Consider the following 144,179-nt stretch of genomic DNA (forward strand, 5'->3'; position numbering starts at 1 on the left):
TAAAAATAGCTGTACAATTAAAAACAGTGAAATAAAATACCAAGTAAACTATAGAATAAACATAATTACTTCCCAAGTTTTGTAAGTCACACTTCTATGTTATAAGTAGATATTCACTTATTCAGATAATGTTCTATATTTTGTTATTATATGCAAATGTATGTACAGGTGTGTATGTTTGTCTATAAATTATATGTATGTATATGTGTATGAATATGTATTTACACATATGTGTTATTGTATTATGTGTTTATGTAAATCATATTACATTTGTTCATAATAATATAAAGCCAGAAACCTAATTATTTAATAATACGTATCAGTGAGTCATATTATGGTATATTGTATAGATATGCTCAGACTGGGAAGATTATTACTGTTATTAATTATTTAAGGAGAAGGAGTGGGAGTTTATAAGTTATGCTTCAGCTCACTCCTTTTCAAATATGTTTTACATGTCTTACGTTTGAGTGTTTTTCTTAATTTATTTTCTTCTATTTTGATATTTATATTTGAAATAAATACATCAGTCAATCAATCTGGATTCAAATCAAAGATCCTCTGTAGCACAGATGGATCCTCTGAAGAAAAATCCACATTTCAGAGGGGGAAATACACCCTCTGTTAAACAATATGGAAGAGGATTTTATGAGCAAATATCAAAAAGATTACCTGTTTTCCAGAAGGTGTTTGATGAAAAGAAAATATAGAGGTTCACACAGTGGAACATCTGCCACCAGTGAAAAACTTAAATGGATATGAACGGCTGGATGTTACAGGAATATTTATTTATTTGAAGGGGCCATGCAAACAGTTTATCCAGAAAGTGTTTATTTAGGGAAACTATTGTGCATGTAAACACCGCCATTACTGTTTTCAGAATAACTGCTGTCAGTTGTGATTGTTTTGAAACATGAATAAATGAGTGATGAGAAAATTCGAAGTCTGCATCTCAGTTTTCCAGAGCTCATGCTGACATCTTAAAACATTCAATTTTCTTAGAGATAGAGTTTTTTTTTTTTTTTTTTTTTTTGTTTTGGAAGGTGCATTTTATTTCTTCATGCACATATGGACAGACATTCAATTCACCTGTTTGACCACATGTTGTTCATTGAATAAACACAACAAGAAGATTGAATTATGATTGGATTATTGTTTAGATTGTTTCCAGACTGGTCAGAGCAGAATGTTACGTCATTGCTGTTTAGAATAATTGCTGTCAGTTGCGATTGTTTTGAAAAATGAATAAATGAGTGATGAGAAAATTCGAAGTCTGCATCTTAGTTTTCCAGAGCTCATGGTGACATCTTAAAACATTCAATTTTCTCACAGAAACAGTCTTTTTTTTCTTTTTTTGAAGGTGCATTTTATTTATTCATGCACATATCCTCCTGTTAAACATACTTTTTTTTTTTTTTTTTTTTTTTCGTTAAATAATTGCCCTGAATGAAAACAGCATGATGCAACAGTTTTTTCACATGCATTTTTTTTTTTTTAATGGAATATCCTGCATTGGACAGCGTTTTTTTGTTTGTTTGTCTGTTTGTTTTGTTTTGTTTTGTTTTGTTTGTTTTGTTTTTAAGTAAAACTGTGAAACTCTTGTCCCCTACAGGAGACAAAAATGGGTCTCAGGAGGATATGGACACACATTCAATTCACCTGTTTGATCACATGTTGTTTACTGAGTAAACACAACAAGAAGACTGAATTATGATTGAATTATTGTTTAGATTATTTCCAGACTGGTCAGAGCAGAATGTTACATCATTGCTGTTTTCAGAATAATTGCTGTCAGTTGCGATTGTTTTGAAAAATAAATAAATGAGTGAGGAGAAAATTTGAAGTCTGCATCTTAGTTTTCCAGAGTTCATGCTGACATCTTAAAACATTCAATTTTCTTGCAGAAACAGTCTTTTTTTATTTTTTTCTTAAAGGCACATTTTATTTGTTTAGTAGTACTTTATTTGGTCGTTAATTACTTTAAACAACAAACAAAAACAACATATCCATTGTTCCATATACAAAGCGACTGAAAGGCTTTAGGCCAGTTTTCGAACCTTTTTGGCTCCTGACTCCATTTTAACATCACAAATTTCTGGCGACCCCAGACATTCAAAATGTAGACTTTTTTTTTTTTTTTTTTTTGCTAAAATTAATTTGTTTTTGATCATGTAATAGTTTGTTATACTATGTTGCAAATAAACATTAATTTTTGACGACATTTAGTCTATATAATGTATATTATTATGGATGGAGGCAGAAAAGCCAGGTGTAGATTACTGCACAAAGTGAGAATTTCATTTTCCTTGGTCAGGATATGTACAGTCAGTCCAGCTTGGATTTACAAGGCTGACAATTAATACTGAACAAACAAGAACTCAAACTATGAATTATGAAAGAGCTGCAGCATCTGAAACTGACCACAATGAACATTTGACAGATAAACAGTACCACAGTGCTTCAATTTCAGACTCAGTTTGTCATGTCTGTTATGGATGTATAATTGTCTCTCAACTCACCATATATTTTTTATTTGTACGTTTTTGTTTTTATTTTTATATATTACTAGAAAATGCAGGTGACCCCTTTTGAATTCCAGCTGACCTCACTTGGGGTCTCGACCCCAAGGTTGAAACACACTGGTTTAGGCTGAAGTAAAGACTTGTTTTGCCTCACTCTATTTACAACTAACCCAATGTTTCCATAAGAACACAAATACAGGGTGGGGAAGCAAAATTTACAATGAACATTTAGTTGTTTTTTCTCAGCAGGCACTACGTCAATTGTTTTGAAACCAAACATATATTGATGTCATAATCATACCTAACACTATTATCCATACCTTTTCAGAAACTTTTGCCCATATGAGTAATCAGGAAAGCAAACGTCAAAGAGTGTGTGATTTGCTGAATGCACTCATCACACCAAAGGAGATTTCAAAAATAGTTGGAGTGTCCATAAAGACTGTTTATAATGGAAAGAAGAGAATGACTATGAGCAAAACTATTACGAGAAAGTCTGGAAGATACTATTAAAGAAGAATGGGAGAAGTTGTCACCCGAATATTAGAGGAACACTTGCGCAAGTTTCAGGAAGCGTGTGAAGGCAGTTATTGAGAAAGAAGGAGGACACATAGAATAAAAACATTTTCTATTATGTACATTTTCTTGTGGCAAATGAATTCTCATGACTTTCAATAAACTAATTGGTCATACACTGTCTTTCAATCCCTGCCTCCAAATATTGTACATTTTGCTTCCCCACCCTGTATGCCCATGCACATGTGGACTTACACATTCAATTCACCTGTTTGACCACATGTTGTTTATTGAGTAAACACAACAAGATGATTGAATTATGATTGGATTATTATTTAGTTTATTTCCAGACTGTCCAGAGCAGAATTTATCTGTCTTTTTTATCTTTTATTTTTTTTGTGTGTGTGTCTTCAGATTGTATCAGGAAAAAGCAGCTTTCATGCCTCCGGCGCTTTCACCTCCCTGAACCCATTCTCTCTTTTTACACTCTGAATGTGAGAATTCAATCGTTAGGCCTACAGTTATTCTGTCAAAAGCTGAAGTGCAGCACAAGTGGAAATTTCGACCTGGTGGTGCGACAACCGAAATCTGTGGAAACGTGAAAATCAATCTGCCGAGCAATGATGGTCCACACACAATGAAAGCGGGTAAACAGATGCACATACAAGTGTGATCTTGTGTGGTTAGCCATCGCAATCAATACATATTCTGTGTGTTATCTCTGGAGGATCATGCACCTGTATAACAACATGGTGATTACAGGAAAAAAAAACAGCCTCTCTTTTGTTCTCCACATCAACCCCCATCCATTACAACTAACTGACCATTTCTCTCTCTCTCTCTCTCTCTCTCTCTCTCTCTCTCTCTCTCTCTCTCTCTCTCCACCCCTTTTCTCTTTCTTTCTGCTGGAAAAGTAAACAAGCCCTGCTCATTATGCCTGGACAGCCATCTCATAAAGCTGAACCGGTGTTATGGCAACTCACACTTCACTGACTGCTCCACGGTGCCGGTGTTGGATGGGTTTGAATTGGACATTGGTGGAGACAGTCCGGAAAGTTGATGTCTTTTTTTTTTTTTTTTTTTTTTTTTTTAACATTTGCAATCATAATTTCACATCATGTACAGTTAAGCAAATGAGCAAAAAATTATAAAAAGAGAAAAAACAATTCAGTAATTTACATGTTTATAATGCATTTCTGAATATCTAAAGACAATACAAGAATTGAATACATTTACAGGTAAAATCCATGATATATTTAAGTTTGTATGTACTTGTACTTGTATCGTTATTATTGAAAGCTTGTATGTACTTATGAGATGTTTTATTTAAGGAGGATGCAAAAATGTGAAAAAAAGACCAAAAAGTAAACATTTATAGGTAAAATTCATTATACAGGGTGTATAAAAAAAAACCTATACATTTTGAAAAATTACCCCCAGTTCCGCATTTGATAAATTTTGGAATTTTCTTTTATGGACGTCAGTAGGGAGGGGATTGGTGGATATTTGTTCAAATTTACAGACCCGGGTTTTCATGCATGAGTGAGCAGGGGCATCCATCTTGTTTCCTACAAAAACTTTGGCCACCATGTCAGTTTCATTTCTTTATCCATGACAGCTGTTCCTGCCTTTCAACTTGTTTAGGTGTGGAAATGTCACTGAGGACTAGGGATGGGAATTGATAAGAATTTAACGATTCCGATTCCATTATCGATTTGCTTATTGATCCGATTCCTTGTCAGTTCTTTTATCGATTCTCATTGGATGAGGGTATAAAAGAGTACAAATGGGTATGTCTGCATTAACGGTCTTTTATATTTCCATCTCTACACAGAAAATATGCATGCACAAAGAAGGCGGAATCAAATAAGCAGAATCATTAAGCAGGCAGGCAAATGATTTCAAGGAATTGAGCTACTGGGATCCAGTTCTCAAAAAGAACCAGTTCTCGATTCCCATCCCTCCTGAGGACAGGCCAAGTTAGGATTAGGATTAGGGTTAGGGTTAACCTGTAACCTGGCAAGTTTATAGAAAACAAGATGGATGCCCATTGTCCTCTCCAATGACCTTTGATTGGATTTAAATCCCACCGATACTTCGCACAAACCAGTTTTAACTTGGATTGTGCACGTTGCCCCTGCTCACTCATGCATGAAAACCTGGGTCTGTAAATCTGGACAAGTATCCACCAATCCCCTACCTACTGACATCCATAAAAGAAAATTCCAAAAATTATCAAATGCAGAACTGGGGGTAATTTTTCAAAATGTAAAGGTTTTTTTTGAAACATCCTGTATATTTAAGTTTCCAGCAAAGACCTGAACACACACAACTGAGCAGTGTGCAAGAACTGATGACTTAGTCGCCTTTTTTTTATTTATTGAATGTAAATAGTTGGATTTTATTCAATTTGCTGTGTAAATTCAATGCAGTGTTGTTCTCATGACTAACATATCCATCATTATTTAACCTCACCTGTGAATTTCCAGCCTCTCTTCCTCTATCTCCTCCCTCCTCTCTACTGTTTGTCACCTGACATAAATATATTGATGCGAGACATATGAACAGGTTAGGGATTCAATGATCATAGAGTTTGATGGTACAGTTATTGCCTGAGCAAAAAAGGCTTTTACTTTCAATTATCACATGTAATTTATTCCCCAAAAATATGGATAAAATCACATCTAGAATCTGAGGTTTTATTGTATTTTCCCCACAAATTTTCTTTATTTGTGTTTTTAAGCAGTTGCTCTTTTCCATAGAAATACATGAAAATAATAAGTAAAAATAAGTTATACTTAGGTTAAGTATAGCTATAGTTAAGTTAAATGTCCTCCCACTCCTTTTTGAATGTGCAAATGAAGTCATGTATATGTATAAGTTTTGTTTTTGTTTTTTGTTTTCTTCCATGACTTTTTGCTACCTGATTTATCTCTAAGGACTAAGTAAGATTACTTTGTCTTGTTGCATGTTTGAAATAAACTAAACTAAAAAATAATAATAAAAACTTCAAAAAAAAGTGTATCTGTTTGGCATTAAATACTCTTTGGTAACACTTTATAATAAGTACACACTATGAAGCATTAGTTAAGCATTAACAAATACTGTATTCATCATTTATAAAGCAGATTTCTGACATGAATACTCATTAATATATGGTTTATAAGCACAGATATAAAGGTTTTACTCATCATTAATAAGCTCATCTACAATGTGCTTAATGATTGTATTTTCATACTTTATAAATTATGGATTCAGCATTTAAAAATTTTGTATTGCATCACTTACAAACCAGTTTTGATGTGCATTTTATGCTCGCACTTACACTATTCAGACATGTACTAATGGTTAGTGAATATTTTAGTGGGTACTTTATACTAACTCACACATTTATTTTCCAATAGATGTCTTATAAATAGTTATTAATACAGGAATTCATTATTTCAGGTAGTTATAAAGCACTTACTACTCATTAATTAAGTCTATGGTGTGAGCTCATCTAAAGTGTGCATCATCTATGCCTTCTAAAGCATTCACAAATGAGATTTAAAGGTTGGCAATGCCTAAAGACTCACAAAAGTCTGAGTTATTCTAACAAAGGAATGACAAAGCACATGGGATTATTAAAACAAACTGCATGATTGAATGATGAATGATAACACTGGGTTACAAAAAACTGTTTTTTGCCAGTTGTCAAGGTTTTTTCAACTGAATTAGGACCATTTTGCACCGCTAAATCCAAAAATGACATCTGTTTTTCTCAATCCGGTCAGGTTTTTTTGCTAATTTGATTTTGAAAAATTGGATCTTCTCACAAAATTGATTACATTTTTGTGACTTTATCAGTTGATTTTTTATATACGTCTCATCCAAAAAAGGTTTTAAGAGAAAAAAAATCATTTTCTAACAGGTTTCCTGTTAGGTGCAATGGTGTATTCACCGCAGATGTAGCAGAATACGTCAGGCTTATTTTTGCAAGATCTTCTAGTCGAAGCCATTTCATTCACCTGTAATATTAAAAAAAAAAAAACATTAATCATAAATTGGCAAAAGTAAAATCTTCAGAATTCATTTATTGCAAGAAATATGAAAGAATTTTCTATCATATGATGTGAAAATGCCCATAAATGTAAGCAAAAATGTTAAAAAGCCAATATGTAGCATAGTTCAGAAAGTTGACCTGATTGAGCAAAATGAATGTGATTTTTGGATTCAGCACACCAAAATTATCCTAAATCAGCTCAAAAAACTTAAACAATAAATTTGTTGTTGACCAGTGTAATGAATGATTAGTAGAACATTTATAACTGTGCTTATAAACCATATATTAATGAGTATTCATGTCAGAAATATGCTTTATAAATGATGAATTCAGTATTTGTTAATGCTTAACTAATGCTTCATAGTGTGTACTTATTATAAAGTGTTACCGTGTCTTTTATTGTAATGATAGTGAGTACACAGTGGTGGCTGGATATTGGGTTCAACAGTTGTGTCAAAGGTTAAAGGGTTTATTTTAACACAAGGGTAAAAGACGAGTCCAAAAAAAGATGGAATATATTTGAAGGGGAAAACTGACGTTGATAAAAAGGCTGTTGGGCAAACGATAGATTCATTTATTAAAGGATCCTAAAAAGATCTTTCACATTGCTGATATTCTTCATTACCCCAGCTGCCTGTGGAGAACCAGTTCATTTATTGCATTTCTTTGTGGAAAAAAAGAACATATTGTGCTGTTTCACGCACAGTCATCCATCCACCCAACCATGTACGCACACAAGCAGGCACAAAAAAAAAAAAAAAAATCCTCTTTTCTCCCCTGTGTTGCTGCATTCGCTGCTGCTGCTCAGACAGGAAATGAAGGGAGTCGTATCACCCAGTAATAACACCATGTTGATGATGAAGCTCTGACCGTGGACACAGGGAAAGAGATGGAAACACAATGATTCAGAGAACAGAACACTCACAACCTAATCAATACACACCAGTGAACTGCATCAACAGCCAGAAGAGAAAACAATCCTCCTCTGTTTGTAGCCCACACATGCATTCATTGCTCATGTCAATTTGGACTTTCTTCTGCAATAAGTCATCATTAAAGGAGCTCGCTGACAGTGATAATACAACAAAAAAACTAAACAACATCAAGACGGAAATTTTGTCCAAAGGCATAATCCTGTTAGAGCTCATTTCAGGCATATTAATGGACTGTACCGTAAAGGGTGTTGACTGTTTGGGTCATCGGTATCGTTATTATTGAAAGCTTGTATGTATATATAAGATGTCTTAGTTGAAGAGGATGGTAAAATGTGGAAAAAAAAGAACAAAAAGTTAACATTTATAAGTAAAATTCAATATATGTTAAAGTTTCCAGCAAAGACCTGAACGCACACAGCTGAGCAGTGTGTAAGAATTCATGATTTAGTCGCCGTTTTTATTTACTGAGTGTAAGTAGTTGGATTTAATTCAATTTGCTGTGTAAATTCTCAGTCATCTATAACTTAGGATTGATTTGAAAAGCATGCAACGCTGCCCTCCTATGGACAGAGACTAATATTACAACAACATGATAACGTTAGAGCCAACCTGCATATGAAAGCCTCTCACAGTGTTGGCGTCAGTGGGGAAGTGGATGAATATGAGGGTGATGTAAAAAAAAAAAAAAACGGAAATATTGTGAAAATGACGCCAAAACTTATTACCCTGAGGAGGCAAGGGGTATTGTTTATGGTTTGTGTGTTTGTTTGTTAACACTCTAGCAGCAAAACTACTGGTTAAATTTACACCAAATTGGGTTTATAGATTGCCAGGGACCCAGAGTAGATCTGATAATATTTTGGGAAAAGTAGGTCAAACAAAAATTTATTATTATTATTATTATTATTATTATTATTATTATTATTTTATCTTTTTTTTTTCCTCATTTACTTATAATGGGTGAAATTTCAAATGTCTGTAACAGCAAAACCATTGGCTGAATTCATACCAAATTGGGTTTATAGATTGCCAGAGACCCAAAATAGATTTAATTATTTTTTGGGAAATATATGTAAAAGTTAAAAATTTTTATAAATTTTTTTGTAATCTTTTTTTCCCATTTACATATAATGGGCAAAATTTCACGTGTCTGTAGCTGCAAAACTATTGGTTGAATTCATGCCATATTGACTTTACAGATTACCAGTGACCCAGAATAGATCTGATTACATTTTGGGAACAGTAGGTCAAAGTTGAAATTTTTTCTGAATTTTTTAAAATCTTCCCATTTACTTATAATGAGCGAAATATCTGTGAGGGGCGGGGTTTGTTATGCCTAGCACCACTTGTTTAGGTTTTAGTTTCTTTACAACCACAGTGCATATGGAAAAATAATTAGAAAAGAATTAATTTAGTAATTTTTACCCCACCACGCAAAGGGAGGCAAGGGGTATTGTTTTTAGTTCGGTTTATTTATTTGTTTACTGTTTTTTGTTTGTTTGTTAACACTCTAGCAGCAAAACTATTGGTTGAATTCATACCAAATTTGGTTTATAGATTACCAGTGACCCAGAATGGATCTCGTTACATTTTGGGAACAGTACGTCAAAGTTCAAATTTTTTATGAATTTTTAAAATCTTCCCATTTACTCATGGTATAATATGTTTATGTTTATGTTTACGCATTTGGCAGACGCTTTTTTCCAAAGCGACTTACAGGGGAAAACCAATTAAATCACTCAATCAATCAAATTTTATTTATATAGCGCCAGATCACAAGAAAGTTATCTCTTGACATTTTATATATAGAGTTGGTCAAAACCAGACTCTAAGCCAATTTACAGAAACCCAACAGAATCCTCCATAATAGGCAAAATATGTGTGAGGGGTGGGGTTTGTTGTGCCTGGCACTACTTTTTTAGGTTTTAGTTTCTTTACAACCACGGAACATAGGGAAAAATAATTAGAAAAGAATGAATTTAGTAATTTTTACCCCACCACCCAAAGGAGAGGTCAGGGGTATTGTTTTTGGTTTGGTTTGTTTATTTGTTTGTTGGATTGTTAACACTTTAGTAGCAAAACTATTGGTTGAATTCATATCAAATTTGGTTTATAGATTACCAGTGACCTGGTCTTTTTTCTTTCTTTTTTCTTCTTCTTTTTTCCCCCCCCTTTTACTTATAATGGGCAACATTTCACATCTGTAGCAGCAAAACTATTGGTTGAACTCATACCAAATTTGGTTTATAGATTACCAGTGACCCAGAATGGATCTCATTACATTTTGGGAACAGTAGGTCAAAGTTCAAATTTTTTATGAATTTTTAAAATCTTCCAATTTCTTTATAATGGGTGAAATATGTGTGAGGGATGGCATTTGTTATGCCTAGCACCACTTGTTTAGGTTTTAGTTTCTTTACAACCACAGTACATACGGAAAAATAATTACAAAAGAATGAATTTACTAATTTTTACCCCACCACCCAAAGGGGAGGTCAGGGATATTGTTTTTGGTTTGGTTTGTTTATTTGTTTGTTTGTTTGTTTGTTTGTTAACACTTTAGTAGCAAAACTACAGGTTGAATTCATACCAAATTGGGTTTATAGATTTCCAGTGACCCAGAATAGATGTGATTACATTTTAGGAAAAGTAGGTCAAAGTTACAATTTTTTATGAATTTTTTAAAATCTTTTTTTCCCCCCATTTACTTATAATGGGCAAAATTTGTCTATGTTGTCTATATCTATGCTGACATCAGCACACGCATAGACATGATGACATCAGCTGGATCGATGGCAAAATAAGCTACAATACATGCGAGGGGCGGGGTTTGTTGTGCCTGGCACCACTTGTTGGTACTGAATTTAAAATCCAAAAATAACATACTGTGCCGGAGGTTTTGTTGGATTCCTTCTTTTTTAATTTTTAAGATCTTGACATTAATTTGTGAAGTTTCTTAAGACATTCATGTGTTATGATCCACACAATTATATAAATAATGTATACATAAAACTGAATAGAACTGGAAATGTTGATGAACAAACTAGGTGTGAGATGTCATATATTTCCATTCCTCTAATCTCATATGTTTTAGTACAATTATAAATCTTTGTTCACATAGTTTTTCTCTGTAGAACTATAACGGTTCATTTTTCCTTGACATGAGCCTGTTTGTTCCAAAAGGTCAGAGTTCTGTGAAATGAACTCAGTTTCATAGTCTGATCAAATTCAGGCTTACACAAAGTGTCCATAAAGGCTCAAAATGTCTGTGACAGACACCTCAGGCGCTCCACAGTTTTGTCGGTGGAACATCAGTAAACCCTCATGGATTTACCAACAGCGGTCTTCAAAGTCTGGGGGTCAATGAATGTGGACTGTGCAGGCTTTCCTCCAGTATCCAGGAGCCTACCAGTGCAGTCCAAGCCCCCCCAGCCCTGTTATTCAATTAAACGCCCTATGGAGCAAATCCACATACAGCCCTGTTTGTCAAGCCCTGTTTCGTGTTTTGCTCTTCCACCAAGTTTCATGGAAATCTGTGCTGCAGGTTTTACCAAACATACACTAACAGGGAGCAAAATGAATGAATGAATGTACTCGGATGAGGTAAAGAGTGTTCTATGATGTCTGATAAATGTCCTGAGATTGTTTTCATCAAATCTGTGCATTAAAATAAGGCTTTTGGTTGAGTGTTAAGGCTAATGCACACACAGAGTAAAAAAACAGTGTCAATTTAACTCTCAGAGGGTTGAATTTCACTCTGTTTCAGATAACATTTGGTCCCGCCGATTTATTCTATGGCCAGTGTCAAATTTTCAGAGTTAATTCTACTCAATTCAGTGTCAAAATGAACAATGAAATGTGTAAAAATATTTAACACTCTGATGTTTTCACACTGTTAAGAGTAAAATGATTACACTTTATAAGGCTATTTTTACTCCATATTTAGTTTAAAAATGGCTTTATAATGTGTTAATATTTATTTCTCTGCAGTGTTGTTTTCCTCGTCAGTTTGGACCCTACGCTAATATTGAAACAATGTTGAACTGCCGGGGTTTCCAAGGAGGGGGTTAGAGGGGATTTTCAGAAATTTCTTGAAGTATTTCTTGGGGTAGTGTTGATAGAGTAAGTGTATTATTGTTACACTTACAATTTGAGGGGAGTTAATTTGCTCTATGGTTTGTAATCACCCTCATAAGTGTATTTACTTTTCAAGAATAAAGGTTTTATCCCTTGTAGTATAATAATAACTGCATAGTGACAATCAGGTAAAGTATTATTCTGCCTACAGGTTTGACTAATGGTGTCACATTAATAATAAAAAACAAAAACACATAAAAAGGCCAGTAAACGTTGTAAAACAGACACAATAATAATAATAATAATAATAATAATAATAATAATAAAAAGGCCAATAAACATTGTAAAACAGACACATTAACCTAAATAAACACCAACACAAACCCCCCCTTGAACCCCTGCACATAAAATAGAACACAATGAGTAAAATTTCCAGTACCCACAATGCAATGCAGCAGCAGACTGGCACTAATCATCACTCTGTAGAGTTGAATTTTACACTGCATCAGTGCAGAACTTTACACTGACTTTTAACTCTACTGTTAGAGCTGTTTTACTCTCCATAAAGCTATAAATACTTTAGTTAGGTTAAAATAGTTTGACTCTGAAATATTGACTCTATGTTTTTTATTGTGCAGTCCATTTGTGAAAATGAAAACATGTCATCTGTGCATCTGTAAACACCACTCACTTACACACTTATAAAAGTCACCTACTGCACACTTGTAACTTTATTTTTTTTATCATTATTGCTATTTTTTCTCTTTAAGTCACTTCAACAATTTCTTTCCATTTTTTATTTTTCTGTTGTATTTGATGCATATTGTCTTGTGCTGCTGAATTTTCCTCCTTAGGGGATCAATAAAGTATATCTTAGCTTATAAAGGAATCCCACAGCCTAGCTATTGGCTGGGCTAGCTATGATTTATTGAAAACACCAAACACAAATCACTGAAACTTTTTGTTTTTTTTTTGCAAAAACATACAGAAAGGTAAAGGTTAAGTACCAAGTAATCTAGTAAAGTGGAAAAACTACACTAGCACAGAGTAAAACATGTGAATTAATGTTAAATTTAGCTTTTTTCTGCAAAGAGTGACTGAAACTCAGGGTCTTTCTTTCTTTCTTTCTTTCTTCTCAAATTGCTAATCTCTTGTTTAATCCATAAAGACCCAAACATCCACTGGTGACCAAAATCATCTACTGATCTTAAATGTTTAATACCTGTTGATCCACTAATCCCATCAATCAATGTAAATAATTGGTGTAAAATACAGTTTGTCATCTTTTCATAGTCATCAGATATGACCCATTTGGACGTTCAGAGGCTCCGTAGTTACCGTGGAAACACAGTCATCTTCTACAGCATTGATTCACCAGTAAAACCCATGGAGTTGGATCAATGACAGTGGATGGAGACACTTGGTTTATGTACAGCTAATGATAGATTTTACTGAAAAAGTCACTTTTTTTTCATTTTTCTCTGTTTCTGATATAATAACAATCAACCTGTATCTAAGTTTTTATTAACATCTACATCGTCAGTAAATGAAATAATGGAAAATGTCTGATTTTCACTGACAAAATGCAAAACACAGAGGATAATATTATAATAAATGGTGATAAATTGCTTAAGGAAGGTTAAAGAGAGAGAAAAATTCATTTTGGAACTGCCACAAAAGTAGCACTGGGTCTTTATGGGTTAATCCATCAGACTTTCTCCTCAAAATAGTATAAATTAAATCATGGAAATGCATGCCATAACTCAGTGTGAACACATGTAAAATACTATTTCATTTATAATTTACTCCGTCATTGTAATGCAGACATGAACACTGGACTGTTGGAATATAGCTCATAGTTTGTGTCCACTAGTGGAGGCAGTGTGCACAAGTCCTGTCACTGGACAAGGAAAAAGTAGAAAAGTAGGCTATACACCATCTTGAAATGTTATACAGGTTGAGTAGTGTTGAATGGAAAGTATTCACATCCTGTGGGAATATCATCCGTTCGCTGCTCCATATTCCCTTGACATATGCAAATGTTTTCTCCACTGGTGGGTCTGAGATAAAACCATGTTAACATCCACCCAAATGCAGAATGTGAATGTGTTCTGTTGAGCATCTTTATTAAACTGTGATTATTTTTATTTGTTTAAGGCAGGATTTCAGGAATATACAGTTGTGGTCAAAACTATTCAAACACCTTGTGACAGTTTGAGTTTGATGCTTTAATTTATTTATTTTATATTATTTTATTATATTGATTTTTCAGGGGTGCCAGCCAGGTCTCTCTCCTGACATATAAGATGTTAGGTTAGTCAGTGTAAGTCAGTCTTTAGCTTGAGTCTCAAACTACACAAAGGATGTGAGTTTTAATTAAAACTCACACCCCACACATTAAATGACAAAGAAAAGAACACACATTCAAACCATGTAAAATTCAAAATCATGTATTAAACAATGATTATAAAAAAAAATTCACACAAATTCAAACCCACAGTTGAAAACCCAACCCACAGAAAACCCAAAGTCCAAACTCAACAAAATCCACCAACCAAGCAAAAATTCAAACTTAAATCTTCCACAATTTAAACAGTCTTTGGAAAGAAGAAAGTAACACAAAAAAACAGTTCAGTCCATTTAAACAAAAAATTCCATTCCGGGTTTTCCAGTTTTTCGAAAGAGAGAAAAAAAATAATTCAGTTAATTTCAGTTCGTTTGTAAAAAAAAAAAAAACAAGCGCACAGTTCAGGTCAAGGCTTTTTTTAAAAAAACGAGAAAGCAGGAAAAAACTTACTCACACACTCCAATGGTCGCAGTCAGTCAGTCCGTCAGTCAGTCCAGTCCAGTCAGTCTGTAATCCATTCCGGGTTATTGCTGCTGGTTTGCTGGTACGTGAGGGAGACTGTCTTGCTGCAGTGAGATGGATTGGATGTGATGCACCAGAGGGAGAAAACGGACGGAGATGAACAGAGTTGTAAACGGGATTAACTGCCGTACTTTTTTGTCTCTACTAACGAGCTGTTGCTCCGACGCTTCCGTGTCGTGCCGACTCGAACGCACCGCCGCACTCTCCGAATGCGGATATGGGGGGGGTATTTAAAAACTGCCGCCAACTTCGGGCGAATCAGGTGTCGATGCTGTGGTGACAATTTCCGGCGTGGATCTGGATGCCAACATGCATGTTACAGGGTGTGTGTGTGTGTGTTTGGGGCAACTTCGAGGTTGTCACAACCTGACAGATCTGAGTCTCCAAAATTGGATTTAATTTCAGCTTTAATATTTCCTTAATGAGCAGGATAGACTTTGTACATTCAACAGAATCACACAACTGTATCATGAGACTCACCATCAGTTTAACTATGATCACTCCTGACAATGAACACACAGGTTGACTTCTTCTGTGAAGGAACATGACTGTGACACTGACAGTGAAACAGGCCCAGATTTTTTTTTGTTTTTTTGAAGAAAATAATTTATATCTCCATATGATGGCTCTATTCCAACAGTTCTCAACAGGGGGGCATGGCCCAATGGGGGGCCTCAGAGAGCTGTTGGGGGCCCTTGAGATGGCTGCAAATATTTACAGAAAATACCCCCCCAAAAAACCCAAAAACGTCTAATGACAAAACAACAAGAGAAATAACATCTAATTAAAGCTGCAAGCGGCACTGAAAGGCCCTCGCCACGGGCACATCCAGTAAAAGTATGTCCATCGTTCAGCAGGTGGCGCTGTAGCACCAAATTTTATGTCTTCTGATGAATGGGTGTAGACCTGGGAGACTGACAATTGACTCAAATTTCAGGCAAATCAGTGTTCGTATGTCCGAACTGAACAAATTTTTGTATAAGTAAATATGTAGGGGGCGCTATGGAGCCAAAATTCAATCTCTATCCATTGAATGGGTATAGGCCTGCGAGATGTACCACTGAGTCAAATTTGAGCCAAATCAGTGTTCGTATGTCCGAACTGATGCAATTTTCGTGAAGGTAAATTTGTAGGGGGTGCTACTGAGCGAAACGGCATTTTCTTGAAATAACATCTAACTAAACCAGTAGTTCTAAAGCTTTTTACCTCCGACGAGGAACAGATGTTTTCATCAGGGTTGGTTTATTTGTTTGTCTGTTGGCAAGATAACTCAAAAAGTCATGGATGGATTTGGATGAAATTTTCAGGAAATGTTGATACTGGCACAAGGAACAAATGATTAAATTTTGGTGGTGATGGGGGTGAGGGGGGTGGGGGGACTGATCTGCCTTGGCGGAGGTCTGCGCTGTCTGAGTGCTTTTGTAGTTTGTTTGTTTTGTTTTTCTCTAAATGTTTTAATTGAATAATAGGGCACATCCAAGACAGAAAATTAACATTTCAGGAAATAAAAATTTGACAAACAGATAAATGTAATAGTTATTGTTTGTGCATCAGACAAATTTTTTTTTTTTTTTTTTTTTTACCTTTTTTGAAGAAACGCCCCCTTACGTCATCATGAACCTCCTGCTGCCCCCGTTATAGTGTTATAGTGATCCGTAGGTAACACCCCCCTCATATCATCATTATCCTCCTTGTTGCACCCAGACATCTATACCCCCATCAAACAAGTTGTTGAGCAGGGGTGGGGGGGGTTGAGGAGCGGTACAGTACATAAGTAAGGAACACAATGGACCTCACTGTGGAAGACTGGGGTGGGTGGAGGGTACAGGAGACATACATTCACCACTGAGATAACATGCTGGTAGTAGGAAAGCAGCAGCACAAGCAGCACTGGAAAGAAAGTTTCTTCTGATATGGATACACTACCAGTCAAAAGTCTGGACTCCCCTGGTTTTTCTTTATTTTCATGACTATTTTCATTGTAGATTCTCACTGAAGGCATCAAAACATATGGAATTATGTAACTGAAAAAAGTGTGACATAACTCAAAGCATGTTTTATATTTTAGATTCTTCAAAATAGACACATTTTGCTTTTATAACTGCTTTGCATTCTCTGGATGAGCTTCATGAGGTAGTCACCTGAAATGGTTTCCAAAAGTCTTGAAGGAGTTCCCAGTGATGCTGAGCACTTGCTGGCCATCTTTGGTCCATCTCATGTCATTTAAATGAGAAGGTGAGTCCAAACTTTGGATTGGTAGTGTATTTATACATTGTAATGAAAAACACTGACTAACACCCCCCATTTTAGCCTCAGCGCCCCCCTCTCAGCTTTCTCCTTCCAAACGCCCCTCCAAAGTTGTCCCAACACCCCCTGGAAGGCTGTACCATCCCTGTTGAGAAACACTAAACTAAACAAACTGTCAATCTGTAGTGCTTTATTTGTACAAAATAACTGACAAACCCAATAAAAGAATAAATACATTGATCAAATGCAGTGTTGGTAAATGCATGAACGTACATATTATTGAGGTACATCAGCGTCCAGTCCTCAGTATTCTTTCCTGATGTGTATAAAAGTTATGAACTGCTTAGAAAAACTCAACTGTGGTGCAGCACGGACTTTCAAATCTATGCCATGCATAGTCATAGCTGGGCATCAGGAAAAACAGGTGTTTTCTCATGTTTTTTTTTTTTTCTTTCATCCACATGAAAACTCCAGATTAGGTCAATGAATATGATTATCTCTGAAAACTCCAGCCAAAGTGGAAATACCTAGAAAACTGAGTTATGTTGTGTGTGCGTTCTGTGCAACCTTTGTTTATCCTAACTCTAACCCCATGATAGTGCTCTACTGTGTATTTATGCAGGATCTTTTCTGAAAACCATTTGGTGTGTACAATGTTGACATTAAAAATAGAGGTGGGGAAATGTATTTTTCTATAAATACTTGTCTACATATATACAAGCCCATGATCATGCACATTTCCCTGCAGTGCTTGTATCTGTGTCTTTGTCATATGTAGGGGGTCCCTGGAACTGTTTATTACAACCAGAGGAGGCTGTGGCAACAGAACTCTGCTCTATTCTACACTGTAAAAAAACAAACAAACAAACAAACAAAAAAAAAAAAACTCATAAAAAAAACGTATTATTCAGGCAGCAGGGGTGCCAAAAAATACTGTTAAATAACAGAAAATAACCATCTCATAAAAATATGGTAATTTTCCATAATTAAAATGCAGTTTTTGCCCTAAGATTACATGAGATTTTGCATCTTTTTTTGACTTTTTAATGTTTAATAAAGAATATTTTCAAGAATTAAAACAATCAAATTACCTATAAATATATATATATATATATATATATATATATATATATATATATATATATATATATATAAATAATTTTCAGTTAGACTAAGTTGTACAATCCACAGATAAAAACTGTATTTTTTACAGTGTATCAGTGCTTATACATGTTATACATTCACAACAATACATTTATTCAACATTTTTGTTGTGAAACCTCCCATAATTACACAAGATATTTGTCAATTAACAAACAAGTCTTTTTAAACTTACAGAACAAATACTAATTTTTTTACGGTTAATTGTCAGTAATTTTATCTCATTTTATTGATTTATTTTTTTTTACAGTATTAAACGTTAAATTAACAGTTTAATCTCATAAATAGAAAATGAATATTTGTGAAATTATGATACATTTGCAAATGTATTCTAACTGTATTTTTCTGTGAAAAAAGAAAAAATTTCTTTTAAAAAATTTTTTAATTTTTTTTGGTTATTCACAGTTACAGTTTTTTCATGTTATTTTACATTTGACATGTAAAATCACAGTCTATTTTAGTCATTTCATTGATATTTTCCTGTATCTTAAAAATACAGGAAAAATCTGTAAAACAAACAATAAAAATTCTGTTAAATTACAGATTTTTTTTTTTTTTTTTTTTTTTTTTTTTAGAGTGTATGGTTTTTAGAATATAATGATGACTTTGTAGGTATTTCATTTGTTTTATTCCGGAGTTTTTCAGCCCTGACCTCTGGACCCCACATGTGGTCGCCCGGAAATCAAATGGGGTCGCCTGAAATATCTAGTAATAGATAAAAATAAAATAAAAACTTACTAATAAAAAATATATGGTGAGTTGACAGAGACAAACCTAATCCATAACAGACATGACAAACTGTGAAGATGAAACTGAAGCACTGTGGTACTGTTTATCTGTCAAATGTTCATTGTGGTCAGTTTCAGATGCTGCAGCTCTTTCATAATTCATAGTTTGAGTTATTGTTTGTTCAGTATTAATTGTCAGCCTTGTAAATCCAAGCTGGACTGACTGTACAGATCCTGACCAAGGAAAATCAAATTCTCACTTTGTGCAGTAATCTACACCTGGCTTTTCTGCCTCCGTCCATAATAATATACATTATATAGACTAAATGTCATCTAAAATTAATGTTAATTTGCAACATAGTATAGCAAACTATTACGTCATCAAAAATACATTAATTTTAGCAACAAAAAAAAAAAAAAAATTCTCCATTTTGAATGTCTGGGGTCGCCAGAAATATGTGATGTTAAAATGGGGTCACGAGTTAGAAAAGGTCAGAAACCACTGAGTTAGTCATTTATTCATTTATTTCCCAAACCCCTTAACCAGTGGCGGCTGCTCGTCTTTCAGACAGGGGAAGCTCATTGTCGGCTTACATTAAAAAAAAAAAAATGGATGGGAATGGATGAGAAGTGAACAACATCGCGTCCGCTGGTTTGTGATAAAACTGATTCTGAACGAACTCATTTTTGAGATGAACGTGTTCTAACACATTTGTAGTTAATAAAATGTCAACACAACCGTACATGTTTAACCATTTAATTTTCGTAATTTTGGGGGAAGCCGGGCTTCCCTTGCAGTCTATGAGAAATCGCCACTGCCCTTAACCCTTAACAGGGTGGTGGGGGTGCTGGAGCCTATCCCAGCTACCATAGGCCAAAGGTAGGTGTCACCAGTTCATCACAGGGCTGACACAACCAGTCACTCTCGCATTCACACACTCCTGTTTCTAATCAAGGCCGTTATTTAATGCAAACCCCCCCCCAGGTTTTTCCTTTCTAGGCCTCAGGAGTTCATGCTAAATGTTCTAATAAATGTGCTCATCACTGTAATCATCAAATTCAGTTACAAAACCAGCCTTAAAAAACACATTTCAACAGCAGATGTGAGAAATATCACACATCTGCTGTTGACTGTTTTCTGCACTTTCTTTACACATTACATTATTGTAATATCTGCTGCTGTTTGGTTCCATTATGCTTCTGCTCACCTCAGAAGCATTATTTTATTGTACTATTGCTGCTCTTCTAAGTATGTTTTATATCTACATTTTATGTTCTATTATTGTTTATTATTGTATTGTTGAATGTATTATTTTTATTCTATTGTTTTATTTGGTATTGGTTTATTATTACCTCCACCAAGTGTAAAGGCGGAGGTTATGTTTTCATTGGGATTTGTTTGTCTGTCTATCTGTTTGCTTGTTTGTTTGTCTGTTAGCGAGATAACTCAAAAAGTTATGGATGAATTTTCATAAAATTTTCAGGAAATGTTGATACTGGCACAAGGAACCAATGATTAAATTTTGGTGGTGATCGGGGTGGGATGGGGGGGGTGGGGGTGTCTGCCTTGGCGGAGGTCTGCGCTCTCCAAGTGCTTTTCTAGATGTTCTTATTACCAGGAGGTACTGTAATCACTTTGCTTTGTATGTTTGTTTGTGTGTTTGTTAGCAACTTTAGGGGAAAACTATTCAACCATCTTTACCAAATTGTCCCCACAGATAGGCCTAGGCCCTGGGACAGACCCATTAAATTTTGGGCCAAATAGGCCAAAGTTCAAGGTCACAGCAAGGTCACAGAATCTCAAATTTTCCTATCTCTCATCATTGAACAATTTTTGAAAATTCATAAAAAATTGAAAACAACTTTGATAGCCTCCAGTTTGATCCACCCGTAGTTTATAACAATATCTTGTATCTGGCACAAAATTGTCCACATCCACTGTGAATGTGGACTCTGTGGACATTTCAGTTTAACACTGAAAATCCCATTTATGACACATTTTTCATTATAACTCAACAAATATTGATTGGAATTTGTTATAATTTGACATACACATGACTGGTACCAAGCTTCAACTTTTTCTGCCTTGAAACTGTTTAATTTAAAAAAGAAATAGTCGATCCACACATCCACCATTCGGGGTGCTTGATGGAGGTTTGTGTTCTCTGAACACTTGTTTTTTGTTGTTTTTAATTGTACAGCTTTTTATGTTTTTAATCTATTCTTGTATTTTATTTTTTAATTTATTCTCCTGTACAGCACTGTTTTTTGTACAGTTGTTCTATGTCTTTTAATCTATTTTTGTATTTTACTCTTTTATTTTGTTTGTTATTTATTCTTCTGTACAGCACTTTGGTCCACTGTGGTTGTTTTAAAGTGCTTTACAAATTAAGTTGGATTGCTTAAGCTATAGAGTATATTTTATACTCTTATTGTATTTTTACCCTTAAAAAAATTGCATCACATTTAACAGCAAGGAGAGAAAGATATAGCATCTCATTTCTCTGTATGTCTTGTGCATGTGCTGAACTGACAATGAAAAATCTTTTAATCTTGAAAATCTTTGTAGATTTGCGCATGTAACTTTTCTTTTCCAGGTGCAACACCGCCCTCTAGTGGCCGCTCACTGTCATTACACCCTGCACAATGAGACTCCTCAGTCGGTAACGGGCAGCACAGCGGGTACCAGAAAGTGGAGCCACGGCAGGTTAACGGTATCCTAATCCGTGGCTGAACAGTTGCGTGTTTTTGAGCACAGTGTGGGTTTTGCAGTGCAGCCCAGGCGGAAATGGGCTGACATGTAGTGCTTGCAGTCCGGCCTCAGTCACATGGTGTGGGGATGGTCAGTGGTGGAAAACACAGCAGTGTGTACAGACGTGTTCAGCAGACGTCCACTCACAGTGTGTGACCACACATCCACCGCGACCTGCTGACACGGGGGGATTCCCACGTCAGGATGCCTCATAAGAGCAAAAAAGAAAAGGTAAAGTGATGTCTTTTACTGTCATGCAGTTAAATGTTAGAGTTAACCTTGTCTGCATCTTATTCTCATTTTATTTGTATTTTTTTTTTTTTTTTTTTTTTTTTTTTTTTTTTTTTTTTTTTTGCAGGAATCCTCCAAATCTGGAAGATCTAAAAAATCTGGAAGTAAAAATGGCCCTGCAGGTGATCAAGATGTAAGTATTGTCAAACTTTGGAGTGTGCAAATTGGGTTTGCATTGGGAACTATAAAATATTTAGATTAACCCACTAAAGCCTGGGCAAGAAAGATAACACTAACACAGTTAAGGAATAACACTGCAACACACAAAAAAGTCACAGTAGGCCTAGTCAGTGGGTTTTAGATTGCAAGGGTATTAAAATAGATACTCTTTTATGCATAAAATTACATTTAAAGTTATTTTTAGGGTGTAAATTGAGTTTTATTTTCAACTAAACGGACAAAAATATGACTTTTTGTGATGCTTTTGTAAATATAGAACTGTGGTAGTGTATTTTATAGTGTAAATTATACACAATTTACACCGTAATATCATAAAACATGAAATTAAATAATAAATAGGCATGAGTTTTTCCTGGTGTGGTCTGTATGTGTCTGTATTCTTTTTCTTGCCCAGGCTGTGTTGGGTTATAGTAAACATTTTATAGTTGTAGATTTGTTTTGTTTGTGCTGCTGTTACGAGTACAGAGGTGCACAGTGTCACTAACTCTGTCATGGCCTTTGAGGAACATGCAGAAGTGTCAGTGTGATGCTAAAACCCTTCCTGACCTTCCTTTCTGTTCACTCCAAACACACACAAACATTTAAGTCATCCAGTATCAGGGCCGTTCATTGATTCTGCCATTATAGTTACTACCATATGCTCTCCGTGACCAGTTGGTGAAGTTGGTTACTATTGATCCATTTATTAAAGTTTAATGACCTTTTGTCCTCGTTAAATTCAGGCAAAGTTTCTCATGTGATGTCCCAGCATTGATCTTATGACTTTATTTTCTCTGAAAATACTCACATTTGATGGCTCCTTTGCTCTGATTGGCTTCTGAGTATAATACTAGGCATTGTGAGGGCTATTTTGGTCTGTAATATTTCTGACGTACATCATCGGTGGTACTGAGTTCACTGTCCTGCGACTGGAAGAGACCTGATTGATTGACTCTTGGACCTGCTGTTTGTTGGCATTGACAGCTTTATCAGCTCCATCTGAACTCAATTATTCTGCCCCGCAGAGCTCCGTCACAAACTCTATCAACACATGCAGTACAGTACACCACCGACTCTGATCAGGTTCCCTCGCTGAGAATCACCTGATCTGATTCGGAAAGGGAATTTGACCCTTAACCACAACACCTCCTCCTCCTCCTCCTCCTCCTCCTCCTCTCCTCTCCTCTCCTTTTTCTTTTTATATTTCTAATTTATAGTGTACAGTGTGTAGTGTCTGCTCTTCTGTTATATTTGTCTTTCCTCATGTTTGCTGTGGTTTTATATTGTTATTGAATGTGTGTCATGCTGCTGCTGCTGCTACACTGGAACTTCCCAGTTTAGGATAAATAAAGTACATCTATCTATCTATCTATCTATCTATCTATCTATCTATCTATCTATCTATCTATCTATCTATCTATCTATCTATCTATCTATCTATCTATCTATCTATCTATCTATCTATCTATCTATCTATCATCCCCTCCCTCTCCTCCTCCTCTCCTCTCCTCCTCCCCTCTCCTCTGATCCTCCTCCTCTTCTCCTCTCCTCTCCTTTCCTCCTCCCCTCTCCTCTCTTCTCCTCCTCTCCTCTCCTCTCCTCCTCCTCCTCTCCTCTCCTTCTCCTCTCCTCCTCCTCCCCTCCTCTCCTCTCCCCTCCTCTCCTCTCCTCTGCTCTCCTCCTCCTCCCTTCCTCTCCTCTCCTCTCCTCCTCCCTCCTCCTCTCCACTCCTCTCCAAAGTGCTTACTATTGAGTAGTGAAAAATGCTTTGTCATTTGGTTGCACATTTCAACTCTTAATCCCATCAGCATCAGTTACTTAATGAGTATGTGTTATAGTTGCACTAATTATAGATAATTCAACTATAAAAGTTACACAAACTCCTTCTGTCCCATTCATTACATAGTAGATGCTGTTGTCTAATTTGAAAATATTTCAACTCCTCTCATAATGAAAGATTTTTGTTACATTTTATTGCTATTTGTTAAGTATCCGTGTAAATCCAGCCATGTTGGTTTTCAGTCACTGTGATTTTATTTCATCAGCAGCAATAAAACACGTTAAACAAACTCCTGCAAGTTCAATCCAAATAATCGAACACTTTTAGTACTGTCTGACTATGCCAACAATAATGCTACAATCAACCCACAATACAATAATCAGTGTAAAGTCCTTTTCAAAGTTCAACATATAAGATTAATCTGTACTGTCTATGTAAAGTTTGTGTTGAAGTCATGCCTGTCATTTCTTGATGTTTGTTATCTCTATTTCTAAGCTGTTTCTGTTATCTACAGTCATTCAACAGCTTACATACAAAATCATAGGCAACCAAGAGATTGGTTATCTTAGAAACATCAACAATGCATGTTTTTGGTTGCCTAAATTATAATATCCAATGTACTGATGTGTCTGTTGAGGATTTTGGTTGCATTTCTGTGAAAATCCTTATTCTTGGTCCTGTGTTCTTTAACATCTGCCTTCTGCTCCTCTACAGTGGTAACATTAGCTACCATTAGCTTAGAAGTGGAACTGGCTAATATCAACAAATGACCGGTTCCCAACATAACAGAAACAAACACAAACTTCACATAAGTTCATGATCACTTCCAAATTTTATATATTGAGTGAAATGTGCATGTTGTTGCAGTTTTTGCACACATTTAAATTTATGTTAATTTATGTTAAAACATAACTTTGTGGTGAATTAGTTAATTTTTTTGTTCTAAAACATCGAAAAATAGCAGTATTATAAAATGTAAATCTAAAAAGCTCTAACAAAATACTTTACTTTAACTGTTGTGCTAAATAGGTGTATAGTTTAATATTTAACTGCTTGACTGATATAAAATGCCAGTGAGCTGAGTAAGTAAACAATTTTTTTTTTTTTTTTTTACCATAGTGTGTAATGTAAATTTGCTTTTGATAAAACACATTTTGCAAAATATGCACAATGAGAAGTGTTGTTCATGACCAAAAGCATTTTTGAAGGGTTCAAAATCGACTGTATTTTGTCTCAACAAAGAGGATTTATTTTTATACTTTTAGAGGTGAAGAGGAACTGTGGACAGATCACTAAATATCACTGCCTGTGCACTGTAGCTGATTTATCAACGTCATCGCATTGATCTGACACAAAACTTCCTCCTTTTAGTGAAACTAATGACTTTACTCTTCTCTAAATTTATTTTTAAAGAGGAAGCTATGACTGTCAGGACAAGATACCAGCTGTATCTTCTGTGATAATATGACACGTTTAACTTTATTGGAACATAGGAATCACAAAGAAAGGTCATTTGGTGACCAACGCTAACTAGCTAATATTAGCAATGTGTCTGTATTAAAATACTAAATGCTAGTATTAGTGTCAAGGGATGATTTGAGTCTCTGGACGATGTGATGCGCAGAAGCATTTATCTCTGTCGGACATCTTTTACAACTTTCTACGGCAACCTCGCTAGGACAAATCAGTGTTATATGAGTCAAATTATGTAAAAGTACAGAGACTTTACTTTAGCTTCAAGGAGTATCTTTCTAGCGATCAGAAGTGATTTTGAGAATCAATTTATATGCCTACTTTCGGTTTCTTTCACAGCTGAGAGCCTATCCAGCTGACACACGTTTTGATCTAAATCTGGGGGAAACTGAGCGGTGGAGGGTAATAGTGGCTCTATGCCAACGGTTGTCCTAGCACGGTTGCCGTAGCGAGTCATAAGAGATGGCCAACAGAGATAAATGCTTCTATGCATGTGCGACTCACATTGTCCAGAGACTCAAATCATCCCTTGACAATTAGTATCACCAATTAGCCACCTTTGTATTGCATATTGCATATCTTTCAGGGGAAAAGCTGCTTTATTTAGTATTAACACTGGTCTACAAGTAAAATGCTTCCACAATAAAAGTAGTTAAACTTTGCCAAATTTGAGTCACTAATAAAGAAAATTTCAGTCAAAAGTGCTCGTTGGCTGTAGTTTCTAAGATACAGTCTTGGGCCAAAATGTGAAATTCTAGAGAATTAATGAAAGAATGGGTTTTATTCAAAGGGAATATTTGTCTCTGAGTTACCAGATCTACCTCAAAACAGTGTCTGCACATGACAATACATTCACTTAACAGGTTCTATCTACTGGAACATTAAAAATCCATTGTATAAATGTACATAAACTAACATGTTTGTGTAACAACACACCATCATATATATTGAAAACATGAGCTAACCAGCACTTTTGTAATTGGTTTTCTGATTCGTCTTATGAAAGTATGTAAGATTTAGCACATTTAATGTCTGAAGTATTTTCTAAGAAATTGTAGAGCAGTGTAATTTAGTGTTATATAACATAAAAACTGGGTTTAAAGGTTAACTCACTTTTTAATTCCTGTAGGGAAATTTGGTGTCGCATTTCACAGTACCTAGCATTAGCAATTAGCATTAGCACACATTAGGAACAGTGGGCAGCCGTTGAGTTCTGGTCAAAGGGCACTGACAGGAGAATTAACCTGTATGTACCTGTGTTTAACGATAGGGGAAACTAGAGGAAACAGAGGTAAATGTACATAAGCCAACATATATGTGTAATAATAAAGCATCATATATATTGAAATCATGAGCTAACCAGCACTTTTGTCATTTGTTTTCTGATTCATCTTATTTAAGTATGTAAGATTTAGAACATTTAATGTCTGAAGTATTTTCTAAGAAATTGTAGAGCAGGGAAATTTAGTATTATATAGCATAAAAACTTGGTAAAAAGGTTAACTCACTTTATGAAAAACCCACAACAATAATCTCTGAGTAGCCCCCCCCCCCCCCCCCTTTTTTTTTTTTTGGTAATTTTTTATAAATAAATTTTAATGTATTAATTTTTTTTTTTTTTTTTTAATATTATTTATTTTCTTTTCCCTTGCTCTTTTTCTTTCGTGTTTTTTTTTTTTTTTTTTTAAATATTGTTCTTTATGCTGCACTTATTAATGCTGTTTAAACATGGTTGTTAATTTTTTTTTATAATTTTCATTCTGTCTTTTCATAATGTTTTTTCCAGTGGTTGTTTGTATCTGTTCATGTCTGGGTAGGGTTATGTGTTGTGTCATGGGTGGATATTGTATAGAAAATCAAAAATCTCCTTCCTGTACAGTGAATGTCTTATTTATGTTCTGTTATTAATAAAAATACCTCTGAAAGAAAGAAAAGGTTAACTCAATTTATAATCCCTGTATGGAAATTTTGTGTCGCATTTCACAGTACCTAGCATTGGCATTAGCAATTAGCAATTAGCACACATTAGTAGCCGTGAGCTGCCATTGAGGTCTGGTCAAAGGGCACTGACAGGAGAATTAACCTGTATGTACCTGTTTTTAACGGTAGGGGAAACTGGAAGAAACAGAGATAAATGTACATAAACCAACAAATATGTGTAATAACAAACCATCATATATATTGTAAACATGAGCTAACCAGCACTTTTGTCATTTTTTTTCTGATTCGTCTTATTAAAGTATGTAAGATTTACCACATTTAATGTCTGAACTCTTTGCATGTTTTGCAGAAGACGTATGAAGCACTTAAAAAACAAACAAGAGCTGTTGTTTTGAAACGCTGTGTCTATCCATAGATGTCCTGCTAAGCAAGTAGTTTTACAGCATTTTCTGTAAAAAAAAAAAAAAAAAAAAAGCAAAGAAAAAGAAAGAAATTCACATTTTAAAGGATATCATGAGATTATCGTTATCGTGAAATTAAAACAATAATTGAGTTTTGTTTTTTGTTTTTCCATATCGCTCACCCCTAGCGTAGCATTTCACAGTACCTAGCATTAGCATTAGCAATTAGCATAAGCACACATTAGTAGCCATGAGCTGCCGTTGAGGACTGGTCAAAGGGCACTGACAGGAGAATTAACCTGTATGTACCTGTTTTTAACAGTAGGGGAAACTGGAAGAAACAGAGATAACAGGTAAACTCAACACACAAAGCTGGAAATGCTAAACATTATGCCACTATATATTTAGCGTAGTATTATTAGTGTATTTTGAGAGATGTAGCTGTAGCAGTTTGTAATAAACAATGATGAGGTTGTTCTGCGTTCGGCCTGGCCGGTTCCTCTCCTCTGTCCGACTCTGCTGTGTCATTTGAGTAAAGTGATTCTGAGCCGTGTATCCTTTGGGGCAGGAACTACCTTGCCCTGATCTGCTCCAGTAACGGGAGCCCTTCCTCTGCAACTCTTGTTTCCGCAGGGCTCCAATAAGAAAGTGCCTCCTGCGACACAGCTGATGAGGGTAAAGCAGCCGGGGTCACACTCGGCCATGAAGAGGGAGAAGAGGTTCAGCACTTCCTCTTTTCCTCTCAGCGCTAACAGAGAGCTACAGAAACTACCTGCACTAGCTGGTATGCATCCATCCACATACTCTACAACAGGGGTCTTAAACATGTGGCCTGGGGGCCAAATGTGGCCCGACAAAGCTTCCAATCCGGCCTGTGGAATGAATTTGCAAAGTGTAAAAATTCCACAGTCAAGGCTGTCGAATTTATGTCTGTTCAGCTTCCACAAACAGGCTAATATGATCTAAAGTAAAATAATAGCATAAAAACCTACAAAAAAATAATGGCTCCATATTTTCTTCTCGGTTTGATGTGAAAAAAATAATCTTACATTATGCCTATAAATAATGACAACTTCAAATTTTTGTCTTTGTTCTAGTGCAAAAAATTTAAAAAAAAATAAATTTTGAAAATATTTACATTTACAAACTATCCCGTAACAATAAAACATGAATAACCTGAACAAATATGAACAACCTGAAATGTCTAAAGAAAATTAAGCAAAATTTTAACAATTTTCTGCCTGTTAGTAAGTGTTTAGTGTCTTTGAAGATTCATCCGATCCATATCCTCCTGAGACCCGGCAATGCATTTTTGCCCTCTGGAGGGAACAAAAGTTTGACAGTTTTACTAAAAAAAATGCTGCCCATTGCAAAGGACATTCCGTTAAAAAATAAATAAATAAATAAATTTTTTTTAAAAATTTAAAAAATGTATCTGAAAAAACTGTTGTATAATGCAGTTTCCAACCAAAATGACTGTTTGATGTAAAAAAAAAAAAAAAAAAAAGCTAAAATTTTCACTTTCCTGTGTCTCTGGAGGATAATGCACATGTATAAATGGTAAGTTGAGGCATAATATTGTTAAAATTGCACTTATTTTTCTTAAGAAATTTCAGTTCTATTCAGGTCATTCACATTGTTTTTGTATGACTAGTTTATAAAGGTAAGTATTTTCATAATTTCATGGGGGGTTTTTTGCACTAAAACAAAGACAACAATTTGGAGTTGTCATTATTTACAGGTTATTATGTTATTATTTTACCGGTTTGGGCCACTTTAGATCAAATCAGAATCGGAATGAATGTGGCCCCTGAAAGAAAATGAGTTTGAGACCCCTGCTCTACAAGCTCTATTACTGTCTTCAGACTCTGCTTCTGTCTCACTTTAAAAACAACTCCCTACTATAATAACTCAGTATTGATAGACAGGCTTTTACTCTTCAACTGGAAAATGCAAGATGACCTTTATCTGAGATTGTATGTTCGGCCTATATGGATGAAGGGAATCATATTAACAATTCATAGCCTTGGTGGATCCTTATAACCACCTTTTTAACCTTGAGGTCTCTGCTCCTTACATAATTTATAGCTAAGCAGACTGCCCATCAGCTTTATCTGTAATGCAAATGATGTGCAATCAGCTGCATCTCCAGCCGTACCTGAGAGAAACGGATATTAGCTACCCCCGGAAGGTTTGCTCTCATCATGCAAGATAACTCTCAGTCAGACAGACTGGACAGTAGACCAGGAAGCACTGGTGGAATCTGGGCCATCAGATCAATCATAACTCGAAAAGTACATCATATCTCGGTGATGCTTTAACCTATACAGCCCTTTGCATAAGTCGGTTTATAGAGCAGTCTGACTAAGCAATAAAATACCCCCCGATAGCATGTGAATATACAGCTTTTCAAATAAAAAAATAACATACATTTAACTATCTGTGTATCAATTTACTGTATTCATTCACACTAGTTGTACATATTATACTAATGCCAATTTTGAGACAAGTCACTGAGGTTGAGGTTTGAACATTTACATCAATCTTTCATGGCTTCTTTGTTTACACACAGCTTTACAGGCAGGATCTGGCCTAAGTGGTTTCCTGTAAACTATACCCGGCTAAGCTTTGTTCTCATACCTGGATGACACCATGGAGGAATAACAGAAACATGCAGCCTGCAGCCTTTACAAGCTTAAGGATCAGCTAGATATGATCGGATTTGTTTGACAGGGTTTGGGATTTTCTAGAACCATTCGCAATTTTCTCAAAACTACACATATTGCCAAGTTGCAGAATAAAATACACAAAAGGGATATGATATGTGATCTAAATTCTGAGATAAGACTGGAAAACGTCAAAAAGAACAAAGAGAAACAAACAGTGTATAATTTAAAAAAGTCTGTAATATATTAACTACTTCATCATCTCCTTTCATCAACATCAGAAAGAGTGAAATGACATGGAATATGCCCATAGTATGTCTATTTCAACCTCCTCCTCCATGGAAATCAAGAGGCTTTCTATGTGTAGGTTTTGCTGTTCAAAACCTTCCTACCTTCCACTAAGCTGAGAGAAAATCCTATACAGCATAGAGGAACGGTGACTACGCAGGTTTAAAAAGGTTTGTGGATGTAGGATGGTCATTGAACCAGTTGTGAACCTGGGCAGCCTGTCATATATTGATGTTTGACTAGAGTATCTTCTAGAAAATTGCCCCTAGAGTGTATTTTTTGATGCATTAGGTTAGGGCTGAACTGTATATCAAAATAATTCAATGAATTAAGGTTTTGCAGAAATGTCCCATCCACAGTAGTCACTTTTCCACTGGGCATCTGCACAAAACTTTACCGATATTAACTAAATGTCGAAAAAACAGAAGTGTGTAATGTTGGTTTTTCCATTAAATCACATATGCGATGATTTGTTTATTTATTATCCCGAGATGACATGAGAAGTCATTCCATAAACATGGCGACAAATGTAAATATGGTGTTGATTTACAGATATATTAATTATTATTTTATATAACCCCTCTATCTCGTACTAAATTAAAAATGATTGGGTTTCCTGTTGTGTCCACAGATACCGCGACATATTTCTTCTTCTTCTTCGCTTGTTGTAACGTCCATCACTATCCATTTTTTTAATTTACCTGAGTAGCTGTGAAAAAAGGTCTTTCCATTGCAGTTTTGTGTGAAATATCATTTGCGCTAAGCCCGAAAAACCACCTCTTGCCAGTAGGGCTGCACGATTAATCGATTTTAAATCGAAATCGGATTTTTTAATTAGGACGATTTTTAAAAAAGGGAAATCGTAAAATCGATTTCACCTCTCTCGTGCCTGCGGGCCGTGCGCTTGTGGGCTCCCGTAGGCTCCTCCTCCTATCAGTGACAGCGGTCTGTCACAGAACTCCGTGCAATGGCCGGACTTTAAATGTGTTCATGAGCCCGCAGTACTTATAGCACTGTAAGCCGTGGCTTCACGCACGGATCCCGCAACTGAAATAGAACTGCATGCGGATCACTCATCTTACGTTGTCCCGGATCCGTACCGTACTGTCTTCTTCCGATCCGGGTCCGGGTCTCGGGGTCATCAGCCTCAGCAGAGGAGCCCACACAGCCCTGTGCCCACACACATCCACCAGCTCCAGGATAGAATCCCTCCAGTGTGTCCTGGGTCAGTCTATTCCACGCACGGATCCCTCAGTTTAAACAGAACCGCATGTGGATCACTTATATTAACCTGGTCCACGCACGCACGCACGACTGATGCCTGTCACTGACTTACATTGGTATCACTTCTGTGGGCCCAGATACCCAGGAAAAAAAATAAATAAATAAAATTTAAAAAACAACAACAACACACACACACACACACACATATATATATATATATATATATATATATATATATATATATATATATATATATATATATATATACATACATACATATATATATATATATATATATATATATATATATATATATATATATAAATTAAATAATTAATTTAGTCCTCTTACTTGCTAAATTTTTCATTCACAAATGTAAGTTCTGTAACACAAAAACAAATATTATTTATTTTTTGAAAGATGTTGAACTTTATTTAAAGCTGTTAGATAAATGTGGAAACAAAAAGGCTATAAAAAACATAAGTATTTGCTCTGATTTGGACATTGTATTATAGTGTATTCCCCCTGGCAAACTTATGTTATTTTCTTGTTGCATACATTGTTTGTGTACTCTATTTCATTCAATAAAGATTTAATTAAGAAAAAATAAACTTCTGGGGGTTCATCACGTGATACCATCACAGATTTGAGGTCAGAGCAGTGCCTTGCATTGTGGGCTGCTCATGAAAACGACATGCTGACTTCTGTTGTCTTTTGTAGTTTTACCTAAAAATCTAAATCAAAATCGAAAATCGAGTTTTTAGAGGAAAAAATCGGGATTTTGTTTTTTTTACCAAAATCGTGCAGCCCTACTTGCCAGCGCAAAAACTTTTAATCGAAAAATGAGACTTTTGGTGAAATTGTCGTTTTTCCAGTAGGTAAATTTTTATGTGCAAGTTATATTTGTGCAGTTTGAGGGTCAATGGAAAAGTGACTAGTGATACAGATATTTTGCAAAAGAGATCATTTTTCTCTACATTTGAGCCGCTTGTCCACTTGTAAACAACCTTTTCATTTGCTAAAACAGAAATTGTAAAACATTTTCCAAAGCGAAGTTTTTAAAAAATGTCAGTTTGTGTGTATCCATGTGGACACAGAAAACAGAGAGATTGGAAAACAGTGGCATCACACCCCATTTCACTATGTAATGAAGCTGCACCTGAAGCATCTAATCCAGGTGTATACTGTAAATCAGTGTATGACCTGCAGTAGATTGAGGTCAACACCTTTGGGAGATGGATTGGATCACCATAACGGCCATCTCCACATCATGTAAAGCAGGGGTCTCTAATCCTGGTCCTAGAGGCCCGGTATCCTGCATGTTTTAGACGTATCCCTCTTCCAACACACCTGATTCAAATGATACCATCAAGCTCTGCAGAAGCCTGATAACAACTGTCAGGTGTGCTGGAAGAGGGATACATCTAAAACATGCAGGATACCGGCCCTCGAGGACCAGGATTGGAGACCCCTGATGTAAAGTATACACTTAAAACAACATTTAAGGTAAATTAAGGTTATAGCTTAAAGGAGTGATATTTTGCTTTTTTAAATGGATTTATGCATTTTAAAACCTTTCCCTGTGGTCTACATGAACTGTAAATGCTATGCTTGGGTCTGAATTCTTCATTAATTCAACTCCACAGGTCCATCTTCAACCCTATTTCTGAGTAATAACACCAGAAAGGTCGTTTTGTGTGTTGGCCCTTTAAATGCACATAACCCCACCCCCGCCAGGTTGTTGGCTGTGCTGCTCTGTCCCGTTCAATCGCTTGAGTTCGTTAATACAACCAACAACTGAACATTTTAGGTCAGTGGTTCCCAACCTTTTTTGGCTTGTGACCCCATTTTAACATCACAAATTTCTGGTGACCCCAGACATTCAAAACTGAGACTTTTTTTTTTGCTAAAATTAATATGATTTTGATCAAGTAATAGTTGGCTATACCATGCTGCAAATAACTGTTAATTTTAGACGACATTTAGGCTATATAATGTATATTATTATGGACGGAGGCAGAAAAGCCAGGTGTAGATTACTGCACAAAGTGAGACTTTATTTTCCTTGGTCAGGATATGTACAGTCAGTCCAGCTTGGATTTCCAAGGCTGACAATTAATACTGAACAAACAATAACTCAAACTATGAATTATGAAAGAGCTGCAGCATCTGAAACTGACCACAATGAACATTTGACAGATAAACACCATATATTTTTTATTAGTACTTTTTTTTTTTTTTATCAATTACTAGAAATTCAACCCCAAGGTTGAAAAACACTGTTTTAGGTAATCAGCTCAAAGTTTGGACATATTTTTAGTATGGACTACAACCGGTGCTGTTGACAAACAATTATGTCGTACTCGGAGAAATGTTTGTAGGAAGTCTTGACCTTATATGTGCAAATGTTGTGACGTAAGTAATAGACGTAACAAATTTGGCAGGAATTAAAACAGGTTGTAGAAATCCACTCGATTTTTGCCAAAATGAATATAAAGATAGCTTTGCAGCACCTGGAGGGTTCAAATTCAAACTGTATGAACTATTAGGGTCCAAATACACAAATAAATGTACCAAAGACTAATAAAAGTGGGTTTAACAAAATATGACCCCTTTAACCCGTAAAGACCTAAACAGCTGCTGGAAACTAAAAGCATCTACTGATCTAAAATGACAATTTTCACTTGTTCCACTGGCAAATTTGGGTTGGGTTGTTGGGTTTCTGTAGAATTGACTTAGAGTCTGGTTTTGACCAACTCTATATATAAAATGTCAAGAGATAACTTTCTTGTGATCTGGCGCTATATAAATAAAATTTGATTGATTGAGTGATTTAATTGGTTTTCCCCTGTAAGTCGCTTTGGAAAAAAGCGTCTGCCAAATGCGTAAACACAAATTTTTTTGCTTATTTCAAGAAAAAAAAATATGCCAATGGAACAAGCGAAAATGATCTTGTTAAGATTCCTTGAAATAAGATTTTCAAGATCTGTTGTCTAAAAATAAGTTCTTATATCTCAGTTACAAGTTACTCTTTAGGTGATTATATCTTATTTTAAGTGTGATGAGATATTTTGACTAGAAATGGGAAAAATGCACTTGGTAAGATTTTGATGTTTGCAGTGTATTAACTGTGAATGTGTTTATCCAGTCATATATGGCATATACAGTCACGGAAAAAATTATTACACCATGAAAAGTCATCAAAAACAATGGTTATGCAATGAAGTACTAACTCCTGTGTGTATCATGTGACTAAAACAGACAGAAAAGATAACACAGAATGCCTAAAAGCACTGTTTTTGTCAGTACAATGCCATAGATATTGATGTAAGAACTGAAGTGATTTTGGTTATTGTCAAGAAAACATGGAAAATGGATAGATATCAGCTCTGAAATTAAACTCTTATGAGCTATTTTTGTTGTTATCATTATATTTGTCCAAAGAAGTGTACCTTTAGTTGTAACAGGCATTAAAATGAACAAGAAATTGAAGAAAACAAGGGGTGGTCTATTATTTTTTCCCGTAACTGTAGTTTTAGTAAAGAATACTTTTCAATCATGTTTTATCTTCAGTTTTCATTGCCAGAAGACAATGACCTAAAATCGTAAATTGTTTCTAACATTGAAAATAAACTGAGATTTTATGTTTTGGCCATATCGCCCAGTTCTGTCTAAGGTTGGTGTCACTTTTTGATGCACTGGCTTGTCTGAAAGATGTCTAGAGAGACTCAGTTACAATTTGGTTCGGTTTATGTGTAGAACACCTTGGTTAGGGTTAAGGAAAGGAGTCAGGTTAATGGCTAAAATAAGACTGACCGAGAAACAGAACAGTCTGAAACAGGATACGAACCCTGTTCTTATGTGTGTAAAGACAACAGACTTTGACCCCACGATAAAAAAAAAAAAAAAAACAACAAGCGCCTATGAAGTCGTGGATTTCTGTCTTCCACTGACTTCTAGCTGGTAGTCTGCACACTGTAAACTGACACTATAGGGGTAACCTGGGCACTGAAAACAGATGCCAAGGGCTCATGACCGAGTGGCAGAATGTGATGACTGTAGAGCGAGAACAGACTGGATGGAAACATTCCAGATGGGAGCTGCTCTGGTTACCCTGGGTCCACTTCCTGGTGAACTCATGGGTAAAATTGGCCTGTTAATTCCAGCTGATGTGTGGTGTTAGTAATGTGAACCAAAAAGTATAATGGTGGTGGAAGAACCCTGAACCCTATAAAGCCTGAACCATTAAATCATTGACACAAAATTCCAGTTCTTTGAAACTGGAGCCTTTGTTGGTCCTTGTGAACAACCAATTTTTTTTTTTTTTCAAATACAATTTCCATGTATGAGTTTCAATTTTGTATCATATTTGATACCTTGGTTCTCAGTGCTCAAATATTATTATTTTTGAGCAAAAAAAACCATAATCTAACACAAACATGTCTAACAAATTGGTAATTCCTTTTCAAAATTGGCAAAGTTCTGCCTCCTTCCTCATTAATGACAGTCTTGTAGTGTCATTGGAAAGGCCTCTGGTGAATGAATCCCTCCCCCTGGTGGATTATCTGTGTATTGCATGTATCTAATTGTATACATCAGGTTTTTCAATAAAAAAAAATGTCACACTGATCATGTAGAGGGCTTCAAAACTCATGTATCAAATATGATACCTTTGGTGTTATAGGGTTAATTCACTGATCCTGGAATCCTGTGATTCCGATTGGTGTGTGGTTTTGTGTTTACACCTGAGGAAATGGTTGTTTGAGTTAAGATGATGATGCTTTACTTGGGTTTAGCTTAAATGGGTCATATTTTGCTAAACCCACTTTTATTGGTCTTTGGTTCATTTATTTGTGTATTTGGACCCAAATAGTTCATAAAGTTTGAATTTGAACCCTCCAGGTGCTGCAAAGCTATCTTTATATTCATTCTGGCAAAAATTGAGTGGATTTCTACAACCTGTTTCAATTCCTTCTTGATTTGTTATGTTTTATAACTAGTTATGCCATGACATTTGCACAAATAAGGTCAAGACTTCCGACGAACATTTCTCAGAGTACGACATAATTGTGTATCAGCAGCAGCGGTTGTAGTCCATACTGAAAATACGTCCAAACTTCAAGCCGATTACCTAAAATGTTCAGTTGTTGGTTGAACAGGACAGAGCTGCACAGCCAACAACCTGAAGGGGGTGGGGTGTGAAGTGGCTCATTTGCACTTAAAGGGCCAGCGCTCAAAACGACCTTTCTGGTGTCATTACTCAGAAATAGGGTTGAAGGTGGACCTGTGGAGTTGAATTAATGAAGAATTCAGACCCAAGCATAGCATTTACAGTTTATGTAGACCACAGGGAAATGTTTTAAAATGTATAATTCCTTTTCAAAAAGCAAAATATCACTCCTTTAATGCACTTAATTTAGTGAAGCTCATTTGGCTCCATTTGTGTAATATTTGACAGAAAAGATGTCTACACGTGGAAGCTTGTCATTAGTATTATAGGTTTGAGAGGGACCGTTTTGTTTGAGTATCTCTCTGAAGAACTGTGTTAGCAATAAAAACAAAAGCTATGATGGAATAAAGGGTTTTTGCAGTTAACCCATAAAGTCCCAGTGACACTTTTGTAGCAGTTCCCAAATAAATTTCTCACCCTTTAACCTTGCTCAAGTAATTAATCACCATTTATCATATTATCTTCTGTATTTTGCATTTTTTTCAGTAAAAATCTGGTATTTTCCGATATTTTATTTACAGATCATGTACTTTAATCATCATGCTGAGATTACATTTCAGGGTAATTAGATGAAAAACAGAGAAAACTGAAGACAAAGTGACTTTTTCAATACTGAATGTAAAAACAAACGTCTCCATCCACTGTCATCGATCCAACTCCATGGGTTTTACTGGTGATTCAATGTTGTAGAAGATGACGGTGTTTCCACGTTCACTACGGAGCCTCTGAACGTCCAAATGGGTCATATCTGATGACCATGAAAACATGACAAACTGTATTTTACCTGAATAATTTTAACATATTGATATGATTAGTGGATCTAAAGTCATTAGACGTTTTAGGTCAGTAGATGCTTTTGATCAACAGTGGATATTTGGGTCTTTATGGGTTAATTAGATAGAGAGTTGGATGTAAATGACCAAAAAAATTATGTTTTAGCAAGTGTGCTTTGTGTCTGATTTGATTTTTTTTTTTTTTTTATTTGACCACAATTGTTACGTTTGCTATAATTCCAAGTGTTATTTGATTTATACACATTGCTGTTCAAGGATATACACGCGGCCAACTTGTAAGACAATTAAAATGTAATTTAAGACTAATAAAAGTCTATAAAATAGCTAATAATAACAATACGGTATCACTATGAAACTTGGTTTTGATAAAGAAAAGAGAAGTGTGGAAAAAAAAATTAACTGATTTTTTATTTGACTTACACACATAAACACAAATCCAGCAAACACTGAGGAGATGGATAGCATGTACAGTTTAATTAGCTTCACATTATCTAAAATGTATTTATTTATTTTTATCGTTATTTACTTTTAAATTCTATTTATTTATTTTTTTTTAATTTGTATTTTTTTTTCTTTTATTTTTTGTATTTATTTATTTTTCAATTTTTTATGGACTATGTCTTTATGAATAGCAGTCAGTAACTTATACTTGTATAACACAGCTCTCATAGTCCATTCCTCACCTTCTCTTCAAGTACTGTACACATAAGAGGAAAAAAAAATCCTTAAAAAAATATCTTTACGTTCAGTCTTCTTTGTGAGAATGAAGGTCTGTAAATTACGAGGTGTTGAACATTTATCGGTGACTTTCTGTAGGGCAGCACGAATGATAATTGTAGACATTTCAGCTCAGTGGGGCAGAGCTACATATTTGATGAACATGGTGGTGAAACATTTAGTGATGATCTTGTGTTACAGACGGACCTAGTACATTTACATCCTCTGCTGCCATCTTCAGGCTGTAAAGCGAAGTGCAGTTGTTTCTTTAGGAATTTTAATCATCTTCAAAGACATTGGGCAACCTGTATTTAACATATTTTAAAGTGACATACTGAACATAATATGCCAAACTAAATTAAGAGTTTGCAGTTATGAACATTATGTACAAATCCAGTAAAATATGCCAAAATGAAGAAGTAAGAATGTATTTCTTTATCTGTTACACCCCCCTGAGACCCAGCAATGCATTTTGGTTCTTTGTATGGGACATGAGTTTCAGAGCTTTATTAAAAAACAAAAATTTATGCAAGAGTTAAAGCTGTTGTGCTTTGTAGAGACTTTCCAGTTCTATCTGAATGCTTGGGGTTCGTCCAATTAAACAGAAGATCTAGTTTTCCAAAATGGCTGTTGTACACTACTATGTTTTATGGAGCTTTAAATTTATCTATATTGTATTTTTAAAGGTAAGAGATTTTTTTTTGTTTGTTTTTTAAATAAGTGTTAATGCTATACTTTTTGTTGACATGCAGTAATTTTCACTTTGTCAGAACAACACCTTTTTCCAGGGACTTACTAAATCCAAATTTTCTTATTAAATACAAGATACTTACTTGTGAAATACATGATGTGGGACATGCATCTGTTTGTATGAAAAAAAAATCATGTCCTGGAGCACTGGTCTTGGCGTGGCAGGAAAAATATGTCATGAAAACAGCTGAATACAAAGTCAAGTGTTTGATTTTAGATGTTTTTTCCACATTTGATTACATTAAAGCTGTAAGAGGTGGGCCAAAAGCTATTACTGTTACTGTGATTTCTCTTTTCAGTTATGAAAACATTTTCCTCTTTCCTTTCAGAGAATTGGTAGAAAAGATGATGCAAGTAAGAATTGTTCACTATTGTCCATTGAAAATAAATTTTCTTAAAAAAAAAAAAAAAAAAACTTTCTGAAAACAAAAATTGTCACCCAAGACAATTATTTAACCCTAAAAGACCCAAAACATCCACTGGCGACCAAAATCATATACTAATCTAAAAAGTCTAATAGCTGTTGATCCACTAATCCTATCAATACATGAGAATAATTGGTGTAAAATACAGTTCCTCATCTTTTCATGGCCATCAGATATGACCCATTTGGACGTTTAGAGGCTCCGTAGTTACCATGGAAACACCATCATCTTCTACAAAATTGATTCACCAGTAAAACTCATGGAGTTTAACAAATCACAGTGGTTGTAGGTACTTGTTTTTATGTTCAGTTATTGATATCTTTGCCTAAAAAGTCACTTTTTCTTCAGTTTTCTCTGTTTTGATATTGTAATTTTTGCGTTTTCATGAACATTTAACCCATAAGGACCCGGTGTGACTTTTGTGGTGGTTACTAAATAATTTTTTCCTCTATATATAACCTATCCTAAGTGATTTATCACCATTTATTATGTTATCCTCTGAATTTTGCATTTTTTTCCCAGTGGAAATCGTGTATTTTGCTATGTTTAATTGACTGTCATGTAAATGTTCATAAAAGTTCAGAGTAAAGTCAAAGGTTATTGTATCAAAACAGAAATAAACTGAAGAAACAGTGACTTTTTCAGTCCAATCTGTCATTAACTGAACATAAACCCAGTGTCCATCCACTGTCATTGATAAAACTCCATGGGTTTTACTGCTGAATCAATGTTGTAGAAGATGACAGTGTTTCCACTGTAACTACGGAGCCTCTGAACGTCCAAATGGGTCATATCTGATGACCAAGAAAAGATGAATAACTGCATTTTACACCAATTATTGACATGGATTGATAGGATTAGTGGATCCATAGTTTAGATCAATACATGCTTTTGGTCGACAGTGGATGTTTGGGTCTTTGGGTTAAATTAACCCTATAACACCATATGTATCATATTTGATACATGAGTTTTGAAGTCCTCTGTATGATCAGTGTGATATTTGTTTTCTTGAAAAACCTGATGTATACAATTAGATACATGCAATATACAGATAATCCACCGGGGGGAGGAATTCATTCCCCAGAGGGCTTTCCAGTGACACTACAAGATGGTTTTTAATGAGGAAGGAGGCAGAACTTTGCTAATTTTGAAAAGGAATTACCAATTTGTTAGACATGCTCGTGTTATATTATGTTTTTGTTTGTTCAAAAATAAGAATATTTGAGCATTGAGACCTGATGTATCAACTATTATACAAAATTGAAACTCATACATGGAAATTATGTTTGGAAAAAAAAACTGGACCAATAAAGACTCCAGTTTCAGAAAAAAAATAATTTTCTGTAATGATTTAATGGTTCAGGCTTTACAGGGTTAATGCAGGAAATTAATTATAGGAAAAGACAGGATTCACAGTGAAACATGCAAAATACAGAGGATAATATCATAATAAATGCTGATAAATCACTTAAGAAAGATTAAATAGTGAAAAAGCCTTCTGGGAACTGACACTAAAGTAGCACTGGGTCTATATGGGTTAAAGCCACAAAGCAGAAACACTTGTACTTTTCTGGGTCTCAGGAGGACATAGCATACAAGTTCAACATCTGCATGTATGTAGGACTATTATAATACACATTTTAAAGCTTTACTTGCAGCAGTATGATGGTGTAAGTTGGATGCACTCAACAAACCATAGTCCCACTGTATATTATAACAGATACATAACATATATCACACTTTAGCTGCAGAGTTAGTGCTGTTGTTTCATGGTCACTATAGGGTTTTTGTGTTTGTAGCCGTATCACAGTCATGTTTTTGTCCTGTGTCAGTGTATAATAATAAAGTCCTGTGGTATTTCTGAAGCACTACACACTATTTCCTAGTCTGTCCTACTAGTTAGGAAGTAAGTGGCAGCTTTCAGAAAATGCCGGCGCCCGTTGTCATGGCTGTGGAATGTAATGGCACCTCTTGGAGAGACCTTGGCCCCTTAGTGAGAGAAAGCTGAGAGAGAACTGCTGCACTTGAACTGCCTCCTCTCCTCTGGTCTCCTCTTCTTTTTTTTTTGTCCTCAGTTTTTTCAAGTAACAACTCAGACATAAAAGACACTGGAGTAAGGAGAGAAATGATCATAACACAAAAATTATGTCTCATAGTTTTCCAGTAATACCTGAGATCATTATTATTATTATTATATAGCTTCATTTAGACGGGACAGTGCACATTAATGAACACAGTTATACATTCCATTTCAGTATAAACATGTAAATATGCCAGAGTTAACATCAGTTCTAATTTTCATCTGCAGTCCCCACTTAATAAATAAATAAATAACAGTGATCTGTGCAATACAAAGCAATATATTATCAATCAATCATAAGGCATAACAAAAAAAGAAACCAAAAAAATCTAAATAACAGGTTTTTTCAACCTATAGCTCAGACAGAAGAAAGAAAGACTGTATATAGGAAAGCTTATTTGCATAGAAAGGAAAAGAGTTTGTGTTAAATCTGAATATTCCTTCATTTACATCCATGCAAATGACACAGGTGCAACATCGGCGCTAGCTGTATGACAGCAAAGTTTGAATTCCAACCTTTGCGGATGCTTTCTGAATTACACACAGTGGTGGATGAAGTACACACTTTTTTTTGTTTTTCTTCAGTAGAAGTACAGATACAGGGGCAAAAAAAAATTACTAAAGTAAAAGTATCCAGGGAAAAATCTAGTTAAGTAAAAGTACACAAGTACTCATTTTAAATTGTACTTAAAAAGTAAAAAATAAAAGTATTTGATCCAGATTCGACCATTATACTTAGCAATAAAGTAAATATTGATTTATTTACTGATTGAAAAGTGATGGAATTGGGTGTTTGGTAAATATACAAAGAAAGAACCAGTATTATAACTGACTGCTCAACTTATTTTTTCGTACTGAGACTGTAAACAGACACATTAACAAGCTCTGGTCTCAAACTGTAAAAAGGAACCACAATGAACAGTAATCAACCCAACAGATGAGACATTTCTACATCTGAATATGACCAGTATTTATGACTGAACTTCAGAAAGAGTTGATTTTCAGAGTTTTTTTTAACTCAGCCGCACTCTTTTGGGAGAATCACAATCAGAATCAGTTTATTTTCCATTTGCATAAAAACTGCATTGGAAAACGAGTTGCAAGAGCTCAGCATAAAAAATACATGAAAGACAGCACAACGTAAAAAAACAATGAAAAATTACATAAATAAGAGTCATAAAAGACAGGTGCCCCCATAGATCAACCAACACTCACTTGGACAAAGTGCATGAATATAGAGTACGTTATTTATACATAAGTATAAAAATAAAACATACACCATACATTGTTAAGTATGTGATTATGGAGTTGTTAAGGCTACAAGAGAAGAGAGAAGATCAGCCAAGCTGAACCTCTACACCTGGATTACGGTGATGCATATAGTTACACAGTGCTTTGTGCAGATGGTAAAACAATCAATTTACAATAAAGAAGAAGAAAACAAAAGTAGCGTGTAATGCAAACACAATTCAAAAAGTAGTGGAGTAAAAAAATACAGATACCTGCTCTAAAATGTAGTGAAGTAAAAGAAAAAAGTGCCCATCTATAAATTTACTTAAATAAAATAAAAAAAAATGACTTAAGTACAGTAATGAAATACTTTTACTTTGTTACATTCCACCAGTGATGACACATTGTATTTTTATCTTATTTGCACCCGTTTTGCACCTGAAAAAGCAGCACAATCCTTTTGTGGATGTGATCTATACACTGCAAAAAATGTAACTCTTACAAAGTGTATTTTTCTCATTCCTAGTCAAAATATGTCATCACACTTAAAATAAGACATAATCACCTAAAGAGTAACTTTTCAGTGAGATATAAGAACTTATTTTAGACAATAGATCTTGAAAATCTTATTTCAAGAAATCTTACCAAGATAATTTTCACTTGTTCCATTGGCAGATTTTTTTTTTTGCTTCATTCAAGATTTTTTTTTTTTTTTTTTTTGCTTAATTCGAGTAAAAAAATCTGCCAATGGTACGAGTGAAAATGATCTTGGTAAGATTTCTTGAAATAAGATTTTCAGGGTCTATCGTCAAAAAATAAGTTCTTATATCTCACTGAAAGGTTACTTTTAAGGTGATTATGTCTTATTGTAAGTGTGATGAGATATTTTGACTAGAAATGAGAAAAATACACTTGGTAAGATTTAGATTTTTGCAGTGTATAACTCAGACCGTAAAAACATTGTAGTGGTGTAAAGAAAACAAAATTTTAAAATAATGAGAAAAGAAAAAAACAATAATGATAATGTGGATATTCTGTCAAGATATTGGAGTAAAGAAAGAAAGAAAGGGTTACAACAGAAAAATGATGTTGCAGGAAGAAGTCTTACTTGACAAAATAAGTGTTAGATTTATTTGAGCTTATGTGGACCAAAACATCTGTTTACCAACAACATATGCATGTAAACTTGGTATTCAGACCTCTACATTTTTATATACATAATGTTTTTTGTGATTTTGTTCCTTTTAATCGTCATGGAAAACAATTGGTGACATAAAACAAAGCGGGAAAGAGAAGAGGAGAATCTAAGATCAGCAAATCCACAAATTAAACTGGAGCCCCTGAGGTTCAGACCCCAGACCTCCATATTTAGAGATGTTTGTTCTTTGTTACATGGCCCACCCCTACTGGGCTTTTAGGTTATTAGTTTAGTTAGCTAGACAGAAAACACCAGAGACCCTTTGCTTTGAAATGACTGTGCAAATACTGTTGTGTTGATGCTATGAATAATCACTTTGGCCTTGCGGTGTGAGTGTGGTTTCACTGTGTCTATCTTGTGATAAATCACATGAAAGACGGAGGAAAATAATGTGTTACCAAGGAAGAAATTCTGATTTAGCACCTGAGATTATCTGCATACATTCTGTTTTTTCCCCATTACTAATGTAACCCATAAGGACCCAGTGGGACTTCAGTGGTAGTTCCCAAATTATTTTTTCTCTCTATTCAACCTTTCTTAAGTGATTTAGCACCATTTATTATAATATTATCCTCTGAATTGTGCATTTTTTCCAGTGAAAATCATCTGTTTTCCTAAATTTAATTTACTGATGATATAGATGTTCGTAAAAGCTCAAACTTCTTGAATTTCCCCCGGGAAAAGTAGATAGATAGATAGATAGATAGATAGATAGATAGATAGATAGATAGATAGATAGATAGATAGATAGATAGATAGATAGATAGATAGATAGATAGATAGATAGATAGATAGATAGATAGATAGATAGATAGATAGATACCATCTTCTATAACACAAGAAAAACCCATGGAGTTTAACAAATCACAGTGGTTGTAGATGCTTGTTTTTATGATCAGTTATTGATATCTTTGCTGAAAAAGTCACTTTTTCTTCAGTTTTCTCTGTTTTGATATTGTACCCTTTGAGTTTTCATGAACCTTTAACCCATAAGGACCCGGTGTGACTTTTGTGGCAGTTACTAAATGAATTTTTCTCTATATTTAACCTTTCCTAAGTGGTTTATCAGCATTTATTATAATATTATCCTGTGAATTTTGCATTTATTTTTCCAGTGGAAATCATGTATTTCCCTATGTTTAATTGACTGTCATGTAAATGTTCATAAAAGCTCAGAGTAAAGTCAAAGGTTTTTGTATCAAAACAGAAAAAAAAAACTGAAGAAATAGTGACTTTTTCAGTCCAATCTATCATTAACTGAACATAAACCCAGTGTCTCCATCCACTGTCATTGATCCAACTCCATGGGTTTTACTGGTGAATCAATGTTGTAGAAGATGACAGTGTTTCCGTGGTAACTACAGAGCCTCTGAACGTCCAAATGGGTCATATCTGATGACCATGAAAAGATGACAAACTGTATTTTACACCAATTATTTACATGTATTGATAGGATTAGTGGATCAGGAGTTTAGATCAGTAGATGCTTTTGGTCGACAGTGAATGTTTGGGTCTTTATGGGTTAATGCAGTTTAAAAAAAAACATAGATGTAATCCAAAATGTGACATACAACAGTATATTCCCTGTTTATTTCTTTATAATTCCAGTCAGTGGATATTGCAGTTCTGTAACAGTTTCCTGCCTTGTATGGAGACATTTAATTTTCTGTTTTCTTGCTTTAATTTCCTGTTTACAGCTACTTTAGCAGCACATGTTGCTTGTGCACCCCTCAGAATATTTAAATACAGCACAGTCTGTCTTGTAGTTTAGTGTGAGGAAAGAAATTAAATACCTTAAATCAAACCACTAAAGGCTTAATTTTACTCTTTAACAACATATTTTATGTCATTATACCCCTTGTTAAATAATTTCATAGTGTGGATAATAGACTGTTATAGTGTAACTAATAAAAATAAATATTCTCAGTATCATTATAAACACTTTTACTGCTGCCCCTAAGTACATTTAAGGTTCATGCACTTTACTTGAGTACTTCCATGTTATGTTGCATTATATATTTTTTAATCCACTACATTTTCTTTACTTACTTTACTTTTCAGGTGAAGATCTGACACAACACATGATACTAAAATATCTACAAGTTTTACTAAATAGTGATTGTTTTTTGCTCTAAACTCCTCAGAATCATTCAGTCTCATCAAAAAAATCCAATATTATGAACAGAAATGAACTAAATATAGAATTGTGTATCAGAACCTTGTTTTTCTTCTTTCTTCTCTCGTTAAACATGTGATGCCTTCTTAGATTTACCCACAGTCCTTGTAAATAAAACTGGAGAAGTAGTTCAGACTGACTCCACCTCCAGCAATAACAAGATGCAACACTGTTAACACTAACAGTAGCCGGATACTTTCCCCACCACTGAATTTCACACTATGTCTTCTGTATTTTGAGCTTGTAAATTTGTGTGTTTTTTTGTTTGTTTGTTTTGTTTCTGTTATAATCAGAATGTTGTTGGTGTAGGCTGTTGAAAATCAGTTGTAGGTGAAGGCTGACCTTTTTTTTTTTCTGTTAATTGTTAAATTTGGGGGGCAGACAAATATAAGAAATGTTTTCTTCTCGCTGCTCCTTTCCAGTCATGGAGGTGTTGATTTGAAAATGTACTGAACATTTATGCATAAATTCTGTCATCCACTTTCATGAAAGGAACAAATAAATAAACTCATCTAAACTATTTACAAAAGTAGAGACAAGCCAATTATTCTTCACTATAACCAAATTCTTGGGTATTTAAAAAAAAAAAAACATCTTACAATATACTCTGTACACTACAAACAAAAAAATTAAGGATATTTCTTCTTTTTTTTGGGTCATTTTTTTGTCATTTTTGCCATTTGTAAATAAAACTGTCTGGTCATTAAAAAAATGTGTTTCAATTCACACACAAAAAAGTAAAAAGCACTGTGCAAGAATCCCAAATAAAAAAAAAAATACCCCAAAAATTAAAAATATCCTTAAGTTTTTGTTTGTAGTGTGCATTTTGCATGGCTTTTCTTTAAACCTGTCACTAAAAGGTCATAATGGGCCTTAAAACTAGAAAAGTAAACACAATTTAGCAAGATGTGGCAATTACAAGCAATAAAAGTATATTTCTTTAAGACGGTTTTAATGTTTTTAACTGAGGAGCTGTACAAGTTGTCCCTCTAAGAATAAATAAATATGGTTCTCTGCCTGAATATTACACAAGCCATTGTTTATCTTATTGCTAAATCTAGTCCAATATTAGACAGAATATCTTATTAAGACGAGGTCAGATACATGAAAATTAGATTACTGTTCTAATGAAAAGCATGTTTGACTTGGTTGTTTTTCTTTTTCAGATAAAATGAGACTCATTTCCAAGAAACAAGGAATTTGAGGAAAGACTAGTGATGTGACGTTCACGAACGAATCGAATCTTTTGAACGGCTCTTTGAAATGAACGATGGGAACAGAGTCTTTGTAAAGAGCCGTTCATTTTTTTTTTTTTTTTAAGGAGGGAGTGTCCGATTGCCTGTCAATTTAGCGTCACTGGGGAGGCATTGGGCCGTAGGAGAATGTTTGAGCAGGAAAAAAAAGAGTGCTTGCGAACTGCGCATGTCTCATGGCAAGAAGTTAGCAAAAAAACAACAGTTTGAAGCGTGAGCATACTCAAGGAGGCGGAGCTGGAAGACTGGTCGAAATCGGAGAAAAGTTCGAGAGTGAGTGAGTGACCACCTGTGAGTAATGAGCCAAGGAAAAATGTAACAAGAAAATGTTTTATTTTCTTCTTCATTTTTAGGCTACAGACTAGTCCACATAATGTACTGGGATGTTTTTTTGTCAAAGTCCAGCATTTGCCCAATGTCACCTCTCATGTCATGTATTTAGCCCACACATTTGAACTAACTATTCTTTTTTACGGTAAGATATTTATTTTATTTATTTATTTATTTTATTTATTTATATTTATATTTATATAGCACTTTTTAAAACAACATGTTACAAAGTGCTTCACATAAAGGGGAGATAGATCAAATCAAATCAAATTTTAAGCCAATTTACAGAAACCCAACAGAATCCTCCAGGAGCAAACACTTATGAATGGTGACAGTGGCAAGGAAAAACTTCCCTTTAACAGGCTGAAACCTTGAGCAGACCCAGACTCCTGAAGGATGGCCGTCTGCCTTGGCCAGTTGGGGTTAAAGAGAGAAAGTAAAGAAGGAGAAAAGAGAAAGTGATAGAGATAGAGAGACTGGGGGAGAGGGGGCAGGTAGGGGGAGACACATGCACAGATAACTGAACTAGAACATGTATAGACAGTATAATAAACACTATTGTAACTATATGGATAAGTGAGTGATGACGATAAAGGTGCAGAGAGGCAGGACCACAGCAGCAGGTCCAGAGATGATCTTAGGAAAACCTGTGAAGATCCAGGGAAATATTTACTGATATTAGATATTGGACCTAAAACATCTGAGGTGTTTTTTCCTCTTAGATACTGATATTTAGATAATATTTACTGCCGCGCCAATTAAACACCTTTAAAATGTAATGTCAATCATCACATGTAGCCTATTTGACCCTTTCATGCATGAATTGTGAGAACCTTAGTCAAGATTTTTTTTCTTCAGTGTTTTTATTCCTCCTTAGGCATGAAAAGAAACAACGTGATCAAGTTTTTTTTTTTTTCTGTGGAGTTACAAAAATATCCATGCATTTAATTTTTGAAGAAAAGAAACGTGTTTGAAACCCAATATCAGAAAGTGATATGAAAACAATGAAATAAAAACATTTTTAATGCTGCTAATCTGATGTCTTCTCACATTTTAACATATTCTAATGCTAGTAATTACTCACTTCATGGAGATAATATGCAAAAATAAACCTTCTTGTCTAACAAATAACAATTGATTTACACTAAAACATGTTACTGCAGATCAGGTTTATCAAGAACAGCAAAGTTACAGTAATGGTGTGAATGTCAGGGTATGAGATGGAGCGTAAGTGTCCACTGTGTTGGCTGATATGGAACTAAAACAACAAAACCCATGAATATACAAGAGAACAGCTGGAAAATAACTGTCCACGGTAGTGACTTATGCATGAAAGGGTTAATCATTAAAGCATTGGTATTTCAAAATAATGCAAAAAACATAAAAGAGCCAGTCTTTTGAACGGCTCTTTTCAGTGAACAGCTCCCTTCAAAGAGCTAAAAGTCCCATCACTAGGAAAGACAGAAACTTGGCTTTCCTCAAATTCTTTTACTTTTGGTTATACAGGGTGACACAAAAAAACGGGAACTTTTTAACAATCCAATAAAACCAAGAGTGATGGAAGAAAAATATTTTATTCATAGTAATTGAAACCTTAAAACATGCCATTTAAGAAACAATGAGGGAATTTTCATTTTTTTTAAAATTACAGGGTGACCCAAAAAAACAGGAATTTTTGAAGTGCGTATTGGCAGACATGAGCAAGTGGCAGCACTGCGAAACAGTGACCTTGAGCAAGTAAACACACCCCCAGTTTAGTAACCATTGGCGGCTGTGCGAGAATTGTTCGGTAACCGTATGATCTCAAGATTCGGTAACGTTCCCTGGCCCCCTAGATCGCCAGATTTGTCCGTTTGTGATTTTTTCTTGTGGGGCTATCTCAAGAGTAAAGTGTACACGACTCGACCAAGAACTCTGGATGAGTTAAAACAGAGAATTCAGGATGAAATTCACAGTATCCCAGCTGAGATGTTGCAGCGGTCAATGAGGAATCTCAACAGCAGATTTCAAGAATGCATTCGTACAGGAAGTAATTTTTAAAAAATGAAAATTCCATCATTGTCTCTTAAATGGCATGTTTTAAGGTTTCAATTACTATGAATAAAATATTTTTCTTCCATCACTCTTGGTTTTATTGTATTGTTAAAAAGTTCCCGTTTTTTTGTGTCACCCTGTACTTTCTAATGCAGGACTGTTTTGGGGGAGATGTAACATTGCAGTTTTATCACTTTTCCTCAAATTACTGGTCTGAATTCTTGCTCTACTATGGGCTTTCACATTGTGTATGCTGTATAGAGAGCTTCCACTGAGTTTCTGTGGCTTTTTCCCCTGTGGTGCTGGAGTCTAGTCCCCAAAGTCCTGTTCTCAGGCCCTCATGTGGTTTCTGTCTGTCTCCTTGTGCTCCTCATTGAATCCACAGATTTCAGACTCCTTCTGACCCTCTCCTCCACCTCCCTTTGATAAAGAACCAAGCAGAGATGACAGGAGGAAACAATGAAAGACTTTGAAGCTCCAGCCGGGGCCCCTCTCTCTCTCTCTCTCTCTAAATCCACACTCTGAATTAGTTATTCCCAGCTGCTTATCCTAAGTCAGATTATACCAAAAACCCTGCTAATGGTTCAACACTGGAACAGACTTAAGGCAATCTGATCTTAGATCTGTAGCAGGGCCTACTTTGCAGAGTGTCACCAGAGACCAAGTGAGGAGGAGGAGCTTAGACTAAAAATTCCAAAGCAAGTCCCGCCTCTTGTGTTCCGCCTCAGCCAATCAGCGTCCCTTCTTCCCAACAGCCTCGTCTCTCATTGGTCCAGAGCTACCCGGGCTCAGCCAATCAGCTCCCTCCCTTGCTGCTTACATCACTAACTAGCCAGTTCCCTCCAGCAGCAGAGAGCTTCATTTTCTGATCTGCTTTTGTGCTAAAATGGAGGCTGGCCTCTCGCCCTGAGTGGATCGCCTTCCTGGTTGAGATTTAGATGTTGACATGCAATAAAACTGGAGACAGGATGGTTGTGGATGCACCTAATTCCAATGGGCCTTTTCAGCCGGTGGCTCTAATGCACTTCAGAGGTACGTGTGGACCTATTATTCTTCCTGTATTGTCCTAGGGAATTAAGGGGAGAGAGGGAGATGAGTGTTTCTGTGCTCCTGTTCCCCTCCACTGGTTACTGCTTGGTTAGTCAGCATTCAGACGTCTCGGATAACATCACCATTTTGTGTGTTTTGGAAAGCGGCTGTGTTGCCTTTGAAGGGGAAGTGGAAAACAGTTGTTTGTTAGGTGTGTGTGCATAGCTGTGAGGCACGGGAGCTACATAAAAATCTGGTTTTACTAGCTAGCTGCTCTGTGCCCATCCCCCCGCCAAGCTAGTGATGTCAAAGGAAGTGAGGTCATAGCCTAGGGAAGGGTCTTCTTAGTTTTTTAGGATCGTAATTGTGTGTTTACATATTTATACATCCAGGTAATGGTCATTGTGAAGCTAACAGCAAAGCTCCAGGGTCATGGTTGTTGTATATCCTGTCTACCCCAGTGTCTTCCTCCGCTTCCGTCCTTTACAGTTCCTGCCGGCCTAGCATTTTTGTCACACTCCAGTTCATCTGGGCGCAAATTGGTCATAGTGTGTAGGCAGTAGACAGCCACAGCTCTGCAGCAGCCCCCTGCTCAGTCTACCCACCCTTTTCCCTTGTTAGCCTCCTCACTGTGAGCGACATGCACAGCCACCTTCGGGAGACGACAAACAAGACTTGACTGAAAACATGACACAAGCCTCCGAATGTGTCTGTGAAGTGCATAGCCTGCTAACAATATGACCTCAGCTGCCTTTGTCAGAGCAGAGAGGTAAATGTTTTAGCAATACAACGTCTAGCTTGGCCTCTTAATGTGTGTACAATGTACCCAGTCATGTTTGAAAGGCCCAGCCTGTTACCACTGTACTCTGGTGCAGCCCAGCATTAGATGAAGCCTCAGGCAGTTATTGATTACACTCTATTGAGCCACACAGTCCACTGCCTTGAATGACAACTCAGTGTTAGGGAACAATCAGACTCTCTCTGTCGCTTTCTCTTTTCTCTCTCAGTGCCTGTGTTTATAATTATGACCCTGTTCAGGCCAAATGCCATGTTTGTAGAGCTTTACAAGCTGGGCCTGGGTCCTGATAAAGTTTTTAATCTCCGTCTAATATGTACACTTGTGCTCTTTTTCTTTTTAGCATCTCTATAAACCAGCTGTTGTTCACACTTCATTACCTGTGTGGACGTAAGAATCACTCCTACCTCTGAATGTGGCAGCACATCGAAGTGTGCATCTCTTGAGTACCTTCCTGTCTGTATTTATTCAGAGCTGTCTTCATATAATCATACATTTTGGGAGACGAAATGTGTCACTCACAATGCAATTTAGCACCAAGTGTCCACAGGGCCTCTGATTCTCATTTCCTCCCTGTCTGTTTCTTTGAGATTGAAGACAGCATCTTAATAACAAGCACTGCAAAGTACTTCTCGCTGTTATTAGTCACAAGGGGGCCTGTAATTGCAACTATGAATGAGCCTCAAATGTGGCAATGATGCATTCTTTTTAACCATTTGCAGACACCACAGTACACTGTACTATACAGTCTGTATACTGGATGCATTGTCAGGTGTTGCGTGCTGTGCTTCCAAAATCCATAACCGCTCGAATGAATGTAGTCAAACTAGTTGCAGCTACCCACATGCCTTTTAAAACATGAACACATTGTCCCTCTATATATCTATAAATAGTATCAGTCAATGTTTACATTGATCATAACATTCTGTCAATAGAGCAGATTGCCAAACCAATCTGAACTCAGACTAGCAGCTGTTCATTTGACCCATTTACAGAGAAAAAGTAGAGAGTTTCCAATGTGACTCCAGTTATTTATTATCTTTCTTACAGGGGGAATTAAGATAAATCTTTCCTCTGTTCTCTGTTAAGACGCCACACTCGTGTGTGTTCAGGCGCATGCTTGTTTTCTCCCAAGGCTATTCTATGTGTTACATTAATAGAAGTCACATTGTGGTTAACATCAATTTTGGAATCACAACACTGGGCCTTTATCTGTTACACAACAACCCTCTGGGTATTTTAGGACTGTACAGAAACTTTATAACACACGCAGACAGACTTATGTAATGGGAGCAATGCAAGTCTGACACGGTCAGAGTACTAGGGATGGCGACACATTCCAGTCCTGCGTCATGTTCCACTGCCACCAGGACAAATACAGAATTTGTTACTTCATACCGGTTAAGTGCTTGGTGGCAGGACCGGGACTTCATTTTTGATTCTACATCACAGTTCATCACATGTGTGGACCGCTATAAAGGCCTTTTATGTGGCTTATTGTACGAGTCTGGAGTGCATGGAATAGAAACATAGTTTAAAGACATTATGTATTTGATGCAGGTTTTGAATAGAGAAAGATTTACTTGTTCCTGCAAGATCATGCAATATCCTCTGTGTTGGAAAATGGTATTGAAGATTCAGTATGAAAGTTTAATGCATGCTTACGTTTTGTGTTGTGACATTAGCAAACAGTTTTTTAAAGTATTGTTGCTCTCACCTGTGTAGAGCCATGAGAGTAACCTGCACACTGGTTTCTTTCTCGAGGTTGATTTATCCCCTGAAATCTGCATGCCAAGTCTCCAAAGCCTCTCCTCTACTCTTCTACTGGAGTAACATTATGCAACACCAGTTACCATTACTGTTATCTTACAAATGTCGTTAGCTAAGACAATGTAAGCACAGAAGCATGCACAACTATTACTTCAGACTGCTTTTTGTAAAGATAAAACTGTTATGAAGGTTACACAAAGTTTCAATATACTCTGCACAGCGCTATCTTAATACTTTTGGCATCAAACAATATTTTATTTGTTGAGTTGAATATGTTGCATCTCTTGTTTTAGCTGTCACAATTGTGAAAGTGCATCTAATCGACTGTCCCACACTACGTAAATTATAGGATAATGCATTTGAATGAACATCAGTATAAAAATACAAGATGCAGACATGTTGGATTTTAGCAAAAATGCAGACACACTTGTGCAATACACATACTCCAGCAATCTACAGATGCAATACATAAACAGAAAAATCCAAAATACTCAGTGTGACATTTAGAGTTAAAAGCTTTCAGAGGTTTGGTGTTCTGCATACACTTTGCCAAAACAAAAGAGGATTCACTTAAGAGTTGGTGTTGAAATATACGAAATACTAATAACTAAACCCTAATCCGATCTGTTTACTTGCTGTTCTAGTTATTTAACTCACCCTCTGGGGCTGAACTGGTGCACCTGTTGACCTGAAACGATTCATGTCATAACAGGACTCATTCTGTACCATGTTATGTCCGTATAAAGAAATTATTTCAATCTGATACTGGCACATAAAAGCGATAAATGTCTTGAATGAACCTCTCACTTATGTGTTCTTAATCAGGAACACAGTTTTTTTTTTTTTTTTTTTTTTGTGACAGTGACAGCACTGTTGGCTGTCAAATCTCTATGGAAATGACTGATAATGGCAGCTCACACATTTAGCCTCCTGTCTGTGGAATTCCCAACCTCTCACTGCCATCAAGATAAATTGGCAGTCTTGGAACTGACACTGCAGAAGTGTGTCTATGTGTGTGCATGTGTCCAAGCCAAGTCTCCATTATGTCTGAATAGGAAATCTCTCCTCTTACCTAGAATCAGCCTGTTTGGAAGAATGTCAGTGTGTCTGCATTTGTGTGTGCGCGCTCTACTCTATTCTACCTTATGGTCTTTGTCACCCTTCGCGTACATTCACTGAAATTGGGGCATGAACAAACAGGACCAGTGTATCCGTATCACGTTTGCAGTTTGCAGTCCTCGCTTCACCTTTAATCAGTTGCATGATATTTGTGCCTCTTCCTCATACAACCCTGAGCTACTTTCATTAATCATAATTTGTCTTGCAACCTTATTTAGTTATCTCTGTAATTGGAAGCGTTCTGCCCACAGGTTGCAGTACATTCATGAAAGAGGAATGAGATCCATGTTTTTTCTTTTCCTTTGACGTATAGTATGCCCTGTGCATATCTGATCTCCGACATTGATCTTGATGAATGTCCCTTTAACGGGCAGACAGCCCCTGAGCCTCGGTGCCATCCTATTGTTAATACCACACCCTTCACAGATTAGTAAATATGGAGCTGTTTTTGCTGTGAGTGTGATTTATTACCATCACAAACCATGGATATTCAGTGTGCGTTTTTCACGGAAGACTGATAAAGGTTTAATAGTCAATACAGCACCTCACATCCTTGCATTTTACTTTGTGGGATTCCGTACACATTTAGTTTTAGTTGAAAATACAACAACAGCTCAGGGTAAATCGACTATAGATTCCATAGTCCGTCTGTTAATGGTAGAAAAACATCTGGCGATTCATATTATGTTCATTTTGCTGTCAGAAATCATACTCTATGACAATATTTGTCATCTAGACAGTGTTCATCCACACGGTACGGATGTAGGCAGGAAATGTACACATGCGTGACACGCAACATGGTAATTTCAAACTCGAGAAGGACTCTGACAAGCTGAGACAAAATGAGGAGCTTGTACTTTAAAGACAACTACTTCTGTCACGTGTAAATGGTTTCAGTATGAAAATGTCTGACACGGACTAGAAAACAGCAAATTATTCCACAGAGTTGTCCCCACAGCAGACTTAAACATCACCCACTTATTGTATAGCCTACACAAGACCAATGGTAATAAGTTTGGAGGGAGAAAAATAACCCAGGCTCAGTCGTTTGCATGGTTTATCGTATAAGATATTACGATAGATTTTATTAATCCCACCAAAATTTGAGGAAATTTCTATGTTGATATGAGCAAATACAAAAATAAAGTGCAGCAAAGACAGAAAATATACACTTGCAAAACATGAAATATAAGGGAAATAAGAAGTATTTATATAAATTTAAATATTATTTACATATTTTCAATGTATTTGCATATGGTATGTATGGTTTATGCATCACTGAGTAATTTCACAATGGCTTTAAATGGGGAAAATGATCAAATATGAGTCAGTACCTGTTATTTTTAGACTATGCTAATACAACATATTTAAGAAACAGACCTTTTCATGTGGTCGTTGTTAGAAGCTATTGTGATATGAATAAACTCTGATGTGTGTTATCTGGATACTAAAGGAAATAACCTACATCAGGATGTGGGAGTTTGATCGTATCGCATACCCCTAATGTAAATCGTCTTTGTTGATGCATCGCTAATCATTAGTGTCCAAACGAGGACGTCTTTTTCCAATGTCACATTTATGTTGCGGCCGTTTCAGTCCATTTAACAAATCCACACACCTGAGTTCAGCAGCCGAGGAGCTTGCATGTTCGGTTCCAGGCGCAGCAGATTCAGGTCAGTCAGTTAGGGGAGGTTATCAGAAGTTTCAGTACAGTCTTTCTAAAACATGACTGCTCCTCAGTTGGGGATTAAAAAGGGAGGTGAGGCTATAAAGCAAAGTCACGCTAACTGAATCCTAACACCTTACTTCAGTTTTACCTGAGTGGCAAAAAAGTGCAGTGCCAAAGGTGGGGCTGTCTCCAGAAATCTCTTTTAACAGAGGATAATAATTGTGAAATATGTGCAAACTTGTTTTGCTTATGTTTTCAGGCTTTAAAAACTTAAACTGAACCTCTTTTACATGTTGCAGATGATTAGATCATACCATCATATTAAACCATAACAGTTATAGGCTGCCCTTTCAGAAAATAATCAGACTGTTCAGAATTCAGACTGTTTGCTTAAGTAAAAGTACCAATATTACACTGAAAATACTTTAAAGTTCTGCATCTACAACCTTACTCAAGCAAAAGTATCTAATTACATCAACAAAAAGTAAGTCATTGGGTAGTAAAATGTGTTATAATCTTATATTTGATCATTTTGACTGAATATTTCCACTAAAGTCATGCGTATGTTTGTTTTATTAGACATTTATGGGTGACTTTATTAGAAATACTTTATTTACTGCTGTGTAGTTTAATATTCATCAGTGTTTGATTTTTTTAAGAACGTGTTTGTGACATCTGTCTCTGGTGAGAATCATTGATCTGAAATATGACGAAAAATGTGTAGAGTAAGGTTTTTTTTGTTTGTTTTATTAGTGAGGAAAAAATGAGTTGAACTAGTGGTTTAAAATTAAGTAAAAGCAGACTCTGAGGCATTTTTAACCAGAGATGTAAATGTAATAAAATTTAACCATAAAGACAAAATAATAACCTTTGTAGTAGGGCTGCACGATTAATCGATTTTAAATCGAAATCGGATTTTTTAATTAGGACAATTTTTAAAAAAGGGAAATCGTAAAATCGATTTCATCTCTCTCATGCCTCCGGGCCGCACGCCTCCGCGTGCCCGCGGGCTACCGTGGGCTCTTCCTGTGACAGCGGTCTGTCACAGAAGTCTGTGTAATGACCGGACTTTAATCTGTTCATGAACCCGCAGTACTTATACCAATATAAGCCGTGGCTTCACGCACGGATCCCGCAATTGAAATATAACTGCAAGCGGATCACTCATCTTCCGTTGTCCCGGATCCGTACCGTACTGTCTTCTTCCGAACCGGGTCCGGGTCTCGGGGTCATCAGCCTCAGCAGAGGAGCCCACACAGCCCTGTGCCCACACACATCCACCAGCTCCAGGGATAGAATCCCTCCAGTGTGTCCTGGGTCGGTCTATTCCACGCACGGATCCCCCAATTTAAATAGAACCGCATGGGGAACACTCATATTAACCTGGTCCACGCACACACGCACAACTGATGCCTGTCACTGACTGACACTGGTATCACTTCTGTGGGCCAGATACCCAGAAAAGAAAGAAAAAAAAACTTTTTTTTTTTTAATAATTAATTTAGTCCTCTTACTTGCTAAATTTTTCATTCACAAATGTAAGTTCTGTAACACAAAACCAAATATTATTTATGTTTTGTAAGATGTTGAAATTTATTTAAAGCTGTTAGATAAATGTGGAAACAAAAAGGTTGTAACAACTATCAGTATTTGCTCTGATTTGGACATTTTCTTATAGTGTATTCCCCCTGACAAACTTATGTTATTTTCTTGTTGTATACATTGTTTGTGTACTCTACTTCATTTCAAAGATTTAATGAAGAGAAAAAACAAAACAAAACTGTAGGTTCATCACGTGATCCCATCACAGCTTTGAGGTCAGAGCAGTGGCTTGCATTGTGGGCTGCTCACGAAAACGACATGTTGACTGCTGTTGCCTTTTCTAGTTATACCCAAAAATCGAAATCGAAAATCGAGTTTTTAGAGGAAAAAATCGGGATTTTTTTTTTTTTTTTGCCAAAATCGTGCAGCCCTACTTTGTAGGAATGATATTTATTGCAATATAAAATCATTTTATGACATTTGTTGTGCTCATTTTGGGGCCCAGTCCACCTGAATTCAAAGTGTCCAAATCCTTCTTCCAGGCATATTTTTAGTGCTCCAAAATATATCTGTTACAATGCATGCATGTTTTAAATAGTTTAGTTAGCTACAGAATCTTGCCCCACAAACACACACTCCATTCTTTAATTCATCAGAAATATTCACTGTCATACATTTGTAGGTATGTGGTTTCTCTTAACAGGAAAAGAAGGAAAACAATTCTACTCTGAAAAGTAACTGAAGGTTTTAGACAAGTGTAGTAGATTAAAAACTACAATATTTACCTCTGAGCTGTAGTGGAGTACAAGTATGATGTAGAATACAATGGAAATACTCTATACTACCTCAAATTTGTGTTAAGTACTCGAGTAAAAGTACTTGTTGACTTGTTGACAACATTTTGCTTTTAAACTTGACGAGTAACACTTGACATAAGAGAGACATAAACATGCTGCATCAAAGTTGTCACAGAACTACATAATTATGGTTTCACTGTGTGTTATTACTGCACTGCATGGGCACGTATGAATTTAGGCTTCCCAAAAGTGTCATTTCCTTTTTGTGTCGTCATGTGTGAAGTGTCGACTCGGTCACGGATTGTTTGTTTACAAGCCCTTACTCTTGAGTGGAGGTGAAGTGGAACAGAAACTCCCCAAACTGCTGTGGACACATTTGAAGTGTACATGTCAGATGGGCACAATCTGACCATTCACCCAGTTCCCAAATCCTTTATCATCCTCCTCCTCCTCCTCCTCCGCTTATCCCTGTTGTCCTCGCCGTGGGCTCGAACCATCTCAGCTTTTCATTCAGTGCACTTTAGTCGACATGACTCATTTGCTGTTCTTCATCATTCCCATGATGCCTCATATTTCTTTTCCATCACATAACTGTTTTAACTGTCGTCCTTGACAGTTAGACCGCCCCCGCCTTTCTCTTTCGACCCCCACGCTCTTTGAACGTGGCTCCGCTCTCTTATATTCTCAGACTTGCTTATTTCATCATCACTTTGTAGTCTTGTTACATGTTCAGCTCTTCTTCAGGTGTCCCTGGACTCTTGTTTGCTTTGTTTCTCCTTCACCCATCTCACGTTTTTTTTCCCCATCTCTTCCTCCTCAGATGTGGCCCCAGCGGAGCAGGAGAAGCTCTTCATCCAGAAGCTACGACAGTGCTGTGTTCTTTTTGACTTCCTGTCCGACCCGCTGAGCGACCTGAAATGGAAGGAAGTGAAGCGGGCGGCGCTGAGCGAAATGGTGGAGTACATCACCCACAACAGGAATGTCATCACAGAGCCCATCTACCCGGAGGTGGTGCACATGGTGAGTAGTGGCATCTATATGACAACTTACAAACTACTGATAAACAGCAAGACCTGACTTATTACTGAAATTTAGCAAAAATGTCAGTGAGCCTTGCAAGCTTCTGGTTAGTTTTCTCACGTTTCAACCTGTACTTATTTATTTTTTATTTATTTATTTATTTATTTCAAACATGCAAAGAAATGAAATAAAACAAAATGAAGTAAATTAAAACAAAATAACATTTAAATGAACAGAATCCATCTTCAAGTACGTGCAGGTCTGAATTTTGCTTGGTCGAAAAGGAGTAGGAAGAAGTATAAACTTAAACTTATTTAAAGGAGTGATATTTTGCTTTTTAAAATGGAATTATGCATTTTCAAACATTTCCCTGGGGTCTACATAAACTGTAAATGCTATGGTTGGGTCTGAATTCTTCATTAATTCAACTCCATAGGTCCATCTTCAACCCTATTTCTGAGTAATGACACCAGAAAGGTCGTTTTGAGCACTGGACCTTTAAATGCACATGAGCCACTGCACACCCCACCTCCTCCAGGTTGACTGTGCTTGCTGTCCCGTTCACCCACTTGTGTTCGTTAATTCAACCAACAACTGAACATTTTAGGTAATCGGCTTGAAGTTTGGACATATTTTCAGTATGGACCACAATCACTGCTGCTGACAAACAATTATGGCGTACTCGGAGAAATGTTCGTCGGAAGTCTTGACCTTATTTGTGCAAATATCATGACGTAACTCATTATAGACGTAAAAAATTAAAGGTGCGGGAGACTTTCGTGATGAATTTTTCATCAAATCTGTAAAACCTCAGCCATAGCCCAAGTATCATGAATCTGCAAGTCTTTCTGTGATTGCTCACCTGAATCTCTTGCATTACGGTGAACAATTTCGAAGTGTAAACAAACCTTTGCATTGTGGGAAATGGAGGCTCGTGTTGCCGCTGCAGGCGGCTGCACGAACCTCCCTGCAGCGGCAGCACGAGCCTCCGTTTCCCACAATGCACGTCGCAACAAAAAAATTCTGAAGATGCCTGAGTTACCTTCCAGCTCGGAATGTAAACACACGGGGTTTGTTTATGGGGGATGGCACTTCGAAATTGTTCACTGTAATGCAAGAGATTCAGGTGAGTAATCACAGAAAGACTTACAGGTTCGTGATACTTAGGTTATGACTGAGGTTTTACAGATCTGATGAAAAATTCATCACGAAAGTCTCCCACACCTTTAAGCAGGAATTGAAACCAGTTGTAGAAATCCACTCGATTTTTGCCAAAATGAATATAAAGATAGCTTTGCAGCATCTGGAGGGTTCAAATTCAAATTTTTTGAACCATTAGGGTCCAAATACACTAATAAATGTACCAAAGGATAATAAAAGTGGGTTTAGCAAAATATGACCCCTTTAAAGGTTCTCAATGTAAGATTCAAAGAGGCAAGTGTTTCTTTTTTGTTTGTTTGTTTTTCTATTTTGTAGAGGACATGTCAGTTTTTGGTTTTTTTGGGGTTTTTTTTTGTGGAAACCCTTATTTTTGTTCCTTAGTTCTTCAGTACCTCTGACTCTTCTGCAGCGGTAACAGTATAAAACACTAGATCATAAATGGTTGTTTTTCTAGTGACGGTATCAGCTTGACACCTTGATTCAACGCAGCCTTTTTGGCGTTTCCACTATCGCATACTATTTCTAGGACTACAATAGTGGCAAAAAAGTTTTCAGACACCCTTAAAATTTTGCACACTCAAATATTATCATGAAATATTTGCAGGAAAATTTTTTTTGTGTGTCATAAGGTGTGGCTGCATCAGACAGACACAAACAAATGCTAATGATTTTTTCTTTACTGTTTAGTAGAAAAAAAACTCCCTAAATTCTTGTCAGTTTCAACATGTCATGCCCTGAATGTGTTTCATTGTCTTGCTGAAACATCTAGTTTTGACCTTGATGAAACAGAGTACTTGCAGAAGGGAGAATGTGGATTTGGGGAATGAAACAATACTTAGCAGAGTTCAATGGCTTAAAGGAGTGATATTTAGCTTTTTTCAATGGAATTATGCATTTTGAAACATTTTCCTGTGGTCTGCATTAACTGTAAATGCTATTTATTCTTGGGTCTGAATTCTTCGTTAATTAAAGTCCACAGGCCCATCTTCAACCCTATTTCTAAGTAATGACATGAAAAAGGTCGTTTTGAGCGCTGGCCCTGTGTTCGTTAATACAACCAACAACTGAACATTTTAGGTAATCGGCTCGAAGTTCGGACATATTTTCAGTATGGACTACAACCACTGCAGCTGATAAACAATTATGGCGTACTCGGAGAAATGTTCGTCAGGAGTCTTAACCGTATATGTGCAAATGGTGTGACGTAAGTAGTTATAAAATGTAACAAATTAAGCAGGAATTAAAGCTTGTTGTAGAAATCCACTTGATTTTTTTTTTTTTTTTTTTCTCCCACAATGAATGTAAAGATAGCTTTGGGGCACCTGGAGGGTTCAAATTCAAACTTTTTAAACTGTTAGGATCCAAATACACAAATAAATGAACCAAAGACTATTTAGTGGGTTTAGCAAAATATGACCCCTTTAAGAGTTATTCTTAATGCAATATATCACAAATGCATGGGGCATCCAACATTTTTTTCCACAAATGTACCTTCGGAGAGGGTCCAAGTGATGATAAACAAGATGTTAAGTCATGTAGATCCAGAATTGTTGAACCAGAACAGTCATTTGAATCATCATGTTCTGCAAAGCCAAGCTAGCAAGAAATCTCTACCACAGTTTTTAAGTCTATAAAACTTTTTTTCACCCGAAAAGAAAAAAACAACCTTATATACTTTAATGTAATTAAGACTTACAGTTGAAGTTTCATCCTCTGTTGCTCCCTTGCTTGTAGCTGCAGTCATGCTGAAGAAGATGTCACGACTGTTTACGCTGGGTCAGTAGTAGCAGGGAGTTCTCTACCTGCAGTGGAAATACAATGTACTGGTGGCCAGATCGAGCGAAGTCATGCTGAGTCAAGCTGATACTGACAGCTTGAAAAGCAGCAATAGACACTAACACAGTCTTATCATGAGCACACAAGTATTTTGGAATTTGTATATTAAACCAATCATGGAAAATATATTTATGGAAGACCCTCTAGTGTAATTGTGTCACACACAGAGATACAGACATGAATGCTAACAAAAGAAAAACACACAACTATAGCCACAACAAAAAAATAACCAATGCTAAAAAAGGGTTCCCACACATCCTGGGAAACCTGAAAAATGATTGACCAATTTTACATGCATGATAAACATATGGAAAATGAGAGAAAAGGTCAAATGTCCTGGAAACGGTTAAGTTATCCTGGAAAATAATTTATCCCCCCTGTCTTGTGACCTTGTTTGACTAAACTGTGATGAAACAAAGGAAATAGTTTTTCAGTGATTTATTGAAAATATACAAATATTTTTAGAGGAAATAAAGGAGAGGAAGTAAGAGAGAAGAGAAAGTTGAGCTTGGAATTGTGACTCCAGTTTGTCAGACTACTACTAATCATCATAATAATAATAATACGCTTTATTTATAAGCGCCTTTCAAGACACCCAAGGACACTGTACAACAAGATAAAACAGACGATGCATAAAATGCAAAGGGGTAAACAAATAGATAAAAGAATAACTACAATATATAGAAACAAAGATGTAATGAAGTACTACGCTGTAATCTGTGGGTGTGTATGAAGGATTCTATGATAGATTTGTCATAAATATTTTTCATAGACAAATTATAGCCATAGACTGCACATCAAATGTCTGAGTAATAAACACAGAAACAATCTGGGTAAATGCAAGTGAGAACTGTCAGAAAGAACACTTCCAAAGAATGAGGGTGGAATGGATTAGTGTATGACGTGATAACTTGTCCCTGTAGAAGCTTGAAATGTCCTAGAAAAGTTCTGGAAAATAATTTCAGGGAAAGAGTGGGAACCCTGTAAAAGTAAACTACTGGAATTGAAAATGACCTCATAATTATGCTGTTAAAATCAAGATCAGCATAAAAACCTCTGCAGTGAATTCCAGGTGTTTAGAGCAAAGTAGAAACAAGCATAACCGGCGACTTCTGCTTGGATTTTTATTAAAGAACTTTTTGATTTTCACTTCCATAGTTACTAATTAATTACTCTGAGTGTGATGCTCAGTAACTCAGATTCATTAATTCCTTTGAAATATTCTGTGTGATGAAATTATAGAAAGATTTGACATATTGTTGCTGCTCTGAGCTATGATTATTGTCAGCCTTTAAAAATCCAATCTCCGTCCACCTTCAGTACCTTAGGTGTATTTTGTTTAATTTCATTTCAGTTCTTATTGCTGGCAAAAGCTGTTCGGCAAGATGTCATAAATAAAAATGTTAAATTTTTTGTCTGTGCTCTAAGACTTGTGTTAACATTTATTCCAGTTAAACGTTAGACACCCAAATCTAATCCGCACTTGGCCGCTGTGATGACAGAATGTCCTTGCTTATTACAGATACAGAAATGGAGCTATAAACATGAGGAAAACACTGTAGTCCTAGTTGGATCCCCTTTTCTTCCCGCACATATTAAACGGTTATCTTCTCCGCAGAGTTGCTGTAATTGCAGTTATGACATTTCCATCTGCAGTTTCCATTGTGATTTAATGCGCAGTCATGTTCACAGTGCGTTCTGGGTTTGACGTGCAGCAGAGCCGGCCCAGTGTATCTACCTTGTAGCCTGTCTTTTCACACAAGGCTCCTTGTGTTTTAGTAGGCCACCTGCACTGTCCCATGATCTGCCTGGCAGGGAACAGCAACCCACAGGGGAGTCAGTTGACACTGTGAGAGACCAGAAACACAACACACTTGGATTATTGTGGGCTAAAGCCTTGGAGGCCTGTGGCAAGGACAAAGTTAACCTCAAAAGAAAAAGATATTTTAGAAACCTCAAGAAAGGACATCACAACGTTTGTTTAAATGTATTCTGTGGTGCTCAGTTTCCCAATTAGACATCATATAACTTTCTGCCTCTACGTTATTTAACACAAGATCTGAATACATTAGCACTTTTCTGTAAATACTAGCATTATTAATCAACCTCTGGGAAAATATTATTTGTGAAGGTGCCTATAGGGCTGTACATCATGATAGCTATTGTGACTTTTTGATGTGGAAGAGCAGTCCAGAGAGATGTAATAGACTGTTAAATAAATAAAGCCACTTAGATGGACCTGCTTACACGGCAACCAACAAAAATGACCCAATAGACACTAGGGGTGTAAGAAAATACTGGTTCTGCAATATATCGTGATATTTCATTTCACAATACTGTATCATTATTAAAAGTTTTTAGGTATTTATTCAAAGGCAGATGTTGTGGAGGTTCATTTTTTTCTTTTTTGTTTATATTTTATTTATTATTATTTAACACTCTTTTATTAAATAATGTTAGTTCCTTTGTTGGGATTGCACAAAAATAATGTTATGATGTTAGTTATGAACTTTTTAGAATATGAACATTTGAACAGGATCTTAAACTGTAACGTCTGTAAAACATAATTTAAGTTTTAACACAGGAACATTTTGTGATATAGCATTAGATCCTGTTGTGATCAAATAAAAATGTGTTTAGTATTTGTGCACAATTCTAGTACAATTCATTTCTTCAAGGAAATAATCATTTAAAAAAAAAAGAAACAAAAAATCGCCTTTTTAATAGTATCGTGATATATTGTGATATATATCGTATTGTGATTTGGATCGCATTGCCAGATTCTTGCCAATGCACTCCCCTAATAGACCCTACAAAATTAGAATTAAAGCAGCATACAGGAAGTGCCACTCAACTGAGTTTATTGCAAACTGTTCCGATCTGTCCACAAGTCATGCATAAATCAAAACAAAAACACATTTCCTCAGTATTGTACTGTTATTGCTATTAGCTCTGGTTTTGTACACACTGTCTGAAGGCTTCCTCAATGAGCTAGGGGATTTCTAAAACAGCATGTAGATAATGATAAAATTATAATTATTTGACATCCATTATAATCAGATTCAGTTTTAGAAATTTGTCGAATTACAGTCTGCAACTTCACCACTAGATACCAGCATTGTTTCAAAAACTGAAATACATAATTGTATGGAGAAATGTATTGATAACAAGATGTTTTAGTAACAAAAACAAAACTCTAGTTGCATGATGTCCAGTTGAATGGACATTTATCAAAGGTTTGTACGGAAATCCTTGAAAATGCTTGAATTTCAATGTTGTGTTTTCAAGGTCTGGAAAGTGCTTGAATTTTAGTTTTAGTGCTTGCAATTATAACTTTTATTTATTGATTTTTAATATTAAGTCTGCCAGGTTATATACCAAGCCAAAGCTACTGGCAGAAAAGCGATATATGTTGAAAAATAAAACTTTATGTCAAAAAAGAAAATTAACGGGTGCTCTCAGGTCGGGATCTTTGGTTTGGTGCAAGTGTGTCTGAAGAACACATTTAGTGGCTTTCCTTTTTTGGATAAAACTTTGTGTTCTTCTTTAATTTCTAACCTTTTTGCTATTATGAAACATAATTTTAGATGTTTATAGCATAATACAATGTACATCATTGTGATAAAAAGTGAAACAAATAATCATGAGTATATGTATTTGTGTAGATGTATCTGTTTATTTATTTATTTATTTATTTAAATGCCTAGACTTTTGTTACTTCCCTGCACCCTGCTGTAATGCTTTTATGTTTTATGTAAAGCACTTTGAATTGTCTTGTACATGAAATGTGCTATATAAATAAACCTGCCTGGATATGTATTTTACCTCAGCGATAAGGGGCTTTGCTGGAAAAATTTGAAAATGACCTTTAAAAGTGCTTGAATTTGACCTTGAAAAATGTGTTTGAACCCTGATTTCTATCCATCTCTTTCCAGTTTGCAGTGAATATGTTCAGAACATTGCCTCCGTCGTCCAACCCTACCGGAGCAGAGTTTGACCCAGAGGAGGATGAGCCCACACTTGAGGCTGCGTGGCCACACCTTCAGGTGACATTCTAGTTATTTAATCATCACAAGGTCTGTTGGTATAGGTTTCCTCTTGATATCCACAGGAGGAGGCAAGAACATTTTGAGAACTGAAGTAGGAACATGGTTAAAAAACAATCACAGCAATGCCCTAAGCTGCAGTGGGCTCAGATTTCTACTGTGTATTCATTCTTTTTTTGTTTTTGTTTCTTTCTGTTGCAGCTCGTCTATGAATTTTTCCTTAGGTTTTTAGAATCACCTGACTTTCAGCCGAACATAGCAAAGAAATACATTGACCAGAAATTTGTTATGCAGGTAAGAATATAATATTATAAACATACTCTTAGCATTTAGGATCAAATCAAATTCACAAAATGACGTGGTTTGTAATTTCATGGTATTTTATTCGCTTTTTAGCTGCTAGAACTATTTGACAGCGAAGATCCCAGAGAGAGAGACTTCCTTAAAACCACCCTCCACAGGATCTATGGAAAGTTTCTGGGACTGAGAGCGTACATAAGAAAACAGATCAATAACATTTTCTATAGGTGGGTGCATGTCTCCCACTTGTCCTTGCTTTTTTGGCTTCACTTTTTGTTTTTTGCTCTATACAAAGACTGTGTTTCGACTGAATATTCTGTGTTCTCTCTCACAGGTTTATCTATGAGACAGAGCACCATAACGGTATAGCAGAACTACTGGAAATACTTGGAAGGTAAAGTTAGTTACCTGTTCACTGAATGCATCTGGTGATTTTTAAACTGTTTTCATATTCAGGGCTCTTCTTCTATTTATATTTATTCTGTCCTTGTAAAATCATGAGTTATTGGATACTTTTATCTAACATTTATTTATTATTCTTTTGTGTTTTGCAGCATAATCAACGGATTTGCCTTACCACTAAAAGAAGAGCACAAGATTTTTCTGTTGAAGGTTTTATTGCCTCTGCACAAAGTCAAATCACTCAGTGTCTACCATCCGCAGGTAACGTGTAGGCGAAGGTTTGATAAAGCGTTTTAAACAGCTTAGGAGAAAGAATCACAACACATGCATCACTGATTTATGCATTCATTATCCTGTGAATGTGCTTGTCCAAACCTGTTGTTTGTTTATGGGAGCAGCAGGTCATTCTGCATGTTCTAGCCAGTTTTCCCCTCAGGCATCCTGTGTGTCTTGCTTTCATAATATGCTTTTGCATAAATTCAAACACTCTGACAGATTAATGATCCTGTTTGTTTATGTGTTTTCCAGCTGGCCTACTGTGTTGTGCAGTTTCTGGAAAAGGACAGCACTCTAACTGAGCCGGTATGTCAAGTAAAACCAAGTAAATTTCACTCATTTGCATTATTGCCTGTCAGTATGTTCTTACAGGTGTAACCTTTCCACAATAGAATGATGAAAAACAACAAGGTCTGTGTTAGATTTACAAGGTTTTTCCATGGGTTTTGGAGTGTCTTAGGGAAAATGCTGGAACACGGACAGCACACCTACCTTTGTGCGAATTTTGGATGCACAAATGGGGAATTTGGGGAAGAAGTGTTGTGAATTTAAAAAGAAAATCAGAATTTCCTCTCACTTTGAACTAGTACCAGCAATTTGGAAAAGCCAGACCAGATAATGAATAAACATATTTGTCAGCTAGAAACATTAAAGCATTCACACATTCAGCAATTAAAGTCGATGCTAGCTAAGACTGTCCATAGTGACACACTGATGTTCTACTAATTTATATTTATATGAGTGTTTATTTATTGATGATGGAACATGTGAGTCTGACAGCAGATGTATTTTGGTTTTAGAGGAGAGTCAAAATTTTTCTTTCCTGAAGCTAAAAGGCACTGACAGCTTAACATCTGGGACCACAATGCTTATTACATAGACTGACTGAGAATTTTGGTTTATTACTGACCATAGAAACTCATAAAAATGTGTGTATTTTAGTTCAATGATGTCTGAGAATTTGTGAATATCTCTTCTATATCTGATCCTTTAGCCATAAAAGTGTCATAAAATGTAATTTCCTTCACACACAGATAATTTTGTAGGAAGAGTTCTGAAATATTGGCGAGATGTAGCCAGAAAGGACTGGAATATGCATTTTAGAGCTACTTTCATTTTCCGGCCTCACTGAATATCAATTAAAAAAGTCGTCTTATTCTCAAAAAGACACTAGCTTAGTTTATCGAGTGCAGCATGCAGTTATTACTATAACAACAAAAACTGTGCCTGAAACAAGCCTCAAATGATACACAAGCATCTAAGTTAAGGTTGAAATGAACAGGTAAAAAATAAACAATATGATTTGTGGTCTTTTAGTAGATAAATGTAAAAAAAAAAAAAATGACCAGAAAAAATGCTCAGCGGTCTTTGCTAACAACTGCATGCAACAAAAGCTGCCTCATAATTTTTATTGATAATATTAACATTACACTGTGAAGATGGCTCCTTTTGTACTTTCTATGAACTCTCTGCTAAATGCTCCCAAAAACTTCCAATAGTTTTGCTACAATACATTGAGAATGCCATAGTGACAAAGCTTGACAGGCGTAGCAACAGTAACTTAGAGGGGCTGTGCTTAGCGAAGGGAAGGGCCGATTTTATTAATATAATGGAGTGGATTTCTATAGCGCTTTTCTAGACACCTAAAGCGCTTTACATTATTGACCCATTATTCATTTGCTCTCACATTCACACTCTGGTGGTGATAAACTACATTTGTAGCCACAGCTGCCCTGGGGCAGACTGACAGACGCGTGGCTGCCAATTTGCACCTACGGCCCCTCCAACCACCACCATACATTCATACACATTCATACAGTGGGTGGCACTGGAGGCAGGGAGGGTGAAGTGTCTTGCCCAAGGTCACAATGGACTGAGTAGGACAGAGCGGGATTTGAACCGCCAACCCTTTGGTTATTGGACAACCCGCTCTACCACCTGAGCCACAGCCGCCCCCAATAACTTTTCACAATGTCATCAAATTACACCTTTTTGTTGTTTTGAGTGGGAGACCCCTAATGGGAGAAATTAAATATAGTGTGTTTAAGTTGCTTAATTACCCCTTTGGCACTATTAAGTATTACCATTACTGTATCATCCCTACAGGTGGTAATGGCTCTACTAAAGTATTGGCCAAAGACTCACAGTCCCAAGGAAGTGATGTTCCTCAACGAACTGGAGGAAATCCTGGACGTCATCGAGCCATCCGAGTTTGTGAAGGTGCAAGAGCCGCTCTTCAGACAGCTGGCCAAGTGTGTGTCCAGCCCACATTTTCAGGTAACTTCCCTTTTATCACCGTGTTTTATTTTACAGGGTTCTTGGGGAGTCTTAAAAAGTCTTGAATTTACAAATCTGCATTTAATACCTAGAAAAGTCTTTAATAAATTATTAAATTTGATGTGGTAGGTCTTACATTATGTTGCCATAAACTTGTTGGTTGTATTGTAGGGCCGGGCGATAAAATGATAACAATGTATATCGCGAAATAACTTTTCCTCGACAGAAATATGAGACATGTTCGATACAATTTTGATAGAATTCATTCGTCCATGTTTTGACAGACTTAAGAACAGCCAATCATAATTAAGTAGCGCTGCACCAAATCAATCATACTAGAGCCGCGTCATGTTAGGTTGACGCACACAGCACAGGCGTAAGAGCAGCTGCAGCACACACGCTAATGTTTGGGCTGCAACGGGAGGTAATGAGTGTTCCCTCAGGAGAAAATTTGACTGAGAACTCGGGTGACTGAAAAGCACTGTACGAACCATTTCAGTTCCGGCGTACAACAGAGGCATAGAAGCTGGGAGCCAGACGTTCAAAGCATGTTAAGTTTCATTTTCAGTTTATGCCAGTTATGACAGTTACAGAACGCACCCCCATGTATACACCTCTGGCATTGTTTGGTGAAGATGGTCTGTTTTGTCTGTGTTCTCTTTTAAACATGAAAGCTTTTTCCTGCTGGTCAGACTTTTAGTTTAGTTTTAAATATATGTTCCTGTTTTATTTATCTGAAACAGTTGAATAATGTTCTTCAGTGCATCTGTCACATTCAACATCTGAAAATAAATCATATATAAATCAAAAATATCTTTCTGATGTCTTCAACACTAACTTATGAGTAATGAACAATTTAAGCTTGACAAAAATAGTGATTTGATTTATATTGTGATACATATCGATATCATCTGATATGAAAAAGAATGATGGTGATATAATTTTTTTCCATATCGCCCAGCCCTACTGTATTGTGTTTAAGTGTGTCTGGGAAATGTCCAAGCTGCAAAGATAGTAACGTTCGTTGATTTAGTTTCACCTGTTCCAACCTGACAATTTGTATTGAAATTTGGAACCAATTATCACTAACTTTGCAGCCCCCACTGAGGAATGACTTCAATGAATAATTTCCCTAAATTCTAGTAGTCATGAATTTTTACCAGTATGGCTGTGAAATGGGCATTAAATTCTGTCTTAAGTAGTCTTATAAAGGTCTTAAAAAGTCTTAAATTTAACTTGTAGAAACCTGTAAGAACCCTGAATTCAGTAGCCGTTGTTGCTACCAGTCACTGAAGTGTGTGAATGTTCTCTGTAGGTGGCAGAGCGAGCTTTATACTACTGGAACAACGAGTACATCATGAGTCTGATCAGCGACAACGCAGCGAAGATTCTGCCCATAATGTTCCCAGCTCTGTATCGCAACTCAAAGACCCACTGGAACAAGTAAGATACTCGAATGTAGAGCCACTACACAAACTGTGCATACGTCATTAAACACTCGACTTTTAACACTGCGTGTAACTTTGCAAAAATACTTCTCATAGTGGTACAAGCTCCTACATGCCATTTAATGCCTTCACTACACTTTCTGCTTTGGGGCACATGAGACTGAAACAGAATATGGCGCACATGCAATTTAATGATTTTCCAGGTTCAATATGGAAGATTTACATGTGCATGTCTGCAGTACATGAAGTGGGTTCTAGTGGGAGCAGAAATTGTATAAAGTGACAGCATCCAATGGGTGTACAGAAGGGATGATGGATGATAATGCTAAAAGCGTGTCTACAGACTTCCCAGTTGATGAACTTATTAGTGTTACGCTATAAACACAATTATAGTCGATTTGGTTGCCAGCAAAAATGTAAAATGTATGTTTTGTTCAATAAACAGAAGCGCAGACAGTATGATTCAGCAGGTTAGCGAGCTACAGTCACACTTGTCTAACACTATATGTCTAACAATCTTACTAGTAGAAGAATAATTTTCAGGACCATCAGTACAGGGGTCCAAATAATGTAAGTGAAACCAGAATGTCTCCTAATAAATTGAGTTGAGTTGTACAGAGATGGATGTGGGAGCCTGTTTTTTTTTTTTTTTCTCTTTAATTTATCAGTGGTATTACATTTTAAGATACAATTGTGGGGGGAAAAAAAAATCATTAGACCCTTGTTTTCTTCAATTTCTTGTTCATTTTAATGCCTGGTACAACTAAAGGTACATTTGTTTGGACAAATATAATGATAACAACAAAAACAGCTCATAACAGTTTAATTTCAGAGCTGATATCTATCCATTTTCCATATTTTCTTGATAATAACCAAAATCACTTCAGTTCTTACATCAATATCTATGGCATTGTACTGACAAAAACAGGGCTTTTAGGCATTCCATGTTTTCTTTTCTGTCTGTTTTAGTCACATGATACACACAGGAGTTAGTACTTGATTGCATTACCATTGTTTTTGATTATTTTTGATGGTCTAATAATTTTTTCCATGACTGTACTCCTACACTGGGTTCAGTTTCATGCTGTGGTTGTTGCCCCTTGGCTCAGAGCTGCTTATTCACTGACATTAGCTAACTCCATTTCCAAGCTAACAATGGTCTCAGTTTCCTACATGCATGATAACAGCCTGTACAATGATATCTAGGTTGAAGACTTGGCTTGTTTTTCTGCTAAACAATCCATACACATGTTTCTGAGTCTTGAGTGTTCATCTACAGCTGCAACAATGTGCAACACGAGCTCCTGTTACCAAAAAATGGAGCCACAGTCACAAAATCTCAGCTGCCAGCACATATTGTAACACAAACTAAGGATACAAACCCTTTAAGAACCAAGAATAATAAAACAAATCATATTCTTCACATTAAACCGAAACTATTATATCGTCGCTGTTGGGCTGAAACCTCATCAGTCCGTTTTTGGTCTTTTCTTTTTTTTGGTCATAAAACAATTCTGTTGGTCAGTTTTCACATTGGCCTGATGGCTTTAGAACAATTTAACCAATGAAAAGTGTTGATAACAGCTTAAGATTACATCTCTTAACTCTATTCATTTATTTAGAATATACATCGTTTTTCCAGTTTCCTGAAAAATAGCCATTTTGGACATAAGAGGTTTCCACCTAACAGCAACGATGTGCCTGTTTTGACAATAGTGTAGCTATTTGCAATTATCATGCATCATCTTTTAATCCTTAAAAGATCTAAACAGCTACAGTTGAACAAAAGCATCTACTGATCTGAAATGTTTAATAACTTTCAAACCATTGATCCTATCAATACATGGAAATAATTCAGGTAAAATGCAGTTTCTGTACTTATCAAAAGCATCAGCTATAACATTCAGAACCTTCATAGTGAATGCAGAAACACTGTCATGCTCTACAACATTTATTCACCAATAAACGCCACATAGTTTGAAAAATGACAGAGGTTATACATGCTTGTTTTTACATTCAGGTAATGATATATTTTGTTGAAAAGTCACTGTATCTTCTTTTTTTCCACTGTCGATATAATAATCTTTGAATTTTCTCTGATTTAACTTATGAACATCTACATGGTCAGAATAACAGGGTTTCTGCAGGTCATTAAAAGCATTAAAAGTCATTAAATTCGATGTTCAGAGGCATTCAAAAATTAAATATACTTGATGTGGAAAAAAAGACATAGTTATTCACAATTTATTTTGATTATATAAACATTTCATAATTTTGATTGGAAGTGTAGTGTGATGATTGACAGGCGGAACCCTTTAATTGTCTATGGTTTATGGCCGATGCACGAAGTCACAACACCGGATGCTTGGAATGCAACGCGCTGTGAGTGTGCTCATGCTGTGGCGAAACAGCGGAGGGAAAATTGGCAAATGTCAGAAAAATGGGAAAATGCAAGTTTCAGCAGAAGTGGTTGGAGGAGGAACTATTCAGAACCCGGTTAAAGCCTGTCGACAGTAAACTGCAATGTATATATGTATGTATGTATCTACAACTATATAAAAACTGTGTCTGCAGCTGGACATTGGCATAAAATTTATTTAAAGTGGCATTAAAAAGGGCATTAAAAAGCATAGCATTTGATTTGCTGATACCTGCAGTAACCCTGAATAAAGTAAATGTAGGAAAATACCTCAGGAAAGGTTAAATGTAAAAAAATAAATAAATTTGGAAGTTGCCACAAAATCAGTTCTTTGTCTTTAAGGGTTAAAGCTAATTTTCCTGTCTGACGTCTTCTGGTGTATTTTCACAGGACGATCCATGGCCTCATCTACAATGCTCTCAAGCTCTTCATGGAGATGAATCAGAAGCTCTTTGATGATTGCACACAGCAGTTCAGGGCTGAGAAAAACAAGTAAGCGCAACCACAGTCACTTCACCTATAATTAATGTTTTTTATTCACTCTCGAGTCGGAGCCATGCGTAATTGCAATCAGCTCTAACGCTACAGCTTTATTTAAAGTCCACATGTATCAGTGCTGTTGGTGATGTGAGATTTGACCTTTTCAACAGAGAAAAGGCAAAGTCAAAAGAACGTGAGGAGGCGTGGATTAAGATCGAAAACCTTGCCAAATCAAATCCACAGGTGAGCAGTGTGGTACTTTTGCTGTCAAAGTGTGTGTCTGTGTTAAGATTTGCTGTAGTGTAATTAAACTTTGCATTAATATATTTTCATTTACTCTCTCAGTTTGGTTTTTGATTTCAGTTTAGTGCATACTTTTGTTACTTTGATTCAGTTTTAGTAAAATTTTTAGTCTTAAATGAAGCAATTTTTATATATAGAAGCTGAAAAATGTAGCGTAAAAGAACGAAAATATGATTTACAAAATCATATTTCATAAAAAGGGCAGTTTTGCTCAGTATGAACCAGTAACTTTGGGAGAAAATGGAAAAAATTAAGCCAGTTTTTACTGTTTTGATGTGTAGCATTGTTGATTAGTTTTCATTTTATTTTCTCAATGTTCATTTTAACATAATTTTTTTGTTAACTGCCATATCCTTGTTGTGTGCGTGTGTGTGTGTAAACCTGTATTGTGAGTCCACCTACACAAATTAAGTGTGCTGCTTGTGTTTTTTTTAATATATCAGTTTTGTTGCTGTATTGTAGAGCCCTTTCCATCTTGACCTGCTGTAGTTTAATGAACTGTTTGGTACTTAACTTTTCCAAGTTACACTGGCAAAGATGGAAAGTGTTTGACGAGTGGTTCTGCTTTAGTGGTGGTGAACAATATGATCAGAGACCTTTTTAAGTACATTCAAAATAGTAAGTAAATGCAGGTTTCCCCTCCAGTATCCCCTCTCCAAAATCTTATACCCTTATATAGGTTATTTCATATCCAAGTAACAATACAAAACAACAATATATGTGATTACTTAGTATCTTTTCTGTTAATTCTTCAATAATTAGTTGATATAAAATAACCACAATAATTTTATTACAAGTTAAACAAGTGGTGCCAGGCACAACAAACCCCGCCCCTCGCACGTATTGTAGCTTATTTTGGCATCGATCCAGCTGATGTCATCATATCAATTGCCTCTATATATGTGCCAAGTTTGAAGTAAATTTTAACAAATTTGATGTTTTTATAGACATGTGAATTTTCACTCATTATAAGTAAATGGGAGAAGAAAAAGATTTTAAAAATTTGTAAGAAAATTTGAACTTTGACCTACTTTGCCCAAAATGTAATAACATCTATTCTGGGTCACTGGCAATCTATAAACCCAATTTGGTATGAATTTAACCAATAGTTTTGCTGCAACAGACATTTGAAATTTCACCTATTATAAGTAAATGGGGGAAAAAAAAGATTTTAAAAATTTCTAAACAAAATTTGAAGTTTGACCTACTTTTCCCAAAATGTAATCACATTTATTTTGGGACATTTGCAATCTATAAATGTAATTTGGTATGAATTCAACCAATAGTTTTGCTGCTAGAGTATAAACAAACAAACATTCCGAACCAAAAACGATACTCATTGCCTTCCCTTCGGCGGGTGGGGTAATAATGCAACGTATAAAAATACTTGCTCATATTTGATTATTTTTCTACTTTTTTTAAGAGTCATTATGTATATTTTCAACTAAGCATGTACAATTTTAATGTATAAAACACAGAAAAGAGGTCAAACTAATAGTGGATTTTTAAAGGGGGACAAAAAATAGTTTGAAGCAGGAAATAGGCTATAACAGATTAACCTGCAGATATGATCCCTACCCATGTAGAAGAAAATTTCAATACTAAAAACACATTAAGCCTAAGTGACATGATCATCTACTTCAGTAGCACATGAATAACATCTAAGTTGCACTAATAAATATCTGAATTAATAAATCTCCATCTTTGAACCAACAGAATTAACCCATAAATGTAACTTTTAAACTAAAATCTGTTATTGTTGATGAACTATGAGCCATAATCAGTGCCAAGTTCTTCTGATTCCTGTTGATTATAAAATATGCAAATCAGCCAAACTGAGATCTACTAACAATAATAAATCAGTACAAGCCTATATGTGAATACGGTCAAAAATATACTAGTGATACATGCTTTTATGTATAGTAGAAATGCCTCAATTGGAGCTGAAACATTTATGAGAAGATTTGTCTGTTAAATGACAAATGTAAATATGAAACATCCACTTCATAAAAATATAAAATGTGGCATGTAAACGCAACACTGCTTTCATCTGTGGGTTTTTCTAGCATCATATTTCACAGCCTTGAATGCAATGTGTTTTGTGCCATAAAATATTAGTTATATCTAATTAGTCAATACTTAAGAGGCTACTGCATAATCAAAACATAATTAAACTTGCCACAAATCATTAATATATAAAGCATTCAATCATTTCAATTCTACATCTCAACTAAAGCTCATTAATTAGAAAACTTCCAATAGTTGCTTATTTAATTTGTTCATAGCCTCTTGAATCATTCTTCTTTGCATGCAACTGAAAGTCTTTTCTCCATCCTCTTGTGTTTCTTTTTTGTTTCTGTTCCCTTTTTTTCAACATAGTTCTCTATGTATGTTGATTCCTCTGACCTCAATAGTCCTGTAGCAATGGAGACGGATGTTCCTTTGATAGAAGATGTTCAGAGGTTAAAAAAGACAGTTGAGGAGGGCGCGACTCAGGTAAACCTGACTTCTCTCTGTCTCTGTGATCTTTTCTTTTATAATCAACCTTTTATATTGATAGATTTTTCTTCAATTTCTAAAGCTTACTCAGTCCCCCCAGGGTTTCATAGACTTTTTTTTTGGAATTGTCGTCGTCTTAACGTGGCTGATTTCATAACAGGATTATTAAAATTCACAATAGATGTTAGAGTGTTTCAGTTATTTTCACTTTTGCCAGTGAAATTAAGGGATTTAATAAAAATGACAAAAATGGGGAAGTTTTTCCAGTAGCAATAAACATAATTGTACATTTTGATCTTAAGCATCAGAAAAATAACTAAATATTCTTCATCTGATCACGCTAAGGCTATGTTCAGACAGCAGCACAATGTGAATTTTTTTGTGTGCTTGTTCATATTAAAATAAATGTGAGTTCTATCAGTTTTGAATATGAACTGAATGCGACCCTGAATAATAATAATGGATTAGATTTCTATAGCACTTTTCAAGACACTTCATATTATTGATCCATTCGCTCTCACATTGACACTCTCATGGTGGTAGATTACATCTGTAGCCACACAACAGCACATGACTGGGACAGAGCGGGATTCGAACCGCCAACCCTTTGGTTATTTGCTGACCCGCTTTACCTTCTGAGCCATGGCCACCCCAAGGTGACCCACATGCGCAAAGAGGTCCTCATGTTAATACATGATCACGTAGGCACGTACTGTGTTTATGGAATTAATACACCTGGGACGCAGAATTGTGATGTCATTCAGACTGAAGTCTCATTACAAATTTCGAATACGTATGGGATTTAGGACCACATATGAAATTGGCCTGGGTCAGATTTGAAAAAATCAGATTTGTGCCGTTCAAACTGTCTTTAACCCTGTAAAGCCTGAACCATTAAATCATTGACAAAAAATTCCAGTTCTTTGAAACCTGGAGCCTTTATTGGTCCTTCTGAACAACCAAAAAAGTGTTTTTTGGGGTTTTTTTTGTCAAATATTACTTTCCATCATATTTAATGTATCGGTTCTCAGTGCTCAAATATTATTTTTGAACAAACAAAAACAAAATGTAACACAAACATGTCTAACAAAATGGTAATTCCTTTTCAAAATTGGCAAAGTTCTGCCTCCTGACAATCTTATAGTGTCACTGGAAAGGCCCCTGGTGAATGAAATCCTCCCCCTGGTGGATTATCTGTGTATTGCATGTATCTAATTGTATACATCAGGTTTTTCAAGACAAAAAAATATCACACTGATCATGCAAAGGGCTTCAAAACACATGTATCAAATATTATACGTTCGGTGTTATAGGTTAACAGATCAGATGCAGGTCACATATGGACAAAAAAATCAGATTTGGGCCACATTTGCCTGCAGGCTGAACGTAGCCTTAGTCACAATGGCATGAGATACGTGAAAGTGTCAGCACCAGTGACAAACCTTTTCAGTACTCATGACAAAATAAAAACACCAATAATTGTATAAATAACTTCAAAACCAGAGACAGAGAAGTCATTTTTGTAACGTATGATCCAGAATAAATGCTTGGATGAAATCACAAGGTCACAATTCACAGGGATTTGCGTTGATTGAAGTGTTTGCTGACTTCTCAACTTCCCGGGGGAACTGATTATTACTGTTTGCTATGTATTAATTGTAGTCTGTATTTTAGTCCATTTCCTCAAAAGTCAGTCTATTAGTTATGTATGGAAAAAATAAATGGCAGGAACAAAACTGGACTAAACACTGGAATCAAAAACTTCTGTGTGCTTGTTTCCCTTTGCATGTTGTCTTAGTAGAACAGGATGTGTGATTTGTTTTTCTGGTCTGTTATTTTTAATATTATTTCCCGGTGCACCGTGCTGTTCTTTACATTAGTTAGTCTTGTGTTTTTTCCTGTTGATGAAATTTGGATGTAGGAAGATGTCCTTCCGTCTCAGATACGATCAGACCAGGAACAATCTGATGCACTGACCTAAGATAATGATGTTTAATGTTCTAATAAGCCTCACTCATCTCCTCTTCTCTCCGACAGTTGCAGCATGACCAGCGGAAAGAGCGGCCTATGGTGCGACGTAAATCTGAGTTGCCTCAGGATATCTACACCACAAAAGCCTTGGAGTCCCACCGCAGAGCTGAAGACATGTTGACCACCCATGACGGACTCTAGGTCCCGCTACCTTCCGGCTCTTGGTTCAACTGCCCCTCCTACACTCGACAGCCATGAACTCTGTGCATCTACATCCTTCTGGCCCCATCACGGGCTCTTCCCACCTTCCTTAGTTCTTTTCATTCCTGCTGCCCAAACCCCATTAGCGCAGCACATTGGGTCGGTGCATCCAGTGCTAAAATAAAGCCTGGATCCACCTCCCTCAGATTTCTGCTTTCTCAGGTTTTTTTCTTTATTTGAAGAGGAGTGAGGGTGTGTTTGTCTTGGTTTTTTTTTCCTGTTTTTTTTTTTTTTTGTCCCGCACCACATTCACTGTGTTGACCCCTTATTTGCTCCATCCTTCCTTCTCTTTGTTGTGCGCTCACTGTAAACACGGAACCTCGGAGGATGGACACCACGACACTGGTTCCTTCATTCCTTCTTGCAAACATCGGATTGGACTAGGAAACATAGGAACTGACTGACTCACTGTCTAAAGATCCTCTCTTGGTCTTTGCTTGGTTTTTCTTTTCTGTCAAAGGGAACAAAAAACAGAGCCTGTTGGTCAAAGGAAAGACTTCCCTGTCAGCCGTTGTCTTGTTTTCTACTTATTTTTGCTCGATCTAACAGACATCTTGTCAGTGCCAAGACGTTGTGTTCTTTTTGTTTCATAGGTATGTTCTTATCTGTGACTTTAACGGGGACACTTGCCTTTGTTGTTGGTCACCGGTGTTTGAAAGTTGTTTTTTTGTTTTGTTTTGTTTTTTTTCTGTTTTTATTTAGCACATTCAAGACCAAACCGAGGCCTGTCCTTAGCCTTGCATTGTCTAGGAAGATGGCGAGGAAAGGTGAAGTTGTCCTGTGGACATCTGACACTTTTCCATTTTATTGTTTTGTGCCATATGCCGCTCTTTTATATGCTTGCTTCCTTACGTTCATCGGCAATATTTGAAAATCAGACCATAGCGATACCTAGATGGTTCAAACAATGGTACTTAAATGTGTTTGAGTTAAGTAGATTACATAGGCTGGATGAAAAATGTATGCATTTGCTATATAGACGCATATTGCAGCTGTGTTATCATGGTGGAAGTAGCAAGGTAACGCCGCACAAACTAGCTGTAAAAGTGGGAAGGGTCGAACACACCTTTTGAAATGTTCAACTTGAGTGGGTTTTTATACACTGTGTAATGAAAGGGGATGAGTACCTTTGTAAAGGAAACATAATTGGAGATTTATGTCTTCATTATTAAATGGAAGAGGAGACATAATGTTTTTTCACCAGTTAAAATGTCAACATCTAAAATGTGTACTGGCTGTCAGTTTGAAGCAGCCGTTGCTAAGAAAGAACCTCTGCACATTATGTTTTAAGCATAAAATTATTGGTTTTAAATAGGGGTGCACTTATCTATCTGTTTAAAATGTATTTTTTGGCTGCCACCATTATTTGGAACTAACATGGGATTCAGTAATACTGTGCAGTGGCCATGATTTATCTGTTGTATGAGCGCTGCCCCTGATTTAACCACAGCTGATTCAACCACAGCTGATTTTACCCACAGCACTTGAAAGCACCACAACTCCATATGGTAGAGCCAAGTTCAAGATGCTACCGAGTCATTGTTAAAGTGTCTTACCTGAATTACCAGTGGCCTTGTTATGTGCTATTGGTTATCGTCTCTGCTGGTAAGTGAATACACTAAATTACAGCTAATTTCATTCAAGTTTTTGATGTAAACTGAGTTAACGCGTGCTAGCATGCTAATACTTAGCGCGCTAGCTGGTAGCATGCTAGCAGTTAGCATCAACAAAATGGGTCAATTAGTAATAATCATCATCAGCGTTGACTTTTAGGCAGTTATTTTCACCATGTGTATCTCCGAAGAATTACAAGATGACTACATCCCTGTTGTGGTTTTATCCATAATGTATTAATGATAACCACAGGGGCATGAGGTGCTAGTAGCTATTCAAATACTGTCATCAGGTGTTAGCTCCTACTCTTTGGTTTTTGGCATGTTTGTGTTGCCACCTTGCCTATTTCCTATCTCGATTGCAGGTTAAAGTACCATTGTTTAAACTATGGTGGTCTGCTAGATTTCTTCATATTTGATGTGTTGTATTTATTTGTCTTGTCCCTGGAGGTTAGTAGTGTGGATGTCAGGTTTTGGATTTTTTTTTTTTTTTTTCCTGGCCATTCAGAGTACCCTATACTGAAACAGACTGGTATCAAAAATGGCCACAAAATGCCAGATGCTGAAAACAAACTGACATTGTGACTTGGCTTGTTAACTGTATTAATACTGTATTTGCTTGAATGCAAAAAGATGTAAATTAAAAGTACCATGTTAAACATGTACCTTTTACCCTGGAGGAATGCCATTCACCAAACTGATTTATTTCTGTTGTAGAGTTCATTGCATTTATAAAAAAAAAAAACCAGTCCTGCTTGCTGGGAGATATGTTTTATGGATTTTATGAATTTGAGTAAGAGCTGTGTGAGGTTTATTTTAGTGCTGAAAATAAGTCATCCATGTTAACAAGAGATGATTTAAAAATGATTTGGTGGCTTGTGCTCATTCTGCAGGCTCTCCTCTGCAGATCTTTTAATTTTAACATATTATTTCCAAAACATGATAACTTAAAGTGTCCTTTTGTATGTGACCTGTACTATATGATTCATTTAATATTGTATATATGATTTACCTTGTTTCATGTAGTGTTATATATCTAGATTAATTTTGTACAAATTGTCCCTCTGTACAGAATAAAACATCAATAGCAAGTGAAAGAAGTCAATCTGGCACATACTTTATTTACCCCTTTTTTTTTTTTTTTTTTTTTTTTTGTTTGCTGAACTCTCAGTGAAGATGTATAAAATGCTCTTATTTTTATCAGAAAAAAAATCTGCAAAGTTTCTTCCCTCCTCTAAAAATACATCTGTGTGCTCCTATCACTGTCTTTAGTGGTGTACAAGTATATAGAATGAATAAAGAGATAATTTGAATATATATTTTCAACCATGCATCCATTTTGGCTTTACTTGACTGAGAGGTCACAACAGATTTCCTGTGAAATATACACGTATTCCACAGCTTGTTTTCTACATATCAGTACAAACCAAAAAGAGGCTGATGCTAAGGCTAAACCATGTCAAAATCACTTAACATAATAAGCGTTCTGGATTTGTATGCATTGATGTAGTTACTTTGGCATTAAGGCGGTTTGAACACAAGGGGGAGGCAGAGATCTTTAGCTCAGCCTCTACAAACAGGATTTCAATGATAATGCAGGTGACATTGTCAGTAATATACTGTAGATCTTGACATTGCATCAGTTTATACCTACTTACCATCTCAGCTGACTAATTTGCTTGAAAATCCTGAAATTAGAAAGACCCCAAATATCATAACTTCATGTATATTCATCTTTTCCTTCAGTTTGAAGGACCACCTTCACTAGATCCTTAAAATGAAGCAGCTCATTAAAATTTTAATCCCCAAAGAAGCTTGACATAAAAATGTAACCTGTCATTCATAAAAAAAATTGTGCATATCTTGATTTTACTTCTTTATAGTGTGTAAGTACTGCATCTTTACTTACATTCTAGCGGCAAATAACAGCAGTTTTATTTAGACCTATAGAAAACTTAGTCAGGACTTAGTATTTTTTTTTTTTTTTTTGTTTGAGCTGCCAGCTGACACTGAAATGCCAAAAAAATACCATAGTATGAGAATGCATTTTTCTGTTTTCAGCAGTGGAATGTAACTCCCCATATCTGCTTTCATTCAACTTTAACATACTTGTACATTACTTCTACATATACTGCCATTTTATGTTACTCTGTACTTCTACTCCAATACATTTACATATCAGAAAACATTATTACTCCACAGCATAACATCTAATACTAAAATATACAAAAATATACAGGGTGGGAAGCAAAATTTACAATATTTTGAGGCAGGAGTTGAAAGACAGTGTATGACCAATTAGTTTATTGAAAGTCATGAGAATTTATTTGCCACAAGAAAATTGACATAATAGAAAATGTTTTTATTCTATGTGTCCTCCTTCTTTCTCAATAACTGCCTTCACACGCTTCCTGAAACTTGTGCAAGTGTTCCTCAAATATTCGGGTGACAACTTCTCCCATTCTTCTTTAATAGTATCTTCCAGACTTTCTCGTAATAGTTTTGCTCATAGTCATTCTCTTCTTTCCATTATAAACAGTCTTTATGGACACTCCAACTATTTTTGAAATCTCCTTTGGTGTGACGAGTGCATTCAGCAAATCACACACTCTTTGACGTTTGCTTTCCTGATTACTCATATGGGCAAAAGTTTCTGAAAAGGTATGGATAATAGTGTTAGGTATGATTATGACATCAATATATGTTTGGTTTCAAAACAATTGACGTAGTGCCTGCTGAGAAAAAACAACTAAATGTTCATTGTAAATTTTGCTTCCCCACCCTGTACTTATATGATTTGATACAGTAATATACTGCTGATATAACTAGGAAGATACAAGTGATCTCAGATTGAGTCATGAATATACAGTTGCGGGAAAAATTATTAGACCATCAAAAGTCATCAAAAACAATGGTTATGCAATCAAGTACCAACTCCTGTGTGATTCATGTGACTTAAACGGACAGAAAAGAAAACATGGAATGCCTAAAAGCACTGTTTTTGGCAGTACAATGCCATGCCATGAATTATTTCTTTAACTAATTATGAGGTTGTAAAATGGAGGGTTTAAGGTATACACTGAATACATTTTAGGATGAAAATGTCATAGGAACTTAACTTTTCAGAACTTTGTATTTCATCCAAAAAATAGACATTCATTTTTTGTCCATCCGTGGCGCAGTAGTTTTTTATATTTATCACTTAAAAATATTTGAAACTAAATTTTGCCCTTTGAGTATGTTTAAGATGGCATTTAGACCTTTCCAATTATGTGTTATATTTGTCTGAAACTTGTCTGGTTCAAAAGTTATGAATCAAAAAGTAGTGGGCTGTCCATCTGTGACACTCTTGACCTCGCCCAGAATCAGATGTAACATATTGGGACATTCAGAACCTTCACAGTGAGTGCAGAAACACTGTCATATTCTGCAAAATTTATTCACCAATAAATGCCACATAGTTTGAAAAATGACAGAGGTTATAGATGCTTGTTTTTACATTCAGTTAATGATATATTTGGTTGAAAAAGTCACTGTAGCTTCTGTTTTCCCAGTGTTGATATAATAGGCTTTGCATTTTTTCTGATCACTTATGAACATCTGTAGTTACAGAAAAAATTATTAGACCATCAAAAGTCATCAAAAACAATGGTTATGCAATCAAGTACTAACTCCTGTGTGTATCATGTGACTAAAACAGACAGAATAGAAAACATGGAATGCCTAAAACAGGGGTCGGCAACCTGTGGCTCAGGAGCCGCATGCAGCTCTTCAGCCTCCTTGTAGTGGTTCCCTTTACTGCAGTCAAGCCAGCCGCTAGCATTTTTCTTGTGCGCTACTCATTCAACAATTACGGTAGATGAACTGCTTGGAGTCAATGTGCCTTCCATACAACCAAAGTAAGGGCTCATTTATGCGCTATGTTAAAGATGCAGACAGATACAGACAGAGGGTTCTGTCCGTACTTTGTGTATTACTCATGTAATTCTGTCCGTTTTCCGGGAGCTTGCGGATGTGAACCCAGACGGAGAATATGGAGCAGTACAACTGGGAACTGTGGCGGCAGTGTTGAGTTTTGAAGCGAATCATTTCCATAAATGGCGATTGTTTTTATAAAGTAACTGTATGAGTACTGTGTACTTTCGGGGTAATCCTATGACAGATTCCCTTCCAAGCTACAAAAGTGTGTTTTTTCATCTGAAATGGGCTTTAAGACTAAATTCAATGATGAATAAAATTATTTTTTCCAATAAGTACATCATGAATATAGTATATTTGGTATTAGTACTTCATATACTCTTAGCTCAAATACTATGAACTACTTTTACTGTGTACTTTTGGAGTAATCATACTCAAAAATCCATTCCAAGCTCCAAAAGTGTTTGTTTTTTCGTCTGAAATAGGCTTTAAGACTAAATTCAGTGATGAATAAAATTATTTTTTCTAATAAGTACCTCGTAATTTGGTATTTTTGGTATTAGTATTGGTATTATCATATACTATTAGCACAAATACTATGAAATACTTTTACTGTGTACTTTTAGAGTAATCATACTCCAGAATCCATTCCACACTGCACTTCTGTTTGTTGTATTCAGTGGTTGTAATAGATAAAATGTAAAAAAAAAAAGATTAAAACTTTTAAAAGTTTATAAGCTCTGTTATTTTTTGCGGCTCCGGACTTTTTTTTTTTTTTTGGAGGAAGGGGGGGTAAAATGACTCTTTTGATAATAAAGGTTACAGACCCCTGGCCTAAAAGCACTGTTTTTGTCAGTACAATGCCATCGATATTGATGTAAGAACTGAAGTGATTTTGGTTATTATCAAGAAAACATGGAAAATGGATAGATATCAGCTCTGAAATTAAACTCTTATGAGCTATTTTTGTTGTTAGCATTATATTTGTCCAAACAAATGTACCTTTAGTTGTACCAGGCATGAAAATGAACAAAAAATTGAAGAAAACAAGGGTGGTCTAATAATTTTTTTCTGTGACTGTATATACGTGTAGCCTATTTATCCGTGATTAAAAGCATATCTGACAGTCTAACACCTGGAAAAGAGCCCCTCTGCATTTTACTTTTTCCTTTAGAATTGTGTCTTGTTGAAAATACTCCTGTGCTTTTACTGAAGTAACACGTTTAATGAATGATTCAAATAGTTTTTCTACCTCTCCCTAGTCCAAATAGAATTGAGTGTATATGTAGAATTTAAGTGCTTTGCGATCAATTATCGCTATCAAGAACTGTTTAAGATTTTTTTGCCCTATCATAACAAACAAAGCTGTAAAGCATTCTGAAGTCAAACATGCTGTTCCAATCAATTTCGCATTAAGAAATTAAAAGCTTTGAAGCGGAACAGACCAACTCCTTAATACATAACATTTCAGATGCAGCATTAATGGGTTTCAGATGTACTGTTCTGCATCACGACCGAGACCAACATAGATGTGGGATTCTTTTTTTTCTTTTCTCTCAACATTTTTTCTCCACAACAACACGTGCTTTATGGATTACTTCCTGTTGCACGAGTCTTAATGACAGCTTTTTATTTAGATGTTGTCGGTGTTGTATTCCAGGAACAGTTGGCTGTAGTAGCTTATCTCCCACTACGGAGAGAGTATTAAATTTTGATGTTACTCAAGGTGAAGGTGAAACCCCCAAAACACAAAATGATTAGTGAGCAGAAGGCCAATTGTAAACAAGTGTTTCCTCTTTGGACAAGGGATAATTTCTGGGGAAAACAGACATTTGTTTTGCCCCAAACGTTTCCGCCAGATCTGCTGCTTTATCCTGAGCTGACACGGAAATAACCTGGAAAAGAAGGACGAACGCTACAGAAGTAAGATTGTATGTAACCTTCTGGTATCTGGGTGAGCGGATTATGCACACTTTGCACTTCATGTTATAAAAGGTCATATTATTTTTCACTATTTGTATTAGATTGGAATTCAAATGTTGTTAATTTTTGCATTATTTTTTAAAAATTTTCACCCTGCCACTAAAATCAGCACAATGTACACAATGGAAAATGACTACACTAGCACCCTTCTCCAAAGTGAGCGAAAAATGCACATTGGCACATTTTAGCATTTAATATTTGACCTAGCACAAGACATAATCATTGACATATGCCAGGCTGTAAAAATAGAAAATGAGTTATCCAATTTTTATGTAGTATATTGGGGGGAAAAAATAGTTATCTGTGTTTTTGCATTAAAAAAATATGGTTTGTTTACATTACAAACCTGCTAAGACCCAGTTATGGGTTTTCTGTCCATGTTTGTAGACAAAAGTTTAACAGGTTATAGAAAAAAAAACCTGTCCACCACAGAGGATATTCCATAAAAAAAAATGCATCTGAAAAAACTGTTGCATCATGATGTTTCCAATATAGGCAATTATTTAATTAAAAAAAGCCAAAACTTGTACTATCCTGGGTCTCAGGAGGTTAAAGGGTTAAAAATGTGCTAGTTATTGAGTATTTCTTTTGTTTTGATGTTTTGTTTTTTTTTCTTTACAGCTCAAAGTGACAAAATGCCAAAAATTGTTTAAAAAAAAAAAAAAAAAAACTAAAGACAAACTATGAAAAGCTTTGACATTATTATGATACTGTGCAGTTTACGCACTTTTGGTGATTAGGAGGACCTCTCTGGGCAGGACACCGGAGGGTTAAAGATTTGCGGTCATCTTTTTTTTACAACAATGTGTTGTTTCTATGCGTCCATCATTCATTCATTTTCTGAACCCACTTTATCCTCACTAGGGTCATGGGGGTCGCTGGAGCCTATCCCAACTACTTTTGGGGGAAGGTGGGGTACGCGCTGTACGAGTTGCCAGTTCATCGCAGGGCTGACATATAGACACAAACAATCACTCTCACATTCACACCTATGGGCAATTTAGATTAACAGATTATCCTATCATCGTTTTGCAAAGTCATTATTCAGTTGCTTATATTTATCTATGGTCAGGTTACGGTCTCATAAGAAATAACCAATACAAACACTGCTCCCATCAGCTCATACAACAGTGACACATGGTGTAATAATCAAATTACAAGTAAATAGTCCAGCCAAAACTATGATATCACATGTTTCCAAACTCAAAGTGTGTAGTCCGTAGCTTGGATTTTCTCAAAACAAAACCCTAACTGAATCAACACATATCACTTTTCCATTTTTATCACCTTCCACTGAGCTCTGTCAGGTGATTTACAGATATTGAATGTTCTAAATCACGTTGCAGTCCGGTACTAAAACATATCGCCAAAGTCCTGATGGAAAAGGAAAATTTATACTTTCTCTTGTATGCATTTTACGCTCTGCTTTCTTTAGGTTTTGGTCCAAGGAAACAAGTTGCCAAGTTGTTGCCATAAGTCCCTCAGAGGTATTTTGGAACCCTGCTGGCTACAAACTTCTGTAGGGGTCGTCGTCTTATCATAAACCTGGAAAAGCAGGATTTGGGGGTGAGTCTTACTTCCTATGGGAAAATGAAACGACAGCAGGAACATGTATTCCTGCAGTCTTCGGCTAGTCTGACAGGACATTTATTGTACTCAGCTCGTCAGTGTATAAATGTGATTGGTGTTCTTATTTTTGGATTGGTATCGGTACTTCCGATCTCAAGTGTGTGCTGGTTTGTGGTTTAGTGCCGGAAACCAGATTCTGTAGAAAACAAAACACTACAAAAGTCAACTTGAAACTTTATGCAAACAGCATCATTCTCAATATATGTCAAAAAAATATATATTCTTCAGTACTTATTTATGAGCTCACAGTATATGTTGCATTTATCTCTGAAAAATATATAATAAAGTTTTTTCAGTTCTATTACAGCACAGGTGTCAAACATGTGTCCCGGGGGCCAAATCCGGCCCGCCAAAGGGTTCAATCTGGCCCCTGGGATGAATTTGTGAAATGCAAAAATTATACTGAAGATATTAACAATCAAGGATGTTAAAATCATTTTAGGTCAATTCAATCTAAAAATGATTATAGCAGTAAACTACGATCATAATAACCTATAAATAATGAAACTGTAATTTTTTTTCTCCTTGTTTTAGTGTAAAAAAAAAAAAAAGTCAAATTACACAAATGTTTACATTTACAGACTAGCATCTATCTATCTATCTATCTATCTATCTATCTATCTATCTATATATATATATATATATATATATATATATATATATATATATATATCTATGTGAATCACCTGTAATCTCTTAAGAGAAGTATGGAGAATTTTAATGATATTCTGCCTGTTATTTAATGTTTTGTGTATTTGTAGATCCACTGTGATCTCTCAGTTGTGATGCATATGGATAAATGATAAACTAAGGCGTAATATTGTTAATATTGCACTTACTTTACTTAAGAATGTTCAGGTTGTTCATGTTATATTTGAGTACAATTCGTAGATGTAAACATTTTCATTACGGTATTTTACTTTTTTCATTCAAAAGTTATGATCCTATTATTTATATTATTTTACTGGTCCTGCCCACTTTATATCATATTAGGCTGTATGTGCCCCCTGAACTAAAATGGGTTTGACACCCTTGTATTACAACATCGTCACATGAATTTCCCACTTGCATATATTTCATGTTATTGCAATAAATCTTTTATACTTGACGGCATCATACTGTTTGCTCCTGTTTTCAGAATATACTAACTAGTTTTTACTGTGAACATATCAGACTTATAGAATAGACTTTATTTGCCATTTGCACAGATACATTGCAGTATAGGTACATTGGAATTCTTGTGCATTTCCCTGAGTCAAAGAATCCAAAGACAAAAGACATAAACAAAAACAGAAACAAAACATAAACACAGCTAAAACATATAAAACATATAAAAACAGTTAATGCACAGACACAAATACACACTTGTAAAATAGAGTCCTAATCAGAAAAAATAAAATAATAAAAGTACTGGAGGGTAAAAACTAGTTATTGCACATTTGAATGAAAGTACTGGGACTTCTCCATTTTTGAATAATTAAATATGTAGACCTGATTCATGATTGGCCCCTTTTTCCCCATTTTTTAAGTTCAACACATACATTTTAAGTTCAGTTTATAGTATACAGTCACCCTGACTCCATCAGGCAGTCAAAGGACCATCTCCCACAACAACCCACCTTCCCACAAATATTTGTACATTATCCTTATTGAATAACATCTGAAAAAGACTTCAATTTGTAAAGACTAACCCTTTATAGGTCACTCATATAAATACTCTGAAATACAAAATTTCAACCTTAGTGTGTTAATGGAGGACATAACAAGACTTTATTACTTTTGTGAAATTTTTTTTGAATTTTTGTATTATTTTGTAGAAAAGCAAGGTCAATGAAATTACCTAATTTGGCTCCTTACCTGTAAATGGCAAAAAAATTACAATGTAAAATAAAAAGAATTCAAGAATTAAGTATAAAAAATACAAGAAACACACATGACTTGTAAGGAACATCACTTTTACAGCATTGCATCAACATAAGTGCTGATCCAGACCCCTGTCCACACCACATTCTCCCTTTGAACATGATTCCTTACATTAGTACCATTATTTCATGGTACCTAACAAAGCAGGTACACTCACTGTTCATGCAGAGGTGAACCTTACAGACCCTGTAGACCACATTGGGCTTGAGATGGTTGACTTGCTGTCCTCACTGGAACTGTTGCTGTCACTGTTGTGTAATGAATGCAGAAATGAGCAAAAATAGTCACTTGTTCGATAAAGGGTTAACACCTGTCTTTGTTGTGCACCTTAACTTGTGAGCATATTCTATTGCTACTTAGTCTTGAAATTGTTTTAAGATAAGATATGCCTTTATTAGTCCCACAAGGGGAAATTCCATGAACTATGTCAATTTCTTTTTAAGTATGGTTATTAATATTTATAGAGGGGAGATGCAGACGGTTACACTCAGATCCGTAAGTATTTGGACAGTGACACACATTTTGCATTTACTTCTGCATACCACCACAATGGATCTGAAATGAACAGTCAAGATGTGGTAGAAGTGTAGATCTGCAGCTTTCATTCATGTGGATTAACAAAAATATTACACTAACCAGGGTTTGTATGGGTGCTTGAAAATGCTTGAATTTCAATGTTGTGTTTTCAAGGTCTGAAAAGTGCTTGAATTTTATTTTAGGTGCTTGAAAGTGCTTGAAATTATAACTCTGTGATTTTTTAATTTTTAGATGGCAAGCCAAAGCGACTTTCAGAGAGATGATACATTTCGAAAACTAAAACTTGGTCAAAAAAGAACATTAGGGTGTTTTCAGGTGGATTCCAGGTACATTTTTATCTTAATCTTTGTCTTGGTGCAAGTGTGTCTGAAGGATGCCAGTGGCTTCACATTTTTTGGATAAAACTTTGTGTTCTCCTTTAATTTCTAAACTTTTTACTATCATGAAACAAAATTTTAGATGTTTATAGCATAATACAATGTACATTGTGATAAAAAGTGAAATAAAATCATGAGTATATCAGCTGAAATTTACTTAGGGGATCAAATGAGTGGCCATTTTTGTCAAAAAAACTGTGTTGAAATAATGCTAATCCATTTGTGCACAGACTACTGATATTATTTGACAGTGGAAGCTCTATTTTCAGAAATATTGGATTTTGAATAGCACGTATATATGAAAACTTTTGCTGGTGGACGGACGTGACATTACCCATGATGCTCTGGTCAGTACCAGTACTTTATTAGTAATAAACTTATACACTTACTATTGCTAATTCTCCTCTTATTCATAAATGTTAGTATTGTGGATCTAAAACAATAACAGCTGACACAAAAACACAAAATGTGGCAGTGGACGGATGTGACATGGTTGTTACAGATCCCATCATACTGATGGTCGGCAGCCATGTCACCGTTTCCACAAATGATCCCTGTGCAAAAACTAGGATCAGAATTATTTATTGTATAGTTTATCATCATACTAAAGAGTAAATAACAATATAGAATTGTTATTTCTTTATAAAAATGCTTATTATTAGAAAACTTTTGATTTAAAAAGTGACGTGTGACATTCTTAATGTATGTATTGGCGTAACATAAGCAGGATGGATCAGCACCATACTCCATATTGAACCTGTAAAAATAAAACATGATATGTAGTATATAATCTTGTAAGAAAAACTGGGGAATCTGAAAGAATAGAATATTTGTTTTTCAGGTAAATTCAGTTCAAATATAACTTGGCCATTTGTGACATGAAAATATAGCATTAATTGTGATGAAATTGGACATTTTTGAGCTGAAAACATAGTTCATATGACCATCAACATGTTGCAACAGAACTGAAATCCTGTACATTTGCATACCTTGCATTTACCAACACAAAGTTCCTTTGGGGATTCACTTAGATTGATTTCTTATGCACAAAGACATAAATAAGACCTCTAAGCAAATTTTAGCCGATATGTATTCCTGTAGATATGACTAAGGTGCTGTGCTGGAAAAATTGGAAAATGACCCTTAAAAGTGCTTGAATTTGACCTTGAAAAATATGTATGACCCCTGACTAACCAATTATAACTGTTTTAAATGTAGTCCCTCCATTTTCACAGCCTCAAAAGTAATTTCACAGTTGGCCTCTTCCCTTTTTATTTGTCAAATTAAGCCAATAACTATAGGTAAGTACAGCAGGGGGCAGTAGTGTAGCAGAAAGCATACTCTAAACTTATGTGAAGTCTAAAGAACTGTCGTCTAATCCTCATGTTCTGTGTCAACCTATGGATTTATATGCCCTACCCACACCTTTTTTAGCTTGTGCTTTTAAAATGACAAAGTCAAAATGATATACCTACAATAAAAAATGGTTACATATATATTTTTTTTTATATATCTGAGTATATTTTCCATGTACAATGTAATAGGTGTACCTTCCATAACTGCATGAGCTCATTACAGTTCAATACATTTCTGATCAGTACCTTTCTGAATGGTTTCATCCGGGGTTGAATTGTACTGACAGGATCTGCTGGGAACCAAGACTTCCACATGATTATCAGATATGGTAGAACACTGTGTGGACTTGATCATCTTTTCTCTTCCTCTCCTCACTTTGTCAGTGTTGTAGTTTTTCTGAACAGTTCCGAAGGGCCTCTCCACATTTCCCTATTTTAGAATATTAATGATAGAATGGCATTTTGATTCAGTATTTCCAATAAGCTCAATAGCTGTTGTGAAGTGGCGTCTTGCTTCCTGGGTGAAATGTTAGAGAGGCAGGGCAATGACATCGTTGTGTTAAGAAAGTTGCGGTTTGGTCGTACAGACGAACACGCGAAACCGGCATTTTCAGATTTATCCACTCTGGGACCCGGATTCAAAAAGTTCCGGTTTCAGAGACTGAAAACGCCTGTTTCATGTGGATGACAGGCCTATCCGATACAAAACTTTTACAAATACGACCAAAATTGTCTTTGTATGGACAGGGCCTTAGTCTTCAGACGGGTTCTTGGTATGTCTAAAATGTCTAAAGTGGCAAAAGATATAGGTACTAACATTTTAAAACATTTTTCATGAATAACAGTCCATTTACGCACATTACCTTTGTGATGTACTGTTTGATCGCAATCAACATACTGCCACCCCTGGATACATGATAGTTTTTAGCGACACAGCAGCTACAGTAAAGCCATAAATTACCTCCGTTTTGATTCATTAGCAAGCAAGTAAGCAAAGTTTATTTATGAAGCACCTTTCAGACAAGAAAAGTCACAAAGTGCTTCACAAAAGACAATAAAATACAAAAAGAAAACAGATAAAATTACAATCACAAAAAAGGTATAAATTAAAATAAAGATGGTGGTCATATAACAACCCTTAATCTACTGTTGTTAAAACGCCTGGAGAAACAAGTGGGTTTTGAGTTTACTCTTAAAAACATCAACAGTCCAAAGAACATAAAGAGGGCAGGAGATCATTCCAGAGCCTCGGCGCAAAGGCCTGGAAGGAGCGGTCTCCTCGGGTCCTGAAATGAGTATGAGGGACCATAAGTAGGTTCTGACCCAGCGACCTCAGCCTTCGAGTGGGGATATAGGGACATTATTAGTTTGTGTTGTCAGCAGCTGTAGTAAAAATCAATTTTGAGAACAGAACAGCCGCCATATTTTGGTCCTAAACAAGGCATCAACAAACTGTAAACTCACCCAATAAATATGATAACATTGTTTATAATTTTACACCACCTCAGACTACCACTGTATAACCTACTTCTCAGTCTTGAGGAAATGTTTAGAGTTCAGTGTTCATAATTTCTTTACTCACTGAAGTTTCTCTCCAGCTGAGAGAAACATTTACAATATTCTGACGCTTACTTGGCTTCAGTTTTTATCACCTCTTGTCTTTCTTACAGCGGTGGGTGGTCTCTGTACAAAAGGCTTATATAATCTACCACTGTGTTTACAGTTCAGGACCTGTACTTCCACAAGGATGAGAAGTTAGACTGGATGATTATGAGGTTATCAGCAGTTTTGATAAAACAGATTTACAGATTGAGACTGATACAGATAGATACAAACATGGGAGTTGAAATAACGTTATTGTAAAATGGAAATGTTATCGTCTAAGTTTGTAATTTGATGATTTAGAAGCTATGATTATGTCTGACTGAAGTGTACAGGGTGGGGAAGCAAAATTTACAATGAACATTTAGTTGTTTTTTCTCAGCAGGCACTACGTCGATTGTTTTGAAACCAAACATATATTGATGTCATAATCATACCTAACACTATTATCCATACCTTTTCAGAAACTTTTGCCCATATGAGTAATCAGGAAAGCAAACGTCAAAGAGTGTGTGATTTGCTGAATGCACTGGTCACACCAAAGGAGATTTCAAAAATAGTTGGAGTGTCCATAAAGACTGTTTATAATGGAAAGAAGAGAATGACTATGAGCAAAACTATTACGAGAAAGTCTGGAAGTGGAGGAAGCAACAAAAAACGTACCAAAGCTTTTATTAAAGCTCTCAAATCCAAAATCCTAAAGGATCCAACCAAATCCATGAGAAAAATGGCAATTGAACTTGAGGTAGACAACAAGACCGTTAGAAATGCAGTAAAATATGATTTGAAGTTAAAATCTTACACAAGAACACCAAAACACTTGTTGACAACAGCAACAAATCCAACTTGAGCAATTTTTGGGAATCATGTTAATGGCCGCCTTCTAGCCCAGATCTAAACCCTCTGGATTCTGCTATTTGGGGCGTTTTAGAACATGCTACTAATAGAACATCACACAGCAATGTCGACTTTCTTAAAGATACTATTAAAGAAGAATGGGAGAAGTTGTCACCCGAATATTTGAGGAACACTTGCGCAAGTTTCAGGAAGCGTGTGAAGGCAGTTATTGAGAAAGAAGGAGGACACATAGAATAAAAAGATTTTCTATTATGTCAATTTTCTTGTGGCAAATAAATTCTCATGACTTTCAATAAACTAATTGGTCATACACTGTCTTTCAATCCCTGTCTCAAAATATTGTACATTTTGCTTCCCCACCCTGTATTTCCTGTCTCCCTTTTATATATTTATGGGCTGTGAGGGTAGATTTAAAGGGGTCATATTTAGCTAAACCCACTTTTATTAGTCTTTGGTTCATTTATTTGTGTATTTGGACCCTAACAGTTCCAAAAGTTTGAATTTGAACCCTCTAGGTGCTGCAAAGCTATCTTTATATTAATTTTGGCAAAAATCAAGTGGATTTCTACAACCTGTTTTAATTCCAGCTTAATTTGTTACGTTTTACAACTAGTTACGTCACGACATTTGCACATATAAGGTCAAGACTTCCGACAAACATTTCTCCGAGTACGACATAATTCTGTCAGCAGCAGCGGTTGTAGTCCATACTGAAAATATGTCCAAACTTCGAGCCGATTACCTAAAATGTTCAGTTGTTGGTTGTATTAACGAAAACAAGTGGTGGAAGGGGGTGGGGTGTGAAGTGGCTCATTTGCATTTAAAGGGCTGGTTCTCAATACGACCTTTCTGGTGTCATTACTCAGAAATATTGTTGAAGATGGACCTGTGGAGTTGAATTAATGAAGAATTCAGACCCAAGCATAGCATTTACAGTTTATGCCGACCACAGGGAAATGTTTTAAAATGCATAATTCCATTTAAGACGCAAAATATCACTCCTTTAAGGCTACAGTGGCTCATTACTTCCCCTAGTGGAACAAGGTGGTATTGCATGCCAATTATTAGCTCAGTACATACAGTATCTCTGTAGCAGAATACACTGACATGTTTAAAATACAATAAAGGCAAATGTGTCATTTCTGAATTCAACAGGAATTAATAAAAAAGTAAAAAGCCTCTTTAAGGTTTGTGCTTTGTTTAACAGATGATCTCACATATAAATACATACACACATGCATCTATAGCATGATTTATACATTTGAGTGTGATCCTTAGAGTTTTCACCAGAGAGGAATGAATAATTTTGCAACCGCAGTAAGATAAATGTATGCATGAGAACATAGTATAGTATGTAGTGATTTCACCTTCTCATGATACATACCATGAAGGAAAACCGAGGCTCTTCTGGGGCTCAATGTGTTTCAGATTAAGTGTTTCTGTTCTGCTTTTTTGCAGCCTGGTGGGGAATCACACTGAGAAGCGCAGCTGTCAGTCTGCTCTAAGCACAACGCTTTAATGTGCTCTCTGTAATAATGAAAGATTATCGAACCAATTTCTCGCTCGCCGTCTCTCCCCTAACCATGACCTGAACTGAACCTGCAGCCGGGGCATGCACCACCTCGGAGCGCTTTCTTAAAAGTCAGTCTCAGGGCAAGTCTTCAACATGGCAGGATGATGAATAAACTGTGCTTTGATCTTATATAAATGTTCTGCAGAGCATCAACGCAGACATGGTTGAAAATAGGCATGCACCATATGAGAAACATCTATAACATGGGGCTGGCCAGGCGCTAACGGATGGACAGCCTTACTACATTTTAGTTGGCCCTTTCATAGCTATTTTTGGTAGAAAGATGAATGATACCTCACTTTGCCGGGAAATGATGAGCACTTTTAGATGTGTGATTGAAAAAATGTTTTAGCTTAATTTTCTGACTTAAACATAGTAAAAACCCTAACCCTTTTTACCTATTTACTTAAAAGGGGCAAGGCAAGTTTATTTGTATAGCACATTTCAGCAACAAGACAATTCAAGGTGCTTCACACAGGACACTGAAATACGACAAGGGAAAAAGAAACACATTTAAAACATTATAAAAGAAATATGTAAAAGGTGATTAAAAACAGCAAGTAAGAAAACGACACGTAAAACCCAAATATACAGGGTGGGGAAGCAAAATTTACAATGAACATTTAGTTGTTTTTTCTCAGCAGGCACTACGTCAATTGTTTTGAAACCAAACATATATTGATGTCATAATCATACCTAACACTATTATCCATACCTTTTCAGAAACTTTTGCCCATTTGAGTAATCAGGAAAGCAAACGTCAAAGAGTGTGTGATTTGCTGAATGCACTGGTCACACCAAAGGAGATTTCAAAAATAGTTGGAGTGTCCATAAAGACTGTTTATAATGGAAAGAAGAGAATGACTATGAGCAAAATTATTACGAGAAAGTCTGGAAGATACTATTAAAGAAGAATGGGAGAAGTTGTCACTCGAATATTTGAGGAACACTTGCGCAAGTTTCAGGAAGCGTGTGAAGGCAGTTATTGAGAAAGAAGGAGGACACATAGAATAAAAACATTTTCTATTATGTCAATTTCCTTGTGGCAAATAAATTCTCATGACTTTCAATAAACTAATTGGTCATACACTGTCTTTCAATCCCTGCCTCAAAATATTGTACATTTTGCTTCCCCACCCTGTATACACATATTAAAGTAAGAGTTGCAGTGCAGAGTTTCGAAAGAGAATATAAAATTTAAAAAGTAAAAAGCCTTTTAGTCAAAGGCAGCAGTGAACAGGTGAGTCTTTAACCTTGACTTAAAAGAACTCAGACTCTCAGCAGACCTAATATTTTCTGGTAGTTTGTTCCAGATATACGGAGCATAGAAACTGAGCGCTGATTCTCCATGTTTAGTTCTGACTTTTGGAACACAGAGCAGACCTGCACCAGACAACCTGAGTGGTCTGGAAATTTCACATGTCTGTAGCAGCAAAATTACTGGTTGAATTCATACCAAATTGACTTTATAGATTTCCAGTGACCCAGAATGGATCGCATTACATTTTGGGAACAGTAGGTCAAAGTTCAAATTTTCTATTAATTTTTAAAATCTTCCCATTTACTTATAATGGGCAAAATATGTGCAAGGGGGCAGGATTTGGTATGCCTGGCACCCCTTGTTATTATTATTTATTATGTTTTTTGGGGGTTTTTGCCCAGTGGGAAGGGAGATTCAGAAATATACTTACCAAAATACATTTTTACCTCTTTACTCTTTTAGAAATTGCTTAATTCATCATAGTGCTTATCAAACAGTTCAGTCTAAAACAGGGGTGTCAAACTCATTTGAGTTCAGGGGCCACATAGAACCCAGTTTGATCTCAAGAGGCAGGGTCCAGTGAAGTAATAGCATAATCACTTAGAAATAATGCCACAGACTGTTAATATCTCCAGTGTAATTTTTGCAATTTTCAGTCTGAAGTTTCTTGTCATGTTAAAGATGGGTTGTCTCCACATGCCTTTAAATATGTTAAATCTTTTGCAAATATCACCCGGAAGAAATATTTTTCCAACATTACTAAAACGCTTGGTCATGTTTCAGCTCATGACTTTAAGCCTTTATAGGACACTCATTGAAATACTCTGAAATTCAAAGTTTCAACCTTAGTGTGTTATTGGACATCGTCATTTACCTCCTTGTGCCATTAAAGATCTGAGCAGCCCTTGCTAAAAAGTAAACACAATAAAACAACTGTTATAAGGTCATAAACAGACAAAACTCACTCATATTCAATATTTACAGCTTCAAAATTTCTATAAAATCTCTCTGAATCACTGTATACTGTTATAAAAACCAACATGCTAACCTGCTTCTGGACCACACTGAGGAACGGGATTGGCCCCGTATATAATGTTTGCGGAAATGACCAAAAATAGTCACTTGCTAAGGTATAAGAGTTTAGTTTTATCTCATGCTTTGCCCGAAAAAAGGAACAGTTGAATAATATTAAAAGACAAAAGACAAAGATAACCTAATGGAACTATCATGAACATATTTACCCACTGCAGTTTTCTCACCAGTGTCCAAATGAAACAGAGAAGAGCTCTTTCCACATCTGCCGTCATCATCAGCTCTGGAAAAATGTGTTTATTTCTTCTTTACCACCTGCTGTATTAATAATGTCTGTTTCTGGATTTACTGGACTTATTTTACTTCCTTATTGCGAAACTCTGCCAAACCCCCCAGAATAGTTTCTATTAACAAACACATTTCGAATTAGGGGTTTTTGCTTTTCTTATTTTTCTCTGTTCTCTTGATGTTTCATCTGTCTGTCGTACATGCAAAAGAGACATGGACTATTGGTGGTGATTAGAAAAAAATATTTTTCTTATCCATTGCATTTCAACCAGTTTGTTTTGATGCGTTTGCTGTATGTTCATATCAGAATGGTGATGATAATGAAAAAAAAAAAAGAACAAAACACAAATAGACCTGCATCTTAAGCAAGCTACTGTTGACTCATTGCTGTTGCACTTAAAATATAAAATATTGACTGAGTAGATCGAGAAGAGAACAACAAAAACAACAATAGAAGTATTTATGCTGTTTACATGTTCAAGGAATTTCATCCATGTTGTTTGTATGTTTTGCTTAGGAAATAAAGGCCACACTCAAATGAATTCTTCCTTATCCAGGTCAGAGAGCAGCCTCCCTCTTAAATCCCAGAGCATCTCCTGGGCTTGTGTATCGCAGTGTGTTGTTGCCAAGTTGTCCTCACCTGCCCTACCTGACTCACAAGTGGCTCCAAGCCAAACCTGACAGTCTGCTGGAAGGGAAACCTTCCACCATCTGGAACATCGCAGGCTGCCAATAATAGCCACTGCCAACTCAGACAAAATGTTACAAAATCTCGCTATTGTTTTTTGACAGAGAACCTATATCAAACTTTTTTTTTTAACTTGAGAATTCATCAGAACTAATGTCAGTTTGGACAGAGTTACCATGTTGATCATGAAAACACAGCCGCAATAAAAACTAACATTTCTCAGCATGTTTTGAGCCGCTTTAGCTCCTGCAGATAGGCAATGTAATGCACTTTAATGTATGGAACATTTGATGGTTTCCACAAGCAGCAGATGAATTGCAGCTATTCATTTCACAACTCCCTCTGCCTGATGTATTACCTTTTGAGTTAGTGATGTTTCCAAGCCTCATATTCCAATGGGATACTAGGCTGGGGGAAAAAAAAAAAAAACTTTTGCTGCTTTATAGTTTATAGTATAGTGTAAAATAAACAAATCTACTGCTCTATCTGTACTCCACTGTCATTTCTTGAATGTAGAACAGCATATTGAAGTAGAACATTATTAGCAGAACACAGTCTGTCTAGAAGGCCTTTGGAAATCATTACATTGATCGGCAGTTACTTGAATAAAACCTGAGTTTTCTTGCAGCTGTATCCCCTAAGGTCAGTCTGCCGTATCGTATTTAAGGTCGTGAAGCAGTCGGGTGCAGTATTCTTAAATTTCTCAAGGAAAATATCATGTAGCTTGCTGTGTTATCATTAAAGTGGATGTATAAATAGTGACTTTGGTGTACAGTTAAGTAGAACTGAGTAAAAGCATAATAGTAGTTTGATAAAGAGCTCATAATTAACCTTTTAACATCTGCCTGCAAGGATTTACACATTAGGGTAATTATTTTGTTCAATTAAACATGTTCTTTCACAGAGAAAAATTACACTGCAAAAAAACAAGGTATTTTTTTCAGAACAAGGTTGAGTTAAATGAGGCTTCACACTCCAAATAGGATTCAACCAATCACATTGTGCATAATAGACCTCGCATCACAACACTAGTCGCTTTTCCATCGGACATTTGCGCAAAACTTTACCCATATTTACTAAATGTCGAAAAAACAGAAGTGCGTAATGTCGGTTTTTTCATTAAATCAAAAATGTGAAGATTTGTTTATATATGGTGAAATGACATGAGAAGTCATTCCATAAACATGGCGACGAACGTAAATATTGTGTTGATTTACAGATATATTCATTATTACCTCCGCCAAGGAGGTTATGTGTTTGCTGGCGTTTGTCTGTCTGTCCGTATGCAAGACAACTCAAAAAGTTATGGATGGGTTTGGATGAAAATTTCAGTAAATGTTGATATGGAATCATTTGGAACAAATTATTAAATTTTGGTGGTGATCAGGGGCCCCCCCTCGGCACTGATCTGCCTTGGCGGAGGTCTGCGCTCTCCGAGTGCTTTTCCAGTCATTATGTATTACCCCTCTACCCCCTGGTGTGTCCACACATACCGCAACATGTTTCTTCTTCTTCGCTTGTTGTAATGTTCGTCAGCATCTGTTTTTTTTAATTCACCTGACTCTAATTGTGAAAAAAGGTCTTTCCATTGCAGTTTTGCGTGATATACCATTTGCGCTACGCCCGAAAAACCACCTCTTGCCAGCGCAAAAACTTTTAATCGAAAAATGAGTTTTGGCGAAAGTGTCGTTTTTCCATTAAGTACATTTTTATGCACAAGTTATATTTGTGCAGTTTGAGGGTCAGTGAAAAAGCGACTACTGAATATTTACCCTGATCTCACACCAATCTATTTTAAATGATAAAAGTAATAAAATGAGAAAGACAGTGGACTGATGGAATGTGTGAAGTATTGTTGCCAAACACCTAAACTATCAGGATAGTGAGGAGCTATTGTAATATTAACATTTAACCCATAAAAATGTTTCCAGTGTGTCTTTACACTCTGGACACTAAGCATCTGAAGGAACAAAACACACTGAAGCGCCTCAGCATGGTGTTTATCTTCTGCAGAATTAGCCTATGTAAATCTGTTTATTTATAGAAGTTCTGTAGCGGTATAAACAGTTTTGACGTAAAACATTTGTGGGGAAGTATTTGTAGCTTTTTTTCATAGTTAATTCACCATGCCCCCATTCTGTAAATACCTTTAGGGTTGGAATTCTAACATCCATCCATTTTCTGGTACTGTTTAACCTTTTGTAGTGTCGTGGGGATTCTGGAGCGATCCCAGCTGACGAACAGAACCATACGGCACCAGGGATTAGAATTAATTAAAATAGGAACATCCTCTAGTTTATGGGTTTAATATGTGGCTTAAACTCAAAGTAAACTATTTTAGTTCAGACGTGGCTCAAATGTAAGTCCTGGTGGATGTTAAGCTGCAACTTTCAGGTCAGCATTCACAGTTTTTTTTATGTGTAATAAGGTGTTCTAATAACTGGATTTTAAAAGGGTTAGAGCACAGGTGTCAAACATGCGGCCCAGGGGCCAAATCCGGCCCGCCAAAGGGTCAAATCCAACCAGCGGGATGAATTTGTGAAATGCAAAAATTACACTGAAGATATTAACAATCAATGGTGTCAACATCATTTTAATTTAGGTTCCACATACAGTCCAATTAGATTTCAAGTGGGTCAGAACCAGTAAAATATTATCATAATAACCTATAAATAATGACAACCCCAAATTCTCTGTTTTTTTGCTGTAAAAAAGTAAAATTACATGAAAATGTTTACATTACCAAACTATACTTTTACAAAAAACATGAATAACCTGAATAAATATGAACAAACAGAAATGTCTTAAGAAAAGTAAATGCAATTTGACCAGTATTCTGCCTGTTACTAAATGTTTTGTGCGATTGTAACGCACATGTGTGAATGATAAACTGATAAACCGAGGCATAATATTGTTAAAATTGCAACTGTTTTTCTTAAGACAATTCAAGTTGTTCATGTTATTCAGATTTTTAAGGAAACTTTGTAGATGTAAACCTGATCATTATATAATTTTACTTTTTTCACTGTTATTATTTTACTGGTGCGGCCAACTTGAGATCAGTCTGGGCTGAATGTGGAACTGAACTAAAATGAGTTTGACGCCCCTGGGTTAGAGGTGCAGTAATGCAGATATTCTGAGTTGACACCAATAGGGGGAGTTACACAGAACACACCCATAACTAGCAAAACCACCAGAAATTAATACCATGTCTCCACACTCACATTACTCACTAAATTTTCATTTTGTCGTGTCATCAAATTAGATTCATTATGGTATAATCCAGTTTTCTCCTTCAAACCAAACCTCAGACAGTCAGTCAAAACAAAACTGTCCTATAATCATTGCCTGCTGTTTTGACTAATTTATTTTTTGCCTTGTTTACATTATAACTGTTGGCTTTGTCACAGTAAAACCATGAATCATCTCTGTTTTCTGTACAGTTTACGCTGTCAATAGCTGCACCAAAGATCCGTGTGAGATCGACCAAACAAGGTCAGAACTGTCAGAAGTGTTTAGTCTGAATCATGGATCAACTAAGGGCGTACTTAGCAAAGATAACCAGACTACATTCAGATGATTTGCTGATCCACACTTGATACCAGTTAAGAATATCTGACACAAGTTCCCTTTTTATCAGAAAGACAGCTATTCTTTAAAATATGGCACATCATATATTAATAGCTACATAAACTGAAAAACAAGCGTGTCTGAATCCCTACAGGGTCATACTAAGCTGGTGTACTAGGCTGTAGAGGGATTTAAACTAATTGATCCTGTGTCCTTGAACTTTGACCTTTTGTCTGTAAAAGTTCCGTGTGACCAGGGCAGGTCACGTTAAAGCTTCTACCTTCGTAAACTTTATAATCCAACTCAGCAGTGCAGAAGAAACGCTACAATTTGAGCATCAAACTCCATTTTTTTTTTACTTCAGAGCTTCAGTCCAGTGGAGAAAATAACCGGCTACTATTTTTCATTAAATTGTCACTTTCTTAGTTGTTTCTGACCTGTTCTCATCAGCAGCTTGTCCTTAGCTTTGAGGGAGATCGGCAAAGTGACTCACTACTCCCTCTAGTGGTGGAATGTATTCCCAATAAGACATCAACACCTTACTGTGAGTAAGTTCAGTTCATTTCTCTGCAATACAATACACAGAGGTCTTTGTCGTTTAAGTTTTTATGGAGTTTATCATATTTTTAGATAATTACGAAAAGAAAAAAAAACAGAAAAAAAACAACAAAAAAAAGGAAAGACAAAAAGAAAAACAAAAAACAAAACAACCCATAACTTAAAAACACAGAAGTCTTTATTCTGAACAGTCTAATAATACTTTTTAATATTTTTTTTAAATCTTACAAAAGAAATATTACATATAGTGCCCTTGATTTTTATTTTATCCTTGTCGGTTACTAATTTATATTCTCATACGTGATGTTTTATCTCACTCCTTCATTTTTGCACTGATTTGATAGCATCATGTTACGTTATCCCTGCCCTCTTTACTCCAATTCACTCAATCTATTCAAAGTGTCATTTTTTGCATTTGCTGTACATATCTCTTTTATTGTGTTGTTTTGTGTTTGTGTCTTTGCATGCATCTTGTATCCTGCTGTTGTACCCTTCAGCTTTGTCTGTCAAAGCACTTCGTAAACTTCGTTTTTAAAGGTGCTATATAAATAAAGTTATTGTTGTTATTTTTAAAAACATAGATGTATGGAGTTTCACCAACCGGTATTGAATATAGCTGGGTAATATTAGACTGAAATGTACAGCCCCTTTCACACAGTACTTCTGTTCCAGGAATATTTCACCTTTATTCCGAAACGACATCTGTGTAAACAAAACGGTGGGATCATTTGGTCCCACTTTTATCACAGCTCTGTGACACCTCTGGAGGTAGTAACAGAGCTGTGATAAAGGTAGAATCATGATTCCGAAATGCTATGTAAAAGGAACACCTCTGGTTCCGCAACCAAGGTGTGACGTTTTGATGATGTATTGCGTGTGCGACCCCCACGCTAGGGCCGTGTACAGTAAACAAACATATCAGTGCGACCACAAAGATGTCAAACAGGGGAGACGCCGAGATCCGCAAGCTGTTGTCACTTTGGGCGGAGGACTCTATCCATGCTAACATTTGAGGAATGGTGAAAGATGAGCCAACTCTGGAGAGGTTAGCAACATTGCTATGCTCGGGGTATTTCCGACGTGCAAGTTATATGTCACACTTTGATTCTAGAACGAAGATCCACTGTGTAAAAGTCCAGCCTGTGTCACCTCTGTTACTCCTTTGGCTTGGCTGTGGAAGTCAGTCAGTGGTGGAAAAAAGGTGGGATCACCATCTCACCTTTTTTTATTTATTTATTTTGTTTGTTTATTTATTTAGCAGGGACAGTGCACATTAATGAACATTTCTGTAAATGTGCCAGTATTAGCAAAAAGCTGTTTTTCAACTGTTGTCCCTGGGTAAGATGCAAAAAAGCAGCATTCATAAAATTAGAAACATTTTAAAAATTCTGGCTACACCCACACATTACATAGCATTAGTTCACATATATATTACATAGCATTAGTTCACAAACACATTACACATCAATAGTTCACATATATATTACATAGCATTAGTTCACATACACATTACACAGCATTAGTTCACATATACAGTATACACAGTAGGAATGTAACGATATGAAAATTTCATATCGCGGTTATTGTGACCAAAATTATCACGATTATCCGTATTATTGTGGTATTATTGAAATTGTGCTCAAAATGTTCAAAAAATACTTATACACACACTGAAATAATTTAACCAAGTTGTATTTTAAAACAAAACAAAACAAATAAAATAATTGGCACAATGCACTTTGTCTTGGCAGAAACATTCATTCAAGTATTAACCCTTGGGGGTCTAAGCCTATTTTGTGCGTTTTTCAGTACTTTTGATTTTGCCTTTATATAATATATACAAAAATGTTTACTATACCCATGTTTGGTATCTTTTTTTTCAGCACAACTTCATCTATATCATCTGCTGATTATTTTTTCACTTTAACCAACTGTATCAACCATAAAAGGCCAGAAAACACACACACACAAAAAAAATCTGATTTAAAAAATGTATATAATTTAATTGCATAAATAACACAACAATGCTTAACAAACCTTTTCAAAGACTTTGAAAGTGAATATTGGTTCTAAATATTAGGTATATAAAATCAAAATTGTAATAAATTAAAACTATATCAGGGATTAAAGTTCTCCGTCACCACGACAGATTTCCGTCAAATGGAAAAATTGAGGGGGGAAGAAAGTCATATTGAAGTAACTTCCCCACGTGTTTCGCAGAGTCCAGTCGGCACCGCGATCCTGTCCTGGGTCTGCAGGTGTTTAACACAGGCACACCACGCACAGGGGGCTGATAGGTTTAACAGTGATGATAATAAGATGACTTCTTTATTTTTATGTCGGGAGGAGAGATTGATGACTATTTCTCTTTGGAAGGAAACGCTGCTCATTCTGTGCCTCAGAAACACATGGACAAGTTCAGCTTTACCGAAGTTCAGCCTCCAGACGCTAACTTTAGTTTAGTGCTAACAAGTAGCTTTCATTATGAAAGAACCACAGCGAAAAGGGAAGAAGACAGAACTGATCTACATGGACCTTCATGTTTGGGTTCATAGCTTATCTCCTCTTGCCGGTATATGACTAGTGTGTGTGTTTGTGTGTATGTGCCCTTCCCGTGCGTGCGGCTGTGCACGCCACGGCCTTACGCGGTTACGCACCCGACTGCATAAGTGCTTTATTTTGACCCATTTAGCATCTTATTTCTATCTGTGTGGTACAGTACGAAGATAACATTGAATGAATGAGTAACACCCTTGGTATTTGCAAAGCCACTGTATTTTAAATACCCTCAGAGAGTATCTGGAACGGAATATAATTTCTGTTTCAGTTGACATCATTTCTTCCAATCAAAAGAGAACATGATATTGGTGGGAGGGGGTTGTGGACGCAGGTTTGACGACGTACAGATTATTTTGGCTAGCATATACGACATCATGGACACGTTTGTAGAGGAAGGTGCTGAAGTGGTAACTATTGAGAGATGCGTGAAAAATAGATGGAGGTGGGCATGGCCTCTGCTCCAGGCAGAGCCTCCACCTCCTCTGCTCCAAGCTCCACTGTCCCTGCAACAACCTCCACCTCTACTGCTAAAGTGAAAAGTTCTACTAATGTGCCATGTGTCTCTGGAAAAAAACAGAAGTGTATGTCCGGAATGACCAAGCTTGAAACTTTTGGTTTCAGTGCCAAAAAGCAGAAAAATAAAAGATTAGTTGGTTAGGGTTACATTTACACAGACATTTTCCCCAAAATTCATGTGCTGTTGGAGTTGGAGTTATGTTTTAGGAGTTCCTAAATTGTTAAATAAAAAGTTTTTCACTAATTTTTTGCAGTAAGGTTTTGTTCTAGTTATTATTTTCACTTGCTTCAAAGGTTTTCATACCCTTTAAAATTAACCAGAGAGCACCAAAATTGACCTGAAGCTTTAAAAAATTTCTGGGGGAGGACCCCCAGACCCCCCACCACTACCACTCATGACATTGTTTCTATCCATGTTACTAATCTTCTACACCTGTACACTCTCCCATTCAGTGTGTTTTACAGTATTGCCAAATTTGACTATATAAACTTGTACGCTATAGTAGTATTGTATTGCATCATTTTTAATAGTGGCCAATGATTTTGACCAGAAGAAAATTTTCAGTCAGATGAAAAATTTTTGCTTTAATCCCTGAACTATATTCAAATATTTGACATAAAAGCACAGCTCTACATAGGGTTTTTTCTCCTAAACATGCGGTAATCAAACACGGTTATCATGATAATTAGAAATTAAACGGTAATACTAAACGTCTGCAATTTTACCGCGGTTTATCGTTATACCGGTAATCGTTACATCCCTAATACACAGTTAACCTTAAAGTATTAATGAAACATCTGGAAAGACGTTGGCACATGGTGAGGTGTCCATGCAGTGCAAAACAAAGAAAACTTGATTTTTCTGGGATCTCTGTAAACGTGGCTTTTGTAACAGGGTAATGACGGTCCAAAAACAGGTAAAATACCTTTAAAGGCAGATTTAAAGATTAATAATAATGGAGAAAAACAGAAATAATGAACCCATATGTTGTCATTTTCAACCTTATCATGATTACAACAGTGTTACTATTGCCTCTTTCTTTCAAACTGTTACTGCACCGTTATGTTCCATCATGACCGTGCTGTAAAGTGTTAAAGGTTAGTGCGGGTAAAATTGTCAGCGTCCACTTCATACGCTCTTCTTATCAAAATAACCAGCGAGGGTAGCAGGGGAACTCGAAAAATCCACTCCCAAAATGTCTCTGTCTGAAGTCTCCTCATGAGATGCAGCACGGCAGTTTGAGGTTTCTAGGTTGAGCTTGTTCCCAGGTCGTCCTATAGGGGGAGCTGCTGGTCCGCACGGTGTGGAGCATGAGCCAAGGAGGCAGGGAGGGTTGGAGATGGAGGAGAGGGCAGCTGAGGTGAGCGACGGTGTGGCAGCCGCAGCCTGGAACCTCAACACAACCCAACAGGGTAACCTAAGCAGCTATTTCACACAAACTCAAGCTCTCGTTCTTACTTTCGTACGTTTCTTTCTGAATTTGTAGTCGTTTTCTCCTATATTATCATCTTTAATCAGGTATGTGGACATTGGGAAACATCTGTTAACACACCCTGTAGGATATCACAGTGTAGTGTCTATTATTTGTGGATGAGTTTTTTTATTTGTACCTACATTTAACATTAAACTGCGCTTCACACTGATGAGACGGTTCTATAAAAATGCTTTAGCTTTCTCTGGTGAGCCATTTCCCCTTATATCAGAGCATCTGTAGTGTGGATTAGTATACTGTATTCAATTAAAGCCACATTCCATTGCACAGAATATCTACCTGGAGGGAGATCCTGGTGTTTAAAAGCAATTTCATGCTACAGTCTCATATCAATAGTATAATATAAATATAATTAAAATACACAAAAGAACAGTTAACTGCTAAAAAGAAAAAGAAAAAAATGCATTGCTTATATTTATTCACCCTATTATCATAAGAGAAATCATGGCTAATAAACCAACCACTGTGCAAACGTTATACAGTAACACCAGCAGAGTTAATGAACAGAAGAAGAAGAGAGAAGGTTTTTTAAGCACCACCAATAATGCATAGGCAATGATGGAGCTGCATAGGGAAGACTACAGTTGTCAAAATGAGCTCAGTCTGCACACAGTTGTGTTTATAGTGAATAAAAGAACACTATATGTTCATTTATTGATGTGTGTTTTTAGGAGATGACGTGATACGTTTAACCCATCAGACATTTAACAGCAAGGTCCTATCAACACATCAGTGGCTGTTTGTATTTAATATTAGATTTAATACCAGGTTTTTATTATTTCATTCTAAATTTCAACACAATCCCTTATCTTAATTTGTTAATTTCTATTGTCATTTCCCATAGATTAAAAAATATAACTTTTTGTAATCCTTTGACTTTTTCAGCAAAACATTGAACCTACATGACATGACTATGAAAATAAAATAAATGGGAGTAATCAGATAATTGGGTCCGATCAGGCAAAAGTGAACATCAACAGGAAAAAGTAAATTTATGAGTAGAAATTTTTGTGGCAGTTCCCAAATCAAATTTTCTCTATGTTTAACCTTTTCTTAAGTGATGTGTCACCATTTATCATGAAATTATCCTCTTTACTTTGAGTTTTTTCAGTGTAAATCCTCTATTTTCCTCTATTTTATCTAGTCATCATGTAGATGTTCGTTAAAGCTCAAAGTAAATTCAAAGGTTATTATATCAAAAACAGAGAAACCTGAAGAAATAGACTTTGTCAGTAAAAGCTATCATTAACTGAACATAAATCTAGTGTGTCCATCCACTGTCATTGATCCAACTCTGTTGGTTTTACTGGTGAATCAATGTTGTAAAAGATGACGGTGTTTCCACGGTAACTACGGAGCCTCTGAACGTCCAAATGGGTCATATCTGATGACCATGAAAAGATGACAAACTGTATTTTACACCAATTATTTACATGTATTGATAGGATTAATGGATCAAAAGGTATTAAACAGTTTAGATCAGTAGATGGTTTTGGTCGCCTGTGGCTGTTTGGGTCTTTATGGGTTAAAAAAAAGTTATTCACACCTGGGACATTGATACTAGTTCATAATATTTACACAATAAAACTGCTTTTCTATCACAATCATATGAAGCCAAAGCTGATTTCTTTCTAATTTCTTAAATATGTGTTTAATGGCTGTAAATAACATGTAAAATGGTTTATAAATCCCACACTTCCACAATGTTTTTACCTTCTTCAGTTTCAATTAAATCATAATAGTTTCCAATGTTATTATAAGACATGATATTATATGAGAGTGGATATTTTTTTTTTTTTTTTTTAATCCATGATCAAATGGTGTAAAACCTAAAAACGAAACCTTTTTCTGTTTATGGAAATATGAATTAAGGCTTATTTTAGAGGTCATTTTTACCTTCTAAACAGATTACTGGATCAAAACTGAGAGAAAATGATCATTATGTGACGGTTGCAGTAGTTTCATCCAACCTCAATAGATACAACATCAGCATCAAACTGTTGTAGAACCTTTTTTTGTCCGGAGTGTTTAGTCCCAAAGAGTCCCGAGGGGGTTTTATCTCTCAGTATCTACTCCATGTGATGGATTGCTGTGGAATTTCATAGACAGACATTCATGGATAAATAATGACTTTGGGGACTTCATGGCTTTTTCTGCAGGCCTACCATGATGTTTTCGGGGTGGGGGCTGTTCCTGAATTGATTACCGTGAAATGCGATACAGGCATTCGTAGTCCTAGTGGCTGCATCATAGTGGTTCTGTTGATCCTCATCATCAGGAAAACAGCCCTATTATCAGGTTAAGCCTTCAACATAGCACATTTATCAAGCCAAAAATAATACAGTTACTCCACCTCTTTTACATTAGCTGTGATATCAGCTCCAGTACTCCGGTCATGTATGTTGATGTCGGGTGGAAACCTCTTATGTCCAAAACGGTTGTTTTTCAAGAAACTGGATAAACTATGTATATTCTAAATAAATGAATGAAGTTAAGAGATACAGTAACAAGCCATTTTCAATACTTTAAATCAGGGGTGTCAAACTCATTTTAGTTCAGGGGCCACATTCTGCCTAATATGATCTAAAGTGGGCTGGACCAGTCAAATAATATAAATAATAGGATAAGAACTGATAAATAATGTCAGCTCCAAAGTTTTGTCTATGTTTTTGACTGAACAGAAGTAAAATTCCATAATGCAACTGTTTAACTGCAACTGTTGGGGCGGCCATGGCTCAGTTGGTAGAGCGGGTCGTCCAATAACCGAAGGGTTGGCGGTTCGAATCCCGCTCTGTCCTAGTCAGTCTGTTGTGTCCTTGGGCAAGACACTTCACCCTCCTTGCCTCCAGTGCCACCCACACTGGTGTATGAATGTTCGGTGGTGGTCGGAGGGGCCGTAGGCGCAAAATGGCAGCCACGCTTCTGTCAGTCTGCCCCAGGGCAGCTGTGGCTACAGATGTAGTTTACCACCACCAGAGGGAGAATGTGAGCGCGAATGAATAATGGGTCAATAATGTGAAGCGCTTTGGGTGTCTAGAAAGGCGCTATATAAATCCAATCCATTATTATTATTAAATCTACAAACTGTACGTGAACATAACATGAACAAATATGAACAACATGAAAATTCTTAAGAAAAATGAGTGCAATGTTAACAATGTTACGCCTTAGTTTATCATTTATACATGTTCATTCTAACGTACAGATACACAAAACATTTAGTAACAGGCAGAATATTGTTAAAATTCCACATACTTCTCTTAAGACATTTCAGGTTATTCGCATTATTGTAAAAGGCTATCTGTAAATGTAAACATTTTTGTGTAATTTTAGTTTTTTTACACTAAAACAAAGAGGAAAATTTATGGTTTTCATTAGTTTTAGGCTATTATGATAGTATTTTACTGGTCTGACCTGAAACGATTTTAACATCCTTAACTGTTAATATCTTCAATGTGATTTTTGCATTTCACAAATTCATTGTAAGGCAAGGCAAGTTTATTTGTATAGCACATTTCAGCAACAAGGCAATTCAAGGTGCTTCACACAGGACATTGAAATAAAAGAAACAAAAAGAATCACATTTAAAACATTATAAAAGAAACATGTAAAAGGTGATTAAAAACAGCGAGTAATAAAACAACACATAAAATAAAAAAAAAATAAAATAGAATAAAATAAAAATAAAAACACACACATATTAAATTAAGAGTTGCAGTGCAGAGTTTCAAAGAGAATATAAAATTTAAAAAGTCAAAAGCCTTTTAGTCAAAGGCAGCAGTGAACAGGTGAGTCTTTAACCTGGACTTAAAAGAACTCAGACTCTCAGCAGACCTGATATTTTCTGGTAGTTTGTTCCAGAAAAATGGAGCATAGAAACTGAATGCTGATTCTCCATGTTTAGCTCTGACTTTGGGAACACAGAGCAGACCTGTACCAGATGACCTGAGTGGTCTGGATGGTTCATACTGGACTAGAAGGTCTCTGATGTATTTCGTAGGGGCCAGATTGAACCCTTTGGCAGGCCGGATGTGGCCCCCGGGCCGCATGTTTGACACCTGTGCTTTAAATATTTCTAAAACCATCAAGCCAGTGTGAAGACTGACCAATAGAAGGGCAAAGTCAATAGAAGGTTAACATCTGGGCAAAAAAATGTAATTACAATAATCTACACCAAACTTGTATTTTTTGGTGGGTAATTACTTATATTTTCAGGAAAATGTATTCTGAAATGAGAAAAAATTTGAGAAAAAAAATTGTGAGTGTGAATATTTGGAAAGTGACAAAGTTTTCTGCCGTCGTGCTGGGTTCATTTCAACTCTCAAATAACTAAATTTATTCGAAATACATTGATATTTGACTATTATATTATTTATGTCATGTTCTGAACACAGAGTTTAAAATAACAAATTCATATATCTATGCAAAATACATTTGAATATAATGTTAATATTATTTATATGTTGTAAATATTGTAAAAACAAAAAAAAAAGTATATGATTAGACCATCAAAAGTCATCAGAAACAATAGTTATGCAATCAAGTACTAACTCCTGTGTGTGACTAAAACAGGCAGAAAAGAAAACATGGAATGCCTGAAAGTACTGTTTTTGTCAGTACACTGCCATAGATATTGATGTAAGAACTGAAGTGATTTTGCTTATTATCAAGAAAACATGGAAAATGGATAGATATCAGTTCTGAAATTGAGCTGTTATGAGCTGTTTTTTTTTTGTTATCATTATATTTGTCCAAACAAATGTACCTTTAGTTGTACCAGGCATTAAAATGAACAAGAAATTGAAGAAAACAAGTTGTGGTCTAATAATTTTTTCTGCAACTGTATCAAAAACCGAGAAAACTGAAAAAAAAAAGCAACTTTTTCACCAAATGTATCAATAAATGAACATAAACTAAGTGCGTCCATCCACTGTCATTGATCCAACTCCATGGGTTTTATTGGTGAATCAATGTTGTAGAAGATGACAGTGTTTCCACGTTCACTACGGAGCCTCTGAACGTCCAAATGTATTGATAGGATTAGTGGATCAACAGGTATTAAACAGTTTAGATCAGTAGATGGTTTTGGTAGACGGTAAATGTTTGGGTCTTTATGGGTTAAGTACATCAAGACATAAAGAATGAACTAATCTAAATAAAAATGAACGGTATGGGATCGAGGGAGCGTGTTGTGCAGGACTCAGGTTTGTGTCTGTCATCCAAACCTATTAAGTCATACTAAACTATTTGCTTGTTGACCTAAAATTCTCTAATTTGACTCAAGGGACTTGAAAATGTACTTTCCCTTTTTGGCTAATACTTTCTGATTTCACCTTGTATGACGTCTTTACCTTTTTATAACACTGCTGATCTAAATAATTGTTTGCAGGTTTGTTAATATACTTGGTGTGCATAACGTCTAGTCTATTTTATCCTTTACCTGATGATCCTTGCACAAATTTAATGCTTACCTCTTGGTTTATAGAGCCCGGAAAAGTCATCTGTAGTTTATTTGGATTAGTCACAGTGGTGTTTGTCCTTAAATGTAACCAAAGACCGTCTGCCATATGAGTCATCGTGGTACCTTCACAGGAGGTGGGATCCTGTGATGTGGTTTTTATGCCGTGTATGTCCTTGTATGGACACGTGTGAACTAAAGACGAATACTTACTACTGTATGTGCAGCCCAGTTTCCAACACAATAAATCATTTGATCAGATCGTTGCTCACCATGCTGTGTGTTAAAGATACGGAAAAGAAGTTTCTATTAAAACAACTGAAGCAGAGTGTTTGGGTTAGACAGTCAACTCTTTTTTTTCATCTTTTCTTTTTATTTGATAAGACACCAAGTCACGTTTCCTCTACAATGTACCCGAGCTGCCATGATACATTACATTTAACTTTAACTTCACTTGTACACCAATGTAAATTAACAGACGTTTTGCCAAAAGGGTCAACTTTTATTTGTTTTATCTTCTGGTTGTGTTTTAGATGCTATTTATCTTATTACTGTGTGTCAGTTTTTTAAATCAGTTTTAGTATATCATATATTTATTCTTATTTTACTAGTTTTAGCATATCTTGCATTTGTATCTGCAGATTTGTACCCAGGATAGATGTGATTTTATTTTGGGAAACAGGTAAAAGTTAAAAATTTGTATGAATTTGTTGTAGTCTTTTTTTTCCCCCTCATTTACTTATACAGGGTGGGGAAGCAAAATTTACAATATTTTGAGGCAGGGATTGAAAGACAGTGTATGACCAATAAGTTTATTGAAAGTCATGAGAATTTATTTGCCACAAGAAAATTGACATAATAGAAAATGTTTTTATTCTATGTGTCCTCCTTCTTTCTCAATAACTGCCTTCACACGCTTCCTGAAACTTGCGCAAGTGTTCCTCAAATATTGGGGTGACAACTTCTCCCGTTCTTCTTTAATAGTATCTTCCAGACTTTCTCGTAATAGTTTTGCTCATAGTCATTCTCTTCTTTCCATTATAAACAGTCTTTATGGACACTCCAACTATTTTTGAAATCTCCTTTGATGTGACGAGTGCATTCAGCAAATCACACACTCTTTGACGTTTGCTTTCCTGATTACTCATATGAGCAAAAGTTTCTGAAAAGGTATGGATAATAGTGTTAGGTATGATTATGACATCAATATATGTTTGGTTTCAAAACAATTGACGTAGTGCCTGCTGAGAAAAAACAACTAAATGTTCATTGTAAATTTTGCTTCCCCACCCTGTAATGGGCAAAATTTCACATGTCTCTAGCTGCAAAACTATTGGTTGAATTCATGCCATATTGACTTTATAGATTGCCAGTGATCCAGAGTAGATCTCATTACAGTTTGGGAACAGTAGGTCTAAGTTCAAATTTTTCATGATTTTTTAAATCTTCCAATTTACTTATAATGGGCAAAATATATGCAAGGGGCGGGGTTTGTTGTGCCTGGCACCACTTGTTTAGGTTTTAGTTTCTTTACAACCACAATACATAGGGAAAAATAATTAGAAAAGAATGAATTTACTAATTTTTACCCCACCGCCCAAAGGGGAGGTAAGGGGTATTGGTTTTGGTTTGTTTGTTTGTTTAACACTCTAGCAGCAAAACTATTGATTGAATTCATACCAAATTTGGTTTATAGATTGCCAGTGACCCAGAATAGATGTGGTTACATTTTGGGGAAAGTGGGTCAAAGTTCAAATCTTTTATGAATTTTATAAAATCTTTTTTTTCCCCCATTTACTCACAATGTGCGAAATTTCAGAGTCTGTAGCAGCCTAAACCATTTGCCTGAATTCATACCAAATTGGGTTTATAGATTGCCAGTGACCCAGAATAGATGTGGTTACATTTTGGGAAAAGTAGGTCAAAGTTCAAATTTGATATGAATTTTTCAAATCTTTTTTTCTCCCATGTACTTACAATGGGCAAAATTTCAAATGTCTGTAAAAACATCAATTTTGTTTCAATTTACTCAAAACTTGACACATACATAGAGGCAGTTGATATGCTGACATCACCAAACACATAGACTTGATGACATCAGCTGGATCGGTGCCAAAATAAGCTACAATATGTGCGAAGGGGTGGGGTTTGTTGTGCCTGACACTACTTGTTTTAAATGTGACCTTGACCTAACTTATGAGTAACGTCTTCTCTTACAATGACGTAGACGTTTCTTTGCGTGCATTCAGTGGACTGACACATGACACTGACACATATTAACTCGCTCTGAATCGTAAAACATTTTCTGCAGATAATTTTAGCAGTGATGGAGAAAATGTTGAGCAGTGACTAATGACTATCTGGCATGCAGTTTTCAAACATGCAAGCTGTTTTTCTGACAATTCCTTTTTTATTGCTCTCAAGACTCCCGCTGATCTCTCCATATGGTTTATATGTTTAGATGCTGCACATGTTAGTGTTATGTACTCAGCCACTCACAGAACTCGTACATATCCTCCACAGCTTTTAATCTAGGATGAAAGAACAAGTTGTAAAGAGAACATATTGGAAAATTACTACTTGCATCTGATCAATGTTTGAACGAATCCTGAGAGCGTAATGTGTAATGATATAAAAACCTACAAACCTTCCCATCGTGCTGAAGATCTGAAGGTATGCAATGCATACAGCTTTTTGAATATTGCTTCAAAGTGGGAGGTTAATGACTTGATCTTTAATTATTGCTCTAATGAGTAGGCAAGACTTTCGTACTGACACCTCAGTAATGACCATGTTAGTAGAATTATATACATTCACATGCTTTATGGCGTGACATACTGTCAATTTAAGTTTGGGTGTGAAAGTTGAGCTGAAAGCTGGAGCCGTTCAACTGTTTAGATGCCCTTCCATAACCTGCAGTTTCTGCTGAAATATGAGGATGTGGGTTAATTTGTGTTTTTTTATTAGGTGCAAAAGAGTACCATTTTCTTTTATGAGCCAAATATCCTGGAGATTTGCATCAGATTTGAGGCAGCTAATGATGGGAAGGAAGGGAAAGTTCATTCGACATCAACTGTCTTTTTTAAGTCTCGTATACTTATTAAATGTTTATATACCTCTTTGAAGGAAACCCCTCAGACACTGCAGATGCACACATTCTTTACTGTAATTGCTGGAAGTTTGGCAATAAAACTCAGATATACATAATAACAGAGGACATATATCTCCTGACTTTGCATGTTCAAATGTTGCCCCAACACAAAACAGGAACATACAGAAAGCTGTGATGATGTATGATTGGCAGTTTACACATGGAGGTGGTTTAGAAAAAAAGCGCATCTAACAGACAAACAAGCCTTCTTGGGTGGCAAAGAGGCCAGGTGAAGTCATGACAACGGTCAAGCTGTAGTGCATGTACAGTCACGGAAAAATTTATTAGACCATCAAAAGTCCTCAAAAACAATGGTTATGCAATCAAGTACTAACTCCTGTGTGTATCATGTGACTAAAACAGACAGAAAAGAAAACATGGAATGCCTAAAAGCACTGTTTTTGTCAGTACAATGCCATAGATATTGATGTAAGAACTGAAGTGATTTTGGTTATTATCAAGAAAACCATGGAAAATGGAGAGATATCAGCTCTGAAATTAAACTTTCATGAGCTATTTTTGTTGTTATCATTATATTCGTCCAAACAAATGTACCTTTAGTTGTACCAGACATTAAAATGAACAACAAAACAAGGGGTGGTCTCATAATTTTTTTTGCGACTGTAGTTAGTGGTTTGTAGGCTAATGTCAGAGTAATGAGAATGCCCCATAATAAACTTCTATTAAAGTCAGCATGTTCGTAGACAGCTGCCAGCTTCCACCTGTATACCCACTGTGATTCAGATATTAGTCACATGCAACTGCAAGCACATTTTGTTATAAAAGTAATGTTGGCTGCATTGTGTTTTCAACAGAAGTAAGTGTTGATCCTGAACATTAACTGTTCACAGACAATGTATTTTGTCAATCTACAGTATCAGCTACTTCTAACATCAGCATCAGAATCAGAATTGCCTGTATTTGCTAAGTATTTTCAAAAGAATACAAGGGTTTTTTCTCAGTTTTTTTTTTTTTTTAACTATGCTCTCTCTGTACAACATAGTAAACAAGCACTGAAAAAACACAACTAAAGCAGAGTTTAAATAAAGTAACAAAAAAAAAAAAAAAATGTACAAAACAGTGTGTAAAAATTTAAGTTAAGTAGTGCAATTAAATGATGTGCAAGGAGAAAGAAGAGTAGTCAACAGGTTGAGGTTGTGCATGAGGGATATGAATTATTGTCATATTGCAGGTTTAATTCATCAGTGTGATGGCTTTGGGGAAGAAACAGTAGGTTTTTCATTCATTCATCTGGCTTTTCCTGGTTTAGACACTGAGAGCAACTGGTTATGTTTATGGAGAGAAACCCAGGTGTAAGTTTATACAGAGTTTTTCAGATGTGTCGAAAACACTGCCCAGGTATTTTTTTGTTTTGTTCCACCATCATGCTTGACAAGATTATAGATACCGCCTTTTGACCTTGAATGTACAAAAAAAAAAGACTTCAGTGTGAGATTACAAAATATAATGTATACTTTGTCCAAGTAAAAAAAAAAAAAAAGTATGAAAATATGTAGCATTGTGCTGTTAAGAAAGATTATATCACATACAAAGAATTACAACATGCTCTCTCTTTCACTCTACTGATTTTCATTGTCACTATAGTTTTAATATAAACTTTACTTAACAACAGTAACAGAATGACAGTCTTACATATTGGACTCAAATAGAAAGTATTTTAATATTTTTTTTTAAGCAATGCTGTGCTTATTTTTTGGATCATCAGCCAGTCAAGACAGAGAGATACATGCAGTGGCATTTTTTTTTTTTTTTTTTTTTTTTTACTTTTTTGTCAGAAAAACATATAAAATACACCTGTTTTTAATGGTGTATTGTTATATGTTCTCAACTGATTGAATTGATTGAATGATTGAAAAATCTTTAATGTCCCCGAGGGGCAATTTGATTTGTAACAAAAGTGTGCATATCTCACATATCACCAAAACAATCAGTCTCACATAGTACAATAAATACAGCAAATAAATCATCATAGATAATGGTGCATTGTTCCCAACAAGCTCGCCTACAGGCTATGTAAAAACTTAACAGCAGATGGGACAAATGATTTGAGAAATCAGTTTGATTTGGCTCTGCAGGGGAAAGTGGCTCTGCATGGGTTTATTAACCCATAAAGACCCAGTGCTACTTTTGTGTCAGTTCCCAAATGAATTATTCTCTCTATTTAACCTTTAAGTGATTAATCACCATTTATTACACTATTATCCTCTGTATTTTGCATTTTTCACAGGAAATCATGTATTTTCTTATATTTAATTTCCTATTTTGTTTAGATGTTCATGAAAACTGAGTAAATTCAATGTTATTATATCAAAATGGAGGAAACAGATGAAAAATTGAGTTTCTCATCAAAGCTATTAATAACTGACTGCAAAAACAAGTGTCTCCATCCACTGTCATTGGTCCAACTCCATGGGTTTTACTGGTGAATCAATGTTGTAGAAGATGACGGTGTTTCCACATTAACTACGGAGCCTCTGAACGTCCAAAAAGGTCATACCTGATGACCATGAAAAGGTGTCAAACTGTATTTTACACCAATTATTTACATATATTGATAGGATTAGTGGATCAACAGGTATTAAATATTTTATATTTGCAGATGCTGTTGGTCGCCGGTGGTTGTTTGGGTCTTTATGGGTTACTAATATTACTGTTAGCTGAATAAAGACGTACCTTTATTATTTGTGAAATTTCATTTCAGACTTATAGCATTAGTTTTCTGATAATTACTACATAATTTAATACACAATCAGGCCTTTCAAAGAGAAGAATTTGGACAACTCCAACCTCAACACCTAAAAGAGGCACAATATAAACTCCATTCTCTGATGTATTAGATTGTATAAAATCTCCATGAAACCAACCTCCACCTGTGTATGAAAATACAGAAAAGGTGCAGGTTCTTAAATGAAACACTTCACTGCAACAAATTTAAGGTATAGATTACACTTGTAGCCAAATGTAATGTGGGTGGCATAAATTCATGACAAAATCCCTTTGGTTACAAATGAACAAATTTTCAAATCTATGGTCAAAGTGGATGTTTTTTGTTTACACTGACCAAACACATTCTGTTGGAACCCTGAATGTATAAGAAATGACAATATAATGACAATGTATCTGGAATTGTCTTGTTTTTTGTGTATTTAATTAATTCTACTTTCTATATTTTATTTATTTTTTTCTTTAAAAAGAGGAGGTCAAAGTCTCTTGGTCTTTCGTATGTGTTTTCTTTATGTAACAATGCATTCATTGTTCACTGTTCAATTGTTTTGTTTATTAACAAAAAAAAGAAAAGAAAAACTGAAATGTTGAGATTGGAAAAATTGGTCATTGGTCACATACTTGTTACGTGACCACAATGTAATTTAAATGTATGTTGATTTTTTCTCAATATTTCTAAATAAAAATCTGGAAAAAAAAAAAATTCATGACAAAAGTTGCAGTATAGTTCTATAGCGAAGTCATTCCTGAGCGAGTGGATTGTGATCCACTCAGGTGTGTCCACAAACTAATGATGAACCTTTTTTTTTTTTTTTTTTTTTAAATCTATTTTTCAACAACTTTATTTATCATTTTTCCATAACAACATTGATATCATTAAGGCATTTCTTACAAAGTTTGTGAACTTGCCCCCCCACACCAATCCAGGTGGCATCTCCACAAATACATCCACATAAACACACATGTATCAAATGGGCAAACAGAACACCAAAAGAAAAAAATAAATATACACAAGTACAAAAAACAAAACGAAACAGACCAAAAAATAAATAAATATATACAAAATAATAAAATTAGATAGATAGATAGATAGATAGATAGATAGATAGATAGATAGATAGATAGATAGATAGATAGATAGATAGATAGATAGATACCATCTTCTATAACACAAGTAAAACCCATGGAATTTAACAAATCATAGTGGTTGTATATACTTGTTTTTATGATCAGTTATTGATATCTTTGCTGAAAAAGTCACTTTTTCTTCAGTTCAAGACTCAAACCAATCTGTGTTGATCATTCTGGTCACACCGCCAACATTCTGGACCTCTGGCATAAGAAAAAAAATAATGATGGACTTTTTTAACATACATTTAATTTGTACACTTTGTGTGAGGTGAAAAATTACTCGAGTGTGTCGCAAAATCTCCCAAATTAAATGTCTTAAAACTCCTCTGATGGATTACATTCATCATCATAGATGTTCCCGATAGATGATTAATCTCACTACAGCACTGCACCATCCACCTCCACTTCAGTCCATCTGAGTGTTCGCAGACAAACTGGTGCAGTCTGAGAGGTTGAGAGCAATCAGCGCGTGTTAAATGGGAACAAAAATGCAGCCAGTATGAGGGATGAAATAGCAAAGGGAATGTTTTGATGTGCATCGAACACCACCAGTGTGTCGTGCCCTTATTATGTCTGACATGGTGTGGATCTTCTGTTAAGGACACTTGTACATGCACATGCTCTATCACGAATCTTTGCTCTACAGTAGACTTAGTTTAGCAATGATTTTTACTGGATATGATAATACAGGGTGTCCCAAAAAGAAAAAAAAGACATTATTTGAGATGTCTATGTCAGAGTGACTACATGGTCAGGAGAAATGATACTTAATAGGATTTATTTTGGGCATAAAATGTTTTATTCTACAAATTTCAAACAAAAAATTTTGGGGAATGGTAATTTTATAATGTTCTAAAGTTTTTACAAATGTTCAATGTGTGCCGCTTTTGACACAGCACACAACAAGTCGGTAGTGGAGTCCTTTTTTCTGACACAAACACATCCAAATCTGCTTTCCTGGCGCTTGTTTATGAAATTTTCTAGCAAATTCACATTACACATTCACATTTGACTGAATTTGGGCGTACTTCAATACACGGAGCGCCTTTTTTCTATTGTGGTAAATGGTATGTCTATTCCTGAAAGCAGAACAATAAATAAAAATGATTATATTTTTTGGAGCGAAAAGAGCAAACAAATTTTAAACAAATTATTTGGTGTTGAAATGTCAAATTTTTTGGGACACCCTGTATAAGGAAGTCAAGACAGATCAGTGTAAAATATAAGTCATAATTAGGGGTGGGCAAGTTAACGCGTTATTACCACGTTAACGCATTCATTAAATAACGCCGACAATTTTTTTTATCTCCCGTTAACGCCGTTTTATTATTGTTCTGCCTTTCAAGCAAGTCTTAGTTGATTTATACATCCGGACTCTTATTTTGAAACTCATGCTTTTATTTTGCCGGTCCACACACCGGTGCTGTGTGTATGTGCCGGCTGAGAGGAGAAAACCGGCAAACTTTACAAGTAATGCTGATGTTTAAGCTAATTTGTTTATGCAAGCAGTTGGAGATGGGTTGCTAATTCTTTATGCAGGCTCATGCTAAGTTTATGTAAATTCATTGGTTGTGTTTAGGTCTAATATGTCAGCCTTTGAACTAACCTTTACTCATTTACGATGTGAATGTTGTATTAGCAGTCATTTTATCTCGATGCTAGCTTGAATGGGAAAATCCATAGACACGCTAACGATTAGCATTTACAGGTTAATTCAAGATTTACAACGTCTTTTTATTCAGCAACAAAGGCTCACATCAGAGATATTTGATACTATTCATTCTTACAACAACTGAACATAAAATACTCACAGGCAAACGTTTTTGGGGCCGTACAAACAAGAGTGAAAGAAACATGTCTGTTAGTTCTATGTCTGAACTAACTACGGTAACACGGAAAGGACAAAACATACGTTAGTGACACTTATTCTGACCACTTCAGGTCCCCTTTGCTTGCTTTGAACAACTGAACATCACATATTAATGGGCTTATTAGTATTAGTACTGATTAGTGGGCTTAAGACTCCTGTCAATCACTCACAACTGTAAATACACTGGTGGGGACATAAACATGTGTAAAAGTAGTGGTTTTTTTACATGGACATTTTCATTTTAAATGTCTTCAGATGGTGGGGTTGAGAAGGACACAGTTGTTTGGAAGCACTGACGTGCAATTATTTTTATCACCGGAGTACTTCCAGTCTGGAATATCACTGAAAGGCAATACATGCTGTTGATGCGTCCCCGTCCCCCCCCCCCAACAACTATGCGATTAATCACGATTAATCGCAGAAAGCCATGCGATTAATCGCAATTAAAAATTTTAATCGCTGCCCACCACTAGTCATAATATCTGTCCATGAGCTAGAAACCAATTTAATATCCAGGGATTATCACCATTTAGTAATACAAATTTTACTCGATAGTCAAAATTACAGCGAATATTTGAGAAATTAAAATAGCAGTGGGTGCTTCACTGGGTCAAAAAAAAACACTAAATATATATATATATATATATATATATATATAATATAGGACGTGCAATGAAAAACAAAAAGGAAAGACAGGATTGTTGAAAAAAACTGATGATTAAAAAGTAAGTAGGACAAAAATATCATACCCAGAAAGAAATGTGAGGCACTGATATAAAAATAGAAGTAATTTATTACTGATACAAACATGTTTCGGCTACACAAAATGATAAATCTCCATCAGTTAAATTAAATATTTATCACACATGAGCAAAAATGTCAAATATGTAGTGTCAGATAAATAAAAGTGAAAAAAAAATGTATTAAAGTGTTGGATCTTCTCTCCAAAGCAGCAATAATTAATCAAAAGTTCCAAATTCAACTTTACGTACAGGAACTTTACATGTGCTAATCACTTTTTTTCTTTCCAATCTATGAATGGAACACATTCCAAGAGTCTCCTTGTCGAAGTCCATGATGATAGCCTACATAGAAGACTGAGAATAGAATAATCCTTCACGTTCACTCATGGATTCTTCGTTGCCTCTCTTCTACTCGTCTACAGTGGCAATTGGCTTAGAAATAGGATTAGCAAAAGTCAACAAACAACCAGCTCCTGGTACAACACAGACTTCAACACAAACTTCACAGAAGCATTAACCCTCACATATTGTAGCTTTAACCCTTAAGGCTCGTTTTCATGAGTGATTTATCTTTTTTTCTGCATTGTTCAATAAAAAAGTAATATTGAATCATGTTTAATTTATATGTAAATGTGAGAGTAAATTTGAAGTTTTTTTTTTTTTTTTTAATCTCAGAAGTGATAAAACTGAGACAAAAATGACTTTTTCATCTACCAACAAGCATCTGCGTCCTTTGTCATTTGTTTTACTTCATGGATTTTATTAGAGAATCAATGTTGCGGAAGATGACAGTGTTTCTATGTTCATTATGGAGCCTCTGAACATCCAAAATAGATGCGTCTGATACTGATGAAAAGCTGTAAAAACTGCATTTTATCTCAATTATTTCAATGCATTGTTAGAATTAATGGTTCAAACTGTATTAAACATTTTAGATCAGATGATGCTATTGGTCACTGGTGGCTGTTTAGGTCTTTGAGGGTTAAGGAAAGATTGGATGGTGAATGATAATTCCAAAACATTTTATAATTTAAGTGTGATTAAAAATCTAAACTAAATTAAAGGTCAAGAAAGGGAAATCTAAGTTTAAGAGGACCAGTTATAGACTCCCAGTATTCATCAAAATGCCTTAGGATAATAAAATGCGTCACTTTGTATAGTCTGTTCTTAAAAAAGTGACGATATTTATTCATATTCTGTTTTTGCACACTTTGTACTAGATCTTCTTTACTTTGTTAGATCCATACCGGTGGTATACCATCAAGGTCTGGCTTCAACCATTATTATTCTGAAATGAAGGTAAAATATTCATTTGAACATGGAGGAGCCTTGGTATTAAAGTCCTTGTAGAAGAACGTCACTAAAAGATGTATGTCTTTATCAAAACTTTCTGGTGTGAGGGTGTAGTTGCAGTTCGGAGGATGATCAGAGGACTTTTCCAACCTTTTTTGGCTCGTGACCCCATTTTCACATCACAAATTTCTGGCGACTCCAGACATTCAAAATAGAGACTTTTTTTTTTTTTTTTTGCTAAAATTAATTTGTTTTTGATGATGTAATAGTTTGCTATACTATGTTGCAAATACACATTAATTTTAGACTGCATTTCGTCTATATAATGTATATTATTATTGATGGAGGCAGAAAAGCCAGGTGTAGATTACTGAATGAGAATTTTTTTTTCCTTGGTCAGGATATGTACAGTCAGTCCAGCTTGGATTTACAAGGCTGACAATTAATACTGAACAAACAAGAACTCAAACTATGAATTATGAAAGAGCTGCAGCATCTGAAACCGACCACAATGAACATTTGAAAGATAAACGGTACCACAGTGCTTCAGTTTCAGCTTCACAGTTGGTCATGTCTGTTATGGATTGGGATTGGGATTGGGATATTCAAGAAATGTTTTGTGAAAGAGAGGGAGGCTATGATTTACGGGGAAAATTAAATTTGAAGATTCATAAAGTACACACTACATTAAAAAGTTTCTGTATCACCATTTGTGGAGTAAAACTGTGGAACAAATTGTGTGTGGAGATAAAACAAATATCAAACATTATTCAGTTTAAAAAAAAAGATATAAAGAATTGATTCTTGAGAGGTACAGTATTTAATAATGACAATGAGGCTTGTTTGTTTATGAATGATGTTGTACTGATAAATCTGCTGGAATTATTGAAGAGAATGTTTGATTTGTTGAGTCTGTTTGTATGACTGTACTGACATGAACATACTGGTGTGGATAATTCAGTTACTGCATTGTGGATTGTTGTGGTTCGATGCAAAAATTAGGGAAATTGTATAGGCTGATTGTTGTATAAAGTTAATGATAAAGGTGTAAAAGCACTGAGGGGTAGGATTAAATAAGTGTATACTTCTTCCTACTCCTTTTCGACCATGCAATATTCAGACTTGTATGTGCTTGAGGATAGATTCTGTCCATTTGAATGTTATTTATGTCTTGATTTGCTTTGTTTTGTCTTATTTTTCTTTGCATGTTCGAAATAAAATAATAAATAAATAAATAGTCTCTCAACTCACATTCTATTTTTTTTTTTTTTTATCAGTTACTAGAAATTTCAGGCGACCCATTTGAATTCCAGGTGACCCCACGTAGGGTCCCGACCCCAAGGTTGAAAAACACTGACTTAGAAGGTTGTAATATGCAGATACCACAATGGTGGCGAATGTCGACTAAAACAGACGCTCGGTGTCAGAGAGCGTCCTGTGAGCCAGACAATACATGTTCTTTCTATGACTACTTATCTGTGCATGTAATCACAATGTGCAGATAATCACAAACATTCCTCTGTTCAACTAATACCTCCTTTCTTCCACCCGATAGTACATTGGGTTTGTTTTTCTTTCTGCTTCTTCAGCAGAATGAGGGTCCGTAGTGGTCCGCCCCCTCCCCTCTGCGGTATGGACTCTCACTCACTACTGTTGAGGGGGAGGAGGTGGTGGCTGATGATCTCTGTGTTGAACAGCAGGTTGGACTGGGCCATATGGCTCATCATGAGGTGGATGTACATCTGAAGTTCTTACCATGGAGCAGAGGGGTCGGGCACAGCGTAGAGTCATGGTGGGTTCACATCCGGACTCAACATACTGTCACACGTACTTCAAATATGTCGACGTCTGGTTTAGAAATGCTGCCTGAGATCTGTTTCCTGACTGACATTTATTTTAGATGCTTGTAAAAAAAATATATAAGAAATGTGTCATGCAAAAACGAATTTTAAGGTTAGAGCTGGAGTCAGTTAAAGGAGTCATATTTTGCTAAACCCACTTTTATTAGTCTTTGGTTCATTTATTTGTGTATTTGGACCCTAATAGTTCCTAAAGTTTGAATTTGAACCCTCCAGGTGCTGCAAAGCTATCTTTATATTCATTTTGGCAAAAATCAATTGGATTTCTACAACCGGCTTTAATTCCTGCTTAATTTGTTAGGTCTATAACTAGTCACGTCATGACATTTGCACATATAAGGTCAAGACTTGCGATGAACATTTCTCCGAGTACGACATAATTGTTTGTCAGCAGCAGTTGTAGTTAAAAACTGAAAATATGTCCAAACTTCGAGCTGATTACCTAAAATGTTCAGTTGTTGGTTGTATTAACGAACTTAAGTGACTGAGTGGGACAGAAAGCACGGTCAACAACCTGGAGGGGGTGGGGCGTGAAGGGCTTCATTTGCATTTAAACGACCTTTCTGGTGTCATTAGTCAGAAATAGGGTTGAAGATGGACCTGTGGAGCTGAATTAATGAAGAATTCAGACTTCAGACCCAAGCATAGCATTTACAGTTTATGTAGACCACAGGGAAATGAAATAATTCCGTTTAAAAGAAGCTAAATATCACTTCTTTACCATGAGATGACTGCATTTCTAAGCTAACCGTATCTAGTGTTGCAGTGCTAAAGAAGCAGAGGAGATGCTCAAAAGAACTTTAGAGTAAGCGTTGGGAGTTTCACATCATTCATCCCAAACCCTCTACTATAGAGATCAGTGTGTTGTCACTGTTTTCATAGATGCAGACTATTCAGATGGTTGTTAGCTTTGTAATAGAGCTAGCTTGTGTCAACAAACCACCAACTCCCAGCAGAAAACAGACTCCAACATAAACTTCATATGACACAACTATATGCAGGTCTTCCTCAGTGGACCTTTAACTCTGAGCATTAAGATAATAGAGTTTCTATCATTTGTGCAGTGTAAAGCTGCATTTACTGATCTATAGCCAAGTAAAAACAAAGTTGCACAACACTGTATTGATCTCACAGTGACCTGACCAACATTTTTAAGCCTCTTAATGACTATACCAGTTTCCATTCCATGCCATCCAACAATAAACTGTATTTGCTAAAAGTATATACATAAAAAAACTGAAACAAATCTGTCTGGAACCCAGTGAAATTCTTTTAGTCAAGTTACTGATAACTGTTGAGGCTTAAAGAGACCATCATGAGCAGGTTACGGTATAGGACACTGAAAAATGCAGCCCGTGTTCACACTCTTCATTATCTCAGACGGGCTATTGGTAAAAGCTGGAAGATGTGTTGTGCTTCAGAATTCAAATTAAGTTCACAGCAGAGAAGCTGCCTCTCTGTGCAATGGAGCCATCACCAAAACAGCAGGGGTATTGAACAGACATTCACTCTAATTATAAATCAACCTCTTGCTGCTCAACCTGCTTAGATTGCTCGCTCTCTTCCTCTCTCTCTCTCTGTTTTTCTTGCCCTCTCTCTCTCCCTTAGTCTCTTTCTGTCTTGCGCCCACTTCTAACTGCAGCCAAATACTTTGGTTCATCCAAGGTAAATCTGCAGTGGGTAAACAATAATCACCACAGGGGATAGTATTTAGACCTGGGATCTGAAAAAGTTTGTGTGGTGAAAAAGTGATCTAAAAGATCATGCAGATGGACCTCCTCTGTGTTATTCACTAATTTCCCCCTTTTATAACAAACTGCATATGTATATGCAGTTCATAACAAATTGTCAGTCCATGTATAAATAAAAATACTGACAGACTCAAAGTCTTGGAGGAAGTAAAGTAATGTTCATATACTCAGAAGATCAACATGTGAAGTTGAAGAGACTCTTCGTAATACTTTAAGACCACTGGTGAAGCAAAAATAGAAATGCCAGAGGAGAGAACATCGTGCACTATAACTTTGCGTGATTCAGCTCTGTCAGGTTTGGTTCTGTGTTTATTATTTGCACAGAATGTCAGCTCAAGTGACTAGGTGTGAGAATCCTGTGATGTGATTCAGATTACATCATCCTTCCAATGAGAATATTTGGCATAATGATATTTTCTTCTTTGTTTGGGCCTCTTGCCTACATGACATCTGAAGTCACTGCAACTGAGCCTTCCAAAGTGCAGATTTTTAGAAGTTGTGTGTATCTGTGTGACAGAGAAAAAGAAGAAATTAGAAAATGATGGCAGCACATTCCAATTTGTGCATGCCTATTGTTACTTTATGTGATGAATGTGCATAGGTTTATATAAGTGTGTGACCTGAGGTAAACTGCATCAGCACTGACACATTTGGGGCAGCCATGGCTCAGGAGGTAGAGTGGGTTGTCTAGTAACCGAAGGGTTGGCAGTTCAAATCCGTCCGTTGTGTCCTTGGGCAAGACACTTCACCCTCTTTGCCTCCAGTGCCACTCACACTGATGTATGAATCACAAGTGTATGAATGTTTAGCGGTGGTCGGAGGTGTGAACTGGTGTGACTTGGTGCTTCTGTCAGCCTGCCCCAGGGCAGCTGTAGTTTACCACCACCAGAGGGGGAGTTTGAGAACAAATGAATAATGGGTCAATAATGTAAAGCGCTCTGAGTGGCCCAAAAAGTGCTATAGAAATCTAATCCATTATTGTTAACTCCTCCAAGGAGGTTATGTTTTTGCCGGCGTTGGTTTGTTTGTCTGTCTGTCCGTGTGCAAGATAACTCAGAAAGTTATGGATTTGGATGAAAATTTCAGGAAACGTTGATACTGGCACAAGGAACAAATGATTAAATGTTGGTGGGGGGGGCACTGATCTGCTTTGGTGGAGGTCTGTGCTCTCAAAGTGCTTTTCTAGTTATTATTATAGGCAGGCAACTTGTACCAGTACTGTGGTTAAACCAATGTGACGAATACACACAAAAACCTCAACCAACACTTTTAACACTAAGTTTACAAAGTAATTTGATGTTGCTGCTTGACGTCATAACAGACTAAACCCTTTAGGCCGGATTTAATAAGATTGCAAATAACACCCATATTGCGTGCTCATCAAGGCAAACACCCTAAATGGGTTGCACGAGCTATTTTTGTTACAAACTCACAAGGCTTGGACCCAAATGCACGAGAATGACACAGAGCAACTTAGTTTGAGTATTTGTTACTCAAATAAAAAGGACAGAAGAATCTACACAAAAACAGTTGACACAAAAATCTTCTCGGTCGTGGAATCAAAAAATACGATCAAAAGGTTCATCACAAGTGTGGAATAAAAAAATTAACAAAGATCTTCTCAGACGAGGTATTAAAAATTCTAACAAAAAAGTCTTCATGAACGTGGTATCAAAAATCTAACACAAAAATCTTGTCATTCGAGGAATCAAAGTACAACAAAAATTCTTCACAAAATGAGGAATCAAAAAATTTACAAAATGTTTCAAGCAGCACAGGAGTAGGTCGAAGGAGTTCATTTCTTGACAAGCATGAAAGACGCACTGACAACAGACACGAGGAGAGGAGGGTATATAAAGGATGGAGAGATAAGTCCCAGGTGAAGACAATCAGGGAATCAGGGAGGACGCAGACAAGACAGACACAGTGCACACAGACGAACAAAACCCCTCACCAAAATAAAACAGGAAATAAACGAAACCAACTAACATAAATTACTAGCACCACTGAGGGCGGTGCTTCACAATTTTGCCCATTTGAGAGGTGCAACCCTCGGTGCGTCCTGTTAGGAGATGAGCTTCAAAATGTTTTTGCATGTGCTGTCAAGTTTGTGCACGTTTTTACAAACCTTTAGTAAAATCAGGTCCTTTGTGTCTGTGTCCAGTATTATCTGAAGGTCCACAGTCTAACACAAAGTTGCACAAAACAAGGGTTTGATTTAGCATTTGTACCAGTTTGTAGTGTTTTGGTTTGTTTTTTTTAATAGTTTTACAAAATGCAGCTTGAACGGACAAACCAAGGTGAAAAATACTCTGTAAAAACTAGAAAAGCACTCTGAGAGCGCAGACCTCCGCCAAGGCAGATCAGTGCCCCCCCCTCGATCAAATTTAATCATTTGTTCCTTGTGCCAGTATCAACATTTCCTGATATTTTCATCCAAATCCGTCCATAACTTTTTGAGTTATCTTGGACACAGACAGACAAACCAACGCCGACAAAAACATTACCTCTTTGGCGGAGGTAACGAGCAGTGTCAGGCACAACAAACTCCGCCCCTTCGCGCATATTGTAGCTTATTTTGGCATCAATCCAATTCATGTCTATGCGTTTGGTGATGTCAGCATATCAAATGCCTCTATATATGTGTTAAGTTTTGAGTAAACTGAAACAAAATTGATGTTTTTACAGACATTTGAAATTTCACTCATTGTAAGTAAATGGGAGAAAAAAAAGATTTTAAAAATTCATATCAAATTTGAACTTGGACCTACTTTTCCCAAAATGTAACCACATCTATTCTGGGTCACTGGCAATCTATAAACCCAACTTGGTATGAATTCAGCCAATAGTTTATGCTGCCACAGACTGAAATTTTGCACATTGTAAGTAAATGGGGAAAAAAAAAAGATTTTATAAAATTCATAAAACATTGACACTTAAAACACTTGAAACTCAGTAAAGTTAAGAGTACTATGTGTACGTGTATTAACTAGAAAAGCACTCGGAGAGCTCAGACCTCCGCCAAGGCAGATCAGTCCCCCCCCCGATCACCACCAAAATTTAATCATTTGTTCCTTGTGCCAGTATCAACTTTTCCTGAAATTTTCATCCAAATCTGTCCATAACTTTTTGAGTTATCTTACACACAGACAGACAGACAAACCAATGCCGGCAAAAACATAACCTCGTTGGCGGAGGTAAATATCCACATTAGTGTATACAGAGCATCAGTCTACTACACTGTATAGCCAAATTAGTTTATTAACTTGACTACATATTGCCGCCAGCGTACAAATGTCTTTGGCCAAACAGCAGTTGCAGACTATCCCATAGTTGTCAAGATGCACTATAGTAAACAACAGAATAACTCCTAAGATTTAAGCTGCTAAGCATTGTGGGTCATATAATCCCCGCATGTCTGAACATTAATATAAAGAATCAAGCCAAGATCCTCATTTTTTCAGAGTATATTTTCAGAGCTTTACCCATTCTTTTCTTGTCATTACTACTTCAGTGGTAACACTGGTATTAACAGGGCAGTATGTCACGTTGTATAGCAATTCCTACTAATACACTATGTCGGCTTGTCCTCTGACCTGAAGTTGGCGATCCGTAGCCAGGTCACCATCCTGGTTACCTCAGTGATCATGCCGCTGCGGCTGATGCCAATGTCTGATAGAATCTCCCCTAGCATCTCAAGTAAATCTGTGCTTAATAGCAACACGTATCAGCCGCACAACATCCCATAGGATTGTGTTTTTGTTCGGAGTGTAATGCAAAAATCGGCTTTTTTAATCGACTTCTATGCGCAGTGCTCTATCAGTGAATCCCTGTGAGTCTTAGTTGAAGATTGAGATGACGTGCAGTTTGTAAAAGCTATTTTTTCCTCATTCTTTTTAAGGTAAACAACAACAGAGACTAGTTCTAATTGCCCTTCAGCTGACACAGTTACTCTGGAGAAAAGTCACCTTAACTGAGAATGCTATAATTAAGTCCTGCGAGTCTGTGTAACCTAACATGACCCATGAACCCGAAGCTCTACTAAATGAGCTTGGCTAAACAATTAAGTCAAAACCAAGCTGCACCAAACCAATAAGCTTCTCTGGTTATGAGATATGTGTGCAAGATGTCAAAACAAAAAACATACCATAACCGTCAGAAGAAAATACCGGCTCACATATACGCCGTAGTCTTCCCCATTGTCTTTCCACTTGTCCCAACCACACCTAAGGTGAAGTGAGTCCATAGAAGTGTGGGGGGCCCTGCATTGTGGTGACTGAGCTTAGGAAGGATTTAAACACTACTACTTAGCAGCTCTTAACCTCACTGACCCTTTTGGAACGAATACAAATCCTGTTGTGGTAGAGAATTACATTAAGCCCTCGCTTTGAACTCAGGCCCCAGTGAGCACATGGACATGAGAGCATTTACAGTAGTTTTTTCAGCTTCCACTCCTCAGCTCGGTGGATTACAAGTATTGTATTTTGATGCATTTGTTTTCATCGTGTAGTCAAGTTATATGTACTGTCAGGATGGGATGGAGATGTATTTGAGGAGATGAGTAACACAGAGGGACAGGGATTTACATGATCTGATGGTAATGATATAAGTATTTTCAGTAGAGGAAAAAAAAAAAAAAATCAATCAAGCTATCAATATTAGAGGTTGACTGACGAGGGTTTTTCCAAGGCCGATGCAGATTTAAAAAAAATTTGGTCAGCTGATGGCCGATTTTTTTATTTATTTTTTTTAAAGTACATTGACAGTAAAATACAACTGAAACACTAATATTTTTAAGATTTTTATGCAGCAATATAAATTAAATTATTACCTCCGCCAAGGAGGTTATGAATTTGCCAGCGTTGGTTTGTCTGTCTGTCTGTCTGGCCGTGTGCAAGATAACTCAAAAAGTTAAGGACCGATTTGGATGAAAATTTCAGGAAAAGTTGATACTGGCACAAGGAACACATGATTAAATTTTGGTGATGATGGGGTGGGGGGACTGATCTGCCTTGGCGGAGGTCTGCGCTCTCTGAGTGCTTTTCTAGTTAATATACAGGGTGAGGAAGCAAAATTTACAATATTTTGAGGCAGGGATTGAAAGACAGCGTATGACCAATTAGTTTATTGAAAGTCATGAGAATTTATTTGCCAGAAGAAAATGTACATAATAGAAAATGTTTTTATTCTATGTGTCCTCCTTCTTTCTCAATAACTGCCTTCACACGCTTCCTGAAACTTGCGCAAGTGTTCCTCAAATATTGGGGTGACAACTTCTCCCATTCTTCTTTAATAGTATCTTCCAGACTTTCTCGTAATAGTTTTGCTCATAGTCATTCTCTTCTTTCCATTATAAACAGTCTTTATGGACACTCCAACTATTTTTGAAATCTCCTTTGGTGTGACGAGTGCATTCAGCAAATCACACACTCTTTGACGTTTGCTTTCCTGATTACTCATATGGGCAAAAGTTTCTGAAAAGGTATGGATAATAGTGTTAGGTATGATTATGACATCAATATATGTTTGGTTTCAAAACAACTGACTTAGTGCCTGCTGAGAAAAAACAACTAAATGTTCATTGTAAAGTTTGCTTCCCCACCCTGTATGTACACATATGCTGCGTTTCCACTGCGTGCTACTGGCTCGACTCAACTCGGCTCGCCCTTTTTGCGTTTCCATTACAAAAAAGGACCTGGAATTTGGTACCTGGTACGAGTTTTTTAGTATCACCTTCGCCGGGGTTCCAAGCGATACTAAACTGTGACGTATAACACTGCAGACCACGGATTGGTCAGACAGTTTTCTGTGTGACCTGCCCTTTTACAAAAAACAGATGCGGATGTTTACAGTATATATAGTGATACATTAATCTACATCACAGGTGTCAAACATGCGGCCCGGGGGCCAAATCCGGCCCGCCAAAGGGTCCAGTCCGGCCCTTGGGATGAATTTGTGAAATGGAAAAATTACACTTAGATATGAACAATCCTTTTAGTTCAGGTTCCACATTCAGACCAATTCAATCTCACGTGGGCAGGATTCAGTAAAATACTATCATAATAATATATAAATAATGACAACTCCAAATGTTTCTCTTTGCAAATGTAAATATTTTCATGTATTTACACTAAAACAAAGCATGATTTTGCAAAAAAATGAATAAACTGAACAAATATGAACAACCTGAAATGTCTTAAGAGAAATAAGTACAATTTAACAAGATTCTACCTATAACTAAATATTTTGTGTATTTGTAGATCCACTGTGATCTGTAAGTTATAATGTACATGTGTAAATGATAATCTGAGACAGAATATTGTTAAAATTGCACTTATTTTTTCAGTTCATGTTATTCACATCTTTTTGAAAGTATAGTTTGTAGATGTAAACCTTTTCATAATGTAAATTTACTTTTTTCGCTCTAAAACACAGAGAAAAGTTTGGAGTTGACATTATTTATATATTATTATGTTATTATTTTACTCGTCCGGCCCACTTCAGATCAAATTTAACTGAATGTGGCCCCGGAACTAAAATGAGTTTGACACCCCTGATCTACATGATAACAGCCCAAAACTACACCATAGTCGGTCGAGGAGATTCAGTCTTCGGTGGCTGACATAAAAATTCAGACGAGACAACATGCATCGAGTGAGTTTTCAGCAACTCTCAGAGCAGACGACAAGGAAATAACGCACTGCATTGCTATGACGTCCAGGTACTGTAAAGTCAGTAGTATCCTGTAATGGAAACGGTCTCCAGGAATACCAAGTCGAGCCGAGCTGAGTCGAGCCGGTTCCAAGTAGTGGAAACACGGCAATAGTACTCTTTTAACGTTAACTGAGCTTCAAGTGCTGCCCACACAGGTGCCTGATCAGATATCGTATAACATTTTTACTACTTATCAAATATCAGCTTTCAAAAAAATTGAGGCCTCTAATCAATGTGTTTTATTATCTTATCTTAAACTGGCTTTGTCTAAATGATGTGTTGCAGGTGAAGAACTCTGGCAGCACTTGTCGTACAGTGGACCTTTATTTCCCTCTAAATATAGACCAATGTGTTTTTGCTAGTGGCCTTCATCAGGGTCATAGACTTTGTATTTCATTTTATTTCATTCTTTATTTGAAAAGAAAGTTCTGTTTGAGGAATGCTGCTCGAGTTCATGACCTGTAGGTATTTTTTTCTTCCTCTACATTACCTTGGAAGTTGGTGAAGTTGTGCCAAAGCCTTCTATTTAGGTTTATGTTATGGCAAGCGTGCACAGCCTTAGTTTGTCCATATCAATATTTTGTCAATAGCAAAGTAATGCACTGCTGTAAAGGGAGCAGGAGCTTTAACACAATTTAAAGGAGTGATATTTGGCTTTTTTAAATGGAATTATTCATTTTAAAACATTTCCCTGTGGTCTACATAAACTGTAAATGCTATACTTGGGTCTCAATTCTTCATTAATTCAACTCCACAGGTCCATCTTAAACCCTATTTCTGAGTAATGACACCAGAAAGGTTCTTTTGAGCACTGGCCCTTTAAATGCAAATGAGCCACTTCACGCCTCACCCCCTCCAAGTTGTTGGCTGTGCTGTTTTGTCCCATTCAACCAACAACTGAACATTTTAGGTAATCAGCTCGAAGTTTGGGCATATTTTCAGTATGGACTACAACCGCTACTGCTGACAAACAGTTATGTCGTACTTGGAGAAATGTTCGTCAGAAGTGTGGACCTTATATGTGCAAATGTCGTTACGTAACTATTTATAAAACGCAACAAATTAAGAGTGAATTAAAACAGGTTGTAGAAATCCACTCGATTTTTGCCAGTATTCATTTGAGGTGTGAATTTAGTATTGATACTTAAATGTATACCTTATTAATTCATATTTAGGTGTACATACTGAATTAAAGGAGTGATATTTTGCTTTTTTAAATAGAATTATTCATTTTAAAACATTTCTCTGTGGTCTACATAAATTGTAAATGCTATGCTTGGGTCTGAATTCTTCATTAATTCAACTTCGCAGGTCCATCTTCAACCCTATTTTTGAGTCATGATACGAAAAAGGTCGTTTTGAGCGCTGGCCCTTTATCGGCTTGAAGTTTGGACATATTTTCAGTTTTTACTACAACCTCTGCTGCTGACAAACAATGTTCGTCGGAAGTTTTGACCGTAAATGTGCAAATGTCATGACTTAGCTAGTTGTAAATGTAACAAATTAAGAAGGAATTAAAACAGGTTGTAGAAATTCACTCGATTTTTGCCAGTGTTCATTTGAGGTGTGAATTTAGTATTGATACTTAAATGTATACCTTATTAATTCATATTTAGGTGTACATACTGAATTAAAGGAGTGATATTTTGCTTTTTTAAATAGAATTATTCATTTTAAAACATTTCTCTGTGGTCTACATAAATTGTAAATGCTATGCTGGGGCTTGAATTCTTCTTTAACCCTTTCATGCATAGTGGTCACTACAGTGGACAGCTGTTCAAAGCTGTTCTTTTGTATATTTATGGATTTTGTTGTTTTAGTTCCATATCAGCCAATACAGTGGATACACTTATGCATCATCCCATACACTGTAATTCATACTATTACTGTAAATTTGTTTTTCTAGATAAACGTGATCTGTAGTAACATGTTTGAGTGTAAAAAAAAAAATTGCTATTTGTTATTGGACGGTGATTAACTGTTTTGTTTTGTTTTTTAAACAAAAAGTTGTTTTTTTTTTGTTTGTTTTTTTGCATAATATCTCCATGCAGGTATGTTAAAATGTGAGAAAACATCAGGTTAGCAGCATTAAACATGTTTTTATTTCATAATTTTCATGCATGTATTAGTAAATACATGTTCCTTTGCTTCTTTAGCTGAGTGGACATTTTTGTAACTCCATAAAAAATAGGTTCATTTTTTTATTTTTTTCATGCCTTAAGAGGAATAAAAACACTCAGGAAAAAATATCTTGATTAAGGTTCGCATAATTCATGCATGAAAGGGTTAATTCAACTCTGCAGGTCCATCTTCAGCCCTATTTTTGAGTCATGATACGAAAAAGGTCGTTTTGAGCGCTGGCCCTTTAAATGCACATGACCCCCACCCCCTCCAGGTTGTTGACCATGCTTTCTGTCCCGTTCAGCGACGTGTGTTCGTTAATACAACCAGCAACTGAATATTTGAAGTAATCGGCTCAAAGTTTGGACATATTTTCAGCTTTTACTACAACCTCTGCTGCTGACAAACAATGTTCGTCAGAAGTTTTGACCATAAATGTGCAAATGTTATGACTTAACTAGTTGTAAATGTAACAAATTAAGAAGGAATTAAAACAGGTTGTAGAAATCCACTCGATTTTTGCCAGAATGAATATAAAGATAGTTTTGCAGCACCTGGAGAGTTCAAATTAAAACCTTATGAACTATTAGGGTCCAAATACACAAATAAATGTACCACAGACTAATAAAAGTGGGCTTAGCTTAATTTGACCGCTTTAAGACACTCAAAATTGCAACCTGCTGATAAAAACAAACTGTCTCATTGCAAAGTAGATATAGTAAATGAGCATTCAGGCTCTTCCGTTACAGACTGTTTGGACCCAGGACCTTTTTTCCCCCAGTTTTTTTCCCCCCATGATGTTAGATTTAACAACTGGATGAGCTACCTAATTAAACCAATACCTGCCTCACTTATCTGTAAGGATGCAGGTCAGGTTTTTCTGATTTATTTGGTGCACAATCATTACCAACATAGCAGCAACATAGTAGTTAAAATGTACCACAGGATTCAAGAATAGAGAATGTTTCCCTACTAGAGAGTAACATTCACTGACTCCGATCGATGCATTGGCATGAAATGAGGATTCCAACTGAGAAAGTGCATTGGAGGCATTTGGATAAACACTGTTCATGATGTTTTTAAAATGGTGAAAGAAAACATTTGTCATTTCCATATTAGTAGGATCCCATAGCCTTCATTATATGGAAATGCAATAAAATATTTTTGATCAGTACTTTAATTTTAATCAGGTAATCAGCTCATGTCAGCTGCTGTCACTAAAAAAGTCTTGTTTGAGTAAATCTTTAAAGTTTAATATGTTATAAACATGTAACAGAAAAGAAGGCATGGTTAAAGGTGAGGTCCAAGCCTGGTTTTATTTTGTCTTTTAACAGAGTGTTGTTTGTACCAAGGAATGTGAGATGGCCATTTATTATTATTATTTTTTTTAGAACTCAACAAGTAGTATTGGTATGAATAAGATACTAAGCATTGGTACTAGAGAAATACATGTGTTGTAAAACTGAAGGTTTTTCGGTGAATTTCTTATGTCTTAAGATGAACCAGAGGAATCAAACTCAACTATCTATTGACTTGCATCTTTATATTCTTTCTGGATCATACTGTAACTGTTGAATCAAATTGTGTCAAAACATACTGCATCGCAGGGGTGAATCAAATAATGTCAAATTGGTAGCTGCTTTATATGTATCTTTAAAGTATCACAGTACATAAAAATGTATATTACATCAACAAAAAGCACCAAAACAGAACTGGGATTAGACAGAAAATTACCATGACAGGCAAATCTGTGGTGTTGCGCATGTTTTATGTCTTTATTTTTGTTTCAGATTTGTACCGTAAGAGCTGCCTGCTTTAAAAAAGTACAAAGGAGTAAATCTGAAAAGCTACAGTTTGAGTCCATACCTTTTCAGTTGATATTGTTTTATTTTTCCATGTAACATTTTTTCTTGTTGTGTTGATTCTGGTAACATTTCAATAAAAACTGAAATATAGTAGCTGAACTGAAAAAAATATTTTATATACATATGAATGAATAGATGAAATGTTTACGTTGAATATGTAGAACAATTCAAATGGATAAATACATTAACTTGTATAATTCCCGTAATGTTTTCCAAATAGAGTAGGCTGAAGCAAAAGTTAAGTAATTTCTACCCCAAAGTCAACTCATTACTAACACACAAACTATATTAATTTATATTAATACAACATATACGTATGTTTATCCAATCCAACTTTATTTATAAAGCACTTTAAAACAACTGCAGTGGACCAAAGTGCTGTACAGAAGAATGATTAAAACCAAAATAAAAGAATAAAACACAGAATAGATTTAAAGACATAGAAACTGTACAAAAAGGAAAAAGTGCTAAACAGAAGAATAAATAAAACCCAAATAAAAGAATAAAATACAAGATAGATTAAAAAGCCATACAATTTAAAAAAAACCAACAAAATAAATAAATAAAATAGATCAATAAGGACAATAAACCACTACCAAGTAAAAACAATAGAATAAAGATTATACCTTCAAACATCTCACATGGGTTCAAAAGCCAAGGAGAAAAAATGGGTTTTAAGAAGGGATTTAAAAAAAAGTTTATATCAGTCAATATAATAAATATCATAAATCATTATCATAATCCCTACACATGTGTTAAATATAAATCAATAAAAATACAGAATACAATCTGCTGTAATTCATAATTATCTAAAACCTTCCCTATAATTCATACTATATATGGCTCAGTACCTCAGTTCTGTTTTTTAGACAACCCACAAACTATATTAGTTTATACAAATACAATGTAAAAAACATATTCTTTCTCTCTCTCTTTCTATTCTTTAGCACTAAAGAATGTGCAACTCAATGAGAATATTTTCAGTCTTTTAACAATATGCCACGAACGTGAAGAAATTTAGGTCATTCAAGTGAAAAAAGAGATTAAATTGCAGCAAACATCCTATAAGTAGAACCAGTGTCGGAGTTGAACTTAGTGAGTCACCGTCTGTGTCAACCAATCCTTGATCTTTCCAGTAAAATGTCTTGACTAGTCCTAAATGCCTATCCTGGAAATGCATAACGTCTTCTAAATTGTAAGTTGAGCCCTGCATGGCTAATATCCCAACTGAGCAACAGCAAATCCCAAAAGCATTACCCTTTTTCAGGAAAACCTCACTCTCTTCTGGCAAACGCTGACAGACGGTAAGAACAATTAGTCATGAGTTACCCTTTTTTTTTTTTTTTTTTTTTTTTAAGATTTACTGTAAGTGAATCACAAAGAAGATATAAAAGAAAACTGTGCCAGAAAACCAAGCATAAAAGAAAGATGCCTATTCAGCTTTAACTACCAAATGACTGCAAATATCTCTGAAAACTATCAAGTAGGTCAGTGTACTCTTAGCTCATGCTGGCTGTTCAATAGATTTGCATAGTTCTTTATTTCCTCTTGTTTGACAGCCCCTAACACTTTCTAGAAACCGTTAGAAACTGAGCCGAAACACAAAAGCAAAGCACTTTTTTGGCAGGCTTGTTACTGTTTAAATTTGGGTTTAATTAAAAAAAAAAAAATACATTTTTGGGTGAAAGGCTAACGTGAAAATCAACCATGGACTCTCATTCACTCAAGATTCTTACTGGTTATTTCAAGGGCTGTTGGGCTGGCATTCAGAAGTTCTCTTTTTGCCAAAGGAAAGCTGTTTTAGGTTAACAGCCTCCCAGATTCTTGGAGGGGTCTCCATACTGTAGGCTCAGAGAAAGTGGGCCTCATTGCATAGTTTGTGGAAACCTCAGGGAATAGTTCACAGAAAAAGGAAGAGAAATAAGACTATGGTACGTGAGGGTAATTTTTTTCTGTCAATAAGAATTAAACTGCAATTTTTGAAAGGAACAGTCACCAAAGTGTGTCTCGCTCAAAAGTAACAAGACAACAAAACATTGCTCAAACCTTATTAGAAGTGGGCATTCGGGGATGTAAAAACAGCTAAACCGAAGAACCCCAAGTAAAAACAGGGGCCCGAATCCTTAAGAACCAAGGTCTGACCTAAACAATTTAAGGAAATATGCCGTGTCTCGTGCATGCCGAGCACGTAGGAGCCCTCCACATACGTTCTGCTTCTCATTATGCTCACTTACATGCTTCTCATTATGTTCAGGCTATCCTTCCTCCAGGACTATACCCTTTTAGCCATTTATATGTCAACAGAATTACCACGGCGAAGCTTCTCTGTCTCAGATGAACGTTTTCTATTTCTTTAGCCTTTTGTTCTTCTCTGATTTGTTGCGCCATATGTCCCTGATCCTTGATCCCTGATGCAGCCTAAAGATTCTCATGGTGCCTACATATTCACTGCAATGCTTTGAAATACTGCGAAATGCACGGCGAGTTACGACTAAAGCGGATTTTTTTTTTTTTTTTTAAAACCATTGCATTGTTTATGTTCTCGCTGCTTTTTCTATTACAGCTGCAAAGTATTTATTTGCGTGAAATCTGGTGGTTTCACCTGTGTGCAGCCTTCACAACAACTGGGGCTAATCTCAAGGCAGCGAGTGAACCGGTCTGTCCTTGTCTGAACTTTGCTGAATGAAACGGCAAATGCACTGCTGAGTCTCGCCGCTGCGTTGCCTCCTCCCTCCCTCCCTCCCTATTTCTCTGCTCAGCTTTAGCTTGATTTGCTCCATCGCCTCCTGCCTGCTCGCAGCATGTCAACAAGTACGATCTGAGATGCGACTCTGTCAAGTTGGACTCATATCAGGTCAGCATATGTGAGAGGAATGTCATTTGGAATTCACACAAGAAGAAGAAGAAGCAGGCAGACAAACACAAAGATACTGTCAATCACCGTGAAGGACACACATGCACGCTTATACACACACACACACACCCAATGACGCTTAGCCAAGTTGTTTAACCATTAGTCGAAGCTATCCGGTCATCTCACTCGTAATGAAAAGTGCACTGATGACATGGATGTAAAAAAGGGGCTTTATTTCCGTGGCAACGAGTTCATCCAAAGGAGCAGGAACACCAAAAATACTGCATTGCGTCACAGCGTTAAATCCCAGTGACTTGTGTTCACATGGCCTCTGTTACATTATATCTCCTGTGCTTCTCAAACAAAGTCCGAAACAAGGATACCGATGATCCACCCAAGTGATTTAGCATGCAGCTTCATAAGCCAGCAGCCAAATCAAAATAATCTGATAAATCTGTGCAAAAGCCCACTGTAACGTAGCACAACACAGGATGAGACTTCTCATCAGACACCGGAAGCCTTCGCTTTGTAATTCTTGTGACTGATGTCCAGATGTTCTTTATGTTCAACATAACTAGGTCAGCAAGGTCTGTCTTTCTTTCTTTCTTTCTTTCTTTCTTTCTTTCTTTCTGTCTTTCTGTCTTTCTGTCTTTCTTTCTTACTTTCTTTCACCAAACAAAATTCAGTATAAAACAGAACAAGAGCCCAGTCTAACAGAATGTGTTAGTGTTGATTTAATAGATCGAAGCTACAGAAGTAAGAAATACTAAAACAGGATAAAAAAAAAAAAAGAATCTTAAAATCTGCATTTTGTCATCATCATTGACAAATATTTTCTTTTATGACCTTAGTATTAGTGACTTAATATTTATTAATTGGTTTCAAAAAAAGGATCTCACATCAAATCCATGGATGCAGTATGATAAGGCTAATAGTAGAATGTGTTGGATCACCCAAAGGGATGGTCTGCTGTGATTGGTTGTTGCACCGTTAGCAGCTAATGGCTACTGCTCTGTGGGTTGAGTGCATTCATAAACTTGTTTGGTACAGCTATGACCTTGTTGGAATTAATACTTAAAACCTCTTTTGCTCTATCAGCCCGCCCGCCAGCCGAAAAAATTATATTAATGTTCATCTATTATAAAGATATAATAAATCAGGACAATGGATGTTTTTTTCAACTTTTGCTCAAAGTTTAGACCCTAATGTTAATAAAAGTACATCAAAAGTGTATTTTAGTGCAAACTTTAATCTTTGTGGTGTGAAATATACGCTATTAAAAATCTCCAACATGAACAATTAATTTATGCATATCATCGTCAATCCAGCCAAAAAACAAAACAGGCGAGGATAAAAAATTCTAATTTATCTTTTGGTTTGTAACAGTTTTTACTCAGGCATAGTAATAGATACAATATTTTAGACAATGGGAATAGATTCTGTGAGCTCTCTAAATGTCCATAGACACCAAGAACATCCATATGAACCTTATTATTGTGAAGTAATTCTTCATTTACTTTGGGTATGTCTTTTTAGGCATTTTTCCCCTGAAAATATGGTCAGGATTAAACAGGTTAATAC

At 36.0% G+C, this 144,179-nt stretch overlaps 1 protein-coding gene across 4 annotated transcripts; it reads left to right on the forward strand.

Annotated features, from left to right (window-relative positions):
- Positions 1-21,961: 21,961 nt before the first annotated feature.
- On the forward strand, positions 21,962-82,428 carry ppp2r5ca (protein phosphatase 2, regulatory subunit B', gamma a). 4 transcript variants are annotated; one of them, XM_030126709.1, is made up of 16 exons: positions 21,962-22,080; positions 22,208-22,273; positions 28,528-28,678; positions 59,832-60,031; positions 66,964-67,074; positions 67,276-67,368; positions 67,471-67,601; positions 67,709-67,768; positions 67,929-68,037; positions 68,305-68,358; positions 70,159-70,329; positions 71,645-71,772; positions 74,587-74,688; positions 74,847-74,919; positions 77,359-77,475; positions 79,516-82,428. In XM_030126709.1, the coding sequence occupies exons 1-16, from the start codon at positions 22,054-22,056 to the stop codon at positions 79,648-79,650; spliced, it is 1,728 nt and encodes a 575-aa protein (XP_029982569.1). In that variant the 5' UTR covers positions 21,962-22,053; the 3' UTR covers positions 79,651-82,428. The 4 variants fall into 4 exon arrangements, with proteins under 4 accessions (XP_029982569.1, XP_029982570.1, XP_029982572.1 ...); XM_030126710.1 differs by lacking the exon at positions 77,359-77,475 and having other exon boundaries at positions 21,963-22,080; XM_030126712.1 differs by lacking the exons at positions 21,962-22,080; positions 22,208-22,273; positions 28,528-28,678 and adding an exon at positions 51,135-51,321.
- The last annotated feature ends 61,751 nt before the right edge of the window (positions 82,429-144,179 follow it).

This window comes from Sphaeramia orbicularis, chromosome 22, assembly GCF_902148855.1.
Source record: "Sphaeramia orbicularis chromosome 22, fSphaOr1.1, whole genome shotgun sequence".
Classification (NCBI taxonomy): domain Eukaryota; kingdom Metazoa; phylum Chordata; class Actinopteri; order Kurtiformes; family Apogonidae; genus Sphaeramia; species Sphaeramia orbicularis.

Bases quoted from the DNA above. Each gene is read 5' to 3' on its own strand.
- ppp2r5ca (XM_030126709.1), top strand. From the start codon at position 22,054: ATGCCTCATAAGAGCAAAAAAGAAAAG. The intron at 28,679-59,831 runs GTATGCATCCAT...CTTCCTCCTCAG, and splicing joins GAAACTACCTGCACTAGCTG to ATGTGGCCCCAGCGGAGCAG. The intron at 67,602-67,708 runs GTGGGTGCATGT...TCTCTCTCACAG, and splicing joins ATCAATAACATTTTCTATAG to GTTTATCTATGAGACAGAGC.